Raw genomic sequence first — 135,015 nt, 5'->3', positions numbered from 1 at the left:
CTGTCCTCTCACTTTATCTTTCTATCTTGTCTTGTAATGTCCTCGCATTTTCTGTATAGCTGAGAATGAATTTGAACTTCTGATCCTCTTGCCTCCAATATCCCAGAGCTGGAATGACGTTTTGCCACTACATCCAGTTTAAGTATTCTTTTGTGATACTTCACTCAAATACTCCTTTCCCTATGAAAAGTTTAAAAATTAGGGTGGGAAAGTTGACTGGGGAGATAAAAGGTGCTTGCTCTGTAAGCCTGACAACCTGAATTTGATCCCTGAACCTCCTTACAAAGCTAGATGCGGCGAGGGGCGTGGTGGTGGTGGCACACACCTTTAATCCTAGCACCTGGGAGGTAAGTAAAGGCAGACAGATCCCTGGGTTCAAGGCCAGCCAGGTTTACAGAGCCAAGATAGCCAAGGGTACACAGAGAGGGGCAGGAGGGGAGGCCGAGTAAGGAAAAAAGAAAGCCAGATACAGTGGTGCGTATCTGTAATCCCAGTACTCCTACAGCGAGACAGTAGATGGAGACAGAAAAAAACTAACTGAAGCTCTCTGGCCAGCTAGCATTGGAGGGTAGAGGCGGAAACCAGATACCCCAGTCAACAAGAAACTCCCTGAACTTGTCTTCTGGTCTGCATAGGTATGCTTGCTCCCTCACCCCTCACCCAAAATAGGTTTTTAAAGGTAAATTTAAAAAAGGAAAGCTAGAGGAGCCCATAGGCCCCAGAGGCAAACCTCCTATTATTTTGCTAATCCAACAGTGCCAAACTGCCCTTAAAATTTGTACATTCATATGTTAGGTTGGTGCGACTCCAGACCTCATTAGTAAAGTTTCTTTGTGCAGTGGACAGCCCTGAACGCAAAAAATTTCACAACTAATCAAGCTGCAAATAAGCGTCTGTAGAGCGCTCAGCCATAAAGGAGACAGCTACCCCTTCTCTCTAGGAAGACAGTCTAGGGACCGTCTAGGGAGAGGGGGGAGACATGCTGTAAGAGCCAGAGGATACAGAGGACTGACAGGCCTGCTGCACTCGACCTCCCAGCAGCTGTGGCTGCCTGCCAAAGATCAGCACAGTCACCTCTGCATAGCATGCAGCCTGGAGTGGCTCACTGGCCCTCCCCATCCCTGGCCGCCTAGAGCTGGTGGTTGCCGGGGGAGGGAAAGGGTTTCCTCTAAGGACGAGGCTGTTGGTTGGTAAGCTGACCATGCTCTGGTGAATGGCTCCACATCCATGCAAACACGGGCAGCACCAACCGAATGGTGGGTTGTAAAAGAAAAGGGACATGAGGTTGGAAGGGCAGGGGCGGGCAGTAGATCTAGGAAGAATGCGAATGGACATGATTAAAAATGCATTGTATGGGGATGGAGAGATGGCTCAGCAGTTAAGAGCGTGGGCTGCTCTTCCGGAGGTCCTGAGTTCAATTCTCAGCATCCACATGGTGGCTCACAACCAATTATAATGAGATCTGATGCCCTCTTCTGGCATGCAGGTGTACATGCAGACAGAGCATTCATTCATACAATTATGTATTTACACGGGCACGCACACACACGTAGGTAAAATTTGAAACATGCATTGTATGTTTATATGCAAGTCTCAAGGAATTAAAATAAAGTTGGAGCTCAAAAGATGGCTCTGCTCAGCCATTAAAGGGTAGACTTACAACCAAAAAAAAAAAAAAAAAAAAAAGCCAGAATATACATTTTTAAAGGAAAGCTAAATTAATGGGTAGTATTTGTACAAAACAATGGGCTTCATGGATGCATTCATACTTATATACTGTATACTTTGCTCTTATTCATTCCTGTCGCTGCCTTTACTTGATCTCTCTATTCTCCTGGGATCCCCTTCTTTCACATAAACCCCTCATATATATATATATATATATACATATATACATATATATATATATGTATATATATATATGTATATATATAGTATTTTATATATTATTGTATATTATATATTATATGCCTTTTTTCCCAGAAGGAGAAAACAGGGCTTGTATGAACAAGATATAAGTATGGGTGGACATGGCCCTGTAAGCCTGGCAGATCAGGGGATGCTTTTCCTTCTGGTGTCAGTCTACCCCCAGAAGGGTGGTTTGGAAGAAACCTAGGCTCCTCAGGTTGAGGATGGGCCAAAGTTCCAGGACTTTAGAGAGGGACAAAACCAATGTTTAATTAACAAGCAATTTGTTCCAGTTGATCTATGGGACAGGAAAGTGGATCACCAAGGCATCAAAGGATGAGTGTGAAGAGGTCTTCTCTCTTGTCAGAAGCCAGAGTGTGAAATCCATGAATTTTAGCTCATTACATGGGAAGAGGTGTTTCTTTATGGAAAACCATTTCCAGAACTCAAAAAGATGAGAGTTCTCCCCCACCCTTTTTTGTTTTACTTTGTTTTGTTTTTTGAAACAAGGTTTTTCTGCATAGCCTTGACTGTCCTGGACTAACTTTATAGACCAGGCTGGCCTTGAACTCACAGAGATCTGCCTGCCTCTGCCTCTCTGAGTGCTGGGATTGTAGGCACTGTGCTTGGCTTGTGGGAGTAGTTTTCTTAGAGCCCTGTGACGGGGTAAAAGTCAACTTAGTCTGTTCTAAGAGCCTTTTGGTGTACTCTTCAAAACCAATAACGTGATGGTCATCGTAACCAGCCAGGGCTACACGGCAAGGCCCTGTCTAAAAAGGAAAGAAAGAAAGAAAATGTGCTGAGTAGCAGTAGCACATGCCTGTAATCCCAGCGCTCAGGAGGTGAGGGGTACAAAGCCATCCTTGGCTACATAGCAAGTTGGAGGCCACCTGGGTTACAAGTGACCCGCCTCTAAAACAAAATAAAAAAAAAAAATGGGTGAAGTGAGAATAAAAATGGCTAGACGATGGAGATCTGGTTGCATTCACTCGGCAGTCGGGTTTTGTTGCTTTGGGAATGTTGTTGGCCTTTGTTGTTGAATACATTTATTTTGTATGCGTGCAGGTACTCACAGGCCACGGAGCGGGTGTAGGAGTCAGAGGACAACTTGTGGTTCTCTCCTTCCTCCATGTGGGTTCTGGGGATCCTCCTCATGCCATCGGCCTTGGCAGCAAGCTCCTTTACCTCCTGAACCATCACACTAGCCTGTGTCTTGAAGAGTCTCATATAACTCATGTTGGCCTCCAACTTGCTTCGTAGCCAAGGAGGACCTGGAGCTTCTCATCTCCATCTTCCACCACACTCGTGTATAAGGTACAGTGTAAAAGGATTTTTTATTCGCCTGATTTAATTTAATCTACTTAATTGTCATCTCCGAGGCTTTCTGCCTCCACCTTCGAACCTAGGCCTCATTCTGGAAGCTTCTAGCCTTTGTACAATCTAATCCGGCTCTAGAATATTTTCAGCTTCTGAGTCTTACTGCTGAATAAACTCGCTCTTTCTGGCACTTTCCAAGCTCTGGGCTGGTTGGTTCAACTCTGCTGTTTTGGCTCAAACTCTTCTCCAGGCTCACTGATTCAAATTGGCTTTTCTCGCCTTCTGGGTGAATTGTTTTACTAACTTTTGCAATATCTTCTAATCTTTTGGCTTTTTCTCATTCTTTGGCTCCTTTCGTTCTCACCAGCTCTTCAACCTGACTCTATAAAACTCTCCTGGTAAAATTGCCTCTGAAGCTGGGGGAAGTGGCGCATGCCTATAATCCTAACGCTTGGGGAGGTAGAGACAATCGGATGTCTGTGAGTTTGAGGCCAGCCTGGTCTACAAAGCAAGTCCAGGACAGCCAAGGCTACACAGAGAAACTGTCTAAAATAAAAATAAAAATAAAAATGAACAGGGCTGGAGAGATGGCTCAGAGGTTAAGAGCACTGTCTGCTCTTCCAGAGGTCCTGAGTTCACTTCCCAGCAATCACCTGGTGGCCCACAACCATCTATACTGGGATCTGGTGCCCTCTTCTGGCATTCTGGTATACATGCAGATAGAGCACTCATATGGAAAATAAATAAATCTTTAAAAACAATAAACAAACCTGCCTTCAAATTCCATGAACTGAAAATACCATGAACTCTACTCCATTGCATTGCCTCTCAACTCACTGACAATCCACCTGCCTGAACCGAACTCTGAGATTGTATACCTCTGTCTCCTAAATGCTGGGGTTAAAGGCGTGTAGCACCACAACTGGACCTAAGCTTGCTCTATACCAGGCTGACCTTGAACTCAGGGATCTGCTTGCTCTGTCTCCTGGGATTAGAGACTTGCCTGTATTCCAGCCAGAATAGCCATGCTGCTCTATTAAAATTTCCCTACAGTACAGATGGAACTCATGGTTTCCTGTGTGCAAGCATTCTACCAAACCAGCTTTATCTCACTCATATATTCTATGTGTGTGTGCGTGTGCTGTAAGATAACTCAAAGGAGTGTGTCTTTCTACCATGAGAGTCCTAGGCGTTGAACTTGGGTCATCACGTACGGCAGCAAGCACATTTCCCAGCTGAGCCTAAGCGAAAAATTTGAGATTCCCCTATTTCTGGTATATCTTTCGTGACTACTTGGATTTGTGACAGCAATATTAGCAAATAAAAAAAAAGGGAGGTCCCAGCATTCATGACAGTTGACATTTTGTCGGTGGGTGGTGGCACCCATCCTCGCTTCTTAAGGCGAACCGCTGAGCTCACTTTCCCAATCCTGGAGTGAAAACAAAACAAAACAAAACAAAACAAAACAAAACAAAAAAATATCTCTGTCCTTCCAGAAGGATTGGAGTGGTACCTTGACAGAAACTTAGTAAGCTTCAGCCCCGCTCAAGCCCCACCTCCGGGGACCCCTCTCTCTCCATCTTTTCAGTCAGGAAGCACAGTTTGATCTCAGCACCACCCAAACCAGGTGAGTTTGGAATGCTGTTGGAAGGGGAAGATGTGAGCAAAGCGAGTAAATGATTTATACCGGGTCCCTCCACGACCTCTAACAGCAGCTCTTGAACTTATCCCTGCTTCTGGATTGCCACTATCACAGCACTCGGGAGGTGGAGGCAGGAGGGTCAGAAGTTCAAGTTTACCTTTAGCTACACCGAAAGTGGAGAAGGGAAGCATTTGGGACACGTGGTTTGACGTTTTGCTTTTGCATAATAATGCTCCATGCGCTGTCCTACCTGCCGCGTGTACCCGTTCTGAGGACAGCCGGGGGTGCTATGGGCCTGGGGGCTGGGCTGGGTACAGATCTGAAAGGGATGTTTGTCTGGTCGGCATTCAGAGCGGTGGTTCTTTATATGCCAGGGCCATAGGTATTACCTGGCTGGACTCACTGAATGAAGAACGAGGTGGGACGTAGCAACTTCGTGTGTGTTGCTGGGGATAGAAGGCAGGGCCTTAGCACACACTAGGCAAAAGCCCTCTGCCACTGAGCCACACGCCCAGCCCAGCAATCTGTCTGCAGGCTGACAAGGTGCTCAGCAGTGATCCAGAAGCAGGACCGAGTTCAAGATCCGCCGTGTTAGAGGGTGTGGAGGGACCACATGTCAGTCATCTACTCGCTTTATTCACACAACTGCCCCTTCCAACAGCAATCCAAACCCGACGGTGGCTGGACGTCTCCCAGCTTCTGAGCATGTGCAGTACTCTTAGGCCCAGGCTAGCATCACACATTTTTTTGTTTGTTTGTTTTTAAGTCATGTAAGACTGGGGTAATTCTATCTGGAAAAATGTCTCACTGTTGCTTCTTCTGTCCTAGCCACGTCTTCTTCACCCATCAAATTAAGCCTTAAATCAGTGGTCCTCATTTTTTTTTTTTTTTTTTTTTTTTTTTTTTTTTTTTTTTTTTTTTTCTGATTCTGAAGAGCTTGAAATACTACCTACGTTTGGGTCCTTGGGCCTTTGACCTGGCCGCGAAACAGAAGGTTCACAGAGAGACCAGTAGAGGGCGCTGCGGCCCTGCGTATTACGGGAAACCTGCTGCTCGGTAGGCCGCCGCGGGACCCTGGAGTGGTTCAGAGAGTTGTAGAGGGAGCCCAGATGATCCGACCCTTGGGTCAACAGGGCCCCTTTGTGTCCTAGAACTCCTAGAACATCTCCTTACCTTACAAAGTAAAGAACTGTCCGTTTTGCCACGTAACTTAGAGGCAAGTTGCAACCTCTCTGAACCTTGATTTGTGTCTTTAAATGAGAGGTTTAACCAATCTCCATTTAAAAAGTATATGTTAATCGGCTTGAAATAGACAAGGTGCTGCTCAGAGTAAAGGATGGTTAATATTTAAACGGGCTGATAAAACTACACGAGAAGGGAGGCCTGTAGAAAGACGGAGTTCTCACTTACTCTGGCTTCGAAGTAAAACGCGGTGACCGAGGCTGATGACAATGCCATCGCGTGGGGTAACACCTGGCCCTTTCCTAATTATCGTTAACCTAGCAGGAGATGGGACCAGTTAGGTGTCTCAGCTGAGGCATCTGATGCCCAGAGACGCCAAAGGGCGTCGCGCAGCGTGAAAGCAGAGGAAGGAGGGCCAAACTGATGTGACTACTTCAGAGCCGGGACTCTGCTCCGCACACAGGGGTGGTGTTTTCCAGCTCTCAGAACACAGGTAGGCCTCCCTTCCCTTCCCCTTCCTAGATTTTGGCTTCGTGAACGCCAAGTCTTCCCATCCCCGTGTCACCCCTAGAGACCACGGAGGGCAGCTGAGGAGAGAGGTTCCAGCCCCCTTCTCTCCTCCAGTGAGCTCTGCGCATCCGCTCTCCTCCTGCACACGTGATTCCGCGCACATACACACCCACACCGCTTGCAGGTCCAACACCTGCTGAGTGACCCAATTTGTAGACTTCTCAAGTGTGAATGAGATTTTTCAATAGGGCTGGCTGCCTACTGGCAGTGTCGGAGCAAGCAGAAACTCAGGAGGCTGGAAATTGGAAAGAGCCATTTGTAGGAGGGGAGGCGACTTGGAGGAGATAGAAGTGGCTTGGTTCAGAGAGGCCAAGTGTTTTGCCCACAGGTCACACAGCTTACAGGTGTCAGTCACTGTCCCTCTGAGGGAGGTCAAAGGTTACATTTTCATGGTTTCTAAAAGTGTGTGGTCCCCGAGCCAATCTAAGTGTAAGATGCTCTGCTATGTGGGCTGGGGAGGACAGCGGGTCTCAGCTTGGAAAGAAACAGAGAAAAGCTCTTGAGTTTGTTGCTGAGAAAATTACTTCTACCAACTTGGTGCCTACCTATGGCAAGGTGACCCCCAGACAGGGAAGGATTGGGGACAGCATCACTTAGCGTGCACAAGGTTCTATTTCCTATCTACAAAAGAAAGAAAGTCAGGAAGGAGGCCTGGTAGGAGGGAAGAGGCAGAGAGTGGAGAAAGAGTCAAGGAAAAGAAGAGAAAACAAAAGGGCTGAAGGGCTCAAATGGAGAGCGTTTGCTTCTCTGGAGTCCTGGGTTTGGTTCTCAGCATTGCAGAAAACAAGTATGGTTGCTTGTGCCTGTAATTCCAGCACTCAGGGGATGGAAGCAGGAGGATCATGAGTTCGAGATCACTCTTGGTTACATAGAGAACTTAAGTCCAGATTGGGCTACATGACACACAGAAAAAGGATAGAGGGTGGGATAGGAAGTGTTTCCTTTCTTCATCTATCTGTCTGTCTGTCTACCTACCTATCTATATTTATCTAGTTTTCATTTTGAGGCAGAGATTTACTATGTAGACCAGGCTGGCCTTGAACTCACAGAAATCTACCTTCCCCTGCCTTTCTGGGTGCTAGAACTACAAGGCATGTGCCTCTACATTTTGGGGAGATGAACACTTTTGCCATCAAGGTAGCCTCCAAGCACAGGCTGTAGGGACAGGGCTTCCAAAATCCTGTTTATCAGCACTGAGGACTTTCTATCTCTATCCTCACTCCCCCCAGGCAGGCACAGACACTTTGGGCCAGCTAGGATCAGGTGATGCACTTTCATCTGGACCCTGAGGTTAGGAGCACAGTCCTGGGCTGGTACGCACTGTCATCCGCCCTCTGTGTGTCCTGTGTATTGGCCTCTCACCAAGGAGGAGATTGCTGGGTGAATGAGTGAGTCCGAAGGAGGGTTTGTGGAAGCACCACCACTCCCGGGGAACAGGTATCCTGTCCCCCAAACCCACTCTAGAGCCAATGTTCTTGTTTCTGGTAGAGGTCCCTCTGGGGCGTTCTTAGCCGAGGCTCGAGAGACACGGATATTCTGGGAGTGTCTGGAGGTGTTTGCTAGAAAACATAGAAGGCAGAGAGAACATTCCAGAAATGGAGCTGCCCCACTCCCTGCAGCCGCCGAGGTGACCAGCACCGTGTGGCAGACTGGGACTTGTTGTTGGATATGGAGACACAACAACAAAATCACTAGTCTTCCAGATGGGGCTGGCCTGTCCATGGCCTTGCTCACGGCCTCCTCCAGGCCTTGGCCCGCCACCTGTCATCAGCTGACACTCCTGTAGGGGAGGCCAGCTTCTGTGCCCACTCCCATTGCTTGTCCTATATTCTCCATCACACCCTGCCCCCCCCCACACACCTGCACACACCTAAGAACTCCCTAGAGTCGCTGCTCAAAATGGGGGAGAAGTCATTTTCTTACTTTTTCCCCCTCCCAGAGTGTTCTATTTTTCTACACTGAACACACTTCCTTTAATCATAGGGAAATCTTATTTCTCATGGGAAGCAGGTGGGCAGCTCATTTATCTACATTTTCTTCAGGCATCATAAAACCCATACTATCACAGAGTAAGAATTTTTTTTTAAAAGCATGCCAGGTAATGCCCATCCCAGGCCTCTTCTCCCCTTCCCAAGGGTCCCCAGGGTCCAAGATGAACATCTTCCCCAGGCTCATGAATCAATTCAGAGTCAAGTGGGACTAGTGGGCAGGGGATGTAGGCTATATGGTTAATTGCAGTGCACTGATAGAAGGTAGGCAAGGCCCCCACTGCCTGGGCCAGCCTCTAATTGCATGGGCAGGGCACATCCGCTCCTTAATTAGGGAAAGCCACAATATCCTGGCAGCTCTGAGAATGCATGGCCCTAATTGTATTTCTGCAGCAGCTGAAGGATAATTACTCTTCCCAATCGGTGCTTTTAATTCTTCTGCTTTTTAATTGCCAGCTCTTCCTCTTTGCCCTACCCCTCCCCTCCATCCTTTGATGTGTTCTGTTCATCTAGACTGGGGAAAGGGGCTTGTCTGGACATGGAGAAATTCAGAGACAGATGAGAAGGGTCCCTGGGATGGGGCACAGTTCTACACAGGCCTGACTTAACTCCAAGGAGTTCTTTGTGGAGGATGCAGTTCATAGCGCTCACCAGTCCTAACCCTGGACCACTCTGAGGTTCAGAGACCTCAGTGCATACTAAAATAAATAAAGAAGTCTGACTGAGCTGTGAGTTGTAAGTGTGTGGTAGGAGAGGTTGATACTTAGGGTATTTCTGTGGAAAACGGGACTTTCTTAGTGACCTTCCAGATGGCCTTCGGGTGACATGCTAAAGGACATGACAAGATTTCAGAAAGAATCCCAGAAGTGATCTTTCTGCCACTTTGCAGACCTGGATTTGAGCGCCTCTAAGTCAAAAGCCACCAAACTGAGTCATATGCTAAGCTCCTCGAGGGAGTGGGGGGCTCTTACTAATTAGCCTGACCATGAAGCGGCAAAAAGGTAGAGTCCCAAAGACAGAGTAGCACTGCATGGTGTGAATGGGACCAACTCACTTCCATTGGCTTTCTCCTTAGAGATCCAGTGAGGATGCTTTTGACCTGATAGTGGTTCGGGTTCTCTGAATTTCTTAAACTCCAGCCTCTCTCTGAGTTGGAGGAAGATGCAAGATGCCCAAAACTATTGCTATAGTTCAGAGGGTAGAATATTGGAAAAGCGGCCTACCCGTGAGCCTACTAAGTGTTATTCCCCACTTCTCATTTCTTTCCTCTGAATTTAGAGCTGTCCCCTTAGCAACCCTGGTTTCCATGGTTTCCTCCATGACAACGATCCCCAAACCCCTCCTCTCTTTTTACCTCATGACAGTAATGGGTGATAGGAATCCTCAGTATGGCCACTCCACGTAACCATGGTAACAATTAATTGAGCCTTCATGTATCTTTTGTGAAGCGGGCTAGAGAATATGAAGCTTTGGATATGGAGAGAGAGCCCGGGTGGGGGTGGGCACAGGACCTGAGCTATCATTCTCATAGAGAAGTTAAGGGGCTTTTACTGATGCCCTCCAGGAAGATTCAGTCTTGAGCCTCTGCTTCAAGCATGGCTAACCTCTGGGGAATCAGAGTCCCTAATACAGAAGTGTAGTACAGTCTTGCACTGGAGCCTAAGGTCCCAACTGAATTCAGCACAGGGTGGGAGGTGGGGAAAGGAGGTAGCGCTTGGTGGCAGCATCCTGGTCAGGTGTCTGTCTACTCCCAAGATCCAGGGAGAGACAGCCCAAGAGGACTGTACTCACATTCAGACATCCTCCAGGCTGTCATCAGACTGTTTGTCCAAGATGAAGAGGATCTTCAATAGACTCCCTTCTCCCCTTTCTTTCCCCCTGAGGAGTGGAAATCCACATCAGTATTTCATGGCTTTGAGTGGAGAGAAAGAAAATAGACCAAGATACAAGTACATTTCCAGGGACCCTCGGCACCTACCAGCCGGTAGCCTTCCTAGGAAGTGATCAGTCTGCCTTTCTACTTACTGTATTAGGGTGTCTGTCACTGTCCATCCTGGTTTTCACACGGAAGGGCAGCTGCCAATACTCAAAGTGTAAAAGCGAAACCACCCCAGAGCACCGAAGCTCAGCAGAGTGAGTCCAAAACACAGAGATGCCTGCTCATCAGAGGCATCTCTCTCTTCTACTGCTCCATCATGCTCTCTCTAAAGTTTCACAACTTTAGAAGCATTAAAAGGCCAACTCTTTATTTCCAGGGATCTCAGATCTCTGCACCCTGGTGTACTGGTACCAAAAAATAACCTGTCCTGAAATATATGTATGGTACATCATAAAATGGGAAAATGCAGAACTATGTATTCTGTGGATATGCTCAGGTGAGCTAGGCAGAAAAGTTAATTGATGTACATCTGAATCAACTAAAGCAAAACCCTGATCATGGGTTCCAGAATTCAGAACCTGTCCTTTGCTACTGGAGAAAACTAAGGCAGATTCAATCATTCTGGGTACCCTGCTCTCTCAGCTACTCAGTAAAGGATAAATGGCATACTCTTATTGGTTGACAAGGCAATACATACCAACCAATGAGAAGCTGGCTTTTTCTTTCTGGCCAATAAGGTCTCAGTTATCTTCTTGAAAGGAAAGTAAACCCTTTGTCCATAAAGAAATGAGCAAAAATAGGAATAATATTTTTTTTCAAGAAAAAAGGATTTTGCTATGGGGTACTACTGGTATGCTCAGTGTTAGCTGGCCCAGAGAATTAGTAAAGAAAAGCATTTCTCTGAGCAGAAAACTAAAAAGAGCAGACCAGCTGTCTGGTTTGGCATAAATGAAGTTTCTATAGTAACATGTAAAAGAACCCCATCTAAACAGGCTTTTGGGGGAAGGAGGACTTTAACACAGATTGAAATTAGAATGTTTTTTTTTAATAAAATTGTATTAGTAATATGTGGAGAGAAAGGCTGAAGGAATGGGAATATGATTGCATTTGTTGACGCGAGGCATCCTCATAGTTACCGCCTGAATCAGGAGGTTTTCCCTATCTGTGCCATCAGGTGACAGCTGTGAAACCCTGCTTTGTTTTGGATATAGCAAATTCTTGGCTCTTAGTGAGAGCTCTCCTAGATGATAAGCGCATAACACAGGTTGCTCTGGCAACTTCCTAGGCATTTCCTTTTCCCTTCGCCCATGAGGAGGCCATAGTCACCTTTGAAAAGATGTAGGTCCAAAGATTTTCCACCCATGTGTTACAAAGGAATACTGACAAGCGAGGCTGATGGGTAGAAAGTAGAGTCGCTGCTTGTCAATCCAGGGAAAGGGGAAAAGGCCAGAGGACTGAACCTCCAAGTCCTGACTTTGTAAGGCAGCCAATGCAGAGGAAGAAAAAGACTTTTGAAGAATCCAGTGCTGCTGGATTGGATGTCTACCTAGCTTCATTCTGTGAAGTACCAGGGGTAAGATAAGACAGAATCCAGACCCATCTCCCTTGTGAAGAATGGGAGCGGGCTGCTGAACCAATTGTATCTACAGCAGACATGCTTGAACAATATCCTTGTATCTCGCTTGTCCGTCATTTAAAGGGCAAAGAATGTGTGTGTGGGGGGCTTCGAGTATAGAGGAAATCAGTTCCTCATAGAAAAAGATAAATGAAAGGACCCTAAACTGCAAGTCCCCTCCCCCCAAAAGACTGGGCAGGTTGTTATTATATCTCTAAAGTGGGCTGGGTATGGGTGGGAAGGATTTTAGGGGCCTCACCTCCTTGGCTTAAAGAGGGGGGAAAATCACCTTCTAGGGTGTCCCCATCGGCAACGCAAGTATTACACGGGAATGGCGGTGACTCACACACAGCCCAGACTGGGGCAGGGGCCACTAGGAGATATTTGATTTAGAGAATCAAGGTGCTCACAGATAAACAGTGGTCAAAACCCCTCCATTCACTGTTACCAAGGCAACAGGAAGCAGGGGCTGCGGGTGGTTGCCTGGTAACCACACTAGAGCTGGCGTCCTGTCCGCTCTGCTCTCCTCCTCCCCCACCTCCATTAGCCCTTTTGTGGCAGCTTTCTCCCCCTCCCTGGCTTTTTCCTCCCTGCCAAAACAATCATCCGGAAAAAAAAAAAAACATCCGTGCTTCTCAGGGCTTCTTCAGATTAAAAAAAAAAAAAAAAAAAAAAAAAAAATGTGTACCTGGATGCTCACTTTGGGCAGACTCCATCTATTCCCAAAGGTTGGCACCTAGACACAATGTACCACCATCTACCGCAGCCTCAGTATCTCTTCTCTCCTTCCTTCATTTACTCCCAGTAAGGTTTGGGGCGATCCCCCCCCTCTGATAGTCAAGGCGACATAGAATGCTCTAGACACCCGAACCCCTGGAGAAATGAGAAATCTGAAGCCCCCCCCCCCTTCGTCTACAAACCGCATCGCACCTCCTGGACTCGTCTGAATGGAGTCTGCGGAATTGGGGGCATGGGCCTGGCAAAGTGAGCAGAGCGTGGGAATTGACGCCCCCCTCCCCGCCGTCCTCCCTTGCTAGGCGGGCCAGGTGCTGTCCAGCTTCTGGTGCTGAATGAATGGCGCTGAAGCTGGATTCCTCCGGGTGCTGCTCCAGGAACTTTAAGTAGCGGGATCCTGACCTCCAGGCAGCGACCCAGCGGGTGGAAAGGGGGGCCTGGGATATATCTGCCCTGTTCGCACCTTTTCATCACAGTCCCCTGAGCCTCTCTCTCTTTTCTTCCCCGCCCCCCCAACCCCACCCCCGGGGGCGGCTAGTGGGGCCACCGACTAAAGTGGCAAAGGGCAGGAAGAAGGGCTGGTTTCCCCGGGACGGTTACCCGCTGCTTTTCCCGGCACTGTGTACGTTTTCCTTCTGTGGACGCTGGACTCCCGGGGTGTTCGCAGAATCGCGGCTGACTGTTGCGTGGACTCCCGGCGCTCAGATCTTGTGGGACACTTTCCCGCAGGCAACCGATCTGCTATCCCTGGAGTCTGGGTGAAAGGCACCGGAGACCCGGCAGCAGCGCGGGGACTTCTCCCGCATGCAACTCTATTACTCCAGCTGGCAGGAGAGCTCAGTGCCATCTCCAGAGCCGCTTTCCCAGCCCTCCGGTTGGAGCAAGGGCAATGAACACCGCACCTGTGGCTATGCAGTCCCCTTCCCTCCCTCTTCCAGGGCAGCCCTGGGCTGCCTGTCGGGATTTGGGGTTGGCGTCCCTTCCAAGATGAGCCCTTGATCAGGGGAAGGGTCTGGGATGAGAAGCGCTAATTGGGCTTTTACCTACTAAGGCTTGAAAGAGCCGCGGAGGAAAGGCTCTGCGCTCTGCTTCCTTCTGGAAGCAATCGCCCTGGCCCCAGAGCCACAGCGTGGGCGCTGGGACTGGGTTGGTGATGGAGGATGCTCTGTGGGGGAGCCCTCCGTGGTTACCTGTCTGTCTCCAGTCGTCTGTCCTGTCCACGGTGGAAGGGTAGGTATGTCTGGAGTCCCGGTGGACACGGTGGCCTGGACACTTCGGGGGGACAGGGACACAGCTGCTTTAAAGCCTAGACCAGCCTACAGGTGGCCTGTCAGGGACGCGGACGTCTGTGACGTCATCCTGAAAGCGAGGGGTGGGGGAGGGAGGGGAGGGGGTCATCGCGTTTCACATCAAAAGTCCCCTGTGGCCATGGCAACCGCTCCCAAGGAGAGGCGGAGGGGTCCAGCACCCTCCCGAAGCCTCGCTCTCCCTCCCGAGGGCTTCCGCCGGCAGCCATAGGAGTCCTGAAACTAGCCTTGCCCGCACCTGGCTGGCGAGGCAACTAGTTGCAGGGTCCTCCCCGCAGTCCTTGCCCCAGCCTGGCGACAGCCTGAGGCTGGCCGCCCTCAGACTCTCAGAGGGCGACCTTGCAGGTTCCTGCAATTCGTTAGGACACTTCTAGCCTCCCACCCCGTCCCTCCCCAACCGGTGAGATCCAGGTCACTTGACCATACACAGACAAGTTTTTCTTGAATTCAGGGACCTGAAAGCTCAAGGTTCCCACTCACTCTCCATCGACCATCGCGCCCCAGCTGCCCCCACGAGGCGGCGCCCACGCAGAGCCACCTGTTTATTCCTCATACCTGCTTGGAAGCTCGCCTAGGGCTCCAGAAGCAATCCACCTAACCAGGAAATAGCAAGCCCTCCTAAGGATCTTGGGCTTCAAACTCAAACTCCATAGTCACAGAGCATTTACTGGCCAGAACGATTGAAGAATGGCACATGAAAATCTGGATTTTCTTCAATGGGAGAGCTGATGCTTCTCGTGTTGAATGGCCTGGGGCTCACGGCTGCCTCTCCTTTTAGTCAGTGTTTTCAAGGCTGTTTTATCTCATGTATTTATTTCCACTTACAGTAAATGGGAGGTGACTTTTGTCCTCGCTGTGTCACTTCATGTCACTGGTGGGGTCTTATAGGCGCGTGGATTTTCTGTCCCACGCTGCTCAGAAGCCAGTGGTAGCCTCTCTCGGAAGCAATTCCCGCCAGACCAGCACACAGGCATCCCAGGTAACTCCATCCCAACTGCACAAGCAGCGGGATTGGTCCGGCTAAGGATGTGTGTATGTGCGGGTCCCTTCCTTTTTCTAGTTTCACATTTTACAACATTGTAAACCAGGCCTGGCTCTGTCTGCCTGTTATCCCAGCATTCATGATATGGAGTGGGTAGGACTGTAAGTTCAAGGTCAGAATGTCCAAGTGTTGGGAAACACTTAAGAATTGTACGTTTCATTTATCGCTGAGGCGTTTGATCACGTAGAACATTCTTTTGTAGTGCTGGGGATTGAAAGAGAGTCTTAAGAAAGAACATCCTCAACATTGTTTATTTTAAGAAATGATACCTCATTCCTAAATAGATGAAAAACTAGGAAAAGGAAGGTGATTTTGCACTAGATCAGCTCCGGTGTGGAGTCTTCGTAGCTCGTCCTCAGATGGGTGGATCTTCGTAGTTCTCTGGTGATAAGCAGAGTCTTCTGGCTCTTTTGTTTTGTTTAGTTTGCCCCTTAGAATAACACTAGTTTTATGGTGGCATTACACTATGGGTCTGAGGATAGCCCTGCTAGAAACTGGCAACTCACAAACAAGCCCCCCAAACAACAACAAAACCCCCAAAGCCCCACTTTATTTAAAATAGGAATTCCCACATACTGAGTTCAAATTTGTATTTAATTTACCTCCCAAACTAGAAACGACATGGTGAAATGTCTATTCAGACCTTGTGGGTTTGTAAATTGGTTAGTTGAATTCATTTGGAAAATAATCTTACAATTTGTGTCAAAAACTATAAATTCACCACTTCTACTCAAAAGATGTTCCACCATACCACAAGGACCCTTGCTCAGCCTTGGTCATAGCAGCTTTATTCATAATAGCCAGAGATTGGAAACAGCCTAGATGTTTCTCAACCAAAGAATGGATAAGGGAAATGTGGCATATTTACACAACGGACTGCTACTCAGCTATGAAAAACAGACATCACGCACTTTGCAGGCAAATGGATAGAAGTAGAAAAGATCACCCTGAATGAGGTAACCCAGACCCAGAAACACAGGCATGGTATATACTCACTTGTAAGTGGACATTAGACATAAAGTAAGGATAGCCATCCTACAACCCACAGACCCAAAGGAGCCAAGGAGGGCCCCAAAGAGGATGTTTGTTTCCTCTTCTGGGGAGTGAACTGTGTGAGAGGGATGAGGGAGGGGGTTACCATTGGGATATAAAGTGAATAAATTATTAAAAATTAAAATAAATTAAAAAAAAGAACCACGAGCCAAGATAAATTTCTCCTCCTTCAGAAGCTTTTCTCAGGCATTTTCTCACAGCAACTAACACATATACTTTCATGTGCTTATCATGTTCTGCATTTAACGTTGTATTTCTAGAATATGCAGAACTAGCTCAAAGGGTGTGAGTGAATTGACAGGTTTTTGTTTGCTTGTTTGTTTGTTTTATATAATCACTTTAGAGCCTGATCCCAGCCCCCCTTCCTCTCCTCCCAGTACCACCCACACAAACCCCTCCCTCATTCTCTCCTTTTCCTCAGAGAAGGGGAGGCCCCCAAGGGGTGCCAACACCTCAAGTCACAGTAGGAATAAGTGCATTGTCTCTCACTGAGGCCTGGCAAGACAAACCAGCTAGAGAAAAGGGATCCAGAGGCAGGCAACAGAGTCAGAGGCAGCTCCTACTCCTATTGTCAGGGGACCCACATGTTGACCAAGCTGCACATCTGCTACATAGGTATAGGGTGTCTAGGTCCAGCCCAAACTTGTGCTTTGGTTATTGGTTCAGTCTCTGTGAGCACCCATGGGCCCAGTAGTTTGCTCTGTAGGTCTTCTTGTGCTGTCTTTGACCCCCTCTGTCTCCCTCTATCCTTCCTCCCACTCTTTCACAAAACTCTGAGTTCTGCCTATTGTTTGGCTCTGGGTCTCCGCATCTGCTTCCATCAGCTGCTGGATGAAGCCTCTCAGAAGACAGTTATGGTAGGCTCCTGTCCACAAGCAGAGTCCCACTCTGCCTCCCTCTCCCTCCCCCATCTCCCTCTGCTAGTCCACTGAAAAGGGAGGGGGTTCTCCTCCCCTACTGTCGGATCCTAGCCTATCAAGTCTCATCAGGACTGCCTGGATCCTCTTCTTCTGTAGGGTTAAATGTCCTCTGAAAGACTCCACCCAGCAGGGGATTGAAGCAGATGCAGAGACTCAGCCAAACTTTGGAAAGAGCACAGGGAGTCTTTTGGAAGAAGGAGGGGATAGAAGGACCCAGAGGGAGACCAACAAAACCAAAAAAAAAAAAAAAAAAATCAAAAAAACAAAAAACACACAACTGGGTTGGGAGGTGGGGGGCTGAAGAGACTGATGAGCCAACCAGGGTCCTAGACTCCCTGCTCAGATGTAGCTGATGTGGGCTCCCTAGTAAGGGGAGCAGGGGCTGTCTCTGACATGGACCCGGTTGCCTGCTCTTTGAGCACTTCCCCCTGGCAGGGAAACCTTGGTTCGAGGTTCTAAGGTATGGTCCATCGTGGTGGGAAAGGCAGGACAGCAGGAATTGGAGGCAGCTGGTCATACTGCATGCACAGCCCGGAAGCAGAGAGAGATGGATACTGATGCTCAGCTCACTTTCTTCTTACTCAGTTCAGAACCTCGGTCTGTGGGAAACTGCTACCACATTCAGCGTGGATCTACTCACCTCCATTAATCCAGCCTAGACACTGCCTGGCAGATCTGCCCAGAGACCCATCTCCTTGATGATGCTGGATCTTGCAAAGTTGAAAATCAAAATTAAGCATCACGCTGTACCTTGTAGCATTGCTTAATGATTTTAAGAGTGGAAGCAGCATAAATAGCCAACACTCGGGGATGCTACACCAGTGCTTGAATTGATGGACTAATCCACCAACTCTAAAATCTAGGTTTAGGACTGGCAAGGTGGCTCAGTGAGTAAAGGTAGTTGCTGCTAAGCTTGGAAACCTAAATTTTGTCCCCTGGACCCATGTGATGGAAGAAGAGAACCAGTGCCTGTAGGTTGTCCTCTGATCTTAACATCGGTGCTGTGGCGCGAACACATCTCTCTTCCCAGCACCGTGCTCCCAAAATAAACAAACAAATGTAACAAATTCAGGTTTTTATTGAAATTACTAGATAAAAATATTCACGCTAGATTGCCTGTGGAAGGAAATGAGTAAAATGTAGACTTGCTTGCTCAGCAATAGTTAAAGTTCTGTTGTGCCTGTGTGGTGCTGGAAATACTGAACCAAGAGCCTTGCCCATGCTCGGTGAATGTCCTACCTCTGGTCTACACGTGAAGCCCTGGTCGACTCAAAATGAACAAAAACGACATTGAACTGCACACATAAGGCTGCTTCATGTTAACCAGTGAGTTCTAGCTGCAGCATTTAAAAGCACGTGTACCTAAAGCAATAGAAAAGAGTCACATCACACAGTGACCGTTTATACGACAGGGAAAAGATCCGCTTTTACACTTGTTTTTCTTTTCTTGTTATCATGTTTCCCACCTTTTCTGAAGCATGATTGTGCAGTCTCTATAGTGAAATATGTACTGTGACAGAAACAGGGGAGGGGGTAGCATTCGTTCTGTGGCCAGCACTTGTCCAGCCCTGGTCCAGATGGGCATAATTGGGACATGTGTAGCGAGACCTGTGTAGGTCGTTTCAGACATTGCCTGGGGTATTCGGTGACCATGACATAGCCTGGGTTTATCAGAAAAAAAGGCTGATAAGGGACATTTGGTCATTAGTTAGCTCAGATACATCACCCACCCAGCTGGCCTCCGCCTCTTCTTCAAGAAGCTTGTTTCTGCTTCTGACCAGACTTCCCCCCCAGACATGAAGTAGTAAGGATGGGGTGTCTCCCTTGCTGTTTTGAAAACAGGGCACATTGGTTACTTTCCTCATGTCTGTGACAAAACACCCAACAAAGGTAACTTAAAGAAGGGAACACAAGTGAAAACCTAAGATGGCCTTGGACATGGTAATGACTTTTTAAAAACTAAGTGTGTGTGTGTGTGTGTGTGTGTGTGTGTGTGTGCTGTGCACATACGTGAGTGAGTGCACAAGGGCTATGGTGTGTGTGTAAGCCAGAGAACAACTTTCGAGAGTTGGTGACATCTGAGGGTAGAATTCAGGCTGTCAGACTCGCTCAGGAAAAGCCTTTAGTCCCTGAGCCAGGTCTCTGGCCTGGTGGTGACTTTTTGAATACAACATTAAAGGCACAACTCGTGAAAAAAAATTACAGATAAACTAAACTTGATGAAAATTATAAATTTCTGCACTATCTAATTCAGGGAAGAGAAGGAGAAGAGAAGCTGCAAACTGGGAGTTATATACACACAAAAGATGTATTGTTAGAGATCTGTTTAAAAAAAAAAAAAACAACTTACAATGAATTCTTTAAACCTCAACAAAGAGAAAACAGCCTAATTCCTCACTGAGACAAAGACCTGAAGAGACACCTCACCAAAGCAGAGATGTGAAAAGTCAATGGGCTTCATACCATATAGTTGGCAAATGTCAACTAAGACAACAAGGTGCCACAGTATGCCTAGTCAAGTCCCAACATCTGAACACTGGAAACACCATATGTGGGTAAGGATGGGCACCAGAAGCAGCTTGTTGCTGGTGGAAATGCAGAATGACACAGTTTGGAAGAAGGTTCACAGGTTTTCCACAAAACTGAACGCATCCTTCTGCATTACTTCTCTCCATGCTGTGACATGTAACTGAGGAGAGCAACTTAAGATGGAAAAGTTGATTTGGACTTACAGTTTGAGGGTATAGCCCATCATGGTGTCAGGAGTGTGCCAGTCAGTCACGTTGCTTTTGCAGTCGGGAGATGAGCTGAGATGGGTGCTGCTGATGAGCTAGGTTTCTCCATTCTGTTTAGCCCAGGACCCCAGCCTATGAGATAATGTTTTCCACATTCAGAGTGGGTCTTCCCTGCTCTGTTAAATCTTTCTGCAGTCATCTTAAGCATCCCCAGAAGTGTGTTTTCGTGATGATTCTAAATCCAGTCAAGCTGACAAGCCCATACCCCTCACACTTAAAGCATGACCCTGTAGTCACGTTCCAGAGTCCACACAGAGCCCGTACACATGTTTATAACAGAGTTAGTCAGTGGCTTAGCAATGCATGGAGGTCACAGCCTCAGAGCCTAGAGCAACAAGTCATATTTTGCAGAAAGAAGATGTTATTTCAGAATGCAATCCTGGTCAAGGCAGGTGGAGTGGTGAGACACCTCCCTATAAAGAGAAAGGCTCTTGGAGCACTCGTCTAGTTTCTCCTTGAAGATGGGAAAATGTTGGTTTTACTGAGATTTTCCCCACCCAGGAATCAGTTTCCTCCAGACAGGGTGAGGACATCTGATAAATGCTTAGGACCAAAAGCATGATGGGGTGTGGGCATAGGATCCCTCAGTTTTCTTCAGAAGGGCAAGCAACACTGAACTGCTTAGAGGAGATTCCTGTACCCTCCTTGTTTCAGGAGTTTCGATAGCTCACTCTCATCCTTTCTGGAATAATTTACCTCAGCGCTGCTCCTACCAACTGCTTTGAGCCACTGCCTCTATCCGTTTCTAGGAAAAGACTCTTGTGATGGACAGTGCCATGAGCTGCTGGAAATTATTTATGCGGGCGCTCATCCCTGGGCAGGCAGCTTTTATCTGCACTATTGGTACACCCTGGGGAACAGAAAAGAATATTAAGTTCCTTCTTTTCTCTATAACCTAATTCAAAATTAGAATGATTGTGGTTATAAATCTCAGATTGAGTTGTCTGCTCATTATGGCTTTGCCATTTCATTTCATGTGATAACAATAGCATCATGCATCAGGCAGAATTTATGGCCTTCCAGTTCTCTCTCTCCTTCTCTCCATATTTGATTGTCCCCAAAGCCTGTTACATAGAAAATGATGAAGGAGCCACCGTTCCTTTCAGAGTGAAGAGAAGAGAAACCATAAGACCAAGGAGAAAGAACTCCCCAAGACCAAACAGCAATTTCTATCACCAAGCAATCTTGTGCAGGGATCACACCTGCTTTAAAAAAAAAAAGAAAAAATGAGTTGGTAGGGCTGGAGAGGCGGCTAGGCAGGTAAAGGCACCTGCCACCAAGCCTGATGACTGGAGTTTGATCCGAGGTACCCTCATGGTGGAAGGAGAGAACTGGGAGTCCCACAAGCTGTCTTCTGACCTTGGCATGTGTACCGTGGTAAGCGCAACCCCATACACAAATAACAAAGACTAAAAATAAAACAAATTGCTAAGACTTTTGAAGATCTTTAAAGTAGCTAAAATAGGTGCTGAGACTATGCTTTGACTGAAACAGGACTTACCTGGCTGAGAGCAACCAGGTGAGTGAGTCTAATCCTAGTGCTTGAAAGATGAGGACAGGAGGCTCCAAACTGAAGGTCCTTCTCAGCCACACGGTGGATTTCAGGCCAGCCTTAAATAACCGAGACCCTGTCTCAAAACAAAACAAAACAAACAAACTAAAAAGGCACCTGTGTATACCGCTCTGCTCTCTCTCTCTGAGGAACTCATGAAGTTTTAGCCATTTTGCCCTCTTCTGGACTGAGGGCTCCAGGCACACACATGGTACACAGGCGTGGATGCAGGCAGAAACACCCAGAGAGACAAATTGAAACCATCTTGCATTCAATTAAATGTTTTTTAAATAAAAAGGGTTTATTATTTAAAAAACACACCCCAAGACGGTTTTCTGGCAAGCCAGGAAATGGTACCAGGTGGCTCATTCTTGGCCTGTCTTGGTAGCATCGGGATGCTGAGGCGCCCGGATTTGCCTTACATAGACAAGGGAAACCACATTTGCGTAAGTGCTGCTGCTAATAGGATTGTTCTCTTCACAAGAGGTCCCACCAGTTACCAAGTGGAGAAAGTTGACCCTCAAACAATGTTTCAGACAGATTGCTTGCCTGTGGATCAATACAGCTTAAAATAAAATTTTAAAAAAGCGGCACTGTTGTGTGCTGGAATTATCAAGACCCGAACAGATGAAGGCAAAACATGTCAGAAAAAAAAAACAAAAACAAAAACAAAACACCTCATTTTTATTTCCAAGTATAAGCACTGTTGGAGTTAGCAGGCACCATGCTTTCCTATGAAGTCACACTTTCTTACTAAGGAAGGAGGTCGAGGAGACGAACATAGGCTCTTCCAACTCACTGTATGACCAAAAGCAACATGTTTATAAGGAAACATACTGTTTTGTGTTGTTTTAAGCATACTGTAGTGATGTTTGTTTAATATATGAGAATAGGTATTTTTTAGCATTATTTTTACTGTTTCCAAACAAATGTGCTAGATATTTGTCTAATTTATGGTGATGACCCACTCATGGAAATCATTAGGACAAGGTAGGGGCTGTATCATGTTAACTGGTTTCTTCTTAAACACTGACAATGTGACCTGAACACAAGAGAGCCTCCTGTCCCCCCATTTCTCAGGACAGAACGCAGCTTAGCCCCACTGATTTGGTCATAGAGCAAATCTTCCTCATAACTGGATGATGGAAGACAAGAAGTAAGGAGACTCTTTTAAAATAAAATCTTACTTTAAAAAAAGGGGGAGAGGTTAATCATTTATTTAGTTCTACATTTTTGTTTGGTTAGCTTGTTTTGTTTTCCTGAGACAGGGTCTCTCTATGTAGCCTTGGCTGTCCTGGAATTCACTATGTAGAGCAAGCTGGGCTTGAACTCACAAAGATGCACCTGCCTCTGACTCCTAAGTGCTAGGCTCGGAGGCCTCTAAACTTACTCTTAAGGACTCTTTATGATTCCCCCCCCTTTTTTTAAATTAATTTTAACTTTATGTGCATTGGTGTTTTGCCTGCATGTATGTCTATGTGAGAGTGTCAGCCCTGGAACTGACATTACAAAGAGGTGTTAGCTGCTATGTGGGTGCTGGGAATTGAGCCAGGCTCCTCTGAAAAAAAACAGCCAGCGCTCTTAACAGCTGAATCATTTCTCCAGCCCCCAACTCTTTTGGGTCCCAGTTGCAGAAGCATGCTAGTTTCTGTTAGTCCAGAAATATCCTTCTCTCCTTTTTCACAACAACCACATGGAGAATACTTGGATTTGCAGCCACGGCACATCCCCAAACTTGTAATTCCTCTCTCCAGTTCTCATCGATCCACAACAAGGATTCCCCTGACTCAAAAGCACACACACTTTGCTGTGGATCAAAACACTCTGCTTTACGGGAAGACCTTGTTTGTCACTCCCGGCACTCATTCAGATCACATGACCCTTCCACTCTTCAGCCAGAGCATCAACGGCAACTTCTGTGGCCATTGCAGTCCTCATAAAAAAAGACCTTAAACACATTATCCACTTCAGGGAGTTTCTGACAACTGGTGGCTGGGAGAGAGCTGTTCGTCTTGATGCAACTGACCATCTAGGATGTGCCAGGAAAAACAAAACAAAACAAAACAACTCTACCTCCCTCTTCTAATGATGGTTAACACATTTGCTTCAGTCCTTACATTTTTTTGTTTTTATTATTTGGGGGTGGGAGAGTTTCAAGACAGGGTTTCTCTGTGTAGCTCTGGCTGTCCTGGAACTCACTTGTAGACCAGGCTGGCCTCGAATTCAGAGATTCCCCCTCTGCCTCCTGAGTGCTGGGAATAAAGATGTGCGCCATCATGGCCTGGCTGTTTTAGATTCTTTTAAACATAAGAGAAAAGTATAGATGCTTCCCTTCCATTCTCTCTCTTTCATGTTGGACATGAATATTATCCTGAAGATGAGTCCTGTCTTGCTGTTCATGTTACTAAACAGTTATTACACTGGTACTTACCTAGAATAGTCTACGTTAATATTATGTGTTATTTATTTATTTATTTTTATTATAATTCATTCATTAATTTATTTAATGAGACAAGATATGGCTGTTTCCCATGATGGCCTGAACCTGTCAATCCTCCTGCCTCTGCCTCCTGAGTGCTGGGATCAGAGGTGTCTGCCCTCACACCTGACTTTGGCTTTACTTTTTATTTTAACATTTCAGCTTTTGGCTTCCTGTAACATGGTATTTCCTGTATGTCAAAATTAGCTTTCAAGATCCATAAGTTCATTGACCATTCTATTTTCCACCTTGAGTATTTTGTTACCTAAGTAGAAATTTAAGTTATTTCCATGTCTTATTGTTTACAAGCAGTGCTACAATGGACACTTGGTTTCTAGAATGTTCCACAGAGCGGGTAACATTATTCCAGGTGCCAGCATTTATACATGAATTTCTTTAGTGGATGAACCAATAAGGAGAGCTGCTGCAGCTTCACATTAATTAGATAGTGCCAAATGAGCCCTCAAAGTAACTGGCAGTTTATACTTCCAAGAACAACATCTAAAATTCCCATTTTCATTTGAAATTCCCATTTTCATCTAAAATGCCCATCATCTTTTGCAAGCATCCACCCTGTTCATTCTTCAAAATTGAGAGTGTAATCTGAGGTTGTAATTGTTTCTAACATTTTATTTTATGTAGAGGGTTGTGTTGCCTGCATGTATGTCTGTGTACCATCTGGTGTGCCTGGTGCCCTTGGAGGTCAGAAGAAAAACTTGGATCACCTGGAGCTGGAGGAACTGACTGCTCTGAGCTGCTGGGAACTGAACACACTGCTCTTGACTGCGGAACCATCTCTCCAGCCCGTTGCAATGTTTTAACTTGCACCACCTACATGACCAGTCAGTTTGGGTACTATTTACTTATCTGTTTATCTTTGGGACAGAGTCTCATATATCCTCAGTCACACTAAGTAGCCAAGGATGACCTTGAGCTCCTGATCCTCCTATCCCTGCCTCCCAAGGGCACTGGGATAACAGATATTCATTGCCAACCCTGGTTTTATGTGATCCTAGGGATCAAAGCCAGGGCTCTGTGCAAACTAGGCTCACACTCTGCCACACGAGCTACATCCTCAGACTCCCTGGGCATCTTTTACAATTATGTTGTCCTTCTCGGTACCCTCTGTACTGAATTGCTTGGTTGTAACCTTTACTGAATTTTCAATACTCTCAGGGCTAGAGAGATCGATTAGCAGTTAAGTGCATCTATTGCTCTGATAAAGGACCCAAATTTGGTTCCCAGAACCCATGTTAGGCAGCTATCAACTGTCTAAAACTCCAACTCCAGAGAATACAACAGTCTCTTCTAAACTACCCATTTACTACACTCATGCGCGCACCCCATCCTCCCAATATACATAATTAAAAATAATACAATATTTAAAAATATCGATACTCTGTCTTTTTCTATTATTTTTACTAGTGCTCATGCATTCTAAATGTTGTTTTCTTGTTGCAGATAAGCTTTGCAAATATTTTCCCCAATATGTTGACTTGATTTTTAGATTAGTTTATGCATTTTTCAACTCTACTAAACCATTTAGGTTTTTCTGTTATTGAATTTATCTTTTTGTTTGTGTCATTTAAAACTCATTCTCTCTCGAGGTACGGTACTATACACCTGTAATCCCAGCACTCAAGAAGCTGAGGGAAAAGGGTTAAGAACACTAGGACAGCCTGGGCTATGTAGTGATACTTTGAAGACAGAGGGGGAGAGGAAAAGGAAGGAACATAGGGAAGGATAAAGGAAGAAAGAGGAAAAAAAAAGGAGAAGCCAGGTGCGGTGACTCATGCCTGTCTGTAACTCCAGTTTTGAGGTATCTAACACCTATTTCCGGCTTCCAAGGACATGTACACACGTGGCACCCACTGCTACCCTCGCATAAAAACATTTCTAAAACCAGAAGGTAGGCTTGAACAGACACCCCAGCAAAGCAGAGGTCCATGGAATCGGTAGACTTTATACCATAAGTCTGAGAAACATCAATTAAAGTAACAGGATCCACAGATCAGGCTTGGCAGCCATTCTAGCAATTGACAAGCTTTGGCTTCAGTGAAAGATTCTGTCTCAAAAAGTCAAGTGAAAAGAGTGGACATAACCTCTGGCCTCCATACACACATATACATACACTATGCCAGTGAAGTTCATCCTTCCTAATGCTGGAACACCTTAATACAGTTCCTCATCATAAAAATATTTTGTTGCTACTTCATAACTGTGATTTTGCTACTGTTATGAATCTTAAATGTAAATATCTGAAAGGCAGGATATCTCATATGTGACCTCCAAAGGGGTCATGACCCACTGGCCGAGAACTATTGCACTATGCTACACACACACACACACACACACACACACACACACACACACACACACACTTAAAAACCAAGAAAGAAACATAAATAGAAGGAAAGAAAGAAGAAAGAGAAGAAAAAAAAAAAAGCATGTGGTAAGGGTTGGCTTGCCTTCTGTCACAGTTAGGCCTTCTTGTCACCTACGTCCATGGTGCCAGGGAAATGTCTGTGAGCCCAGATGATCTCGGAATTCTGTCTGCTTTGTTCAAAGCATTACCAGCCCATGGCCATACTAGCCATGCGCTGCTCTTTGCAGATGTTTGTTAGCTGCTGGATGAGAGGGTGGGGAGCTCCGTGGCATCCCTTTCCAGAAGCACAGCCAGGGTGTTGGTGATGTTGGTGATGGTGGACTCCTAGCTGCACAGATCTCAGATGCGGCCACATAAGATGCTGTTGTAGATGTATGTTTCTGAGTATTTTTGCATGAGAGAGAACTCTTCCAAAGGGATTGGATGTGGAGATCCAGTTAGTATGCATTCTTCCTATGGTTTATGGGGCTGCTAAGCAAGTTCTGAGAAAGACCTGTAGCTTTTCATAAAGAAGTCCATGCCAGGCAGCCTGCACATCTATCTCCTCAATAGGATAAGACTCTTAAGTGGCTGAGTCATCTCCTAGAGTGAGGATATTGCTCAGCAAACAAAGGTTACCTAAGGTACTATCAAATTTGGATTTTCTGACTCTTTTTGCTTTAATTTTTTCATTAATTTCTCTTCTGCTGACTCTATCATGGTCCATTTTCTCTTTAGAAAATCATTTTATATTTAAATAATAATTGCAAGAGTAGTAGAAAGGATCAATGTCTATTTCTCTTCTTTCCAGATTGTCAACGTAACCACGTGTCAATATTCATGGCCAGAATATTCTCAGCATTTTTTCCTCTTGTCCCTTCTCTAACCCTTATATTTATTCCAAAATCTCACATTAGTCTCTAATCGATGGTGGTTCTTTCTTTCTTTCCCTGTCTCCCAGTTAATCCTTCTGGAGAAGGAAGGGTGGGTCATTTTGTACAGAGCATCTCTTAGTTTGGGTTTTTGCTGTTCTCTTATTGATGAAGTTGATGACAAATACTATCAGAAAGAGATAATGTGTCCTACAGAAAATATCTGGGTCTTACACAAGAGAAGAGACAGTGTGACCTTCTCAGCCCATCATTTGAGAAACTCCATAATTTTGCTGTCTTATTGTTCTGTGTAGTATTCACCTTGAACACTTAGAGTGGTCCTGACATGTTTCTCTATTAGATAATCATTGTCACCTTTGTGATCTATAAATATCTTTAACAGATGCTTTCAAAAATCACATCTATCTGTCTGTCTGTCTATGGGTGTATATGTCCATGCTTTGGTGCATGGAGGTCAGAGGACAGTTATCTGGGCTTGGTTCTCTCCTTCTACCATTTGCATCTTGAGGTATGGAATGGGGAGATGGAAGAAAGGGAGAGATCAAACTAAGGTCTTCAAACTTACCAGCAAGCACCTTCTACCTGCTGAGCCATCTTACCAGCCCCTGGAGAGATACTACAAGGTGATACTATCCTGCATCCTCATCAAACTTTTGTCCCCTGATTTTAGCTTCTCTCTTATCTATGAGACAAGTTCTATAGGAGACATTCAATTTCCTAAGGCAATGTTTTAATTATAGGTACTGTAGAAATGTCATCTCAGGCTCAGTTTACAGAGACAATTGTGAAGTCCTTTTCACTGTTGCTATGTAGGATCACTTCCAGCCCAGAAGTAAAATCTTCTTAACGGCATCTTTCCAGCATGATTACAAAATGTCTCTATGCAACTCCCGTTCCTCCAGCTGACTTGCTCTCTCTGCAGACAATACATATTCTTAGCTTCTCCACTATCCATTCAGAAGTATTCATTGTACCTATAACCACTGTTGATATTTTTCTTTTCTATGCCAATGGTAGTATGACTTACATGTAGTTCCATACCTTAATTTATGCTCTTGTATAAAGTACACCTTGGTGATCATTGCAAGTTAGTACAGAGGATGTCTCTTCACTGGGTCTGATGGTGGCAGAGCCTTTTCTAGAAGGATCCCATCAGAACAGCTACTAGTTTCCCCTTGGTGGGTGTTCAGTTAGCTTTCTGTCTTTTGGTGCCAAAGGTTTGGCAGTTCTTTATGCAGATGCCCTGCGCTGTGACAGCCTACAGGCTGATAAAACCGCCTTTAAGTTGAAAATGTTATAAGTCGAAAGAACACCTAACATACCTGATCTCCTGACACCCTAGCTCAACCGAGGAGCACGCAGCAGAGGACTCACTCCCATCCCCTGTGACTGCCTGCATGTAGCTGACTGGCAGATGCAGCTTGCGGTAGCTTCTCAACATTACAGGAGATCATCACATTTCATGTCCATATTTCCAGCCTCGGAAAAGATCAAAATTCAAAACTCACAGGATGGTGTGAGTTTGGGGCTTGGGTAGACGGGCAGAGTTTCACACTGCTGAGACACCTCTGGCCTTCACCTCCCAGGAGCTGAGATCACACACATGCATCGCCACATCCAGGGTGTTGAAGTGTGGTTCCTGTCGAGAGGAAATCATTCTTGTATCATTGTAAAGTAAGACATTAGAACTGTAACCATCCTGGTAGGTCACAGTCTGTCTCATAGAAACGTGAGTGTTACTACCAGTGAGAATATTATTTGGCACAGGGCCTCACTATTCCACCCAGGACCCTCCTGCACCAGTGCTCTGAATGCTGAGATAACAGGTGTGTGTGTGTGTGTGTGTGTGTGTGTGTGTGTGTGTTGACATGTATTATTTTTTTGTGGTTTTGTGGTGAATTCCTGGAGTTAGAAATGCTAGTGTAAGGGATATGCTTGCATCCCAGCACTACTTCCAGCAGCCTGAGTAGTTTTCCTTTCCCAGATACCTTCGCTCAGATAAAGCTGATCTTTCCCTACACTGCAGAAAAAAAAGTCCAGACATGGGCCTGGAGGAATGGCTCAGCAGTTAACAGTGCCTGCTGCTCTTCCACAGGACCTGAGTTTGGTTTCCAGCACTCACATAAGAAAGCTCACAACTGTCTGTAACTCCAACAGGCCCCAGGGGATCCAACACCCTCTTCTGGCCTTTAAGGGTACTTGTATACACACACACACACACACACACACACACACACACACACACACACACATTCGCACACATATTTGAAAAGATAGACTGCTGAGGACATAGTAAAGTCCTTGCCTTGTGAGCATGAAGCCCTGAGTTTGACCCCCCAGAACCTATGAAAAAAGCTGGGAGTGGTGATGTATGTTTGTAATCCCTTCGAGGCAGAAGAATCCCTGGGACTCATGGGCCAACCAGGCCAGATTACTCAGTGAACTCCAGGCCAGTGAGCGAGTATGCTTTAACAAACAAGATGGCTAGCTCCTGAGGAACAACACCTGAGATTGTCTACTGGCTTTGCACACACACACACACACACGTGTACACATGAAGAAAACATTAATAAAAAAGAACAGTGAAACTCTGAGTGTGCTACACACACCTGTAATCCCACACGTGGAATTCAAGTCCAGCTAGAGCTACAGGAGAACCTATTTCTAAAAAAAAAAAAAAAAAAAAAAAAAAAGATAGCAGAGCAGCAGGAGCCAACACCATCCAGAACTCTCTTGCACCTCTTAGTGGAGTACAGACTCATAATGAATAGCTGCTTACTAGGCTCTCTGGCCTGTCACGCTCACTCAAGAGTTTGTCTTTACTCTAGGATCATCAAGGTTGCCTGGCAACCACCAGCAGGCTGGGCTCTCACATGGTTTCCTTAAAGAACATGGCAAAGCTCTCCTTCCTGTTACAGTCCAAGGGCCTAATTAGTGTGAACCAGAATCAATGCTGGGAAAGGGGGGGGGAATGTAGGATGGTGAGAAGAGTGTGGAGAGCACAGAAGAAGGTCCTGCATACTTGGGAGCCAGCATGATAATAGCCACGATTTCTTAAGGGTCTGTGTATGAAAATCACTCACAGATAAAAATCTAAATTCTCTTCCTTCTGCCTCCATGATAGAACACAGCACAGGGCCCAGCAAGCAGGGCTTCTGAGGCTCATGGCTGAGCTACTGTGAAAAAAATATAAGTTCTATAACCTGGAAAAGGTTTCTGGTGTGGTTAGGAGATATGGTTGGCTTAAAATATTTAGAGGTTAAAAGGGCAGCATGAAGATTTGGAGGGAAGGAATTCAGGCTCAAAAAGAGGAGGGTGTTTTTATTTTTACGTAGGGTCTCTTATAGGCTGGCATGACCTTGAACTCCATATACAGTTAAGGATGACTTTGAGCTTCTGAGCCTCCTGCCACCTCCTGAGCACTGGGATTATTGTTTATCATAACACTCTGTTTATTAGTGCTGAGGATTGAACCTAGGTCCCTCATGCATGATGATAGGTTATCTCCACCCATGAAATAAGCCAATTCAAGCCAAATTAAAGCACAGAAAGGAAGTTTATTGGGATCAGCTCTCAGTTTCACCAGTTCCCAGGGACAGGAACAGGGAAATCACCATGCAGAAAGGGAGACAGAGAATGGGAGTGGGGTGAGAGTAAGTGCATGCAGAGAGAAAGAGAGAAACACAGAGAGTGGGAGACCAATGTCTGGATTATGTAAGTGAAGAACCTCTGGGGAAAATAAGTCCAGTGCCTGGGCTGCAAAGTTCAGGGTACAAGGCCAGGTATACCAGCCATGCCCTGTATCAGGTAGGGACTGAGGGATGCTGGGAGAACCCGGAGGCCTGGTCCTCTTTGGTATGTTTAATAGGCACCTCAGCCACTCATCCCAGTTATGAAACCCAACATCCCAGCCTTTTGTTGATAATAAATGAATAAGGGGCAACATACTCATCTATGACTACTTCCTGCCAACTTGGGACGTCATTATTGGGGAGGTCCAGAAAGCAGGAGTGTTGGCCAAGTCCAGGGAGAGCAAACTGTTGTTTTACTTGCTGTCCAGGTTGTGGGACCCGTGGGATAGCTGCTTTTGGAGCTGTCCTGAATGCAGATTTTGAAGAAATACCTGGACCTGACAAGATGCTGTAAAAAGATATATGTGTTAGGGGCAGAAGACAAAGTTAAGGAGTTTAGGAAGAAAAAAAATTTTTTCTTGGGTGTACATTTGCAATGTTTAGGCCCATGGTCTTGGTAGTTGGAGAAGGCGTTGTCTCAAAACCAGGAAAAGGGGAGTAGATCCCTCCCTCAGGATTGGCAGGTGGGGAAACAGGCTGTTGACTGACAGTAATTATCTGGAGTCCATTTGCCTGTGAGAGGCAGATTAGAGTGGATTCCCTGAGACGTACGAGAATCTTTTTAAGTTTACAAAGAGAAATACATTTTAGACATGTTAGCATCACCATTATTTGTAATCTGCACTGAAATTCATTCTGTAGGGAAGGCAGTAGACTCACACTTTTGTGTCATAGTAGAAGCTTGGGAAATAATTTAAAATCATGAGCTTGTGACTATGACAGTGGATCTAAGGTGGAATGTTTTATCAGAGTTAGACTAATAATTTATCAGAACTCCCTTGATTAATGTTAAAGCTCTGAACTTTGACGATTTTACAGTAACCTATGGGGAAGAAATCTGAAGCATTTTTTTTTATTCTTTTTGCATATCTTAAATCACTTTCTTATCACCATTTAAGTGTTTACATCCTCCAACCTTCCTAACTTGCATTTACCAACCTTAAACACCTTTTTATACCCTCATAACTTAAGCTTTTTAATCCTTAGATCTTACATAAACTTTACCCCTTTTTTTTTTTTTTCTAATTATTTACCGCTGTGAGATACAGGTGATTGATTCCTAGGAGCAGTGAACTCACTTGTAAAGTGAGTTTCTTTAGATAAAGGAATAAGAAAAAGTTACTTCTTTCACTAGTCTAGTCTGCAAACCGGTCAGAGACCTGATAAGGATAAATTTCACCTGAGTAAGCAGGAAGTACAGACCAGACAGCTTCTGATTCTGTAAGAGTGACAGAGACTCACCAGCTACCGGGTCCTCAGGGTCCTCTGTGGTTGGTGGGGCAGAGGCAGTCTTTGGCCACCAGACCCGGAAGATGAGAGGCTTTGTCTGTGGAGAAGGAACATGGGAGATACTAACCTCATCTTGTCTTAAGCAACATGTAGCAACCAATTCTCCAGCATCCTGTTTGCCCACATTTCAGGCCTGACCCAGCAATGGGTGAGGCACTGTGGCAGTCTTTCCCAGTGGTTAGCTTACTGCTAGGATTTGGGAGTCTCTGTCTGTCATGGTAAGTTGGTAAGTTTAAACAACTTAAATGTCATATTCAGCAGATCCTCTGACAGGTTTGAGGGCTAGTACCTACTGAGCATATCTGAGTTAAACAATCTTTGTCTGTTTTTTAGTTATTTGCTTTAAACTATTCCTTTCAAACATAAAACAGGAGGCTAAATAAAGCTTATTCCTGTAACTAACTGCATCAGTTCTTAGCATGACTTCAAATATATTTCTGAACACATTAAAAGATATGATCATTTTAAGGTGGTTGACTACCAACTTGTACTTCTTAATTTTTCTTAAGAGTTTGCAACAGTTTAGTAGCTTTCATGAGACTTTAGGTTTAATCCCTATTAGGTTTGAGCCTTAAACATCATGAATTTGACCTGAAGATCTTCTAGTATCAAAATAAAACTTTTAATCACAGGTACAGTCCATAGAGACTGATGACTTTATCATACCATTATAGACCATTGTAGTTTTCTGTATGGCTTAGTTTATTCAAACAGCAAAGCTTAAAGCTTAAAGTTAAAGCTTAAAAGACAGAGAAGCTATATAAACATTATTTTAAAAAATCTACAGCTTAATATAGATTGGCATCTTGGCAGCCCTTAGGTTAAGATGGCGGTGAAATCAAACTTTTTTTTTTTCTCCAACCCGTAACAGAGATGGCTGCTAGCCATGTGGCTGCCCTTAACCAAGATGGTGGTGAAACTATGGCTCTATCTTCTTTATCCCATATCAAGATGGCGACCAGACGGCATTGTTTTTATATCATTTCTGCTGCTGTCCTGAAGCAGCCTCAGTGGATGATTTAAAGGAACCAGGCTGCTCTGTCACCACCACAGTCGCTGCTACCTCTGCCACTGATGCTGTGCACAGATTCTGAGACCAGGCATGGACCATGGACGGGAAGGTGGTGGTGGTGGTGGTGGTGGTGGTGGTGGTGGTGGTGGTGAGGGGGAGCTGGGCGAGGCAGCATCTGGAGCCGCATATACAGAGGTGCTCAGCCACTGAAGCTGTTTTGCAGTAAAGGAGGGGGAAGGGTACAAGAGTGTGGTTTCCAAAACATAACTGGACTCACAGTGTTCAGACTGAAGTTGTCCATACAAGGCCCGAGACAAACTCAATTTGGATACTTTTCTCCATTTTAGATCTGGTGGCACCCATTTTCCTGCCTTTGTCGGAAACCGAGGGCTCAACATGGCGTCCTGCACATAAGCTTGGGTCGTACAGTGGGGGCATAGGGGTAACTTGGAAAAGACGTCTCCAGGTTCCTAAGGATCTCCAGTGGGAACAAGACTGTCTTTGTTCTGGAACAGACAGGCTTGCCCAGACTGGCCAGCTCTTGGCAGGAGAGCCTCTTGAGTGATTAATACCTCAAAATATATTTGGTATAAAGGAGGTTTATTATGGGAAATGGGGAGGGGGTGGGGATAGAGAGCAGGGAGGGAGAGGAGTGTGCCCAGGACAGAGAGACAAAGGGACATAGAGAGACCAACAGAGGGGATGTGGATGGCTGGCAGGTCCTTTTTAATCTGGCACACACCTGGTAGTGGAGGCAGGTGATGATGTCAGAGGTTGCTAGGCCCCTGAAAGGCAGGCTAATGGGACTGCCTGTATGCTAACACCGGGTGTGTTTAGACCTGGAAGAAACACCGGGTGCTTCAAGGCTGCTGGGAGATGGATACTCACAGAGTTCAAATCATTCAGTGTCAGGAGGAAAGAAAGACCAGCTTCGCCTAGCCCACTGGACTAGTGCTCCACAGCTCAGCACCAGATGATAGGTTGTTTCCATTGACAAAATAAACCACCTACTAGGCAAGCAGTCAACCAAGTGAGCAACATGCCCAGCACAGAGGGTGTTTGGAAATGAGGATGGCTCCTAAAGGAAGTGTCTGTCTTGGGGAGATATGGAGTCCATACAGCACAGGCCTTTGAGCCTGAGATGTGTGGGCACCATTGGACCTGATGCTTTTGATAAGTTCATTAAGTATAAAAGGCTCTGGGATATCTCCTTCAGACAGCCTCTGTTCCTGAACAGGCTCAAATAGTTCAGTGTGAGAACACAGGATCTGCCCTAGTCTCTCGGTCTGATTGGACTTCTATAATAAAATACCCCAAAACTAGGTGGGTGACCAATAATAGAAATGTGTTTCTCATAGTTCTTGAGAAGACATCCATGACCAAAGAGCTGGCTGCTCTGGTGTCTTTCGGGGGCTGCCATGGTTCTTAGGTGGCTTCTTCTTCACAGTATCCTTATCTGGCAGAGGGGTCAAGTGAGCGCTCTCTGGCCTGGGACTAGGGACGCCGTACAATTGATAGGATGCTCGCCTTTCATGCTGGAAGCCTTGGGTTCTGTCCTCAGCATCACATAAAACTGGCCATGGTGGCACACAACCATAATCCCAGCGCTTGAGAAGTAGAGGAAGGTAGAAGTAGGAGGCAAAGCATGGCTTATCCTTGGCTACCTAGGAAAGTCTGAGGCCAGCCTGGGATACATATGACCCTATCTCAAAACGGGGAGGGATTCTTAAGTGTATAGTTCAAATGACTGAAGATGTAGTTCAGAGGTAGAGGGTTTGTCTAACTTGTCTGAACCCTTTAGGTTCAAATCCCCTGTACTGAAAAAAAAAAATTACATACATGCATATAGTGCAGCGATGTTTGTTAATATTCTCAGCTGCCCACTGATAACTCTGGCTGCTTCCTAAGCTCTCTGCTCACAAACTTACAGAGCTATTATCTGGGATGGGATATAGCTCATGCACAGCAGACCCTCTTGTTTTCTGTATCGAAAATCAGATCTTTACTGAAACAGTTAAATGTATACATTAAGGGCTCATGTGCAGCTGGACAGAACCTAAAGTGATTTGCTAACATAGGTACCATGCTCTCTTCCTAAATGCTATGGTTTCCAGAGCCCAGAAGAGGAGGGGATGTGGAGATTGTACCATAGATAAGCTTCAGAAGCCCAGCTTTTGAGATGATTAATGGTCCCTGGGCTGCTGCTCTGATTCAGCCTGATATGGCTAGGAGAGAGGGGAGTCTTGTTTAAACTATCCCTGTTCCAGCCCCACACTCTGTTATCTCAGCAAGGTCAGAATCAATCCGTGTTTAAACTATTGGTGGGGAGGGTGGCTTACAGAGGCTCCACCCCACCCCTTCACAGCCAGGGCCACACAGCTCCCAACAAAGCAAAGAAACAATTTCAAAGTGTTACCTAGGGCCCTAGAAGGCTGACTTGAAACTTTGGGGCTTAGAGATTTGCCCTCTTTTTCCTCAGTAGGTGTTTTGGGACCCCTGAAGCCCTGACCTTCGAGGAAGTGGGCAAAGGAGGACCAGGGTGGCTTTTCTGCAGAATGGAAGTGCCAGATGGCCAGGCAGGTGTGCTTGCTGACATAACAGCCTTATCAGATACATGTGGGGCCCAGCCCCCACACGCAATTCTGATTAGTGAAGGGGGAAGGTGTCCTCTCCCCTCCTCTCTCTCCACCTACCCCTCTTCCTCCCTCCCCTCCTCCCTCTCCTCCTTCTGGGCTGAGCAAAGGAACATCCAGGTGGTTCTCAGTTGTTTACTGTCTTCCCCCCCACTCCTCTTGGTCTCTAGAAGAACTCTGGTAGTCTCTTCCTCTCCCCACTCACAAACTGACTGGAAAATGGGGCTGGGGAAAACCCCTCCATGGCTGTTTAAAACAAAGGAGTCCTTTTGGGCGTCTCCAGAGTGCCTGATCTCACTAAGGTCACACTGTATGGCTTTAGCACCCCTAAACTTCTGTCCTTGCACATCTCTGTGCTAGACCTGGCCTCTGTCTTCTTCTTTGTCCCCTTTTAGGAGGGGGTCCAAGCTTCATGTTCAGTTACTGTCGCTATGGGATATCCACCACAAATATCAACTCTCTATGATTCATGCCTACCTAACGATGTTGGGACAGAGCCCAGCTTCTTAGTGGATATACCCAAAATGATGTCTTTTTTTTTTTCCATATGTAGGCATTCACCTGGGTTCCTTTTACAATCCTTTCCAGTACTCGAGCTCCCACAAACTGCAAAAGGGGATCTTAGGTTAGGTGGCACTGTGAACACACACGCTTTCCCCTTTCCCACTCTAGTTATATTGTAAGGGAATAGCGTACAGGAAGGAAGCAGATAGATATGGTGGCGAGGGGGAGGGCAGTCAGGAGGAAGAGGTGGAAAGTACAGCACAGCAGTGGGCAGAAGCTGATAAGCACTGTGACTGCTGCAGTGGACCTTGTCGCTTCCCCTAAAAGGTTCCAAATTCAGGGTCAGATAAAGAGCAACCCACTACCTGGTGTTTACTCCGGGAAAAGGTGGAAGAGCTAATCTAAGACAAAATCAGGGGATCCAGGCATGCTTGACAGCGTACTAAGGCAGTGGCTCAAGAACTGAACATGAGGAGTCATGGGAAGCTCTTCAGTGAGCCCTGGCCTGGGATGGGAGCTGGGACTCATGATGCTTATCTTCCCTCCTTTTTTCTTCGTCTTGAGCTGGAGTCACATGTATGTCAGGCTGCCCTTGAATTCCTTACATAGTGAGCATGACCCTCCTGCCTCCACCTCCTTGGTGCTGGGATTCTGGGCATTCGACACCATACCTGGTTTTATTTAGTGCTAGGTATCTAGCCTAATGATTCATGCAGGATAAGCAGGCCCATTACTGCTGTGATACAGGCCCAGTTAGCACTCAGTATTTTTAAAATTCTTCAGTTGAGTCCTTTGGTCAGCCAGATTGGGAACCACCAGCCTTGCACACGTTCATTTCAGCACCCAGGAGTGGGATGAATTAGCCATCTACCTGCCTGCTGTCCTAAGGGAAGCTTGCTAGGTAATCACAGGAGTTGCTAGGATACCTCTATCCGGAACCCCTCTGCCTTCAGCATGCTAGGCTCACCTGAGATGCAGGACACCCTTGGCTTCTGCGTCCCTATGGATGGTGCTGCCCTGAGGGAGTAGAAGACCCATACTGGGTAATTCAGTGTTTCTCCAGGGACCCTGCCTGCTTTCCCATTGCTTCTGGAATGTTCTTCCTGAGGACCAGCTCCTGTCACTCATACCCCTTAACTCCTTGCAGTCCAAATCCTAGCAAGGACCATGTCCAACCATTCTCACACTTTTCTTTATAACCGAATTCCCTTCCCTATCCTGTATGTCAGGTCAACTGGATGTCGGGTTCTCTTGGTCTTCCTGAATCCTGTCCTCATCCCCACCTCTATAATCGTACCTAGCTAGATGACTGAATGACTAGCATAACACAGGGTGCAGAATGAAAGCAGAGATCTGTCTTTGCTGAGACACACGCAGTTAATTCTTTAACTTTTTTTTTTTGTTTTTTTAAAGACAGAGGTATGTGGGATCAGAGAGATAGCTCAGCCAGCAAGGATCTCTGTAACCCACCACAGCACTGGACATGGTGGCTTGTGTTCATAATCCCAGGGCCGGGTAGGCAGAGTCATGAAGATCCCAGGGCTCTCAGGCTAAGCCTAGTCTAATCAGAGAGCTCCAGACCAGTGTGAGACTCTGTCTCAAAAAGCAAAGTGAGCAGCTCCTGAGGAATGACACCCAAGGCTGTCCACACACATACATACATTGTGGGGGTCCGAGAGTCCAGCAAAGCTGATCTTTATTTGACTGAGCCAGCAGAAAATGATCAGTTGGGGACAACAGCACAGACTCGGGAGCTGTGCCTTCGAACGTTCATCCTAAGTATTTGAGCAGATGACAAAAATTTACTGTACTAAGGCTGCTGCTGATCGATCAGGCCATGGAACAGACTCAGGAGCTGAACTGCGACCTCGAGCCAGAATGTGACAGAGTTTTTAAGCCTGAAATCCACAAACATCTGTACCAAGTTATCCCACCAATCAGGATTTAGGGATAGGGTACTCCCTTAGGAACATGTCTTTGTGGTACACTTATTCTGTTTCCGTTGATTGGGTTATTCAACTGTGGTGGGGTGACTTGCCTAGCATTCAGGCTTCAACTTGCCAGCCCAGGATGTCAGTTACCCAGGGAGGCCTTGGGAAATTAAACTTCATTTGACTCCTATTCAAAACGGAAGTTTTATTCAAAATGGCTTCAGTTTGGTTCCTTCTTACAACATGTGCTCTCCTCGCAAACACACATGCATCAGTGCACATGTGCACACACCAATACAGAGATGTCTATCAAGTGAAAGTGGCTCTCACTCTCCTGCTCACCAGTCATAGCCAGTCAACAGACCCCAGTCTAAATGTGCTGACATTCTATGACCCATGTGCCGTGAAACAATATTTATTTGACCTCCCAAATCTATTTGCTTAGATCGTAATGTCCAATACACGGGTGGTTGGAGGTAATTAGGCCACAAAAGCAGCACCTGCAGTTTGGTGGCAGTGCCCTTGTAAGAAGCAACAGGAGAACTTGATCCATACCTTCCCTGCCCTAGGGATGTTAAGTCATAGCTGACCATCTCCAGCTGAAGGACTACACTTCCCAGCTTCCCTTTTCATACTATGGAAGTCATTTTTTCCTCTGTAGGCATATTGGCCATCCACACACATGAGTGACAAAAATGCCCCCTTGCTGTAAATAAACATGGTCCCTCCTAAGGTCCGACCAAGCCTCTTTCTTTTTCCTTTATTTTTCTCTCTACAGCTGCTGTTCATCCTGAGATTCTCTGGAGAAAAACCAACTTCACCATTTTGGACCAAATTTAAAGCAAACTTTATTAAATATTAAATACTGACCAAGAGATGGGCTTTGGTCAGGACCACTCCCGGGAATTTCTCAACGGAATGGCCCTGAGACTCGTGTTGTAGGAGTTTGTGAAGACAAACCTATAGACCACCATACTTCCCCATGAGGCTTTGTTATTTCCCAAGAACTTCAACTCCCAGCATTCCAGGTTACCTGGTCCTTGGGCAGATGGGTCTTACAGATTAATTTTTGAGCATTACACTGCCCTTTAAAAAAATAATCTAACAATAACCAGGAAGAGGATCCCTACCGCAAATGGGATCTTGACCTTGATTTTAATCTCAGACTTTCCAGCCTTCAAAAGTGTAATACATTTCTGATATTTAAGCTGCTTTGCCTGTGATACCTTATTGTAGAAAGCTGAACCGATGACTCTGCCCTACATGCTCCATGTACCCCCTTCTCCACTTGTCATGTGGTGATGTTTTTCCTTTGTTGTCAACTTGACAAGATTTAGAAATACCCACGAGATTGTTAGTCAACTAAGAACTGACCACAATCCAGAACCTAGTGCTCCTCCCCCACTCCCACCCCATGCCCCTGACACCTTCAATGACTCAGTGAGGCTCCATCATCATTAAAGGCCAATGTGTCTCCATATTTCCCCCTATGCACATGCTCCACACCCCCATAAAGTCCACCATTATGACCTCTATCTGATCCTCCTCTATCTGTTTCCATCTCATCTGAGAGGCAGCCATTTTGTGTCCCCCTTCCTTCAATCAACCTCTAGCATGAGGTCTGTTGCAGGCTGTGATTTTTTTTTTGGTGGCATTCCTTGGCCTGAGGGGCCAAGATACTCTTTTACAGCAAAACCCTCTCACTGGTGAGGCATGAGTCTGGCTGTTGTCCTGTGTTTCTCATTGGCAGAAGACCCATCTTGAAAGTGGACAGTACCATTCTGTGGGACAGAGTCCCAGACAGAATAAAAAAGGGAGGAGAAAGATTTCAGAGCACCAACAGCCCATGTTCTCTGCTTCCCACTGTGTTCAGCTACATTTTTAAATTAATTTGTTTTCTTCTTAGACAGCTCTGTTATTATTTTTATAGAGGGTTTCATGTAGCTCAGGCTGGCCTCCAACTTGCTGTATACTCAAGGATGAACTTGAACTCTTGATCTTCCTGCTTCCGTACTCCAAGTACTTGGATTACAGGCATATGCCACCGTGACACACCTTCCTACACATTTTTGTTAAAGCATTTCAGACCCAGTGTGTATACAGTCGGGGTTCCACTTGGTCACTTGAAACTCTCAGCATCCTTGGCTTTGCTGGATCTTTTATGTGCCTTTTCCTGCTCTGAGATGTTTTGGTTATACTACACATTTGGCACCCACAGTTCCACCTGCTTTGACTCACACCTGTGATTCCTAAACAGTTGGTGATGCCTTTCCTCGAGCTGTTTCAGTGTTACTTCAGCAATGTCTTTTGAAATCTGTCTCTTGGAGTTTGCTACAGTTTCTGGAAGGTGTCTTGTATCTTGTGTTTTCCCACCTAAGGTTCCCCTCACTCTCCCCACAGAGGTGTACCTCAGACTTGATTAGAGACCTTTCTTCTTGAACATGTGTTGGAACTGAGAGCCATGTGGGTGGGCTGTCCTTGCTGCATGTCCACATGGCCCTGTGCCTCTTAACTAACACTTTCTGAATTTCCATCTGTTTCATAGTGTAGGTTGCTCACAACTATATCCTCAGTAAGTCGTAAAAAAATAAATAAAAAAAAAAATAAAGGGAGGCAGATCAGGAGGAAATGTCCTGTCCTGCCAAGTCATAGTGTCCCTTGGTTCCTTCCAGGGCCTCTGGTGTCCTGCAGCCTATAGAAGGAAGGGGTGGACTGGTACTCCAACCAAGGACCATGTATGGATATAACCTAGAACCCCTGCTCGGATGTAGCCCGTGTTAGTTCAGTAACCAAGTGGGTTTCCCTAGTAAGGGGAACAGAGACTATTTCTGACATGAACTCAATGGCAGGCTCTTTGACCTCTCCATTCTCCAAGGGAGGAGCAGTCCTGCTAGGCCACAGAGGAGGACTTTGTAGCCAGTCCTGAAGATACCTGGTAAAACAGGATCAGATGTAAGGGGAGGAGGTCCTCCCCAATCAGTGGACTTGGAAAGGGGCAGGGAGGAGATGAGGGAGGGAGGGTGGGATTGGGAGGGAATGAGAGAGTGGAATACAGCTGGGATATAGCATTAATAAAATGTAACTAATAATAAAAAGAAAAAAAAGAAGGAAGGGATGTTAGTTTTAGCCTAATGGTTCACGTTAGCCTCCTGCTCTGGAGCAGGACCAGGCTCTGTGGGCTCCTAGACTAGGTATGGGATAGTGGCTGAGGGAAGGTGCATGTTTTGTGGGTGACCAGATCAGCCCCCCACGCTCCTGCCTCTGGCTCTTGAAGTGCCCCCATTATAGGCAGGACTGATGTGAGTCCAGAGAGAACTATTTGTTCAGTCCTCAGAATAGAGGCGATTACCAATGCCGGAGGGGAAGAACAGCTGCCCACCATCCCCTGGCTGCCCTCACCTGATAGCCTCTCCAGGTCTTATCAAATTTCCGTGTCTTACAATTACCTCTAATTTCATTGCCCAGAAGAGAGCTTTTCCCTGCAGCCAAGATTATTTTATGTTCCTCCTTTTGCCTCTTCAGCCCAAGCCTCTTGTTTTCCATAAGCAACATGAGCCATCCTTACCCTGGAGTTCTGCCTACTCCCCACCCCTGGTTTCTTAAGCTTCAGTCATTATTCCTCATCCTGTCCCTGAGAGGGGAAGGAGGGGAGAGTCCCTGAAGTGCCCTTGGCCCCCAAGTTTAAGGAAAATACTCCATAGGATTCTCCACAGACATTTTTCTTACACTGATCTAGAAACAGGTGAGTAGCAGGCTTCAGTTTGGCTTCATTGGGCCATCCATCTGACAGGTGCCTGTTAAGCTGTTTATTTTTTTTATTTATTTTTAATGATCTATATGTTATTTTTAATGTTCCAATGTTGACTACTCCAATATTTTAATATTTCAATATACAGTGAACACATGAATATGTCTGATTTGCCTCAACGATTTGTAATGTGAATTCTTTAAAAGGTGCTAAACGTAACAATACTGGCACCGTAGCTACTACCGTTTATTAAATTTGCCCCACGCTCTAAGCATACACTCTTATATTTAATCTCCAAACAACCTCAGCAGCCAATTATCATTTTTCATGACTTTTTGGGACAGCATCTCCATGTAAGCCAGGTTAGCCTCCACCTCGTAGCATCCCTCCTGCCCCTGCCTCCCAGTTGCTGAGATTACAAATGTGAGCCACTATGCTGGTGACCTAGTTAGCACTAACTGTCAGTCTGACACTCCCTGGAGTCACCTGAAAAGGGAATCTCAATCCAGAGACCGCTCAGATCAGATTGACCTTGTCTAGGAGGGCCCAGACCGTGATGGGTGGTACCATTTTATGGGCAGGAACCTGAGTGAACCAGCAAGAAGCATGCCTCCATAGGCCCTACTTCAAATTCCTGTGTGATTTTCTGTCTTGACTTCCCTCAGTGGTAAAGTACAATCCATAAGCTGAAATCAACCTTTTCCCTTAAGTTGCTTTTGGTCATGGGATTTGTTTCGGCAACAGAATGAAGCTGGAAGATCTGCCATGCCCCCTAATACACATTAGAGGCACCACCCAGTCAAAAACTCTTTAGCACAAATCAATTTCAGCCCAGGCCATGTGGTTCCTTGCCTCTCTGCCGTGCTCCGATTACGGTCTGGGATGCTGTAGTTTCACTCCTTCTGGATCAGGCACCGAACCTGCAGAGCGCACTTCTTCTGTAGGAAGGTGTGAGTGGTGTTGGATTCCAGGCAGAAAGGGATGAAGCCTGGAGTCCCTCAGGAATGGCTGGAGTGCTTGGAACAAAGTCTGTGAGAAAGGACTTCCGGTCTCACTGGGGATGTGGAAAAGAGCTTTCCACGGAGTGTTTCCGCTACCTCTTTTAAGGAGATTGCCGGTATCAGACAGCAGCAGAAACTCTTAAGTTCCAAAGCTGAGGTAGAAGGCGGCAGGAACTTGCTTTGGTTTGGGCGGTCAGAATGGCTGGTGAACAGCAGAAGTTCATGGCAGCCAGATGGGCTTTAGTGGTGACCACAGCAGTTCTGCCGGTTTTGCAGCGTGAAGTCCAGGGATCCAGCAATGAATTCTTTGGGGAGAAGGAAAGCCCTTCTTTCCTCCAGTGTTACAGCTCCGAATAAACAGCCAGTCTAAGTGGATGATGCTCACTAGTTTATTTCATGTGAACCGGGGACTTGTAAACCTTGGGCAGTGGGGAGGAGCTTTGAGGATGAATGCATTTGATTGGTTGCGGCTAGGATGCTGGCGATGCTCTATTTGCATGGGGACAGCTTATGTGACTTGACCACATGTAACCAAGTTGGGGGCTGTGTCATGTGCTCCTGAGGCAGGCACGGAAACAAGGAGAGAGCTTTGTCCCACGCCTTTTATTCTCAGGATGAGATTTGGAGTCTAAAATGTGAGATTTCCAGGGCTTGAGCATGTTCCATCTCCGTCCCTTCCCAATTCCTCTGGAGGCACAATCTATGAGCTCTACAGAGCCCCGGTAATGCCTAGTCACAGCCTTAATTTTAAGATTTGTTCCCTACTTTGGAATAGTTTCAAGTCTTTCAAGGTGTAGAAATAGCAATTGTTTGGTCCAGCACTGTCAGAGGCAAGACAGCTGCCCGCTTGAGATGAGGAAGGCAAGCCTTACAGCGTTTGTCCTCTCTTAGGCCACTGTCCAACTCACTTCAGGAATACAGGTCTGAGCTTCCTTCTGCAATGCTCTCTTCTTCACATTTCACTCAGTACTTTTGTCCCTGCTGTTCCTCTTGCCTGGAATCCCACCCCTGGGGTTCCTCCAGTGTCTTCTTTTCCATACGGCCTTGTTAAGACAGGACCCCGTATATCCCAGGCTGACCTCAAAGTTGAGGTGCTGCTGAGGAAAACCTTGAAATTCTGATTCCCCTGTTTCTGTCCTGTTTGGAATGTGCACTGTGCAGAACCACACACAGTTTTACTCAGTGTCAAGGGTGGAACCCTGGGCTTCACAAATATGAGGCAAGCATTCTCCACACAGAGCCATCCCTCCTTCCCCTTATCATCTCTTTTGGAGCATTAGGGTAAGTGGTCATCCATCCACCTGCTTTGCTATGAATACCTCTGGTGGATGCTTTCCACCTGCTGATGGAAGGGCACTATCTGATCTTAGGTCTGAAATCCAGGACAAATGGCGGAGGTGCCTATTTAACATATCAAAGTGGACCTGGCATCCAGGTTCTCCTAGCATCCCTCAGTTCCTACCTGTTATAGAGTCCTTATGGTGAACATGCTGTGTCCTCCCCACCCCACAAATCATTTCCAGCCCAGGGGTTGGGATTCCTTTCCCTATACAATCTAGCCATTTTGGTTACCTGGCCTTTTGGTCTATCTTCTCTCTCTTGGCCAGTCTGTTGGCCCAGGCTGCCCCTTTTTGTCTGTATATTCTCTCTCCCTTCCCCCTTTCCTCACAAACATTTTCACTCTGGACTCTCCCAGATGTCCCTCCCTCTGGCTATGCGCTCCCTTTTATCTACAATAAACCTTCTCCTTCGTCATATCTAGAAACAGCTGTGTCCTTCCTTCTTAATTTGTTTTTATCCATCTGCAAATGTCCTTCCAAGCATCCCTAAGGTAGAAATTGTGACCATTTTACCTCCTTTCTGACATATCAACTCAGCACAAAGCTTGGCTTCCAAAAATGGACTGAGCAGCCAAAAGGTAAAGTCATTTGTTGTTTGGAACCATGGTTGTGTGGCATGCTGGGGTTAAGAAAAAACTTTCTTCTGAGTGCCCCCCCCTTTTTGTGACCGCTTGTGAGTGGATGAATTGCAAAGCAGGTTGTGTTTTGTTTTGGTGTGTGTGGGGAGGAAAGGTATGCCTTTCCCAGCTGACGCGTTCCTGGTCAGGACCCAAGCTTGGCTGAACCAGCATGGACTTTAAATTCATTCCTAACCTCGTTGGTCTAAAGCTCCCATCTTAGGAATGGCAAGAAGCAGCCTGACACTAAAACCCACACTTTTTTTTCCTGCCATATGAGCAGGGACAATGAAAAGGCATTTGTTTGGTCTCTCAGGCTGTCCAAATATCCATAAATGAGCTCAAGCTGGACTACAGGATTTCTGATGGAAGACAAAAATCATCATTCCTCAGGAACTCATGAAACTGGTTCTCAGTTGCTAAAAGGAGTCATTCTCTTATCTCTAGCAGAAGGGACATATGGTTCTATTGGCACTTTTTCTGTAGCTGTCGAAGCCCATGCCAGCCTCCCTCAGTCTCTACTCACAGGTACCTATTATACATTTCAAAGCCCATGCTATCATACTAGCCCCTCTCATTTCTCTACCCTAAGCTCCCTCCCAGCTATTCATACTTACTCCCACTTATTCTCTTCGTCTCTCTTGCCATGTTCTCTCTCTCTTGCTATCTTACTATCTCCACAATTCCCTCTTGCTCTCTTACTTCTCTCACCTTGACTATGTCCAGTCTGCTGGCCATGTTTAGTCTATTTCTTTCTCTCTCTGCTCTGGACTCTTCCAAATGCCTCTGGCTGTTCTCTCTCTTTCTCTCTCATGTCTACAATAAAAACCTTAACTATATCATGGAGCAGTCATGATGGCAGCGTGTATCCTTAATTAAAGTATTTTCCAGAGAAGAGAAACGTGTGTGTGTGTGTGTGTGTGTGTGTGTGTGTGTGTGTGTGTAAGAGAGAGAGAGAGAGGGAGAGGTGGGGGAGATACTGAGATGAGAGATGGAGAGAAACAGAAACAGGGAGATACAGAAATAATATCTAGGGCAAGTAAACTACTAAAATAATAAATGTCCTAAACCACTGCTGCCATATTCCCTTGGCCCCACACTAGGTGTAATTCTCCCCACAGAACAAGCAGAATGGAACTCATCTGTATTCCCTGAGCACTGATAAAGACAATGGGATGAAGGTATCTGAGAAAGACTAAAGTCTCAGGGTCACTAAAGATAAGGCAAAGCAACTCAAGGGCAGTGAGCTTGAGCAGAAAGCACGTCGGGAAAGAAAGTCTTCATACAGCTGACAATTATTTGAAATCTGAAGGTGGAGCAATTGCAAGCAGAAACCTGACATTTTCTGCAAATAGCAGAAGAGATGAGCCTTTCAAGGAAGAACAGGGCAGGAAAGCAAAGCAGGGTCAAGTGTCTGGCTCTTCTCGAAAGACAGACAGTGCAAGAACCTCTTATCCACTGTTCCCATCTGTCCTTTGAGTAGTCATTAGTGCTTGTAGTGAGTAGGGTGGGAGTCAGGTCTTGGTGGGTCTTCCCTCCTCCTTGGAAGAGAGGAAAATATCGGGATAGAGAGAAAGCAGCTAGAGGGTCATCTGGGAGACGAGGTCAGAGAGGTGCATCTGTAAAATGGGGATAATGACACCCACTTCGCTGAGTCCTCATGGGGATTAAGTGAAGTGAGACAACTACAGAGGGTCTGGCATTCAAAAAATGCTTACTAAATGGTGATTGTAATTATTTGGATTCACAGACTTCCCATAACTCTGGTGGTATTGTAATACTAAAGAGAGAAGTATGATGAGGCATGAAGCACTTGGTGGCCTCTTCCAGAAAGGGAGGAAAGACAAGAGCTTCTTACCCTGCTGTTCCTATCTGCCCTTGGTGAGGCTAATGCAGGCAGCCTGCAGTTGCTAAAAGCCTTGGTGAAAGAGCCACAAGACGAGAGTGGGCATGGAGAAGGTTTGCAAGTCCTTCAGGCCTCTTTGTCATTCCCTCCCCCATTCCTGACCTTGGGGAACCTTCTGAGCACAGAGGAGGAAGGAGGAGGGATGTTGAGAACAAGTGTGTTTGAAGACCACCCTGCTGTCTGTTCCTTACCAGGCCACAGAAGATGACAATGCAGCCACTCCTGATGTGATCTGATAGACTAAGATCAGAAGGAAGAAGAGGACCTCTCCTATCAGTGGACTTGAGGAGGGGCATGCATAAAGAAGGGGGAGGGAGAGTAGGATCGGGAGGGGAGGAGGGAAGGGGCTTATGGGGGGATACAAAGTGAATAAAGTGTAATTAATAAAAAAATTGTGATTAGCATCTAGCAAATATTTACTGAGTGACTGCTTGTGTGCCTGGCATTGTGTTAGGCCTTGGGGTCTGTAGCTGTAAAAAAAAAAAAATGGGACCAATCTTCTGGAGAGTGACATCAAATTTAGCACAAGGAGAGCAACAGAACAAGAAAATTTGAACACAGGGAACTTCCCAGAGACTCATACTCCAACCAAGGACTATTCATGGAGATAACCTAGAACCCTGACAATGCAGCCACTTCTGATGAGAACTGATAAACTAAGATCAGAAAGAAAGAGAGGAGGACCTCCCCTATCAGTGGACTTGGGGAGGGGCATGCATGCAGAAAGGGGGGGAGGGTGGGACGGAGAGGGGAGGAAGGAGGGGCTTATGGGGGGATACAAAATGAATAAAGTGTAATTAATAAAAGTTAAATAAAAAATTAAAAAAAAAAGAAAATATCCTATTCTTTTCTGAGTCAGAACACTTCTGGTTACATAGGCCAAGCACTGTAACATTCTTGACACCTTTTTTTTCTCTCACATTGTTCATCCAATTCGTTGTCAAGTCCTACTGGCTCCATCTTCAGTTTATAAAAAAAATCTGACTACTTCCCATTCCTGTCACCCTAATCCAGATCACCATCAACTCTTGGACATGAGCTTCTTAGCTGGTCTTTGCTTTTATCCTATTCTTTCAGGCTCCCTCTCTCTAGGGCAGCCAGAGTGAAACCCCTTAAAACACATATCATTACGCCACTTCCCTGCTCCAAGTATTTCCGTGACTCCTTCTCTTACTTTGGAATGAAGGCAAAGTCCTTACAGTGACCTACATGGTTGCCTTGGCCTCGGTTGCCTCTTTAGCCCCATTGTACTCTGGCAGCAGTAAGATCTGCTAGAATGAAGTGAAACCCACTTCCTGGAAGAGGCAGGGAGCAAAGACAGTGGGGGCCTCCCCTACTGCTAGCAGACTTCCAGGAAGTATAGCACTGTGGCCTCCACACACTGGGCCCTGGATTAAACTGACTAACGGGAAGACAGGCGATGAGCAGTCAGATGTTTTTCAGGACATAATTATATAAAAACGAGTGTAAGCTTCGCATAGAAACATGTATAATACTAACACATCTTAATATATAAACAGCTCCTAGATGACAAAAAAGAAAAAAGACGTGCCACTCAAAAAAATGAGAGAAGTCAATGCAAAAAGAACTCATAAAAAAAAAAAAGAACTCATAATAGAAAATTAAAGGTCCTGATAGTATGTAGAGGAAAAAAAACCCAGCTTACCTCAAGAGGAATCAGGAATGCACACATTTAAACAATAAGATGTGGTTTTTTTTTTTTTTTTTTTTGCTAATTCAACTGGAAAAATAAGAAGGGTTTATGTTGCTGGCCTGGGGAGATGGCTCAGTAGATAAAGGTGCTTTCTGCCAAGCCTGATGACTTGCGTTCAATCCCTGGTACCCACATAGTAGGAGAGAAACTATTCCTGCAAGTTTCTTCTGACTTCTACACACTCACTGTGGCACATAACCTCACCTAGACAGACAGACAAAACGGACAGACAGATAACACAAATAAATGTAATACAGTTTTTTAGAAAGAAAGATTTGTGATATAAAGAGTGAGCCAGAACCTGGGGGCTGTGGCACACACCTGAAATCCCAGCACTCTGGGAAGCAGAGACTTGTAGATCTCTGTGAGTTCAAGGCCAGCCTGGTCTACAAAGTAAGTCCAGAACAGCCAAGGCTGCACAGAGAAACCCTGCCTGGAAAAACCAAGAAAAGAAAAGAAAAGAAAAGAAAAGAAAAGAAAAGAAAAGAAAAGAAAAGAAAAGAAAAGAGAAGAGAAGAGAAGAAAAGAAAAGAAAAGAAAAGAAAAGATTGAGCAAAGAGTGGAAATTAGCACAATCTTTTTGTAATTAGTACACTTGATTCTCTGGGGGACGATTTTGTGGTTTTATTTAAGCAGAGATAAAGTGTACCTGTGGGCTGTCTATTGTCTCTGCTGTGCAGCCAGGTGTTGGGCTCGTTGTTGATGCTCAGCTGGGCTGTTCTTCCTATGCTGGCTTTGCTTTTCCATGATGGTTCTAGGAAGAAATGTGCACGATCTCAGCACAATAAGATCTGATATGCATCAGGGGCCCTTCCAGTTCTGTGGCATTGTGGACCAGTGACTCCCGGAAGCCACTAAGCAGAGTGTACTTTGTTTCCTTATTGTTCCTGTAATCGACAATGGGGGTCAGGGCCTGGCCCTTGAATCTTCTCTGTACCCTGTTGCCAAAACCTCTGGGTTTCTGCCAGTTTTCCTTAATTTTGACATATCTGATTGACTGGTGACAGATGAAGTTTTTGGTCCTCTTTTTCATGATCTTGCATTTCAGCAGAGGTCTGAGGGCAGGCCAGATGTAAAGTAGGAGAAGGCCACCATTTTCATATGCAGCTTCAAGGAAGAGAGCTAAAACTTTATTTAAATGTGTAAGTGTAAAATTTTGTTATATAATATATATAATTATTACACATATTAATATATGTATTATAAACATATAATGTATTAAAAATATGTATTTCAGACAGGTTCTCATATGTTTCATGTTTTGTACCCAAGAACGACCTTGAACTTTTGATCCTCTTGCTTTTGTCTCCAGGATGCTGGGATTAGAGGAATGCACCATCTTGTCCTCTTTATTTGATACTGGGGATTGAACCTGGGTTTGTGTGTGCTAGGCAAGCACTCTGTCAACTGAGCTACATCACCAGCCATAATTTTCTAACTCTGAACCTCGTAACTTTGTTAATAATGCTGTTACAACCGAAGACACACATTGAGAATAATTTGTTATTAATTACAGTTTATTCACTTTATATCCCAGCTGTAGCGCCATCCCTAACCTCCCTCTTCTCCTCCCATGCCCTTCGCCAAGTCCACTAATAGAGGTGGTCCTCCTTCCCTTTCCTCTGACCCTAGCCTATCAGGTCTCATCAGGACTGGCTGCATTGTCTTCCTCTGTGGCCTGGTAAGGCTTATCCCCGCTCAGGGGAAGGTGACCAAAGAGCCAGCCACTGAGTTCATGTCAGAGACAGTCCCTGTTCCCATTACTAGTGAACCCAGTAGGAGATTGAGCTAGCATGGGCTACACCTGTGCAGGGGTTCTAGGTTATCTCCATGAATGGTCCATGGTTGGAGTAATGGTCTCAGAAAAGACTCCTGTGCCCAGATTTTTTGGTTCTGTTGCTCTCCTTGTGGAGTTCCTGTCCCCTCCAGGTCTTTCTATCTCCCCCTCCTTTCATAAGATTCCCTGCAATCTGCCCAAAGTTTGGCTATGAGTCTCAGCATCTGCTTTGATACCTTGCTGGACAGAGTAAAAGGGAACCCTCCTTCATTGCTGGTGGGAATGTAAATTTGTACAACCACTTTAGAAATCAGTCTGGTGCTTTCTCAGACAATTAGGAATAGTACTACCTCAAGACCCAGCTATACCACTCCTAGGCATATATCCAAAAGATGCTCAAGTATACAACAAGGACATTTGCTCAACCATGTTCATAGCAGCTTTATTTGTAATAGCCAGAATCTGGAAACAACCCAGATGTCTCTCAACTGAGGAATGGATATAGAAACTGTGGTACATTTACACAATGGAATACTACTCAGCAATTAAAAACAAGGAAATCATGAAATTTGCAGGCAAATGGTGAGAACTAGAAAAGATCATCCTGAGTGAGGTATCCCAGAAGCAGAAAAACACACATTGTATATATTCCTTTATAAGTGGATATTAGACATATAATATAGGATAAACATACTAAAATCTGTACACCTAAAGAAGCTAAGCAAGAAGGAGGACCCTGGGTAAGATGATCATTCCTCACTCAGAAAGGCAAATGGGACTGACATCGAAAGAGGGAGAAAACAGGGAACAAGAAAGGAGCCTACCACAGAGAGAATGATTTTTAAAGGTAAAAACAAACAAACAAACAAACAAAAGCAAAATCCGAAACCATTCATCTTCCTTCCTTTTCTTTTCTTTTTCTTTTTTCTTTTTTTTTTTTTTTTTTTTGTCTTTTTCCTTTTTGTTATATAGAGTCTTACGTAGTTTAGATTGACCTTTCCTCTGTATCGGAGGCTGACCGTGAACTTCTGGTCCTCCTGCCCTGCTGGTTTTATATAGTGTTGGGGATCTCAAGATTTTGTACATGCTAAGCAAGCTTTCTACCAACTGAACTATCTCCCTAGTCTTATGGAAGAAACTTTCACACTCATAGGAGTTTCTTTTCTTTTCTTTATTTTTGAAGAAAAAAAAAAGTTGGTGGGGGGGTGGAGGGTGTGTGTGTGGGAGTGGGTGTTGGGCATGGGCTTGCCAGGCATGTGTGTGAAAGTCAGATTACAGTGTTCGAGTCCGTTCTCTCCCTCAGCCTTTGGTACAGGTGACCAACTTCGGGAAGTGCCTTTATCCACTGAGCACTAGGGAGTATTATTCCATCACCAGCACTGCTTATATGCAGCAGCCTGCCTGAATTAAGTCTCTATGTACCAACATAGAGCAAGCTTAGAAACACACCGAGAAATGAAAAAGGCTGGTCACAAAACACCTATGCCAGAATCTTTTCATATTTAAGCTGAAGTGAAACAAAACTATAAATAGAACTGTGTATGCGCATACATGTAAGTGGGTAATTCCTAGAAAGGCCTGGAGGGATAGACAATTCTAAGTACAGAGGGAGGGGCAGGCCTGCCATGCGGAGGAGGTGTAGCTACTGTCCACTCTGTTTCTATACTACTTACATTTTACAAGAGTAATGTGTTTTGCATTATTTGTGCAGTTAAAATTTTGGGTGGGAGCTAGGTATGGTGGCTCGTGCCTGAAATCTCAGCTCTTGGGAGGTGGCTAAAGGTGTATCAGAAGGTGAAAGCCCTCTGGGATCAGCCTGAGCTACATGAGATTCAGTCTCAAATGAAAACAAAACTTTACTGACTGAGCACAAACCTGTAATCCCGGCTACTCAGGAGGCCGAGGATCACAAATTTAAGAACTGCCATGTTTACAGAGTGAGTTTAAGGCCAGCCTAGGCAACATAGTAAGACTCTATTTCAAAATAAAAACTAAAAGCACATTTTCCCAGTATGTACAATTCAATCCCCACCATCTAAAAAATGTGTAAGCATACTCATATATATCTAACTTATACATTCATATGAAATTTAGTTTTTCCATAAATATAACGGCTCTCCCATACTCTCATCCCACATGTGCTTATGTCACAGACGCAAAAGCAAGTAGAGAAACGTGCTTTACTGAGTTTCCACAGCTGGGAATATAGAGAAGGAGCCAATGTTCACAGAGAAGTCAGAGTGCTTGGCCTGGGTTGGTGAGTAGGGTATGAAGCAGTCCTGAGCCTTGAGAAGTACATAGCTTCATCGAGGAAACAAACCCTCAATATTCCAAGGCAAAGTGGCCTTAACCGGTAACAATCAAATAAGAGTAAACAAGCCCAGGTAAGTGGCATTCACCTATAATCCCAACACTGGAGAGGCAGAGGAAGGAGGATCATGAGTTCAAGGCTGGCTTTTGCTACATAACAATATTTGTTGAGGGACCACCCAGGAATGAGAAAAACAACTGTGATTATTTGAACTGAAGCCAGGTGCAGATAGCTCTTGAAGGGCAAGGTGAACTCTTCTGAGAAAAACCATAAACAACCAGCTGTAAACTATCTTCATGCTATTCTTGCTGACCAATAAATGTATAGAGCAAAAGTGGTCTGATTTTCAGGTATAAAAACCCTGTGCTTTGTATGTTCGGGGTCGTCTCCTGTCTTTGGAGGGGCAACCCTATTGTGATTGGAATAAACCTCTTGCTTTTGCATCGAGTTGTGGTCTGTGAGTGTTCCTGGGAAGGGCACGATCCTGAGCTCCTGAGCAGGGAGACTCCAGGTCTTACAATGTCAGGTTGAGTGCTAAGAATGTCCCATCCTAGTTTTAACATTACTATTACTATAACTAATTTTATTCCCCTGTGATATACATACTGTAGATTTATTACCTGCATTGTCTAGGTGGGAAGGTCAAGATGCTGTGCAGTCAAAGCTGGCCTTGAGCTCCTGATTCTCCTGCCTTCACTTCCTAAGTGCTGGGACTACAGGTTCATGCCACCACTCCTACTGCCGCTTACTCTTGTGTGACCTTGTGCAAGCAATGTCTGTCCCCTTTGGGGTCTCAGTTTCATCATGGAGAAGGAAGGGAATTGTGCCTGGACAACTTTGGTAATACTTTCTCAAGACTTCAGATTTAAGGATAACAGATCTAATACTATAGATAACCTCAAGGAGCAGGTGTAACCATTTCCTCCAAAAGGGCATGGAGTCTCTGAAGCTCTGAAGCTCTGAAGCCCCTGATATTACTGAGCTTGGAAATGTTAGGACCTATCCAGAGATTTATCTTTCTCTTCACAACCAGTCTATATTCCTAAGTCATCTTTCTTCCTTGAGCCTCAACCTCCCTCTCCCCTGGTAAAAGACACCAAATATCTCTTCCTTGTGGTACTGTGTGCAGAGCTGTTCACTGAGTCTTTTGGGGGGTGGGGGAGAGCAAGGGTCAGCCTGGCCTCTAATTCTACATCCTATGTTTCATAAGATCTGGGGATCTTATGAACCACCCACTATGCCTGGTTCACTGATGGAATCTTAACTGAGCTTCTACAAGATGCTGAACCTATTTATAGGTGAGCCTCGAACAGAAAATAAGACAAAAATCCCTGTTCTCAGTTTATATTATACTAAACGGAAGGGAAGCAAAACAAAGCAACACACAGCAACAAGAACCAGATATTAGAAAAGTGATGAGTGAAGAAATAGCGATGGTGGACACAGAATCCTTAACAGAAGACATTTTGGATTTGGTTTCCTGTCCAAACATCAAATATAAACAACACACATAGACAAACACACAGAGACCTAGAGAGACAGAGATGGGAGGGGGGACATATATGTAAAGACTTGAACGACCCAGAAAAGGCTGCTGTGGGAAAATTTGTGGTTAGACAGCCTAGGAAAAGGCACAGGCTCACAGGGAAGAAATGGCTTGTAAGCGATTGAATGAAGTAACTTTGTCATTGAAAGGCTAGTAAATGTTACTGGATTCGTTTAGTAGGAAGCTTTTATTGTATTCCCACTATAGCAGTGGGCACGGAGAACTCGGTGACACGGTGCGTGTATAATCCCGTCTTCCACCATTACGCAAGAAGCAGATGGAAACTTAATTCCTATTCGTGTTATGAATGTGCCTTGGGTTACTAGGCTCAGGGTTTTTCATCCAGCCTCTACGGCCTCAATCCCTCCTCCCGGCGCCAGGGTGCGCTGCGCCGTTCCTCAGCTGAAGGGCCTCTCGCTCTTCCGCGTTTCCCTTCTCGCTGAGCAGCACTTCCGGGAGCGGGCGGAAGCAGGGGCCGGTGGCTGCCGACGCCGAGGAATGGCGGGGGCGGGGCCAGGGGAGGTGTGCATCGAGCAGGCTAGGGCGACCCTTGCCCTGGCCCCATGAGCCAGGACCCGACAGGTGAGGACTTGTCCTTTTCGGCCCGTGAGAATTCCGCTGCGGGCTCCTGGCGTGATACCGGGGTCCTACGAGCCCCGGCGCCAGGCTTTTCCCGGGGAGGCCCCGCCCTGGGCTTTTCATTCCGGGGGCTACCCATGGGCATATGTGTCTGCCTTTTGGCATCCTTTTCTTGTCTTGAAAGCAGTCGCCAAGAGTGAGGGGACATGTGCACTTGTTATAACGAGGAAGAAGAAAAGAAAAAAAAAAAAAAAAAACAAACTTGCTTTCACACATTTCAGTGACCCGGTTTAGCCAGGCTTTCTTTCGTTTCAGAACGCACCAAAGTGTTTACCGTGTGCCAGCCCCAGGACTAGATCAAGAATATAGCGTGGTGACCGAAGTAGGCCTGGTTACTTCCAACAGAGAGAATGCAGTTCAGCGAGGAGAATCAAACACTAGCACAACCGTGCAAGCGAACCTGTAAAAAAAAAAAAAAAAAAAAAAAAAAAAGGAACAGATTGCTATAGAAAGAACAAAAAGATTTGGGTTAGTTAGGATGGGTCAAAAAAGACTGCCTAAAGTTGCAACGAGAGAAATTAAGGCAAAGGCTTGGGAGGAAATATTGTGGAAAATGAAAGTTCCCCTGTGTTTACCCACATTGCCCAAGAATATGGCTTGAGACAGGCCCCGTTTTTAAGCTTGCTACCTGCCAAGCACTGTGATGGGCATACGAAGAGAGGCGTGTAGTTAGCCCAGAGATCATCATAGGTATATACATACATAACACACAGAGTTGCAGGGAAGGAAGAAGTGGCTAGTGTGTTGGGATATTGGTCTCGTAAAGTGAAGGAAAACCTTCGAAGACAAGGTGATGAAGCTGATACCCGAGATAGTTTTCAAAGATGAAAAATTGAGTTTCTACAAAAGACCAGATAGTATATTTCAGACTGTGATCTGTCACAGTCACTCAGCTCTTCTTTCCTAGGGCTAAAGTGGCCATAGGCAATTTGTAAATGACTGAGTTGTGGCTGTGTTACAGGAAAAGGTTCTTTCTAAAACAACCAGAGGTAGTAGTTTAGAGCCCAGACTCCCTCAGGTCTGGGTCAGTATGCCTTCTAGATCTTTATCCAATGGCTATAGCTTGTACAAGGATAAGCTTGAAACAAGGATTGCAAAACAATACCCTGACTCGTATGTTGTAAGGTTTCTGTTTGTTTTGTGGTCCTGAGGATCTAACCCAGGGCTACTTGTTAGGAGAGCCTTTGCAGGAACACTACCCTCACCCTCCTCCAAGCTTTTGATTCCTCTCTCTGACTATTACTGATGAACATACCTTCTTTCTTGGCCATTTGTACTTTATCTGGTGTTATTTAAAAGAGGGTTCATGGCTATTTGTTGAGTTCTAGGAGTTCTTTAAATATGCTAAGTATTAACTCCTTATCAGATAATTGGCCAGCAAATATTTCTATTCATCCTTAGGTTGTCCTCCTCTCCCTTTTTTTGGGGGGGGGGGCAGGGAGAGTTGTTGATAGTGTCTCACTGTGTAGCTCTATCCTGGAACTCACTATGTACTAGGCTGGTCTCAAACTCCCAGAGTTCCACCTGCTTGCTATGTGGTCCTGGTCTTATTGAATACCAAATGGTGTTTGTCTATGTATGTGAGCCTGTTAGGCTTTGGCTAGATATTTGAGAAAAGCCCTCCTACTTATCTCCTTGTCTCTGGAACTGACTTATAGAAACCTAGAACTGTTTTACTAATGGATCTAGAGGATTCTCAGCCAGGCATGTTGACAAGATTAATCGTGGCAAGTGAAGGTTTATTTTTAAGACTTCTTTTCCGTTGGCCTGTCTGTGTAAGTGCTATGTTTTTTGGCTTTTTTTTTTTTTTTTATTTTTTATGGTGACTCTGTGATAGGATCTGAAATCAGGAAGTAGGAGTACTCCAACTGTGTTATTTTCCACATTGTCTTAGCTAATTTTTATTCTTTCAGAATTCATATTGCTTCTAGGGTAAAATTTTATTTTGCCAAAAATGCCAGTAAGATTTTGATAGAGATTGCTTGAATCTATAGATTGCTTTAGCATAACAGTCTAGTAAATGTGTATATTAGAGATCAATGTTTACCTTTAAAAAGAATATAAAATCAGAAAATCCAGGGTCTTGGGGCTGGGAAAAGTAAGTAGCAAAGTTGATAGAATGCTTGCCTAGCCTGTGGAATGCCTTAGCTTCAATTTCCAGCACCCTATAAATTAAGTGTGAGTATACAAGCCGGTAATCCTAACACTGGAGAATTGGGGCAGAGGGATTAGAAGTTGAAGGTCATCCATGGCTGCCTAGCAAGTTCAAAGCCTGCCTGGGATACATGAGATCCTATCTCAAAAATGAACAAAGACAAGGTTTCAGACTGTCTGGCATTGAACTTGAAGTGATATTCTTGCCTCAGCCTGCCGAGTGGTGGTTGTGGAGTTTTTTACTTCTATGCCACCACACCCTGGGAGAGTGATTTTTGTGCTGTTCACATTTGATATACTTGGCTTATTCTTTGAAGATTCCTTTTTCTACTTGGAAGATACTCTTTCTGTATTGTATCCTTCCTTTAGACCTTTAGCTTTAGAGATGTCAGGATCACTGTGTAACTCTAATCTTGGAAGGAGAAATGCCGGTCATTGTCCTGGGAGGTCCTGGTTCAGTAAGAGGGAAAACTATTTAACTTGCATGTACGTATGCATTAGTAAATTTTGTTTCATTTTCTTGAGTTCCACTTTATTATTTTTTTTCCATACAGAGATGTTATAATGGATCATCATGTTTCCACGATTAAACCTCGAAGAATCCAAAATCAGAATGTCATTCACCGCTTAGAACGCCGGCGCATCAGTTCAGGCAAGGCAGGAACCCACTGGCATCAGGTCCGAGTGTTCCACCAGAACGTCTTCCCCAACTTCACGGTTGTCAACGTCGAAAAGCCCCCTTGTTTCTTGCGTAAATTCTCACCGGATGGGCGCTACTTTATTGCTTTTTCATCTGACCAGACATCTCTTGAAATCTATGAGTATCAGGGCTGTCAGGCAGCAGAGGACCTCTTGCAGGGCTACGAAGGGGAGATCTTGTCCAATGGCAATGACCAGCGGTCGGTCAGCATCCGAGGCCGGCTCTTTGAGCGCTTTTTTGTCCTGCTGCACATTACCAACGTAGCAGCCAATGGTGAGCACTTGAATCGGGAATGTAGCCTCTTCACTGATGACTGCCGGTGTGTTATCGTGGGCTCTGCTGCCTACCTCCCAGATGAACCTCACCCTCCTTTCTATGAGGTATATCGGAACAGTGAGTCAGTGACCCCCAATCCACGATCCCCTCTCGAGGACTATTCCCTCCACATCATCGACCTTCACACTGGCCGTCTGTGTGACACGCGCACATTCAAGTGTGACAAAGTGGTCTTGTCACACAACCAAGGGCTGTACTTGTACAAAAACATCCTGGCCATATTGTCTGTGCAGCAACAGACCATTCATGTCTTCCAGGTGACTCCTGAAGGCACATTTATTGACGTTCGGACCATTGGCCGCTTCTGCTATGAGGATGACCTGCTCACTGTGTCGGCCATTTTCCCTGAGGTGCAGCGGGACAGCCAGACAGGCATGGCCAATCCCTTTAGGGACCCTTTCATCAACTCCTTGAAGCACCGGTTGCTGGTTTATCTCTGGCGCAGGGCAGAACAGGATGGCAGTGCAATGGCGAAGAGGCGCTTCTTCCAGTACTTTGACCAGCTGCGACAGCTGCGCATGTGGAAGATGCAGCTTCTGGATGAAAACCATCTGTTCATCAAATACACCAGTGAGGATGTAGTGACACTGCGGGTCACAGACCCATCGCAGGTATGGGGTGAGCGCTCATGTCTGGGCCCTTTCTGTATCAGGAATACACACTTTACCGTAGTTTTTGCTATGTTTGGGTGCAAATTTAAACTCTATTTCCTTTTTGTCCAGCCTAACATAATTGAAATTAACAAATGGTGGGTAAATGTCAAGCCACTGTCATGTAGACAGGCGACTCTGTGGTTATCATCTCAGTTGTTCCTCAGGGCATTTTTAGTACCTGTCATATAAGAGCACAAAATACTGTAGGGTCAGGGTTTGGACCACATATGTATAATTCTCTCAAAAATTCATGAGACTGCTTATTGAACCAAACAGGTTGTGGCAGTGAGAACAAGCACCCCATGCAAAACTGGAATTTCTTTAGGGCTCAGTAGCAGAGCACTTATTTAGGATATAAGGCTGTGGGTCTGACATTGCAGCCAGGTATGGCGGTGTGCGTCTATAATGCCAACGATCTAGCTGTGGGAAGGCAGAGGCAAAGAGATCTCAGATTCAAGGGCATTGAATTCCAGACCTGCCTGGGTTATGAGCCCTTGACTTAAAAGATTAAAGGAAGATAAGTGGTCATGAGAGGGAAGAACACAGACAGCATGGATGTAAGTTAAAGTACTTTCTGGAAATCTGGGGAACCCTGGATATTGGTCTTTGAAAGGCTCTCCACTTCAGTGCCAAGTTTCACTTTCTGAAACTTTGGCTCCCTTGCCCCAAGCCAATTATCCCATTGTGGAAACAGAACAGTGAAGCAAACAGTAAACTAGGAAGTCAGCCGACTCCACCTTTAAGAGATACTATACACTGGTGGGGGTTGACTCTGCCTTGCAAGCATGAGGGGAGTTTGGATTACCAGAACCAGAAACAAGTTGGCCAGTCAAGCAAGCTCTGGGTTCAGTTGAAAGACACCATCTTAATGAATAAGATACACAGTGATTGAAGAAGACTGCTAACATCAACCTTGGGCCTTCAAGTCCCCAGGTTTAGCACATAAAGTACTCACACACAGGCACACACACATGCATCACATATGCGTGAGAAACATAAATAAAAAGAGACACTGTATAGGACATCATGTCTAAAGCTCTCACTTAACCTGTGGTAAAATATCTTCCAGCAGTCCCTCAACCCCCCCCTCCCCCAAATCACAGCATGTACATTCTTAAAAGGAGAAGTGCTCAGGTTAGGTTTTATTTTTAAAAGTCTTTTCCTTCCTTGTTAATGATGAGCGGTGTCACTGAGCCACCACAGCTGAACATCTAGTTCATCGTATGCGTCATGGAAGGTAGGTGGTAGAGTCCTTGACTTCATTCCCCTCCTGTCCTTAATTTCCCAGACTGCTGTAGAGGGAGAACTGGCAAATGTTTGTGTAATTCTATAGTCACATAATTAGGAAAGATCCTGTTAAAACCCTGATATTATCAAAGTGGTGTCCCGGTCTATAGATGGGACATGAGTCAGTCTTTTATTTAGGTTTCAGCTATAATTACCTTTCTATTTTGGAAGGAATAAGTTGTCTGTTATCACTGCCCTGAGATTATCCTTTTTCTCTTTTGCTAAAAGGTGACCTATTTTTTTTTATTTTTTATTTTTTTCTGGTGGTTATAGTCAGTCATAGCGAAGAGTGCTGCTGGGGCTTTGCTCTCTGCTCATGGAGTTTGAAACTCGAAACCTAGTCTCTGTGCCCCAGTTGTCCTCCAGTTTAATTTGATAAGTTCCAATAAGGCTAATGAGTAAAAAATTCATCCATAGACAAAGCCTTGGTAATATTATGGGCATTATTCTCAGGTTGTCCTCCAACCTCTTTAATTTTCAGCCAGATTTAATTTCCAGGTGACTGCAAAGTCATGTAAGAGGAGCTCTGGGAAGGACTAATTACTAGAGAGACAGATGGGCCCAGTGGCTCCAGAGGTGGGGAATAGAGATTTAGACTCAATCAGAGGAGGGTGAAATACTACTCCTTATGTCCTGAAGACGTCTTAGAATCCTGCTGAAAGCTTGCAGATTCAGTTCACATTGCTGCATTCACTGTGACAAAACCTCGAAGTATGTGGAGTTTGTCAGGAAAGGCAGAGCACTGGCGACCTGAGGGAAAAGGCTGGGTCACCCAGGGCCCCATTCAGAAAAAGCACTGACTGCCATCTATGGCATTTGAACGCTTTTCAGGTTTCCCCCTCTAATCTTAATTGGCAGAAATCTCAAATGTATCTTACAAAAGCTCTTGGCTGAAAGAACATTTGTGGAGAAAGAAATGGAAAATGCCTGTCTGATTTTTCATTTGTTCATCTGTAGTATCCTGCGTGGATACAACTTGCTCAGGCAGTTTTAGCACACAATGTACTTAAGGCGTCTCTCTGCATGCTAGAAATATTAAGAGGGAAAAATAAATGCCCCTAAATTGAACTTTCAACTGTACACATAGAAGAGAAAATCATTTACCAACAGGCAGCCCTGGGCTGCAAATCACTTTCTCAGCAGGAAAGAAAATTAAATCTGGCATTTTAAAAACTTTTAAAAAAAATCTTAGGGTGGATTGGGGAACAAGTAGGGAATAAACACTTGGAAGGAAAAATATTGAATTTGCACAGTTTGAAATGAAAGATTGAAAACCTTTTTACACACACAGGCTGGCCAGCTCAGTAATCCTAGCAGCGCAGTGGTATGGGAATCTGGTGGCTTCGAGGCTCTCAGCTGATAGAGCCAGTGCTCTTCCTCCATTCCCAAAACCGCCCACTGTAATCAAGGCTGAGCTCCGTGCTCTCTCTCTAGTGCCAAGGCTGAGGTCCCTGAGTGGACTGTTGGGTGGCGTGGATTTTAAGTCAAGTGGAAAGTTGACTAGGCCTGGCCATCCCATGGCTGCCCCTCTTCTCCTGCAGGCGTCCTTCTTTGTGGTGTACAACATGGTGACAACGGAGGTGATTGCGGTGTTTGAGAATACATCAGATGAGCTTCTCGAGCTCTTTGAGAACTTCTGTGACCTCTTCCGCAATGCTACCCTGCACAGTGAAGTCCAGTTCCCTTGCTCAGCTTCTAGCAACAACTTTGCAAGGCAGATCCAGCGCCGGTAAGCTGTTCCACCGGGTCTCTAAGGCTTAACTTTAAATGGTTGGTGTTAGGCTGGTAGCCATTTGCTTCAGGACACTTTGTGTTCTGTTTGTCTGCTTGTTCTTGGTAGGTCTGCCTGTTGGAACCAACTCCTGCGCCATCTTGATATTTTCCCACCTCTGAGGACCTGTGTAATTATTTGTGCATCTTCTGGGTCCATCTTAGATCATATGTGAGCTGCAGAAGGATAGAAACTACATCTGTTTATTGCTCTATTCTCAGTGGGGCACTGCCAAGTTCTTAAATGTTTGTGGAATGAGTGTGGAGATCACTTTATGCTTAAATATGGCATGTTGAACACATGCATTTATCTCTGTTCCATTAGAAAACCCCTCTGAAAATAGTGAAGGGATAAAGGTGTGCACCTAAGAACAGAAGAGACAAACAGAGCTTTTGATACATTTTGGAGGTAGAAAGTCCGTGGTGTCTAAGAACCTTCTTAGTATATTAGCATAAAAGGAAGATTCCTTTGGGTTAAAAGCCCCTTCTAGATCTGGTGTAGACAGGCAAGGCCTCTTCAGCTTTCATAGCTAAATTGCTCTAACCTTAACAAGGTATGAATAATACCTGATTTTGGTCCCCAAATAGGCCAGACCACATTGAGCTGCTTCTGGGAAAGAAGAGCAAACAGGTAACTTACTGCACTGACTTCGTGTCTGTACACGGGGACAGTTGTGGTCTAGACAGAGATTCTGCCACCTCATCTGCCTGTGCCTTCTCTCTGACACACCTATCTTCTGCCTTAGTAACATCATTTTCTTCTTTTCAATTTTTGGAGCAGGGTCTCACTGTGTAACCCAGGCTCACCTTGTACCCATGGTGATTCACCTTTTCAGCCTTCCTAGTGCTGGGATTACAGGTGTGGGACACTTCCCCTCCCTTTTTGGTGGTAGTGCTGGGAATTGAACCTGGGAATCTTCTTTCAAAATTAAGTTTTAGGTTACCCATATCGTTAACAAGTTACAGAAGGAGGGTGTCCTCGTTTGCTTCCTAAATACCATGACTAAAAGCAACCTGAGGAGGAATAGGTTTGTTCTAGCTTACACTTCCAGGTCACAGTCCATCACTGAGGAAAGTCAGGGCAGAAACAGGCAGGAACCTGTAGTCAGGAACTTGACAGAGAACCACAGAGGAATGTTCCTTATTGTCTTGTTTTTGGCTTATTCCTAGCTAGCTTTTTTATACAGTCCAGGACCACCTGCCCACAGTGGGCTGGGCCCTCCTTCATTTGTCAATAATTAAAACACTTCACAGATGTGGCCACAGGCCATTGCCATCTAGGCAATTCTTCAGTTGTGGTTTCTTCTTCCAGACTAACTAGTATAGCAGGTACGCTCAGTCAAAACATCCAAGAGGCAAGCTCCATGCCATCAGGAATTTTGATCTCTATTCACTGCTGAGTCCACACCAAGACTAGTTTGTGTCAGCTCAAAGGAACATAGCGATGCCTGCTGATGGATGGCATTATTTAGGAGTCAGAAGAGATCTTCTCCAGTGTCAGAGCTCCTCTGGAGTTAAGGAGTGTCACAGGCACCTCATGAAGAGATAGTAACAGTTGAAGAAAAATTGCATGCTCATTTAATGAGCTTAAATTTTTTTTTCTTGCCACTAAAGACTGAAAAGTTATAAATGCCCTTGTACGTCTTGCTCATAAAATGTATCTTGAGTAGATTTTATAAGCTACCCTATCATAGTTTGCTTTATTGAAAATATGATGTACATATAAATTGAATTTTTAGTATTTCTTGTAAATACATGGCTCTTAATGCAAAATTGTGTGGTTAATGTAATCTCTATGTAAACAAAACAAAATAACCAAATAAACATGAGTAGCTTATGGGTTAGCATAAAATTTGCAAACAAACAGAATGAACTCTTAAGACCTGAATCATTTAAGAAGCATCTTTATCCTAAAAGAGACCAAAAAAAGACTAGGAAAGGAAAAGGCAAAATTGCAGTCACTGAAAACAACTGGCGGTGTAAATACAAGGGTATTCCTAGAATACTGATGCTCTAAGAGACCTAAAATTTGTTAGATTTTGCTGAAGAACTCATCAAGGAGAGAAAAGGGGGAAAGGTGACATACAGAAATAGGAAAGAAAGAGTTAAAGAAAAACTTGAGAGCATTTGTCCTAGAGTTCTCTACCTAGCTGCTCCTAAGAAAGAGAAATTGAGGACCAAAGGGCTAGAAACAATGTGAGTACTTTCTAACCCTGAAAGATAGAACTTTCTAGGTAGGTAGGGCCAATCCATGGCTATTGGAACCAACTATAAAGCTTTGAGGAATTTTTGCAAGCTGATTGTTAAACATAGCCATTACTAAATTGTAACTACTCCTTTAGTTTGGCATTATCCAAGCTTCTGAGGTTACCTTCATCTGGCTGGTGGAATCTACATAGTAAAGTGCTATGGTTCAGCTCCAGCAGTCTTTGACGATGTTATGTTGGTGCCTTGAAATTGGTCATGGCAGGAAGCTTTACACCATAGAAGTTTAGCAAATGCTACAAATCATGTCCTTCCCCTCAAAGAAAAAAATCACCCACTTTACCAGCATTGTGCTCAATCAAATATTTAGTACAGTCAGTGAGAAAAAGCCCACAAGGAGGTTTGTCATACAATTTTGAAACATTGGATATAAAGGTAAATTACAAAAACTTTGAGCAAGAACATACGTTTTACATGCAAAAATGTTATTAGAATGGTGTCAGATTTGTCAGTGACAGTGCTAAAGTCTTAAAGATGTTAAGATCTTGCCTCCAAAAATTTTGTGAAAAGGATGATTTCAGGGGCTTGGGAATGTAGTTCAGTGATAAAGCGCTTTCTGGTACTCACAAGGCTCAGGGTTCTATCCTGCCCCGCCCCTGGTGGCACCCTAAAATGACTGTTTTGTTTTTCTTTACTTTTTGGGCAAGAGCAGTCCAGGCTGGCCCTGAACTTGAAGTTATTCTGTGTTGGGTTCCTGAATGCTGGAATTACAGATTAGTGTGCCTGGTGAAAAGAATGATTTCTCATTGTGAATTCTCTATTCAAATAGAGTAGAACAAAGATGTTTGCAGATCTGTGAGACTGGAAAATACATGTCATCAGTAAACTGCAAAGTAATGGTTTTTGGGCAACAGAAAGAGTCAATTCCGAAGGTGCTGAAAGGGAATCTACATGATCACAGTTCCCAGGTCAGGCCTGAAGGACATGGGACAGTGACAAATCCAGGAAGGAGGTGTTACAGGAAAAGGCAGAGCTGGGCAGTGTCTGTTTGGATCATTAGTGTTATGTGAGCAGAGCTGTTGAGGGAAACCAGGAGCTACCCATGGTAAATGAGAAAGGCTGATAACATCAGCAGAGGCAATAGCAAGCCCAAAGGTGATTCTGAGGCCTTTGAAGGACATCAACAAGGCCAGGTGGCAGGATTGGAGAGAGCAAGGGGCAGTAGTTGAAGATAGGACCAGAGACACAAATGAGTGTTCTAGAACTTCAGATGGTACAGAGTAGTGGCAAATGATACTGATTTTATCTTTATATCCCTCTCTGCCTCTGTCCACTGGTGACTGACACTAGGAGCCTCTGGTATGCTTGACGAGTGCTGTGTGGCTGAGCTATATCCCCAGCCATGTTTTTCACTTTTATTTTGAGGGATCTCACCAAATTGCTCAGGCTGGTCTTCATCTTGTTCTTGAACTTTCAGTCCTGCCTCAGCATCCCAAATAGCTAATATCATAGACCTATGTCCCTAACCAGATGGATTTCCTTGTTTTAAACTGAGAAGTAAAAAGTGTCTTATTTGTATGTTGATAGGACTGATCCTGTAGAGAATCCTTCCTAGTATGTGAGATTTACTGCCCACAGAGAGATTGGAGTGCTATGCAGGGGCAGATGCTCTGTGGAGACCGTAAAAGGTTCTCTTCTACTTTCCTGTGTTTGTCAAGGGAAATGAGGTAGCTGTGGAAGTATAGATGACTATCCTTCCACATCAAGGCCTATGTGGGTTTGTGGCCATAAGGTTGAAGTGAACATTACTGTTTGAATTTCTCCAGCCACCAGAAACTCTGAGCAGTCACAGGCACAGAGTCAGGAGAGGTGAGCTTCACTAGAGTTCTGGTGTAAAGCAGAGTTCAAGGTTGGGGAACATGCATGCAGCGCAGCTGTCTTATAATTGTCTGGGAATCGTAAGATGACTAAAGAAAGTAGACATAATGGCTGTGTGAGATGGAAAAAAAATGTTGGTAGACTCATTGGGTTTTGAAGGATTGTTGAAGTTGGGATGTGTAGAAGCTGGGGAGATAGGAGAGGAAGGCTAGAACTTGGGACAGTGCCTGGGATTACAGTGGTTGCATGGTAAGGGTGAGGCTACTCGGATGCAGGGTAGAGGCTGAGAGGAAAGTCAGACTAGGAAGCCATGCTGTTAGAAGAATCCTTCCTGAGAATTTTGAAGTCATCTGGAATTTTGATGTCAGTTGGACAGAATGGCACAGCCAAGAGCTAAGTGCTGCAGATTCCAGGTAGACAGCTTCTTCATAATTGAGGCAGTGGGGAGCTGGGCGGGTGAGGGTATGGTGGGTATTGCTGGAGAATAGGAACTGCTTCAATGAACAGGTCATTAGGTTGTCCTGGATGTTACCATCAGTGGTGGCAGCTCCCTGATGCCACCCACAGTATTCTGAGGAGTTCCCTTATCATTTGGGAACCTTCACTGCAGTAAAGCCAGATCCATGGCATGGCTACAGAAAAGAATCTCGGGATGGAAGTGACTAGAAGATATTTTGAACAGATTTAAGAACAGGGTTAAGAACAGGGGTTAATAGAGAGGCACTTGGAAAAGGGTGAAACATACCTACCAAGAAATGGGGCTCTCAAATGAAAGTTGTGATTAAGTGTCTTTAAAGTAGCAATATATACTGGTTTTGGTAGCTTTTTGGTTATCTCTAAAAGGGCTGCTAAGGAACCTTTTATTTTCTGGCAAGAGAAGTTTAGGGCAGTCCCAGAGATTCATTAATAGGAATTTAGCTGATAAAAGTCCTAGTTAATAAGAGCTGCAGGGAAAGTTAAGATTTCAAATAAAAAATAAAAAAAAGTATGTGTATGGTGTGTATGTGGCACATGTAGGATACCCAAGGATCATTTTGGGAGTCAGTTATCTCCTTCACTGTGGAGTCTGATGATTGAACTCAGGTCAGGTCTTCAGGCTGTGTGGTAAGCACTTTCACCTGCGAGGCTACCTCTTTGGTTGTTAGACATGTGTACAGTTTTAAACTGAGGCAGCTGCTGAGAAAGCCTTCCTCACTGCTGCTTTGTTTTAGGTTCAAAGACACGATTATAAATGCCAAGTATGGAGGGCACACGGAGGCTGTGCGCCGACTGCTAGGTCAGCTGCCCATCAGTGCCCAGTCTTACAGCGGGAGCCCCTACCTGGACTTGTCTCTCTTCAGCTACGATGACAAGTGGGTGTCAGTCATGGAGCGACCCAAGACTTGTGGAGATCACCCTATCAGGTACTTTGTCACCACCACAGCTCCACGCTGCTGAATTGAAGGACACTGCTTTGCTTCCCCTTTCCTCTTCTATGACATGGGTCAGTGGCTGATGGTCTCCTCTGTGCTGCTGGCTGTTTCTGTTGTGTGGTGAGAGCTTGAGTCACTTGGGTATTCTCAGAATTTAGCTACTGATGCTCTTGGTTCCCCATGAAAACATTTTATTCAGATAAGTGCTGTCTGCTTTTAAAAGTATCCAGGGAAGTTGGGCATGGTGGCACACACCTTTAATCCCAGCACTTGGTAGGCAGAGACAGGTGGATCTCTGAGTTTCTGTCTAGCCTGTTCTACAGAGAGAGTTCTAGAATAGTCAAGGCTACACAGAAAAACACAGTCTCAAAAACAAAACAGAACAACGACAACAAAACCAAAAGCATCCAAAGAAAGGAGCTGTATTTTACATTTTTAATAACTTAGTGACAGTCCATAACAGATTTTTTATCCATTGTATCTTCCTCAAATTATTTTATCTGCATAACTTAGTAGCAAAGTGGAGATAATTTGTTACTGCTGGAATCTGTTTGTTTTAAGATTATTTTATGTCTATGAGTGTTGTGCTTGCATGTGTATATGTATACCACATGTGTACCTGGTGCCTGCAGAGGTCAGAAGACGGATTCAGATCCCCTGACCTGGAGATATGATTGGTTGTGAGCCACCATCCTGGGAGTTACAAGTGGTTGTATACTACCATGTGGGTGCTGGGAATTAAACCCAGGCCCTCTGCTAGAGCAGCAAATCCCCTTAACCACTGAGCCATCTATCTTTTCAGCTCTTACTGCTGAAATGTTAAAGCTAGCCCCTGGTAGGCATCCTTCTCTCTTTAAAGTAACACCTGTTTCTCTGCATCTGGAGCCTGGCTGTGGTAAATACTATGAAGAAGAACTGGCACTGTTTGTTCCTTTCCTCTTTCGCTTGCTCCCACTCTTCCTCCTTTCCTTCCTCTCTAGGCTAGCTTTGAACTTAATGTGCAGCCAAGGATGACCTTGAACTCTTCCTCTCCTCCCTGTCGTTTTATAGTAATGCCTTATCACACACAACTATAGTCAGTATGTTTTGTCATCTAGCCTCATTGTGTATTAAAAAGGTCTGTGTAACATACTCTGTACAATTAATTGCTGTTCATAGCAGTTTCTTCTGGAAATTGTAGTAAAATTTGAAAACTCAATTAAAAGTTTTGTTTTATCATGGTAGATTTTATATCTATGATGACCCTCTGTATACCCCCTAATTTCAAAGGTTATCAACTTGTGACCAGCCTGGTTTCCTTTCTCCCCACCTCCATGCTGCTCTGGACTATTTTGCAGTAAATCTGTTTCCCTAGAACTTTAACCATAAACATTTCATTGTGGAGTCTTAAAAGATAACAAGCTTTAACAAACAGCAAAAGCCTTGAAGACATCCCATCCAAACAAAATTGACAAAAACTTATTACTGGGCTGGGAATGTAGGTCTGTAAGTGGACTGCTTACCTAGCCTGCACCAAGCCCTAGGTTCAGTTCCCAGGACACAATAAACTTGGTGTGATGGTGCATGCCTGTAATTCTAGCATTTGGGAGGTGGAGGCAGGAAGATCAGGAGTTCAAGATCATCCTCAGCTACATACCGGATTTTCGGACAGCCTGGGATATGAGTCCTTACCTCAGAACTAACAATTGTTAATGTGACCAAGCATCTAATTACTTTTCTCTGTACTGCATATTCCCTGTATGAATATCCTGTTTGACTCACATTCTAATCAATGTTCATTTGCATGTGGCTGCCACCTTAAAACCTTAGTCTATAAGTAACTTCATTTTTCTTGCAACAAAATCATTGTTAGTCACCAACATGTTCATCCTGTAGTCTGTCTCTCACATCTGGGTTCATTGCATGCTGTGAATGGTATTTACTGTATTTCTCATGCCTCCTGCTTTCTTATAAGTTGGTAGTTAGAATTAGAAGCACAAACAACTCACTTTAAATTATAAACCCTGTATGTGTTGGGAACTATGTAGGTAGGTTAATGTGCTTTCTATGCATAAAAGCACAAATCATTTGATATAGTCAGATGGATTCGTTTCTGTCCTTGCCGATCTTCCCTGCTTTCCTGGTTTGAAAAGATGAGCCTAAGCAACACACCTGCAATGCCATTGTTGTGGCTGAAGAGGCTTCTCTTGTAATTCCTTCGTGTTTTCACTTAAAATGAGAACTGGAAGGACATTAAAGGCTTGTGATGAGGTGGTGCTACTGGACACTGTCTCTGTGTGGTCCATTCTGGTCTTTGCCAGTATGTGTGCTTGCGCATGTTTTCATGTGTAGCTCTAGTCACAGCAGGCACCATAGCTTGTCGACTGCTTTAACTGGAGGGATGCTTTTCCAGTGTGTTACACAGTCCTCACTATTGCAGTCGTATACTGACACACTGTTCCATCTAGTAGATGTGCCATCATTTACCCAGCCTTTTGCCCACCTCCTTTATACATTTTCACATTAGAGCAACTCTGATAGTGCCATCGTTAATCATTTAAATTAAATTCTGAGGCATGAGCTCTTGGGGATGGGATTATTTTAGCAAAATGTGTGAATATCCTTGAATCGCAGTTGTGGCACATTTCCCTGATAAATGCAAGGCCCTGGACTTGAGCCTCAGCTCTGCAAAACAAGGATAGTAGTAAAAAGTGTGAGTCTCTTTAGATTTGTTTCTCTGTTTGCTTTTCAGAAAGGGAAATCAGAGTCGTTTAGTTCAGAACTCTCCATTTTCTGGAATTATCCTCCAACCTGTTCATCATCTCTAGTTTTCCAAGTCATAAGTCATTCAGAAACATTTTGTTTCATTGTACCAGATGGGAAATCCTAACCCACTCACCATTTTGTTTACAGGCGAGTGCCCTACTGCTGAGCTGCATGCCCAGCATGTGATCTTATTTCTGTGTATGAAAAACAACAGTCTTCAGAGAGAATTGATTTTATTTTATTTTTTTATTATTTTATTTATTGAGATGCTCTCATGCAGCCCAAGCAAGCCTCAGACTTGCTATATAGCCAAAGCTGGCCTTGAGCTCCTGATCCTGCTGCCTCTGCCTCTGCCTCCAGAGTGCTGGGATTATAAGCATATGTCACTATACCTGGTGCAAGAATTTGTTCTTAAAAACTGGAAATCGTAAAGAGTAGCCCAGAATGGTGCGCTGTTCTGTACAGTAGCCGCTGGCTATTGAGCTTTAATGTGAGATGAGGCTGAGCTGAGCTGAGTGTAGGGGCACATACTGGATTTCAAAGATTTGGTGAAAAAAAAATGTATGGTTTCTCATAATTTTTTTTACAGTGACTGTGGGTTGTATTGGTAATATTTTGGATATATTGGATTAAATTAAATATATTACAAGATAGACTTCACTTTTACTTTTTTTTAATGTGGCAGTTCAAAGATTTAAGTTACACATGAAGCTTAGATATACTTAGTATTTCATTTCTCATGCCAGCTTAGGCAGTCTTTAGACAGGAGCTTCTGGAAGTGGGAGGTTGTAATTCAGAGTCTAATTCAGGGTCATCCTGAGAAGAGGAAATCACTGATTAAGTCAGGAGTTAACATTACAGTCACTCTGCATCTAAGCTGAGGTGATCAGATCAGTGGCTTGAGGTTCTGCTGAGCTGGGGTTGCTGCAAGAGGCCGTTTTCATTTTTCCAATGAATTACTGAGTGTGTGCATCCCCTGCTGTGCAGATTTCAAGACAGCAGTGACAGCAACACCGTGTCCCTTTTCTCTTCAGGTTCTATGCCCGGGACTCTGGCTTGCTGAAATTTGAGATCCAGGCAGGCTTGCTGGGCCGCCCCATCAACCACACTGTGCGACGCCTCGTTGCCTTCACCTTTCACCCCTTTGAGCCATTTGCCATTTCTGTACAGAGGACTAATGCAGAGTACGTTGTCAACTTCCACATGCGACACTGCTGCACCTAGTGGCCTCTCAGCTGCGCTGCCCAGGGCTTCGCCCTGCCTCAGCCAGTGGGCTCCAGAGCAAGAGCTGCCGGCTGCCAGGTTTGTTATTTCAGATTGGTACACCTCACCTACAGCAGAGCCTGAGACTGAGGATGGGGCCGGAGCCTAGTGGGACTTGGTTTTCTGTTACCCAGCTGATCAATTTTAAAGTTCCCTTGCTTTTCCCTGTGGGAAGACCCAGCCCTAAGTCAATTTGATTTTGTTTACTTAGCATTTTATATCTGTGAAGAGGGAAACATTCACACCTTTCCCTTTTGGTGTTGGCCTTTGGCATTATGGTGTGAAGCCTGCAGCAGGTTAATCATGTTTACTCCTGAGAATTATGTACTCCTTCCCATTTCCCCCAACAAACAGGGCTGTTTTTATATGAGAAAATAAAGCTTTGGTATTTTCTTATGAAACTGTCTCTTGCTTGATGTTTCCTTCACACCAGTGCTTTCTGGATAGTTGGGTTGAGAGAGGGACTGTGAGAGAAGCAAAAGGCCCTGAATGCAGCAGCTGCTCCAGGCTGTGCTAAGTGGCTAGTGCCCTCATGAAAAGCAGCCATTTGCCAGCATTGTTTCCTTCCCAAGGGCTTTCTACTGGTAATTGTTAGCACCATGGAGGTTGGGGTAATCACACATCCTCATGTGGAAGCATGCTCACATCTGCTGCCCGTGTCATGCTGGTGGGCGAGCATGTAGCCCTGGGAGTCTTGGCAGAAACAAACACTGTGTAGCACGTACTGTCCTTTGAGTAGATGGAGCTGGAAAGCTCCAGGTGTCCCTAAACAAATCAAACTGGTTGTCCTTGGGTGTCTGAGCTCTCATAGCTCTCCTGTAGACCCCTGCTGGCCTTACACTGCACCCTTCTGTCACATTGTCAACCAGTCTCCTCCAGAGGGCTTGTAAGCCTGTTTATATTTCATTTGCATAATGTTTCCCCAATAATAATGCAGTCAGCTTGTTTAGAAACATCTGTCTCAGAAGGTACCTTTGAAATGTTTTGTACCAAAGCAATCTAAAAGGAGCCATGGATACAAGCAGCTGTGTCTGTTCCTTCTGCTAACCAGACTTCTGGGAAGCATAAGAAATGTGATAGGAGATGCTGAGCCCCACCCAAACCAGTTACATTAATGTCATTCATCCTCAGTATTGAATAGCTAAATTTGTTCTCTGCTTTCACTACAAGATTTGAGCACTTACTATGAATCAGGTTGATAGAGCACTAGAAAGATGTGGTTGTTAATTCAACAGAGAAAGGGATACATACAGATTTTCCCTGAGGACGGTGGAGGGAGGTGAGGAGAAGCAAGGGAAGGAACACTGGGGAAGAACTACTGGAATTACATCACTGAGTGTTATGTGACCCAGAATGGTACCACCAGCCTTTAAAGTGGTTCTTCCCACTTTCGCTAATTCTATCTAGAAACTCTGTCACTGACGTGCCCAGAGCTTTGTCTCCCAAATTATTCTTCTTTCTGTCAAGTTGACAGGATGAACACCACACCCCTGTATTACTTTTCATGTCACTATAACCAAATAACCTGAAGCAACTGAGGGCAAGAAGGGCTTGTTTCATTTAGTTCACAGTTACATGGTGAAGAAGGGGTGGCAATGTTCATGGGGCTGGAACAGATGCTTAATTTACTCTCATCTTGGCTGCCAGCTCATAAGGAGACACCGTAGGTAGGAAATGGCCAACTATAATCCATCTTCATCTCCTTACATGTTCCAACTAAGCCTCAGATGCAAAAGGTTCCTCAACCTCCAAGACTGGCATCACAGATCTGGGGACTAGGTAGTCAGACGTACAAGTCTGCAAGGGACATTTTGTACTCAAACTGTAAGAGCCCCATTTCTGACCAGGCAAATGTTTAGCCAGTGAGTGGTTCTGCCACACACCTATTACAGCACCACTAAGTCTTGTGTCTGGTTTCTTTGTTGTCCCCTGTGGCCTCATCCTGCAGAGTTGGGGCAGTGGTGAAAGAGTGTGGAGAGGGTTTTGCTCGATCATAGACCCTGTGGCTTACATCCCTTCCACACACATCCCGTTGTACCTGGCCAAATGCACATACCTAAGCAAGAGAGTCTAAGAACTGTCGTATGCTTGACTAGCCATGTGCTGGCTTTTCTTGTATGCAGAAGGAGGGAGACTTGAGTTTTGATAGACAAGTAGCCATTGCTGGGACATGAGTTTCTTCATTAGCTGTCACCTACCTGCCCTCAGGGTTCCCTTTTTCCTTATTTTGCCTAGTTGGCTTGGTGTGATACAGACACTGTCTTGCCATTGCCCTTGATTTTTTTTTTTTTTTCTGTTTTGCTTCCTTCACATTACATTAGAACAGTTCTGTGTTTGAATGGCTGAAAACCATGTTTGCTCTTGAGTTCCTGATCACAGCCCTGAAGTGGACTCTCAGCACGGCAGAGTTAGCTTCATATAGCCTCCCTGTCTTATTTTCCACCCCTGGAGGCTGCTGCTTTTCACCTTCTCCTGCCTCTTCTTCAAAATTCTTCTAGATTTCTTAGCTGGCCACCTTGCCCCCCCCCCATGTTAAGACAGAAATCATCAGGTGGGAATTTCTCTTTCCTTTACCATGTCAGCCAGGACACAGGTCTGCACTTGTTCCTTGCAGATGCCTGATGCAGCTAGTAACATCCACAGTTCAGAGCCGAGAGAACAAATACATGCATGCTTACTGCTCAACTCACTTTCCCTATTCGTAAACAGTCCAGGGCCCCAAGCTCAAGGAATGGCACCGCCCACAGTAGGCAGGTCCTGCTGCATCAGTTAAACACAGTTATCGTATTTCTCTTCATGTGGGCCAACCTGATCTAGACAGTCCTTCACTGAGGCACTCTTCTCAGAGGATTCCAGATTGTTTTAAGTAGATAATTAAAACTAAGCATCACATCCGTGGAATAATGAGAAGATGAAGTTAATTGCCATAATTCCCAACTCCAGTGGCACAATCCCTGCTCTGGGAACGTGCCCACGTTTCTTCTTGCAGTGTATTTTAGCAAGCTCGCCGTCTTTTTGCATCTTGGTAAATTCTTTCCCCACATCACTGCCCTGTCTATTATACACTGTTTTGCAGATACAGGCTTCTGAGTAGTATTTCTCTATTGATAGTGGCAGTGAGGGGATACATAAGCCTACTTTCCCATAATCCAAGGCTCTACATCCAAATACAAAAGAGTCAGCCTTAGGATAAAGTTAACCTGATGTAAAACAAAGAGCAGAAACAAACTTGTTGATCCCTAAAGCCATCCTATATCTGCATTTTCAGTTCTGGGAGACAATATCCTTATTGTTTAAAGCTCTTTAGATTGGGTGGTCTGTTTCTTGCAGTTGAGAGCAAATTAATAGATACAAAAATAACAGTCTTTGTGGAAAGGTTCGTCCTTCCATCCTTCATCTCATCCTCCTTTCTTCCTTCCTTTTTTTTTTTTCTTTTTTGAGACAGGAAAGGGTCTTGCTGTGTTCCTCAGGCTGGCCTTGACCTCTCCAGAGTGACTCCCAGCTCAAGAGTATATCCCAGTATACAGTGTCACATGCCTATCTTAGATTCATGGGATTTGTGGAGGCTGAAGTTTAATGGATCTGATTCTGGTTTCCATGAAGCCAGATGCCAGGGTTCCTGTTCTCAGGGCTCCGTGACTGTTTCGTGTCTTCTTGCAGCCATCTTTGAGTTTCTCTGCGTGTTTCTGATAACTAAGTTTAACTAAACCTGGAGATAAAGAACTCCGCCTGTTGAGTACTTGCCGATATTAAGTTCTCGATCCATGTGTATTGTTTATATTGGCTTTGTTCCTGATGGATTTAAGGTGGCTTTCAGTAAATTCTAGCATCTCCACTTGGTGTCCAAGGAGACTCTTTGGAGAAACACGTTCTTTGAACCTCAAATGTTTAAGAGAAATGCGAGTGGCAGAACCGACATGTTGGCCTCAGAGCGAAGCTGCTGTGGACCTTGGAGGATGCTGCCGTTTAGCTTATCCCTGCCTATTTCATTTGCAGCCCTTGCAGACAAGCATAAATGAGTGAAATCCTAAATTAGATAATTTTTAAAAGGACAGTAGTTTCATTATTTTCGAGTGCACAGAGTAACTTAAGCCTGGCAATGAAGTGTTCTATCATAGCAGCCCTTAGGGACATTTCTTAATGAGTAGATTATAATTATTGCTAATCAGCATAATAGTTCCCCAAAACACGTGCTTTGAAAGCAATTGAGCATATTAAGTGACTTGGATGTTCCAAGGGGCAATTTTGTTTACAACATTAATTTGCTATCTACAGCTCCTTGATGGCTGTAACCCTCTGTTGTTTCAAAGAAAACATTTTAAAGGCTTTTTTTTTAATGTCAAACATTTGATTATGCTTGTAGGAAGCTGAGGAGTGCATTCTAGGACTGGAGAGGTGCATAGTAGGACTGAAATTGTTCCCCCTTGGTATCCTCATCCAACTGTGGGATTAGCTCTGGCTGTCATGATTGCCTAGTAGCAGCCTTGGCTGTATCACCAACAGCAGGATAACCCTGGGCTTGATTATCAGAACTTTACCAAGTCTCAGTTTCCCTTCTATAACATGAGGGGAATTGTCCCACTTTACAGGGCTCATACAAGCACACAGTGGGTGTCAGCTAAAGCTCTTACTGTACTAGGAACTCAATAAATGTCTGCCGCCTTCTTCTCTCTTTAGACATTTTGGTCCAAGAAATAGTTTCTTGTTTCTTCAGTACCTCAGAGACTGTTCCCAGCCCTGGTGACTGAGATCAACTTGACCCTTCAACCCCTGATCACTGAATGAAAACTGGTAGCATCTCAAGTGGCGTCATTCTGCTGTCGCAGCCTCTGTTCCCAGCATAGCTATGTCCGAGCAGGGACATATACCTGAGTTCCCGATCCCTGTGCTCCTTGCTGCAGCATTGATTAAAGAGAGTTTGGTTTCCTGAGGGCTTGTTTCCATTGTGCTGTTGATATCACTGTCAAGAGCCAGAAGCCACTCTATGTACCTTACATAGGAAGTAATGGAGTCCTTCCTGTCAGTTCTGGATGTATACAGACTTTTTGCTGTGCATCCTTAAAAATCGGAGGTTGTCTTATGACCGGTTCCCTGTCAGGGTCAGGCATGCAGCTACTGTGATGTAACTGCTGTCATCACCTGTCCACATGCAGACTGGCTGTGTTTGTCCCTGTTGCCATCACTTCTGTAATGTGCACTGTGGGTGTCAGGGGCATTGTTTAGGAGACTTTGTAAAGGATTGTCAAAAAGACTGCAATATCATCAGGTCTCCTGATGCAAGGCTTTTGTATATGGCATGGATGCAGAGCCATGGGGGCAGTGTTCGAATTTGGGAATTTGAGGTTTGTCACCAAGCTCTTTATAACTAAAAAAGAATGGTATCACCAAGTAATGACATTTCTACTGACATGACGAATCAGTGTGGAAATATCACCTGTCACAGTAAGAAGTCACACGACTGAGGGAGAGATTGTCTCACCCCTTCATCAATGGAAGAAGCTTTACTAGGCCGGAGCCTGGCACAGCCAAAGCATGTGAAGCACAGGGCTAATCGTTAAGGCAGGAATAGATTTGTCAGGACTCCCTGCTGACTGAACAGGAGCTGATTAACTCCCAGGATAGGAGGTCCAATGTGGGAAACACAGATCGAGTATAAATTGAATAGGGAACACTGGCAAAACTGCATGTTCTTCAACATGACTTCAGCACCGCCCAACACAAAACTGCAAACTTAAAACCCAAGATTTTTCTTCTATCTCTACTGCATGGTCTGTATGAGTCTGAACTCTGTAGATGGCAATGTCATGCCACTCTGTCAAAAGGCTGGGCATGCCTGCTGACAAGTTCAAACTCAGGATAGTCTTTGAAAGATTTTGTTGCAGATTTCGGAGGTTTGGAGTCTGTCCTCGAGAAGAATATATGACTCACAATTATGTCTCTTCCTGTTCCCTTGAGGTCAAGGTTTGTTTTTCTGATGTTATTTTGGATTAAAAAATTTGTTTTTGATAAAGTATGTCTGAGAAGTGATTTTCCAAATTAGAGTATGTTTACAGGTGAGATTGAGGTAATGAGCATGTGAGGCTCTTGAGAGCATCTACAAAAGAAATTAAAAAAAAAAAAACCATCAGTATCATTTGGGGGAGGAATGAAAAAATGTTAGAAACCTAAAAGTTTAAAAAAAATTTCCTGATCAGGTCATACAGAGGAAGCAATAATTGGTAGTTAGAACACATCCCTTCAAAATCTTAGAAGGACATGAGATTTGTCTTGGTTATCAAGCTGGTGGTGTGTGTGTGTGAGGGCAATACAAGTTTTAGGACGTTGAGAAATGTATTAGGAAAATGTCATTTCTGAATGGGGACACATGCCTGTCTTCCCAGGCCCCAAAATGGCAGTACCACAATATTGTGGGTTGCTATCTGGGCTCAGCTCCTGCTGGACTCTGATAATCAGAAGGTTTGTTATTCAAAATCAGAATTCCTCAGAAACCTTATAAAATCCGTTTCTGTTTGCCAGAAAAAGTCATTACTTTCTGATCTGCCACCTATAACCCCTAACTTCTGGAAAGGGCAGGGCTGCAGATTAGCCAAGATGGCATTATTATTATTATTATTATTATTATCATTATTATCATCATCATCATCATCATCATCATCACCATCATCATCATCATCATTTTGGTTGAGACAGGGTTTCTCTTTGTAACCTTGGTTCTCCTGGACTCCCTTTGTAGACCAGGCTGGCTTCAAACTCACAGTAATCCACCTGTCTCTGCATCTCTGAACACTTGGACCAAAGGCGTGTGACATCACACCCGGCAACATTTGTCATTTTACAACAAGGAAGGACTTATGAAGTTGGATACCTACAAAGGAAAATATATGTATGACAAAGCATACCAAAAGAGCACTTAGATTTTATAAATCTATAATTGAAAATATGAATAATATAAAAGTAAAACTATGTAAAAGCTATTATCACAGAGTGCTCACTGGGAAATTCTAGCACATAATCAGCAACTAGAAAAAACAAAAACAAAAACACACATATTTATTTCTCCCTTGTAGATTGGCAAAGGTTAAAAATATTTGCTGACTCTGTATTGACAAGGGCTGCTCTTGTCCGGTGATGCTGGAAAAATAGATTGATTCAAATTTCCCTTAAGACAAAACAATACTTTAATAAATACATGTAAATTTGAACCAGCTAAATTCTAATTCAGACATGTATGATGGCAAAATATTCACATTTGTGAACAAGATGTATGTTCGTTGTAACTTTTTCATTACAAAAGACTGGAAGTTATTAAATGTGTGCTGATAGAAGACAGGCTAAATTGTGCAACATCCATAAAGAGATTCGATCTGATAAAGCTGTAAGAGATAACAGGCAAATAGATGTTGACTGAGACCCTCCCAGACACACCAGCTGAAGTGTGTGTTTAGTGTGGTGCTAATTTTTTTTTTCAAAAGGAAAAACAAACAACTAAGCTCTAAGCCAGTGGTCCTCAACCTTCCTAATGCTGTGATCCTTTAATACAGTTCCTCATGTTGTGGTGACCCCCAAACACAGAATTATTTTGTTGCTACTTCATAACTTTAATTTTGCTACTGTTAGGAATTGTGAGGTAAATATCTAACGTGCAGGATATCTGAAATGTGAACCCTGTGGGGGTCGAGACCCACTGGTTGAGAACCACTGCTCTAGGCTTTTCACTGCATTGAAGCCGATAGAGATACAAGCAGGTGTCTGCTTGTGAACCAGGGAAGGATCTGGAGAGGACATGGGCCACTGTGATCACCTGGAAGGTGTGCCTGGGTGTGGGGGAGGCGGGCATTTTCTGCTTTGCATCTTCATGATTTTCTTTATGATGAACTTGAATTTTTTGTTTTTGCTGAGTTTGGGTTTGATTTGAAGACTGGATTCATTATATAGCTCAGCCTGGCCTTGAACGCACTAAGAAGCTAAGGCTGGCCTTGGACTAGCAGGGATCCCGTAGGCTCCTGAGTACTACGATTATAGGTATATCCCACCATGCCCAGCTCTAAACATTTCTTTCTCTCCCTCCTTCCCTCTCTCTCTTTCCTCCTTCTTCCTTCTGAAGATTTGCATTTTCTTTTCTTTCTTTCTTTTTGACACAGGAGCTGTAGCTTACTGTGCAGGCCATGCTGGCCTCAAACTGGCAGTAATCTTCCTATCCTTGAGGGCTAGAAGTACATATATGGGCTACCATGTGTTTCTTAAAAACAACGACAAAACCTTTATGAACATCCAGGAGGTACAAGAGCTGAGGGCGGGGAGGAGAGCTGTAGAGTGCTTTTGCGTTTCTGAATGCACAGCAGCTGTGGTTTCCTTCACAGGCTCTTTCCCAGACCAAGGCTGCTAAAAATACCAGGATAGATGGATAGATGACCCCACGCCCACTCCTTACTGAGTAGCTACTGGCAGTTAGTAGAGGCTGGGGAGAGAAAGTCATTATTTAGGGTGTGGCCTTTGGTCGGTTTCCCATGCTCAGGTGGATAGCTCCCTACTTGCTCATGTGTGAGCGTCACTAACCAGACTTAGTGGGCTATCAAAACGTTTTGAAAAGATGAAGTTGGAAGGGGCTCGGTTAGGGGCATGGAGGTGGAGGGAAATGTGAGCAAATACAATCATACACGTATAAACTTCTCAAAAAAAAAAAACTGGAAAAGAGAGTATATTGTTGACCAGTATATAGCTTACTGGTGGAGCACTTAGCATTTGTGAGGCTCTGGATTCATTCCCCAGTACCACCAAAATATTTAATTATAAGAAAAAAACCAAACTTTGTCATTCAACTATAAGTGTACACACAGTTCAACGGTTTTAAGCATATTGGCTTTTTTTTTTTTTTTTTTTAAGCAGGTCTCATGTATCCTAGGCTAGGCTAAAACTTACTATGTAGCAGAGGATGATCTTGAACTTCTGATCCTCCTGTTCTCACCTAACTGGGATTATAGGTGTGTACTAGCACACCTGGTCTGTGTGGAGCTAGGGATGGAACCCGTATGCTAAACAAGCCCTTGAATCAACATAAACAAGTCCCACTCACATTATTACATATATCCTTGCCGGGCAGTCTCTAGAACTTTGTCGCTAAGCCTGTTCTACCACTGAACCCAGCCTCTGGAAATGTCATCTAGTAAAACTGAGACTGTGTTTCCATTAAATAGTAACTGCCCATTTTCCCCTTCCCAAGTCCCCAGAGAGTACCACCTTACTTCTGTCTGTGACTCGCCCACTCGGTACTCTCATTTGAGTAGAATCCTGAGTGTTTGCCCTGGCTTGTGTCAGCACCACGTGTATAAGGTTCACTTGTGTTGTAGCATGTCTTAGAATTCCCATCCCTTTTAAGGCTGAGCAACATTGCCTAGTACGCATTTATTTATGTATTCATTCACTGATGAATGCTTAGCTTGCGACCTCTTGGCTGAATCACAGTGCTGCCTGCTATGAATTACGGAAGTACAGATATCTCTTGGAGATCTGCTTTCCAGTATTTTAGATAGATATCCAGATTTGGAACTTAATGGGATTGCAAAGAAGTAGTTAACCCCTGAATTCATCTGTATTGGCAGTACAGGTATCAGGGAGATACTGAGTGAGCTGAACCAAGGATTCTGAGGGCAGGATTTTTGCTACCATCTTCCTGGGGGATTGCAACTTTATTCTAGCCCCCAGAGCCTTTGTACAGAGGCAGGAGGAGGCTTAGCTTGTTTGTGAACCCAGCTACTCCCGTCTGCATTAATTCAGTACATTTCTATGGCTCCCCGAAGGAAGAGAGGCTGTAGTAGCATTTAATTAGCAGCCAGGAACATGCTTTGCCAAGGACAGGCCTTATTTCTCAGCCAGCTGTTACCAGTTGCTTCCTAGCAACATGCAGTCTGTACAGCAGATTGCTCCAAGGCACTCTGTGTCCATGGTCGTCCGTCCACCTGCTGTCATGTCTGGGTGGGGGGTAGGGAGCCCTGGGCCTTGGGCCAATTTTCCCAAGGTGTGAGTGAGCTGAACCTGCTCTTTCTGCCAGCTACGGTGCCAAACCCCTTGACCTATTCTTAGTGAGTCAGGTGCCTTACTACCCCTCTCCTTCCAAGTTCATGATTAAAGCAGACAGAAAGAACTGTGGCTGAAAAACAGCCACAGCCACTGAAAGTCCACTGGGCAATAGCAAGGTGGCTCAGAGGGTCAGGGTACTTGTGGTCAAACCTGGCAACCTAAAACCAATCCATAGAACCCACGTAGTAGAAGAAGAGAACTGACTCCAAGTTATCCTCTGACCTCACACATGTACCAGAGTACATACGTGTACATGCACACATACACACTTGCATACGTATATACATATGAACATGTGCATTCACACACACTAAATACATCTTTAAAAAAATTAAGGCCACTGGGATTTCAAAATGTAGCTAAAATGGACTTGGAGAGAGAGAACATCCCAACCTCCTGTGGGTGAGTCTAGCTTTCAGGACGTAATGGGGGCTGTTCTAGGCCTCTGAGGCACACCGCCTGTGTGGGACTAAGAGGGATGCCTCATACTGGATGGTCAGCTAGCGGCTTTTCATTTGTAGAGGTCTGGAGAGAGGGAGTGGGGAGGCAGCAGCCATTACTCTGAGGATGCACTGGCCTTTCCTCGGTGCCTGAAAGATGCACTCCAAGGCCAAGCTGTGGCTGGTTCCTTCCGGCGCTAGAGGCTCTGAGCTAAGACGCTGCCCGCTGCTGTGCTTCATTTGCCATACTTGGTCTTTTTCCATCTTAATATCCTGCCTTTTCATGTTGCCATCAGGGGGCCTCAGGTCTAGAGTGCCAACCATTTGGGGCCATCTAGACCGAGCTTGTGCTCTCCTGAATTAGCCCTGTGTGAGTATGTGGCCCTTGCTGTGCTGCTTCCATCATGGCCTGGCTGCCTCTGAGGAGGTTACCTCTCCCACTCAACCTATGGATACTTATTGTATCAACTTATGGATACTTTGGATATCTGATGCTGAGTCAGGAAAGGGGCTGAAAAGTCTGATAAGGTATGGTCCCTGCACTCTACAAATTTATGGGCCAGAATGGGAGATAGATGAACAAGCAGTGGACAGGGACTGTCTTCAGGAGGTAGAGGGATACCCCTGGGGAGTGCAGAGACCTCTGACATATGATCCAAACTGAGGGAGATGGCAGAGACAGTTCTGAAATGTTACCTGAGCTGAAAATTCTGCAAGATTAGGAAAATTCACCTGATGACAAAGGAGGAAAGGTAGGGGAACAGGGCAAGAAGGATGGGGTAGAGAGGCATGAGGCACAAGAGAGCTGATATATATGGGCACCAGCAAACAACACCTTCAGTTGCCTAAAGCTAAGTATACCTGTGGAAGTAGATAGGCAGGTGGAGTGGGGTGGGGAAGCGGGGAGGGGGGGAGCCAGCCCCAATATGAAGGGCCTTCCTGGCTTGCTGAGGCTGTGTGCTTTCAGAGCCTTTGGAGAATTTAATCTGGGAAGCCATTTGTCATATTTATGTCCACAAGATTCACCTAATGATTGAAATATTATGAAGCCTATTAATATGCATGATTACTATGCATTAATAATATTTTTAAAGGACACATATATTAGGTCTTTGGGGAAAAATTAAAGTGTAAAATATAAAAAGAAGAAAATATAACACCAGCTACAGAGTAGATTTCTTGAAGGAGTGATAATCAGGATGCAGGGAAGTGAGAAAAGAGGCCATAACAACATTCAAGAAAAGAATAACCAGACATGAGGGTCTCCTGACTCCTTCCTAACCACAGCTGGGTAAGTGAGCAGCTGGGCCCACAGCAGGGAAGGAGAAGATCCTGCTTTCACTGGGTCAAAGACTGTGCTCTGTGTCCAGGTGCACTTTTGTCACTGGCTATATTAGTCAGGGTTTTCTAGAGTAACAGAGCTTATAGAATGAGTCTCTTTCTGTCTCTCTTCTCTATATCTGTATCAATATCTATCTCTACATAGCTATCTCTCTCTCTCTCTCTCTCTCTCTCTCTCTCTCTCTCTATATATATATATATATATATATATATATATGGGAATTTGTTGAAATGACTTACAGGTTGCAGTCTAGCTAATCCAACAATTGCTGGCTGTGAACAGAAAGTCCAAGAATCCAGTAGTTGCTCAGCCCACAAGACTGGCTGTTTCACCTCATCTTCCAAAGAAATAGGCTATAATGACAGTGAAGAAATGCTTGTGCTAACAAGGCAGGGCAAGCAAAGAGCAAAAGCTTCCTTCTTCTCTGGCTTTATATAGACTTCCAGCAGAAGGTATGGCCTAGATTAAAGGCGTATGTCTGGATCTCCCCGTCAAGATCCAGATCAGTGGTTTGTATCCTCCTGACTCAAAGGTCCAGACTAGAAGTCCATTCACCCACTTCAAAACAAGAAAAAAAAAATCTCTCACAGGTGTGCTCTCCAGGTCCTGGATTGTAGTTCATTCCAGGTGTAATCAACCAAGAGTAGCTGGCAACCAAGAGTAGCCATCACATGGCCTCTGCCCACACTGTTCCCACTTTCTCCCACCCTTGACTTGATCCTTAGAATGGGTCAGTCTCCAGTGGCAGGGGAGGCTCATCCATCAACATCAGTCAGTGACAGCTCTTACCAGGTGACTCAGCTGGTCCCCTTCTCTCTGATGGCTGTCACAGTGCGGCCCAGAGCATTGACCCTCCAACTCCTTTCCATATACCAGTTTCCTGTGACCTGGGTGGGCTGGGCTGGCAGTAGCTGAGAGGTGAAGAGGATGTGGAGGATGGACGGCTGTAAAGGAGTGAGCAGTTACATGTGGAGAATGAAGGAAGGATGGAGTGAGGGACGAGTTAGGCCTTGGAGGAGGGGAGGGTGACAGGCAAAGTGGCTGGTTGTGATTGTGAGACATCAGGGTGGCGTGAACCCGGAGGGACAGAGCTCTAGCCTGGAGGCCACCAAGGACTCGGAGGCAAAGCATGTGCTGACCTCTAGGAGGCAGTGACTGAGCTCACCCAGGGGTGTGTTTTGTTTAAGAAATAGTGATATCTAAGTTAATTAGCCTTTATTAATTCCTAAATCCTGCAACTACCTTATGAAGGTTAATTTTTATCTCAACCTGAATGATTTAGAATTGCTTAGGAGGGCTGGAGAAACGGCTCAGTTAAAAGCACTAGCTGCTCTTGCAGAGGACTCAGAGTCAATTCCCAGTACCCACGTTGTGCCTCACAGTCATCTGTAACTCCAGTTCTGGAAGATCTGATGTCCTTTCCTGGCCTCTGTGGGTACCATGCACGTGGTGGACAAACAGGCACACGAAATATTCACACACATAAAAAAAAAAAAAATCAGAATCACTTGGGAAATTGAAGTGCAGCTCTGGGCGTGTCTCTGAGGGCATTTCTGAAGGGGATTAATTGAAGGAGGAAACCCCATCATCGAATGTGGGTGCCCCATTCCATAGGCTGGGGACTTGGGTGCAATAAGAGGAGACAGAGAAGCCAGCAAACTGCCATGGTATTCCTCTTTCTCTGCTTGCCACAGATGAAAGGGTCTGCTCTTCACTCCTTCTCTGCTATGATGGCCTGGCTCTCTGAAACACTAAGATGAAGTAACATCTACTCCTTGGTCTGTTTCTGGCAGGTGTTTAAGGCACAGCTGTGACAAAGTAACTAATACGAACCAGTGAGGCAGAAACTATAAACTGCCTCTTTGAAGATGACCAAGTGGAGATTAGGAGAGGTTTCTTTGCTCTCAGCTTCCGGACTTAGAAGAGTCTGGGTTGAAAGCAAGTGGTCTTCCTCCCAAACTTATATGGAGACCTATCAAATGGCCACCTGCCTCCAGCCACTCTGAGCGCCTGTCCTAGAGGGTTGTCAGACAGGTATACAGTCAAAATGAGGCTCTGTGAGGGGGATGGCAATATTACTGTTTTTCTGGTGGGAACAATGTATTGGGCACATTAGACAATAAATAAATAAATAAACAAATAAATCAGGATTTGAATCTAGTTCTGCCAGATTCTGTTGCCAAGTTGTTTTCAAAAACACTTCTGTCTTTAGGTCCAGACTAGACAGTGAAGGTGGTGAAGACTCCATAGAGACCTAAATCCAAAGAGTTGGATGACTGGAAGGCTGTCTTAGTTAGGGTTAATAATGCTGGGATGAAACACCATGACCAAAAGCAACTTGGGGAGGAAAGAGTTTATTTGGGTTACATATCCTGAATCATAGTCTATTGAGGAAGGCAAGACAGGACTCAAGCCAGGCAGGAACCTGGAGGCATGAGCTGATGCTGCTTACCACCTTGCTCAGCCTGATTTCTTATAGAACCCAGGACCACCTGCCCAGGGGTATCTCTACCCACAATGGGCTGGGCTCTCCCCATCAGTCACTAATTAAGAAAATGTCCTCAGTCTGGGCAGTGATAGCACAAGCCTTTAATCCCAGTACTTGGGACGTGGAGGCAGGGGGATCTCTGTGAGTCTGAGGCTAGCCTCATAAACAGATCAAGTTCTAGAACAGGACAACACAGAGAACGCTATCTTAAAATCCAAAATAAACCAAAACAAAACAAAAAACCAAGACTACAACATAGAAAATGCCCTTCAGGTTTATCTGCCTACAACTTAATCGTATAGAGGAAATTTCTCAATTGAGGTTCCTTCTTCTCAGATGACCCTAGCTTGTGTAAAGTTCACACAAAACTAGTCAGCTCTAGAATCAAACAATGTACATGCTGGATAATTTTATGTCAACTTGACACAAGTTATAGTTTTTGAGAGGAGTTTCCCCTCCTCTCAAAAATGAGAAACTGCCTCTATAAGATCTGTCTGTAGGGCATTTTCTTAGTTAGTGATTGATGGGGGAGGGACCAGCCCATTGTGCCAGCCCTGGACTGATGGGTTTGGTAAGAAGGCTAGTTGAGCAAGCCAGGAGGAGCAAGCCAGTTAGAAGCACTCCCCCTTGTTCTCTGCATTAGTTCCTGCCTCCAAGTTCCTGCCTTGTTGGAGTGTCTGTCCTGTTGGAGTTCCTGTCCTGGCTTCCTTCAATGATGGACTACAACATGGAAGTGTAAGCCAAATAAACCCTTGCCTCCCCTACTTGACACTTCATCGCAGCAGTAGTAACCCTTACTAAGACAATGCTCATAGAAGGAAAAGTAAGTAGGAGCAAAGAGAGAAATGATTTAAGTTTTCCATAGCTGTGACAAAATACCCAAGGAAATCAACTTAAAGGAGGCCACCTTTATTTTAGCTCACAGCCTCAGAGAGGCCATTGTTTTGGGGGCTGTGGTGAGGCAGAGCATCAAGGCAGGGTCCATATGAGGCAGTAAAGCTGCCAGCAGAAGAGACAGGGAAGGGATAGGGCCAACATCGTACATACTCAAGGAAACACCTCCAATAATCCTCTTTCAACAACCCTGTTCCACCTTCTAAAGGTCCCACCAGCTTCTAGTAACACTTAGCTGGATACCAAGCTTTCCACTCATGAGCTGTTAGGGAACATTTGAGATCTAAACTATAACTGGGGTTGGGGCAAGGGTTCATGAGCCTCACCGAGGGAGGGAAAGCTACTGACTGACTACAATTTGGCTTCTGGAATCCCGGCTCCCTGCACTCTATTATGTCACCTCTTAGCCTTCATTTCCTTTATAACTAGATGATAATACTGACTTCCCAGGGCTGTGCTGTGCATGAAATAAAAGAGTGCATATCTAGCCTGGTTGTGACACACAGACAATTCTCAGCACAGTAGAAAGCTGTGACAAGATGGCTCAGTGAGTAAAGGCACTTGCCTTGTAACCCTGTTTGGTCCCCAGAGCCCACATAGAGGTAAAAGAAGAGATTGGTCCCACAATGTTGTCCTCCATTTCCGAACATATGTGGTGGAATGTACTCCCAATCATCCACACACATACAAACACAATAGTAATTAGTAATAATACAAAACTCTTACCAAGCACTGATGCAGCCTTTTATTGGATTAAGGTGGGAGCAAAGAGTATTCGAAGGGTTAACAGGCCTGTTCAAGTCACTCCACCCATGACAAGAAAAGACTAGGGTTTTTCCATTTCTGCAGAGGCTGCAGGAGATGACAACCCTGGTTCTGCCTTCCCTTCCAGCTGCTCCCTATTGATGAAGTGAAAATAGGAAGCCACCACCTCGCCCTTCCCTACTGTGCAGGCAAGACAGGCCTGCCCCAGCCTGTAGACACCTTGTAGGTGTGCACATCTTATATTGTGTGAGCCACTGAGAAATAGGAAGCCTGGCTCAAGCAGGGAGCTTACAAAAAGTGCAGGGAAGGCTGTGCCCTCCTCACCCTGCCCCGGTGAATACAGAAAAGCAGCTGGGCTCTCATCTTGGTTCTTCGGTGTCATGGGGCAGAAGGCAGCTCTTGCCCTGCACTCCGACAGTGAGGGAGAACTGGAAAGGGGGGCAGAGACCACCTCATTCAGAAGCTCCTAACAGCCTCAAGTTCAAGGGCTCCATCTGTTCATCCATGACCTTAGTGATCTCATTGCCACAGTTCTATTCATAACTTTTGAGTGACACTGTCACCTGTCAGTTTTATTTCCCACCATTTGAACCACTTTCTGGTTTGTGAGTGAAAACCAGATTCCCCCCAAAGGGCCATTGAAGCTGAGGCTCTGTCAGTTGGCCTTCTCATGCCAGACTTCTGGAACCAGCTGTGTGTTTGAGGTAGGGGCTCTCTGGCTATGGAAGTGGGCCCCTGATAGTAAGATTATATTTTAGTATCAAAGTAGTAGTTTTCAGCTTATATTTGGAAAGAGCACACAAAAGTATTGAGACTTTAGGCCAGAGTAACAAGGTCAGGCAAAATGATTCTCACTGTACAATGTAGGAGACCAGCAAAGAGAACAAGGGAATCAGAAAGAACCGAGAGAACACAGCCAGCTTGCAGGCCTTTCATTTGACAGCCTTTTCAGTAGCTTCTTAAGGTCTACTTGTTGCAGGACACCTTCTGAAGAGGCTTCTTAAAGCTGCACTTAAATGGATGAAACAGAAGCCCTGGTGGAGGTCAAGGAATCCAGTGCTTGTGTTTACAAGTTCCCAGGGGCTCGTGGTGGAGGGGCGAGCTAAGAAGAGTAATCACTTCCTGCTCACTTAAGGGAGAGAGAGGCTTGCTGATTGTGTGTGTGTGTGTGTGTGTGTGTGTGTGTGTGTGTTTGTATTATGTATTATGTATGTGTGAACTTACTCTGCTCAGCTCCTGAGGTGACTTTTGTCTTCTGGATGAGGAACTCAAGTAGAGAGGTTAAGTAAGCCACTGGAGCCATAATTCTAATGCAGATGTTAGAGTCTGCCTTTAGCTACCCTCTTACCTGACAGGCCAGGGGTATAAGTGAAGGGCTTGGATGGAGGGAGGCAGTCAGCATTATCTGGGGTCATGCTGCATATAGGCTAGCTGTGTGGGAAAGAGGCAAATCCCCACGTGACACACTGATCCAAGGCAGGTGAAGGGGGGTAAGATGCTCTAAGGACAAGGGTCTTAGAGACATCTGTGAATCTCTGGCCCAAGAGGTGGTGGCAGATGGGCAGCCATGGAACCCAGCTGGGACCGGCTGCCGTTTGCAGGAAAAGGCCCCAGGGGCAAGTGCAGGGTGCCTTGTGGGATTAGGTGTACCGAGGACCTCAATGACTGTTGGATAGTGATGAACTATAGGGCCTTCTGGATGGTCTTTTCAGCAACTCCAAATCCTGGGTGCACGTTGCTTGCTAATCTCTGTCCCCATGGCAGCAGAAGGTACAGGAGCCATCCCTAAGACACTCAAATCCCCCCCCTTCCCAAGGGCCAAACTGTTTACCCAGGAAATGCTTGCTTGACTGAAGAGCTGAGAATGACAGATTTTCCAGATCACCCAGAGTGCCCCCCCCCCGATCTCCTGCTTTCCAGAAAGGAAGGTGGAAAGCTAGTACGGTATATGGTCCATCTAAGCCTGGGAGCGACCGTTGCTCTCTGGTTCTGCCAAGTATACTCCATTTTTTTTTTTTTTTTTAAGACAGGATCTCATGTTGGTCTCAAACTCATACATAGTATGCCATCCTCATACACAGTTGAGGGTGATTTGAACTCCCCTGCCTCTGACTCCCAAGTTCTAGGGTTACATATACACACCACACTGGCAGAAAATACAGAGAATGATTGTATCCTGGTGTTCTATGGCCCAAGAAAGTTCCAGAAGCATTAACATGTATCTGTATTCTACATCGCACTAAGCAGGTGTGGTTTTTAAAGATTTACTTGTTTTATAGGCTTTAGTGTCCTACATGTATATGTGTGTATATGTCAATGTCCTGCCTGTGCGGATCAGAAGAGGGCTTCAGATCTCCTGGAACTGAAGTGTGAGCAGCCATGTGGGTGCTGGGAACCAAACCCAGTTCTCTTATAGGAACAGCCAGTACTTTTAACTCCTGAGCCCTTGTCTCCTGGTTTTAATTTATTCTGTAATTGTGTTTGTGATTTTTAAACAGTAATAAAGAATATACCTTTCTGCAGCTTAAAAGAAAACCATGAGGGTCGTGATTCAGCAGGTAGCGCCTGCTGCCAAGCCGGACAACCTGAGTTCTGTCCCTGGATGGAAGAAGATAACCAATGCCACAGGTTGTCCTCTGACCTCTGTGTGGATTTGCAAGCATGCATCCATGCAGGTGTGAAACAAACAAACAAACAAACAAACAAACAAACAAACAAACGGAGTTTTACAAAGAAAACTGATCTCAGTCTTTCAAGAACAGTTTCTTCTTACAAGAAAAGGTTACTAGTTAACATGTCTTGAGAGCTATAGGAAATCTATAGGAATTGTTTGAGTCATAAAGTTGGGGTGCAAGGATTTGTGAATTTGCCTTCATAGGTGAAATATGACATCATCAGTCATCTAGAAAGCAGAAAGGTGTCTATATACATAAATGTAGGTCATCTTTTTATGACATTTACTTATTTGTGTGTGTGCAGACATGCACATGCCACAGCGCCTGTGTGGAGCTCAGAGCACAGCTTTCAGGGGTCTGTTCTCGCCTTCTGTCATGGGAGTGACGAGATCAAACTCAGGTCATAGGGCTTGGTGGCAAGCGCCTTTCCCATCCTGTTGACGGTAAGTAATCTTTCCAGTTATTTATTATTGTTGTTTTCGTGTGTGTGTGTGTGTGTGTGTGTGTGTGTGTGTGCCACAGCACACATGTGGAGGTCAGAAGCAAACATTCTTGGGTTGGTTTTCTCCGTCTACCATGGGACCCAAGAATAAAACTCAAGTCTGCAAGTTTGTGCCCACTGAGCCATCTCACCAGCCCATAATGTAAGTCACCTTAACTTTTCTATGCAGTGCCTCTTAGGTGTTCTGCTTCACATAAATTCCTCAAATTTTTGCATGTCTTATATGTGATGTAATATTATTGAAATATATGTAAAGTATAAATATTTTTCAAGAGGTGTCTGAAAGCCCTGTATTTGGTTGTGGAAGAACAAAGAAAAAAAATTTATCTCAGAAATTAAGGTTATATAAAAATACTTTTGAAAATACAAACATTAATGTTTATATGCAAATGAATAGGAGAATGAAGTAGAGACATGAGTGATTTGGAGCCAGTGGGAAACACCGGCAGGCCATAGGGTGGGCAGAATTGTCCAGACTCCCTTGTGACCCTTCAAAACTATACTTACGAAACCACACCCAGATGTCATATAGTTAAAGCTTACAAGGGATATTTTAGGCTTATTTTCTTTGTAACATAAAAAGAATTAATTCAATAAACATCTATTAAGTACTTAAAAAAAGATTTCCTAATCTTTTTAATGTCTAACTTTGTTACATTTTGGAGACATTGCTGTGGTAGCCTTTTGGTATTTTGAGTGATAGATATAATGGTAGTCATCTTGTTGGTAACCATCTCAGTGGTAACCTGGTTTTACCACTATTGTTTTGGAATGTCCTAGAAACAGCCTTGAAAATCACCCAAAGAGTGACATCTGCAATGTTCTTTAACATGGCCTTGACATTTTCTGGAGCATGTCTGAATGTGGAGCAGGGTCAGGGCAGTTCTGGGTAACCAGTGTGGCTGGGGGTTAGCATGGAGGCCCCACCCCAGCGATGGGCTTGGGCTTTTCTATTCAGTGAGGCTCTCAGACAGCTGCTTCCTGAGGGCTGTTCCACAGGCCCCTCAAGTTCCTTCCTATGTTGACTTAGCTAATGGGCCTGAGCGTGGACAAGGAAACTGATTTGTGTTGAAAAGATCACTCTAGAAGTTGAGGGAAATTTGAGGGCTGTTCCCAAAGAAGAGGGTTGGCAGGAAACAGGGACTCCAGTACAGGAATCAAGATGACAGACATGGCAAGACCATGGTGACAGTGGCAGAGGTGAGGAGTAGGCAGACCGGGATATATTCTGGAGAGGCATCATGTCCTAACTGAGCACAGCGCTCTTCATAGTCTGATTCCTGGAGAACCCAAACACCACTTCTTTACTAACAAGCATGGCAGTCTGAGGCTGTTCTCTCACAACCCCTCAGCTCCAGCCCTGAGGCCACCCATCTTGGATCTAACTAGGGTGACAAGGGCGAGGTGACACTGGTTTAAGTCCACCCGTCTTCACAGTTCCCACCAGGCCACAGAACCCTGTTGGCCTCTAGTTACCCCTGTGCCGCCAGTTGCTAACAGCATGGCCTCTTTACCCTTTCCCATTGTTCTACAGTTTTGTTTTTCTCCCCGGGATGGCAGCAGGCAACACCTCCATCTTTGTGAGTGTCAAACTCTATGAGACATCACCCATGTTTTGCTACCGGAAATGCTCCTGTCAAACTCTGCTCTCTGGGTGGCATGAGGCCAGTTCATAGTTCTTGACTCATGAGACCTGCTCTGACTTATGACATTACTGTTTGCTCTGCCCCCCCCTCCCAGACCCAAGCCACTTTTTCCACCACTTGGTGGCACAGTGGGGGAGCAACCAAGGCTGTATTCAATGTCTTATGAATCAGCTGCATAAGAGTCGGGAGAAAGAAGTGAGTTGGAAACTACCTCGCTATATCCCTTCTGCTCCCCATGGTGGTTGGAGACATTAGACTTTTTCTATGGCAGCTCTGCCATGGCAGTCATGGTTGGGGGCTTTGGAAGACTCCTCCCCTTGGGTAAAGGAGATGCAACAATCTGAAGGTCATCATTCTCCACAATCCCTTAAGAATACTTACCTTCCTGATGAGGTCAAGTTGGAGCAAGTTGTGTCTGTAGGGACAAAGCTAGACCCCTCCCAGAGTCTGGAAACACACGATTTTCAGCTACAAACCCTCTGATGCCTAAAATGGCCAGAGTGGTTTTGATTTCTACCCCCATGATCCTGACTTGACTATGCCCACTGGAAGCATGTGAACTCGGTAAGACAGCTTTCTGGGGCCGTCCCTGCAACCAAAAGCACTTCCAGCAGGTGATGGTCAGGCCTCCCTTGGGCAGGTCTGGGTGCACAGGTCTTGGCAGTATAGAAATGTCTGGGCAGAGAGCTCTACATGCTGAAGTTGGGGTGGGGCGGGGAGATGGTGTCCACAGACCTCAGTGACAACAAAGCCGCCCTGTCGGTGAGGGAGGTGTCACGACCAGTGTGGGCCAGGAGTGCTGTCTGAGGACAGCCCCTGCTAAATACAGCATCGTTGCCGCAACCGCTTGGCTCCATTTTCGACTACCCAGCCTGGACTGGAAGAGGGGAAGCAGACAGAGGGAGAAGCTGTGAGCAGTCAGCGAGGCTTAAATCTGGTTAAACATTTGGGCATATTTTTAGATCGCTGAAAGAATTATAACTATGAGATTGAAGTTTTGAAACAGGGTCTTACAAGAGGATGACCCTGGGCTTCTGCTCTTACCTTCCCTCTCTGTGTGCTGGTATTACAGGTGTGTGCCATCATATCCAGCTTTAGGTGGTGCTGGAGGAAAAAGAACAGACTTTGAAAGATCACCATTTTCTTCTTAACCCAATGTGGTTGCACTAGTACAGAGGACAGGTAGTTTAAGTATCTGGGCCAGAAGCAGAAAGTAGGCCAAGGTCCCATCCTTTCAGTCACATACACATTTTCTCCTTTTTTCCCCCTTTAATAAAAAAGAAAAAGACAGACAGATAGATATAAATAGATAGATAAACAAACAAACAAACACATGCCTCCTGGTCTCCTGTGCATGTGTATATATGTGGTATATTTGTGTGTATAGGTATTGTATGTGTGTGTGGTGTGTGTGTGTGTGTGTGTGTGTGTGTGACTGAGGATTGAACCTAGAACCCTGCACATGCTAGGCAAGCACCCTCTCACTGAGCTGCACTCTCTGCTTCACTGCAGCACATGCAACCTAGTCTTATAATCAAGAATAACCATGAAGTGAGGGGCTCGTCCTGAAATGGTGCCACTGGGGTCTGGATACAGGGAAGGAGACAAGACACAGTTGTCTTGAGGCAGTGATGGGCAGCAATTGCAGCCCTCTTTCGGGAGTCCTGGACTTCCACTTATTTCTAATAGAGGGTCCAGGCGGCAAGAGGCTGCCCGGCCATGTCTCCAGATAGTAGGGAAGTGGGTGAGGTTGCATTTTTTGCTCATCAAATCCTGGGAGCCTCAAGAGCCATGTGCTGTCCCAGTTTTCTGCCTCCATCCGAGTGAACTGAGCTCTGATTATAGGAGGTGTGAGGGCTCTAAATGACTGCAAAGTACGTTTCAATCAGACAGAAAATAGGTGAGAAATGCATTTTCCTTAATGCGCCAATTATCCCAGTCCCAACAGGACAAAAAAATGTGCTTTTGCCTGCTTCCAGGGACGCAGTGCTCAGGATCCCTGCCTGTCCTCAGGATCCCTGCCTGTCCTTGTCTCCGAAGCTTTGGGCTCAGGGCACATGTCCCTTCTGAGGGCCCAGGATGCAGGTGCAGAAAAGGCACCCCATTGCTCAGAGGCTGAGGCCTGGGGAGGACCAGCCGGTTCCTTTGTGATAGTCCCTGTTGTAGCCTCAGCATTTCCCCTGGCTTTGCCCCTCCAGGCCTGTCTGGGAAGGCACTCCACCACGCTCCTGTTTGCCGCTGTTGTTCAGCTTCACCTTCACTTTTTGCTGGATTAAAGCAGGGTTCAGTCTCCCTGTCTCCCTCATGCTCCACAAAGGTCTTTCTCAAATACCCTCCTCCCATGCTGTAACCCTGGCAACTGTCAAGGGCTCCTACTGCCTACTGGACACAAAGTGTCCTATAGACAATCCACCCTCTATTCCTTTCCCTCTATTCCCACCCACAGTCCACCCAAGCCTTGTCCAGTGGTCTCCCATATGACTGCCTTCTACCCAGTCTCCCTTGCTCACTGACTTCCCCAGATTTCTCCCCCCCTCCCCCATGCACACTCGAAGCTGGAACACACTGGAACAAATGAATACATACTGGAGGCCTCAAAACAACAGAGCTAGCAAGACCTGGTAGCACAGGTCTGCAATCCCAGCAACACGGGAGGCTAAAGCAGGAGGCCCTTGAGTTCAAGGCCTATCTAGGTTACAGAAGATCAAGGCCAGCTTATATTGATAGCTGTCTCAAATAAAAAGAGGAAAAGTAGGGGGGTGCTGGGACTAGGGCTGGGACTCAGAGGTAGAGTACTTGCCTTACACATTTGAGGACCTAAGTTTGATTTCCAGGTCAGGAAAACATACAAGCAAACTGTTTTGTTGTTTGTAGCTCCGGAGGTCAGGAGCCTGGACTCAGGCAGCAGAGGACACAGACTGAGTTGTTTCTGGGTCCTGCTCACCCTCAGAGGCTCTGGAAAAAAAGTCCTTGCTTCTGTGGCTTCCTGCGCTGCTTCTTTCTGGTCTTCTCCTGAGTCACATGACCTTCTTTTTTGTCTGTGCTCAAACCACCCTACATTTTATAAGGAACTAGTGTGTGGCATGTAGGACCCACATAGATAATCCAGCACACTCCTGCCCCCCATTCAGAACCCTTCATTGAAATGCATCTGCAAAGGCTGCTCCTCTATGAGGTGGCACCCACAGGTTCCTGGCTGTGATCTATCGGATGCTGTATTTGCTGCACTTACGCTACCCCACACTGTGCTGTTTGCCCCTTGCCATACTTGGACAGTTAATCGTCATTATCAGCAAAACTGGAGTTGGGATCACCATGTATCTCTAGGTATGTCTTTGAGAGTGTTTCCAGAAAGATTTAACTGAAGAGAGAAGCCCATCCTAACTGTGGGTGGAACCATTGGTGGGCTGGAGACTGAAGAAAAAGGGGAAAGTGAGGTAAGCACCAGCCTTCCTCTCTCTGCTTCCTGCCTGTGGATGCGCTGTGACCAGCTGACCCATGCTCCTGCCAATATGCCTTCCCCAAGACTGTATCTCCTTCAACAGTAAGCCCAAACAAGTTGTTTCTTGTCAGGTATTGTGGTCACATCAGTGAGAAAAGTAACTAATGCAGCAATAGACTGTGTCGCACTTCCCCGTGGCCTCCCTGAAAATCACCATTACCCACAACCCCACCTTCACAGCCTCTTAATAAGATTTTGAGTACCCTCGTTCCCTATTCTTTGATCCCCCTCCTTATCAATACTGCTGCCACCACATACACTCACATCACACATGTATATGTATACTCACATCCTGCTCTGTGAAATTCGGAGTTTTTACCCCCTACAGGCTTATTTGCTCAGGACAGTTACCCAGGCATCAAAGTTTTGCATCTGGTTATTGAGAAATGTTGAAGAAGGAGGGAGGGAAGACAGTCTTTTGAAGGATTCTCTTGAATCATTTGGCTTTTTAATTTCATTTTAGTTTTTGGCTGCATATTTTTAACAATCTGGCTTATTCCACAGCTGAGTAGATTAGGGGAAACAGGAAGATGGGCGATTGGCTTTTATGCAACACTTTCTAATTACAGTCTCTGGGCAAATATTTGAGAATGATAATAATAATACTAACAACAGCATAGCCAGGGCCAGATGGGCTAGCATCTGCATTCTCCACAAGGTTCTCAGCCAGGGCTCCGCAGAGTGGAGCTGGAGCTCTCTCCCCATCTAAGGTGTTCAAGGAGTGGAGGCAGAACTATGCTGGACAATACCAGCTGAGTAGAAGCAAAGTAAAGCAATCTTAGTGGACCCTCATGTTAGCGACTGATAGGAAGGGAGTAGCTGGGGTTCCAAGTGTTCAGTCATTCGTCCACAGTCACACAATGTAAATGGGACTCCAACTCCCAAGCTCTTCCCATTCCAACATGTAGGAAAGAATAGCAGTATCTGGCACCCTGCGGAGACCTAATTGGGTTTCTAGGACTTCCAGTTGTTTTTTGCATCACTCCTAGGGTTCTCCTCCAAGCAATTCTCCATAAATGACTTCAGGATCTTTGGATCAGCACTGATCCTCTTCTCTCCTCCATTGTCCTGAGGAGGTACAGCAATGTCTGATGAGGGAGGGGAGGGTGGGATTCACTGGAGTCTAGACAGCAGGTGTCTTCCCAGCCAGGGTCTCCTGTGACACAGTGTTGCCCCTCAGTTGACATTTCTTTTTAGTTCAAGGGGATTACACAAATCCTAGGTGGTTAAGCTGCCACAGGGTGCTATGGAAACAGCACCTGCTCATCTACCCCTCCTTCCAGCGAGGCAATAATGACACAGGTGACTTTTCTGGCATGACTTGTTATGCTAATTTGAGAGCAAGTGCACAATTTGATTTGAACCTGGCTTGGCAGAGGGGAGGAATCAGATTAATTAGCAGAACAAACTTCAGAGCCAAAGCCAGCGTCTTTTACAGGACCACCAGGGGAGACGGGCAGTGCCACAGGGGTCATGTGTATCAAATTATATTTTAAAAAGTTCTGTTAAGCAGATAATTTATTTACACACTGCCCAACTGCAGCTCCTATATATATATAATGTATATTTATCTATACATTGAATACATGTAGTAAAACCCGGTCTTATTTCTGTTATTTTATTCATTTAGTCATTAATCTGAACAAATGGCACATTCGGGTCTAAAGGCGAGGAAGGCAAAAAGTTAAGTCTTCCTCTGCGCTACTATCAGATGGTCATGCACATACAAACAGGCATGTACCACAGTCTCTTCTTTTCCTACCAAAATTTGCAACTGTACCACACACCTCATTCCACCGCCCACCTCTCCATTTGTCACTTAGCCACACATATTGGCTGGTTTCCTGGCTAACATACCCTGTGGATGTTCTGCAATTTCACCAGCACTCTACTGATAGACACTTAGGTCCCACTCTGCCTGACTCACTAGCCTTAGTGACATCTTTGCAAAGTGGGTATACAGCGAGGATACCCAAGGCCACACTGTCCCAAGCCAGCAGCACCAGCTGCCTATAGCTATCAAAATGTATAGTTCAGGTTAACGAAACTTAAAAATTTAGTCTTGTAACTGCATGAGCCATATTTAAGAACCAGGTGGGGCTATCTGCTTTTGTGCTGGCAAAGCAGCTACGGAGTGTTGCCATCTGGCAGACTTTTAGGGGATAGAGCTGCCTACTGCATGGCGTGTTCCTACAAGCAATTATGAAGCCAAAGTCCTCGCGCACGATACAGCGCCAGACACAGCCGGTTCTCCCTCTGAAGCAGCTCTAGCTATTAGCGTTCCTCAGTAAGAGCCGGGGGAGAAGGAGCCTTCTTTTTGTTTCAGGACAATCATAGGACATCTTAGAAAGAACAAGGAACGGTTCCTGTGTACTGCTTCCAAGGACATTTTGCTTCTGATTTGTCCACACTGCTCCCATCAGAGTGGCTGTTCCTGGCTTACAATGGGCACACCTGCCCCGAGAGCCTCACATGACTGTCTGCTCTGGAAGCCTGGTCTGCTTTTTACCTCTGAGCATTGTATCCTCTCTGTGTATCCAAACCTTGTCAGAGGCATAATGCTGGCCCCTCACAGCAATTTCACCAGGCTCAGCATCTAGCTCAGATCTCCAGTTTCTCCTTTCTTGATGTTCCCTACCCTCTTCCTTTGGAATATCATGATCTTCTATGCTGCAAGAGCTCATGATGTCCTGGGTCCCTGTGGCCCCTGAGAGTTGAGGCTGCTCTCCTGTCTCTCATCACTCTATTCCTGCTCTATTTCTGGCTCTCCTACAGTGTTTCTAGACTGGACCATCTTCTTTCCAAGTTCTGTACTTTTGCCTGGGTGATCTCATTTCCACCTTGGAAACAGGCATGTAAAAAGTGTGTTTGCTAGAAAACATTGACCTTTCCCTCAGGCTCACAAGGATCCCAGGAATAACCTCACAGTACAGATCCTACACCCCACAGAAGGGCAATTATCCAACAGGGAAAGGCTAGACCCTAGGACAAAGGAACCATCTTGCAGGAACCAGACTGATCCTCTCAAACAAATGGCAGTATTGGACAAGGAAGTCTTCAGGGTTAAGAAATGGACAAGAACCAGAATTGAGTTCTCATTGAGTGGATCCACTCCTGGATTCGTCCAGGATATGCTGTGTGCATATCTTGCTCTTTGCTCCAGTTCTTTCTCTACTTAAATCTAAAGCCATAGTTTCTTGGTTCACATCTCATTGATTGTTTTATTTAAACCACAGTGACTTTTAGTTCAACTCTATTTTAGACACCATGTATGATAACTTGAATAAGAAAGGCCCCCATAAGCTCATATGTTTGGGGAGGAATCAGGAAGTGTAGCTTTGTTGGAGGAGTGTGATGGGAGTGGGCTTTGAGGCTTCCCACTGTGCTCTCTGCCCACTGTGTCATAGTAAGATGTGTGCTATCAGCTCTTCTTGCAGCTATGCCTTTGTTCCACCATCATAGACTCTAACTCCCTGAAACTGTAAGCCCAATTAAACACTTTCATTTATAAGTTGCCTTCGTCATGGTATTTTGTCACAGAAATAGAAAAGTAACTAAGGCAATATGTAGTGAGAGTTTACCTCCTGCAAATGAGCTGTCTCTAAGATTGGACACTCAAGTTCTTTCCTGGCCACAGCCTTCTAGATATACACCCTTTCTCCACGACATCAGTTGAACTTGTATTTATCCCTGTTGTGGCTATAAGGTTTTATCACCTCAGGCTTTTCCTCTGATCCCTCAGCAAGCCTTGATCTTCATGCCTCCCTCTCCAGTCTAAATCCCATGACCCTCCATGACAATGAAGTTGTAACACTGAACTGGTGACCTTTCACCCCTGCCTTGGTGTGAATCAATTTCCAAATGACATGAACTAACCCACTTGACCCTGTCTCCAGTGCCATTTCTTCCATAAATTTTTTTCTTTTATCCTCTTAAAGGCATCACTCTGCTGTCATTTATGCCTCCTCTAAATAATATCTTGTTAATTAAGCTACATACCTGTTTAACCTCCTCAGACTTATCCCCAAGAGAGCAGGTTCCATGTCAGACCTCTGTGCTCCCTACACCTAGCCGCTGTATTTGTAGAAGAGACTATCTCCACTCTTTGGGAGAGTGGACAGTTTTTGCTTTTGGTAAGAGGAAATTGGGGTGTCCACTTGTGATGGTTAATCTTAGTTATTAACTTGACACTCTTGGGAAGAGGAAACCTCAAATGAGAAATTTCTATTAAATTGGCCTGTCGGCATGTCTGCAGGGGCATTTTCTTGACCACTAATTGACATAAAAGGGCCTGGACACCGTGGAAAGTAGTATCTGTAGACAGGGGACTTGGGCTGTGTAACGAAGGTAACTAACTGAACATGAACCTGGGAGAAAGCCAGTAAGCAGCATCCTTGCTTTAGGTTTCTGCTCAGCTTGAGTTCCTGCCCTGCCCTCCCTTACTGATAGACCGTAACCTGTAAAATAAAATAAATCATTTTCTCCCCATGTAGTTTTTGGTCATGGTGTTTATGATAGCAACAGAAAGCAAACTAGAACACCAATAACCAGCCCTTGGGATGCTTCTAAGACAACAGGATCAGGAGTTCAGTGCCATCCTCAGGTACACAGCACGTTCAAAGCCAGCCTGGACTTAGTGAGATCCTGTCTCAAAAAACCAAAACAAAGAATAGAAAAAGGAGGGAGAGAGAGAGGTATACATTTTATAATTTTCTCTGTTTTATGTGAGCATGTTAGAGTCAGGTTGTGAGCAGATACAATTAGGATATGGTTTCTGGAAAGCCAGAGTGACATCCTGCTAGAATCCGGGGATACACCTTAAACAGGCTTCCCTCGGCAGCGACTGTATCGCAGTGTCAGGTGATAGCCTTGGCTGAGAGAAATGAAGGCACCGACTCTGCAGAGATTGCATTCTTTTTGTGTGTACAGGAAAGCTGTTCAAGGCCCTGGCTGTAGGAGTAAAACTGTACATGCTATACACATGCCATCCTTGAAGCTATCCAAGGCCTGCTGGTAGGAAAAGGTCAACACAACTTTCACTTCTTCTCCGTGTTAAGTTCCACAGCCCACTGTTCCTTTGGACAAGGACCGATGCTGAGTAGGGCCCATAGCAATAGCCCAGTATCCAAGGAAGCAGAAGTTGCAGGGATCGGCCAGCCTTCAGGGAGGAAGCCTTAGTTTCTACAAGGGGTAGACACCAGCCTTTGAGAAGCCAAGTCCAAAGGACTGAGATGATACAGAGAAAAGATGTTGGCTACTCAGACTGGTAAAAACTGTACATGATTGTTTGCCACCATAAAGCCTGTTCATTTCCTTGTAAAGCTCTGGAAAAAATGGTCCACAAACATTTGGCTCCTGAGGCTAGGTAAGTGCCAGGCATGCATTTCTGCACTGTGGGCCTGATCTTCAAGCCCCCTTTGACAAGAACACTTAACACTTCTGTGTTCTTGTCTCAGGCCGCACATGCTGGCTTCTTCCCCTCCTTGTGCTGGCTGAGGTTACAGACACATGCTCCCAACCCAGACAAGGCACTTTCTGAAGCAGTGGCACATGGTGAATTTCCCTTGTTTGCTTTTCACCATAGGCCCCTCCAGACCCATTCTGAGTTATCGAAGAGTACACTACTGCCTTTTAGCTATCTGTTGGGTTCAGCCAAGAGCCCAGGCAGTGAAGCTGTTAGGGAACTTCATCTTTTCCATCCAGGCCATGACTTTGGGATGTGGCCACTCCATGGCTCAGATCCCGTCAGGTTCTAAGTCTTTGACTTGACCTCAGGCCTAGGGTGGCAGCTGCACCTGGTTCACTCTAGTCTTGAGTACTTAGTACCCTCTCTGCCTTTCTTCTCTTGACCCTGACTAATCCTTTCTGCTTGAGCCACAACAGTTGCTTCAGGCCCTTTCTCCACTTGAATAAAGGCCAAACCGTAGCAAACCACAAAGAATGGTTTCAAAGCCTCATTTCTCAAGACTATTTTATTTGAAACTTTTATTGTCATCAATAAACTGCCAGTTTTCACACCTTCTCTTAATCAACATGCACATGTGTGCCAAAATCCTTTCTAATGCTTTGTTTGGACAGTTTTATATAAAATGCTCGTGCTCCTTCCAGCAGTGGCTTTAACATAAGGCCCTCCAGGGGCTTTAGTCACTGGTCTCAGGATATTCCCCACAGGAACTGCTAAGGCTTAAAAGGCAGTTATTTTCCTTTCATTTCCTCTGAGTTGGTAGTCTTGTGCTTCCTCTGCCTCCAACATAGCCTCTCCTACCTACCTGAGGGCAGCTGTGGGCCTCATTCCACTCCACTCAGGGCTTCACCAGCTGGTCTGCAGCCATGTCTGGGAGAACTGTGCTGTGGGCATTTCCTTTTAAGTTTCTGTGATACTGTCTGTCTCTCAGCTGAGAGCCTGGAGAAGAGGTGTGCTACTGTTTCTAGAGCCTCAACCTCCTGCTGTGGTGTATGAAGGGTTGAGAGGCAGCCTAGGGCTTCTGAGCCATGCCCATCTGTCTGCATCATCTAGGTTCTACAGCCAGCACAGTTCTCAGCCATGAAGAACGGGTCGCCTTTCCGTTCTTTCTGCCAAATCCCGTTTTATACCACTCTACCACCCTGCTTTTGAGATACTTCTCTTGGGGTTGAGGATTGCCAAAGTCCATGGAGATAAAGGATGGACACTCCCAGGAAATCTGATCTTCAGAGCATCTCTCCCCACCTCCTTGGTACTGCTAGGGTTAACTTCAAACATGACCACAACCTGTGAACTCTTGCCAGACTACAGAGGATGGCAAAAGGCTCTCACCTCACTTGGGCTCGCTCAGTTGTTGGCTGTGACAAGATCTGGCTGCCTTGCTCGAGAGGCTACAAAGGCATGCAAAAAGAAGAGTACCATGGATTGCAGCCCACTTTACACTGTAGCTCTTCTACTCAGGGTCACACCTATACTCATGATCTTTGAGATGTTGGTAACACTGGGAACAAAAACTCACACCTAGTACAGAGAATAGCCTTTTATTTTCAGAGCAGAGGCTGGAGCCACTGCGTGCCTGTAGTTCCCACTCCTTCATGTCCAAGAGAGAGGCCAGCCTTGACAGCACCTTCAGCTTCAAGGGAAAGGAGAGGAATGCTCCCCCAAGTGTGAGAGCAGCCAGCTCCAGCAGCTGCAAGCTTTCTGTAGGATTCACCTGGCGTGACTTTAGGTCAGGTTCAAGTGCAGAGTTGCTTCTCATCACACCCTTCGTACCTTCCGTGGTCGGCAACCGTTGTGTGGAACAGGGGTGTTGTCTGTGATTGAGATCACTTCCAGACCCCCCATGGTCAGTCCTTTGATGGCAGACTGGAAGGATCAGAAACAGGAAAATGGCATGATCTCCAAAATGATGATGTAGCTTCTCCAGATAGGGCTCCAAGAGGGACAGAGGCTCACGGGTTGATGTCTACAATTTTGGCCCTTGCTGCTTCCAGCTTGTGCTTTAAATCTGAAAACAGGCTCGAACCCTGCACTCCCGCAGCTTTACAGGAACATTTTCCTCTTCTGGGACACACACAGTCTCTCTCTCTCTCTCTCTCTCACACACACTCTCTCTCATACCCCAACACCTCATTTCTATGAAGTCAGAGAGATGTCACCCCCTTGGAGGAAGCCATAGCCCCAATGGTTTCAGGATTCCCCTCAAGACCCCTAGCACTTTGGCCCACACTTCTCCATTGCATCCACTAGTCTGTGAGGAGCTGTCATGGTCCCCCAGAGACCACTTTTCCATTCCCAGGGGCTGGCTCAGGGCCGGCACTCAAGAAGCTGATAAATTAAACTACATGATCTAAACTTGCTCTGAGGGGCTTAGTAGCTCATAGGCATAGCAGAAAGGAACTTCAAACAATGTCATAGAAATTCACTGAGGGACATTTCTACTCTATCCATACCTGGCTCTAAAGAACATGCACACACACTGTGAAGAACCCTAGTTACTTACCCAGCGTCCTGGTCCCATGCCTTTCACTACAACTCTGATGTGGGTCACTCCCTTTCCTGTGGCTTTCTGGAGAGAAGCAAGTGGTCAGTGCTCCTGAGACAAATGGCTGCACCCCAATCTCTGGCTATTGTCTCCAGAAGTCACAGATAATGGCAACAACAGGTACACAGGGAGGCAGAAGACACAGAAAGAAGCCAAGGACTGATGCCCTAGTGGAGATGGACACCAGTAGAGGCTGGAGGACAGAGCCAAGGAACTAAGATGACACAACTGCACTGCCACCTAATGGACACTTCTAGATATTACCTATTTTCCTCCAAATGTAGACTTCCTAGGCTGAGCCTAAGTGCCTATAAAAGTAGGGTTTAGTATCTGTAGAGTTAAGTATGTGTCGAGGTTTTGAACACATTCACTATGGGTCCTGGAAAATACTAAGCCTATCATGCAGACACCCCACAAACACTGACATGTATCTCTTAACGGAGGGTCCTCTGTCTGATGGGCAATTACATCACTCTGAGTTTTTTTTTGACCATTATTCATAGCAATGAATAATTTTCTCAGGTCTAGCTTTAACGGTCAAGGTGTTCCTTCAAGAAGTATTACTATTGCTAAGAGTATTCACATTTGTGAGGACTATGCTACAGCAGGAAAGATGCACCTCTGGCCCAAGGTCGATCTGGGAGCTGAACTGGCTGCTCCACTCTGACTGATCCCTCACAATCTGATTGTCTTGACAGAGTAGGTGATAGCAGGGTCTTCTGAAGACATGTTAATAATGAAATATCTGAAATGTAGTTGCTTTATTTGCTTCTACAAAGCCCTGCAACACTTCATTTTGGGACCTGAGCTATAAGACATGCTCCTTGAATAGAATACAACCCTCATGACATCCCACTGGCCTTTAATCGAAGGAGCTTTCGTTCCTAAGCCTTCAGCACTCTGGCTCTTCCTGTGAAAACTTTTGCTCCACTGAAGTTGAGAGAGAAAGTTGGTAACCTTTCTCCAAAGACCTCTTCAAGCACCTGCAGTGACAGGGCATCATACAGAGGTAGGCAAAGACCTCACTGCTCCTGAATCTGGTTTAATGAGAGCTCCCGTCAGCCACAGGAAAAGCAGAACAACGTGGCCAGGTACTTACTGCTGCTGCAGCTATGCCTGCTGTCTGTGCTGCGATGCCGGTGCCCTTCTTGGCATTTCGAAAGCCTTCTGTGCCACAGGAGGTACGGACCAGGGATGTGTTAGCGGCAGAGACTACCTGGATGTGTGTGCTGGAAAAAGAAGGCACATAGTTCTACTACTGCTCACCGAAGAGAGAGAGAGCTCGCTAAAGTCCTTAGGAGCCACAGTGAGAAAGAAAAGAAGGCCACTTGCTCATTCCCCTGTGCGAAGAGGAGACTGACAGGTCATACTCTTAGAGGGAGTACCGTAACCCAAGGGCAGGAGAGAATCACCGGAAGCCTCCACTGCGGCGTTTACACTGGAGGTGATATTTATAAACCCAATGTTTATAAAAACCTAATGTTTCAATTTGGCAAGTGTTTAAAAAAAAAAAAAAAAGACAACACTGGGAAAGTTTCAAATATCTTCTACTACTATAGCAACGAGAAGAACAGAGGGATGGCTTCATGGTTACAGGTGTGTCCACATGGTGGAGGGAGAGAACTAATTTGTGCAAATTGTTCTCTGACCTCCATATGGTTATGCTCTATGCCCAACAAATAAGTAAAAGTGTAATAAAGAAGTTAAGATAAAACAGTAGATGATAAATGCTCAGAGACCTGTCACCTTGCTCCGCTCCAACAATGACCAAATCACATCCAAAGCAGTGTCACCTCTAAACCCTGTTCCTTATACCCTCATCAGTGGAATCTAAGACCTATCATTTCAGAGGTAATCACAGGGACTCATAAAAAAAAAAAAAAAAATCCCCAAACCATTTATCATGACAGTACTATTACAGTGGATAACTTAAATGCTTATAATACTCTATTCTATGAACCAAAATTATTTTAAGTAAGCGAAACCTTTTCTAATTTGCTCTAAAATGTAAACTGTAATAAAGAATGACTTTAAGGAAATCCTAAGGTATGTTTCCTGTCTCCCCTTTGGTTATCATCACCCCATTTTCTGCAGAGCTCGCTGGGTGCTCATGTTGTACAGCACACCTGCTGGGCATGGGTCACCTGTTTGTTGGTCTTGTGATGGCTCTGCCGCCATCTCCCAGAGCTTCTTACATTGTCTTTACTGATTCAAGGTGTATCGAAAAGGCCACACACACAACAACCAAAAGAAAGCACAGAAGCTATGCCTGCATTAGCTCAAGAGGAGAAGGGAGATGCTATTGTGGGCCTGTAGCACTTCTGTGCTACACACTCTAGGCCAGGGTTATAGTCTCTGGTCCTGTACTCAACTGTGTGGCAGGCGGGCTGTGACCAAACACAGATGTCACTTCCAAGTGGGGCCTGGCCTGTAAAGCTGTCACTAGTGTCCTGTGCTTTTGTAGCTGGGAATCTGCTTGACACCTGCATGTACAGCAGGCAAGGGCACTAGTCTGTTGCTTTCATTCACCATCACACTTAGCCCTACAAGGGAAGGAGCAGTGCACATGCCTTAGGTAAGAAGACTAAAGGGCTTGCATTGTCTGGAAGTTTGTATTCTGGCTAGTTACAAATCATTTATTTGTATATTGCTTCTTTCACCATTGCTTCTCTCACTGTATTGCTTCTAACACAGTCCTTCTGACTCTCGCATAGGAATCCCAGCGAAGGCAGAAAAACCTTAAAACCGCAATGTACTAAATCTATTTTATATTTTCTTAGAACTTAAGTAAACTTCATAAAGGAAGAACATGGTTTTCCTAAACAAGATGAAACTAGCTAGCATCTGACACTGACTTCTACTCCAAGAAGGGCTGAGGCAGAAGCAGCTCATAGGGAACTCACCCAGGCACCCCTTTTCTTACTTGTTGTAGGTTGCTTTGATGTGTGCAATTGGGACCTCTTCAAATTTCATCCCTGCCCATTGCAGAGAGCTTTCCTGTCCTGGAGCTGGAGGGTAAATGCTGCATTCAGAAGAAACATTTTGTTTTATTTACCAATTGTTAGTTCTTTAAATCAAAAGAAATATATACATACTTAAAAATAAAATAAAATAGGTTGATTATGGTGGGGCACACTTGTGATCCAAGTAAGGTGGGAGTCAGGGCAGAAAAATGAATCAAGGCTAACCAGGGACACATATAGCTTAAGGTATATCATAAGATATCTCCCAACATTTACACTGATAAAGGCCTCAAGCCTCCCAAATAAGTCTCCCACCCACCCAACACACACATAGCAAAGCAAACAGCACAGATGAACCCAGAATGAAAACTAAGAACCTCTGCCTCTAGAGGAGGCTCTCTGCACCATTCCTTTCCAAACCTTTTGGGCACCACAGTGTTTCCGGGTTGGCAACACTGGCCTTGACACTGTGTAGGGTTGTGGGGTTTCCCTGGGGCTGTATTCTTCATTTTCAGGTGGAAAACTCAAATCCAGACAGACACAGGGCTGACAAGGGAAGCCAGGCCAAAGAGACTGGTCTTGGGTCTGAGCTTTGTTCTTTAAAAATTTGAACAGGCACACAACTGTCATTCAGCATTTCAGAGCGAGTAAACCTGCTGTTTCATTATGCCTACACGCCTAAATCAAAGATGCGGCTTTGTACCCACACACCCACTCCATGTTTCTACTAGCTGAAACCACTTTTAGAAAATACGCTTCCATTCAAGCACCCGCGCCCCATCTGTTTCTCTGGGGATATTTTCAAAAGCTCAGCACAGTGCAATCTTTCCTGTGGCCTGATGTTGGTGATGACGCACAGCCTTTGTGGGTGGCTGGACCACCAGCTCCTGTATTAAGAAGGAAAGTGTCCCCATCCTGCAGCTGATATGACTGTTTCAGTGACCATCACTTCTCCACTGATTTCTTTTTTCTCTCTGTTGACTTGGGAGTGAGCATTTATTAAATACAAGGCTAAGTCCGAGTAAAACTGGTACAATGCTCCTTATCTAGCAAGATTTTGAAACTGGGAACCCGAGCCATTTAATTTAGGGCATAGCCAAGATCAGGTCTTTAAACTTCCCAGTGTCAGCTGGGCATGTTAGTGCTTGCCTATAATCCCAGCCAGGAGGGTCACCCTAAATTTAAGACCAGCCATGATAACAGAGTTACTGGTCATTTTGGACTATATAGCAAGAGCTAGTCACAAAACAAAACAAGATTCTCCAGGTTGAAGGTATAATGAGCAAATGCCTCATCTGAAGAAAGTCCTAAAAAGGAGACAGAGCTTTCTGGAACTAGTCTTTCTACCCACTTTCATACCAGGGAGTTGTGGCAAGGCAGTTCATTTGCTAACTGTGGATGGTTTTGTTTTGTTTTTGAGACTCGGTCTCAGTACACAGCTCTGGCTGGCCTGGAGCTCACTATGTAGACCAGGCTGTCCTTAAATGCAAGGATCCTCCTACCTTTGCTTGTACTGTACTGGGATCAAAGGTGTGTACCACCATGCCTAGCTTAATTGCATAGTCTTTAAAAATGCAAATACAAATGCTGAGAGTGGGAGAAATAGAGCATCCTGATTGGCAATCCAATACCAAGTGGTCAGCCCTGAAGTTATATACATACAAAAACATTATATGGACTGAGCAGGTTATATTTATATTTATGTATATTTATAATATTTACAATTAAAATAATTTTTTAAAAAGGCTGTACATTTGAGAGAAAAGAGGGATATATATTAGGAGGAGGAAATGGGAGGGGGAACATGATATTTTAATTTCAAAAGTTATTGAAAAATGTAATTAAACTGAAAAACCGTATCTGGGACTCAGTGTCCTCTGGCACTACTTCTAAATAACCACTGATTATTTCAGCAGGATCTCCAAAAGTTCTGCACTTTTATTTCTAAAGCTTGTCTCCTTCAACTGTCACCTGTCCTCTGTCCAACCTTGGCTTTGTACTTCTTGGGGTCACAGCCAAACATACACCCTAACCTTGGCCTCAAGGCACCCCCGTCTGCCTTGCTATCTTCAGGGCCAGCACCCCGATAAGCCCATCAGCTCTCCATCACTCCACATACTTCACGTATGACTCCTCTCACCTGAACTAAATATTACTTTCAATTTTCCTGTCTCTTCACATTCTCCTGGCAAACTCCCAGCCCTTGCTAAATCCGTATCTCCAGACAATCTAAGTCTGTGCAAACACGGCATGGCTGACTGATCTCTGCACCAGGGCTTTTTGACTGACATTCTGGATAAGACCTACTGTAGGAGGATGTCCTGTGAACAGTGGGGTGCTTCGTAGCATTCCTGGCTTTAACTCACTAGATTCCACCTCCTAAGTTATAATCACTAGAGGTTTTTAAACACTGCTAAAAATCCCCTGGGGGATAAAATTTGTCCCTACCAAGACTCACTCCTTCATTTCAATGAATTTCCAGCATCAAGCAGGCCCTCCAGATGCCTGCCAATGCCCTCAGTTCAATTACCCTCCCATTCTTCCAATGCTTTTTCTACTCTTCCTTTTGTCTCCTTAATCATTCAATCCCTTCCTGTTTTCCCAGGGCCAGATGATGACCTCTACAGAGAAATAGAATCAATCAGACTTTCTTCCTGCTTCAACCACCAAACATCTGTGCCCACAGCCTTCGAGGACTCTCCTGTCACGGTGTTCCAGCTGCGTATTAGCCCTGCAAGGACACTGCTCTTGCAATGTTCCCTCTTCAGTATCTGTCATTCTCCTGGTTTCCAGAAGCAAAACATATTGTCATGTCATAAACATAAAATCAAAAGAATAAGAACAAAAAAATAACCCCCCACATTTTAAACCCCAAGTTCCCAATAGCTTCTTCTTTTCCCTCATAGCAAAGCCTCCTTAAAGGAATGACAATATTTATTTTCATTGAAAACAATCCACTCCAGTGAGAAGTTATTTCTGATCTCTCCCTCAGAAAGGCTGTAATCAAGGTTACCAACCAACTCCATATTGTTAAATTCAATGAGCAATCATGCTATCTGCCTGTCAACCCATCTTATCTGCAGCGCCAAATACAGCTAAATTTCCTACTGTCCATCACACTAAAAAGACAATCTTGTCTGGCTTTCGTCCTACCTTGGGGACCTTCTCTCTTTTGCTAACTCTTCCTTTACCCAAATCTCTGTCTAAATTCCATCTCTACTCTGATGCTAAGTGTCTCAAATTTTTTCTTTTATTATATAGGGTTACAGAAGGGTGTTTTAAGCAAGTATAAGGCATCTCAAACTTAACCACACAGACCTAAACTCTGTCAGTCCCTGCCATCTTAATATATAACAATTCCATATTTTCAGTTGTTTAGCGCCCAAATTTGAGCATTCACACCTCTCTTTTTCTCACATTTGATAGTAACAGATCTGTAGCTGGGTGTTGATAAATGCCTGTATCCCAAGCACTCAGAAGACTAAAGGCAAGAGGTCTGTTGCACACTCCAGGCCAGCCTAGAAAAAAAGAGACCTTGCCTCGAAAAAAAGTAAAACACCAAGACCAAGGCCTGCTGGCTATACCAGCGAAATGGATCAACTATCAGCCTGGCCCAGACATCATCATTTTTACCTATTTCTATTGCTTTCTAACTACTTTCAAGTTTTCTCTCTGCTTCCATCCTTGACCCCTACGGTTTGACATCAATACAGTGGCTGAGGACTCTTAAAGAGTGAGGCTGAGGATGGTGTATATTCTTGTAATCCAGGCACACAGGAGGCCAAGACAAGAGGGTTATGAATCTGAGGCTAGCCTGGGATACACAGCAAGACCATCTTAAAAAGAATAAATAAAATGGCATCAACTCTTCTTAAAGCTAGACAGGATATGGCTATGCTTGACTACCTGCTTGCTGAGAGGGCCTTTCCTCTCTGAGCAGAATGTAACTCTAACAATCCCAATAGTGCCTGGGATTGCCAGGTGAAGGACTACCACAGTCTTGGATTAAATCCTGCCAGCAGTTCCTCACTACCTGCAGTGTGCAAAGGGAGACAGGGAAGTCCTTCACCACTGGGCTCCTTCCAGAACAGTGGTTCTTGGCCTTCCTAATGCTGTGACCCTTTAATACAGATCCTCATGTTGCGGTGATACCCAACCATAAAATTATTTTTGTTGCTACTGTTATGAATCATAAATATCCTTGTTTTCTGATGGTCTTAGGTGACCCCAATAGGGGTTGAAACCCACAGGTTAAGAACTGCTGCTCTAGAGGTACCTCATATCATGTTCGCTGACTGCCTGCCTTTCCACACTGTTACCTTTGCCTGTAATGATTAAGCTGATTTTGCCCAGCTGAATTCCTATTCAGTTCACTTCTGCACTCCATGGTAACTTCAGTCTTTCCTGACCTCCCCAGAAGAGCCTTACTCTTTTAAATGTCCAAAAAGTTCTGATCTCTGTTATCCTAAAAGATTTGCATTTATGTCTTCCTTACAAGTCTGTGAACTACTTCCGTGGGAGAAATAACCTTTTTTTTTTTTTTTTCAGTACTTATCATGGTACTCAACAGGTAGATGTGGAGGTAAGTGAATGTATATACAGACTGCATTCGAAGTATTAATACTAGTGGGATGCAGGATGCCTGTTCCCGGGGCTAAGCACAAAACTAACGCTGGACTTTTTGACAAACACTAAGAAGTGCAGTTAGTGTAGTCCCTCAAGACATTTTGTGTGGAGGCAGAGAGTTACTGGTAGGACCTAAAGCCTATCTCACAAGGAAAGAAAGCTGGTACTTATATACATCTGACACTCAGCTAACAGCTGCTAATTGAACAACTTTATGCCACAGCTTATTCCTCTGTTTCATCAACAACTCCTCTAAGCATTATCTCCACTTTTAGAGCGTAGAGGCTCAAAGACTGATTTGCACAAGCTCTCAGATGGCTAACGACCATAGTCAGTAATTCATTTTTTTTCCACGACTCTGGAGGGTGACGGGCAGAAAGAAGTTACAGGATTTCCAGGGGACCGGCCCCACTTAACCCTCACCTGAAGCGACTTGGAGCCGCTTCCTTTTCAATTTTCTGCTTGGCAGCTGCATCTTCTAACCTTGGAGCTCCGGTGTGGATATTCTGAGCTGGAGCAAAGGCCACAAGCCTGCAAGTAAGAAGAGCCCTTTGAGGGACTGGGTTTAACGTTGTTTCGGAGGTTCAAATGGCACGTAGGACTGGGAGGCAGGTGAGCAGGCTCAAGAGTAGCCGTGGGCTCGAAAGAGCAATCCTTACCTGGTCATCCCAGGTCCAGCCCAGGACCTCAGAAGCCATGATCCGGAGTTTCTTAAAACCTGCATTTCTTAATACTGACCCTCGTCAGCTTCAGTCCGCGGCCTAGCTGGAGCCAGCACCATAAGCATCTGTGGGGGAGCACAGAGAAGGGAAATCACTTGATTGCTCTTAAATGATCCTGTAAGCATTTTCTTCAAGTTTAATTGTTTTATAAAGCATCTATGTGGGAATCTCTCCCCTTTCTAGTGGTCTAACACTGGCATTTCACCTACTTCTCCCAATTGCAATGGTTGGTTCTACCTGGTAAACCCGCCGCCTCGCCGGCCCGCGTTGCCTCATGGGAGCGTGGGGTTGGTTGCGGGCCCGCCGGGGGCCGCGGTACCTTGTGGGAAGACAGAAAGATGGCGGCGCCCGTAGGGCGTACTCTGTTAGGGGTGGCTAGAGTCTGGCGGCGGCTTGACAAACTCTGGGCAGGTAGCCCGCGTTCTCGCTGCCTGTCCCTGGAGGCTGCGCCCTCAAGCAGCCGGTCTCCATGGCGCCTGTTGGGCGCCTTGTGTCTGCAGCGGCCACCGCTGATCACCAAGCCGCTCACGCCATTGCAGGAAGAAATGGCGAGTCTACTACAGCAGGTAAAAGAGGCACGGGCTTCGTGGTGCGGTGGAGGGAAGCAGCAATACTGAGTGGGCCTTGATTCCACGGTGATTCCGGTACTTTGTGTGACCTTAAGCAAATCATTTCACCTCTGGATTTTTATGACACCTGCAAGATGGAAGTTGCCGTATGGAGCAGGTGTTCAACCGCGTTTGATTCAAATGGCTTTGTTTTCGCTTGAGCACTCTGTGGACAGTTTTCTTCTTGTTCATTCAGCACAGTAGGGGACCAGTGGTGAGCACGGATCACTTATTGTAAGTTAGGAGCTCACAGACTGCAGGAAAGTCTTTGTAATGTGATGAGTGTTGGGGAAAAAAAGCTTTGGAGGTAGTGGGCACATCCTGAAATATACGAGGTAAAGTTTGCTTTGTTTTACCTCAGGGAGCAATTTCTGTGAAGGACAAGTCAGGAAATAGGGCAGAAACCCTAGTAGGGTTGCTGTGAGGGTGCTAAGTCTCCATAGATAGTGATGAAACATCTTAGATTTCCCTAGATTTTGTCTTGGTAATATTAATGGAAGCTGTTCAGTGCTTCCCCCCCCCCCCCCATTCACTCTCTTGACCAGTAGTCTTTTTTTTAACCTTAAAGGTATTCATAACTAATTCCATATTATCAGTATGCAAAGTGATAGATAGAGCTATGCAATTGTGGGTGCATAGCTCTGGTTCCCAGAGAGTTTCATGAACTGGAATTAAGGGTGTAGTTAGTAACCAGTAATATGGGTAATTACAGACTTTGGTAGGTGCTCTAGAAGAAAACCCAGTACTAGAAGAATTTTACACAGACCACATAGGTTTGGTTTTCATGAGATGTGTCCAGGAATGTCTTTGTGAGAAAGTGGTATTTAAGTTGGAATCAGAAGGATGAATAGAAATCTGAGAGAATGGCCTGAGGAGAGAGATATTTTGGAAAGAAGGAATGTTATAATGGAAAGTCCTTGAATAGATGCTCATCAGAGACCAGTAGGCCTAGAGTGTGGGAAGACCTAGCAACCCCTCTTTTCCTCCTGATAGTCTCGATCTGCCAGCCTTTTGACATTTTTCAAATTTCACTCATGCTTACAGTCCAGTGGACCTTTTTAAAATTTTTGTATCTGTATTATGTTTTGATTTTAATGACTGTGTTAAGGGATGCACTTCCAAGCCTGTGAAGGGTTCATTAGCTTTGTTCTTTTCTTCTCCTTTTTCCGTTAAAATTTTCCAGATAGAGGTAGAGAGAAGCCTGTACTCAGACCATGAGGTTCGTGCTCTGGATGAAGCTCAGAAGCTGGCAAAGAAGAAGGCCGACGTTTTTGACGATGAACAAGATGAGCAGGGCATCACGCTCGCACAAGATTTAGAAGATATGTGGGAGCAGGCATTCTTGCAGTTCAAACCTGGAGCTCGAGTGACAGGTCTGTGATCTCTTAGGCCAACGGAGAGGAAAGGAGAGTGGTGGATATTCTGATTTTCAAAGGACAGTTGCCTCACTCCTGCATCGCATTTTAATAACAAGTAGGTTGGAGTAACAAAGCAGCTTTCAGGAAAAGAATATCTTACCCCCCTCCCCCCATTCCTTATATGTCCCTAACACAGTTGTTGTTGTTGTTTTTTTTTTTTTTTAAGGACTTAGGCTATTTTCAGTGGGAGTAAAGTGTCTTTCTCTTTCTGTTAATGCTATGATTGTTGTTTCAGTTTTACTTCTAACTCTGGATCAGAGAGTAGGAGGAATTAATTTTCTAATTAATTAATTGCTCTTTAATTTCTCTTTTTATTACAACTCACTCTGAAAGCAGGGGTTGAGTACTATTTTCCTTGTTTCAAGGATGTTGACTAAAGAACAGAGATGGCAGGGGTAGGTCAGATTGGTAATAGTGTTAAATCCAATGGAGCTTTTTTTTTTTTAAACTGTACGTATGCATTGCTGAGGTCTGTATCTAGAGCCGCATGTTTGCAAGGGAAGTACACTTCCTCAGAGCATATTCCTTTTCTTATGTTTGGATTTTTACAGGTGTAGCTTCTTTTCCAAAGGCTTCATATGTACTTTGCTCTTGAGAGAAGTTCAGCTCTGGTTCCAGTTCTTATCTTTTGGTTTGAGTTAGGGTTATACTTTAAAATCTTAGCGGGCAGGGCTTGTGGTGGTCCTTAAAGGAAGGAGCTACAACTCAAAATGTGTGGTTTTGGTAGATCATAATCTTTTTTTTTAATTTTTATTTTCTCTCTCTTCTGACCATCCCTTTTGTAGAAGCTGATAAAAAAAATGACAGAACCTCCTTGCAACGTAAGCTGGACAGGAACCTTGTCCTCTTAGTCAGAGAGAAGCTTGGAGACCAAGATTTTTGGATGCTTCCTCAAGTAGAGTGGCAGCCTGGGGAGACCCTTCGAGGGACAGCTGAGCGAGTCCTGGCCACACTCTCAGGTAACTTCTTTACCTGGAATCTCTCCAGATTCATTTCAGCTCGTCCAAGATTGGGCATAAGGATAGAGAGTGTTTAATGGACACTGATAAGTAAAAATTTACGTTAGAGGCTGGATATGGTGGTATATGTCTGTAGTATCAGCACTAGAGAGGCAGAGGCATTGGGCATCCCTGTGAGTTCAAGGCCAGCCTGATCTGCAGAGTAAGTTCCAGGATAGCCTGGGGTACAGAGAAAAAAACCCCGTCTCAAAACAACCAAAAAACCTAAACAATCAAATAAAAATTCTGGCAAGGATTTTCTTTAGAACAAGTGGGTGTTTTATCTTAATATATTGAGATTTTAGTGCATTAAACATCTTTCTTAGTCCTTCTCTCCTCTCCTTTTTCCTTTCTTCCCTCCTCTTCCTCCTCCTGTTCTTTCTCTTCTCTCTCTCTCTTTTTCCTTTTTTGTAGCCCAGGATAATCTTGAACCTCTGATCCTCTTGCCTTCTCCTGAGTGTTGGGATTATATGCTTGAGCCACAATACCCAGTCTTATGCAGAACTGGGGACTGCTCCCAGAGCCTTGTGTATGTTAGGCAAACACTGTGCCAGCTGTCAGGGAAGGTACCTTAGACAGCAAGTTCATACCTGTGCTGGGAGAAGGATTTCTAGTTCATTGCCTTAGCCACTTAGCTACCATTACTTTAATCAGAATTCTTAGACTCAGGAAATGTAAGTTTTGTTTTTCAGCACTAGAGATCGAGCCAGTAGCCTTGTAATCAGTAGGCAAACACTCTACCGCTTCTTGGTACCATAGCTTGTCGATTGACCCAACTAGAAACCTCAGTATTACCCTTGACCTCACTCTGACCTATGCATCTTTGGGTCTTATCTGGCCTGTTGTAAATCATCATGTCTTTATTTTCAGAGCTTTGGCTGTGATGTCCTTCATTTCCCACTGGACTCTGGTTAGGCCCATATAACTTTGTGAGAGACTCTTCTGTGTACTGTGAGGTGTTTAGCACCTTTAGCTTCTACTCACTGGTTCCTAGTAAGTTACTAGTATTTCATTTCCCACTCCCATCCTTACCCCCAGTGTGACAACCAAGAAATGTCTCTACACATTTCCATAGAGCAAAGTTAGAATGGTTGAGAAACACTATACTGAAAATGTAAAAAAAATTTCTCCTCTCTTTTGTTTTATACTCTCCAGTGCGGCTCACATGTGGTTTCTCCCTTGTTACTTCTTTTCCTAGAATTTTTAAATGTTTTCCATAAATATGCAAGTGCCCACACAGCCCCAATTTGTGCAGCTCTTAGTGAGTTAATGTATAATCCAAGTTCTAACCCAGAAGAACCTTTGTGTTCCCAAGTTAGTGGATTTTCTTGCATCTCTGCTTTGGCGCAAGCAGGTTCCTTTAGGGAGAGTGCCATCTCCAGGGGGAGAGCCCCTCACCCCAGGCCCTTGCTTGTGCAAGCAGTTTATGCAGCAAACATTTTCTGTGTTTACCATTTGCCAGGCCTGTCTGGCAGTGGGTGCAGTGATGACTGGGGCACTATGCCCATTCCACGTCTGCTTATGCTGGAGCTGGGGATGTGTTCTTTCCCTCAGGCCATTGCGCCACGATGCTTTATGTATGTATTTCCTTCTAGCTAGGATTTTGAGTTCCCTGAAGGTCAGGATAGAATCTGTACCCCTTCATGAGTTCTCAGCAGTCCCTGGCATATAGGGGGACAGGTGTGGAGTTAGTCGGTTTGGTAATAGTGTAAGCACATAGCTACTTGATTGGCTATACCACCAAGATAAGTGCTCCTAGAAAATGTCAATAGTTTGTATGCCCCTTGACCTTTTCTCTCTGGGGACTTCTTTAGCTTGCAGGAGAGGCCATAAGGTGCAATGGAATGTGGGGGCTTGGGTTCTGTCAGTCTCTCGGCTGTCATACAGGATTGGTAGTTGTGTTTGTGCCATCGTCTTTGGGTACACATTCTCAGGTTCCCTTACACGAACATGCATCATGAATGCCTGCTCAGCTCTACCCTCTCTGTGCCTGTGGAAATGGCTTCTGCCTTGGCACTGTGCTTTCCTTTAATATTCCCATTGAATAACACTTAAGGAAATAAAAAGGATACCAGCAGGTATATTTATATTTAATAAATACATATAAAATAGACATTGACGGTAAATAAATTTACTGCAAAGTTAGTAAAGTAGCAAATTTAAAACAGAACAGCAAAGAACAGTTTACACAGTCAATATTTAAGAAAAGGGAAAATACATTTTCACCCACTGGTTTCATACTTCTCCAAGATGGAATTTCTAGAGGTGGAATCCCCATGTCAAAGGTGTGCATATGGAGGACTTGAGGAATACAGCACACTGGGGGTTGGGAGGGGGATTTGGGAGCTATGCCTGCTTGACTTCCGGTGTGTGGTGATAGGCACCTTCAGGAGCTGTTACAGTAGTGCCTGCTTACCTGGACCTCACCAGCATATGAAATAGTCCTTATTTTAGTTTGAAGCTGTGCCATCAGTAGAAATAATCTCTCTTGAATTAGTGTTTGCCCTTTTGCTACTAAAAATAACCATTTCTTCATATGTTCATTGTATTTTTCCTGTAAACTGTCTTCTCAGATTCCTCACTCCTATTTGTAGTGAAATGCTTTTATATTGACTTGATAATCTTTTGATCTGTTTTTTCCAGACTATAGAATATGCTTTATTCTAAAATAATATGCTTTATTCACTTAAGTTGGAGAGTTCAGGAAAGTATTAAAAAGATATCAGTGTAATCTCACCACTCTCAGATACCTACTCATGTTTACATATGAATGTACGTCATATGTAAATTCATCTGGTGTGCTAATATCTCTTTGTTTAAGCTTGAGAACATCAATTCATGCCTATGTTTAATGATTATCCGTATCTAGTAAGTGCAGCATGACAACTACATTTTTTTCTTCTCAGAGGTTGTGCTCACTGACAGTTCTTTTTCCTTGCATTCTTTTAGAAAATTTCTGTACATTCAAGCATATAAATATATTTATGTGTGTGTATATAGTCATGCACATGGAATGCACGGAGTGCGAGGTCAGAAAACCATTTGTGCAGGGTGGGTCCTGGTGAGTTTACTCAAGTCATCAGGCTTGGTGTCACACACCTATACCCATCGAGTCATCTTCCAAGTCCTCTTTTTTACTTATTTTGTGATAGGATCTCACCATTAGTGCTTGTTGGCCTTGACCTCACTCTGTGGTCCACTTTGCCCCTGGATCTGCAATCCGCTTGGCTCAGCCTCCACAGTGTAGAAGATGAGAGGCTTGGGCCACAAGCCCCACTCCCAAGGGCTTCCTGATACCTTAAGCTGTTGTTCCTTTGCTGAATGTGTGAAAATGTTTTTCTGAGTCTTTTTCTTGCTCTTCGAGACAGGATCTCATGTAGTGGAGGTTGGCCTCGAAGCCACTGCATAGCTGAAGATGACCTTAAACTGCTGATTTTCTTGCCTGTGCCTCCCAGGAGCTGGTTGCTTTGGGAACATTGGGAACACTGGTGTCATTAACACATTCTGCTTAAGTTTGTAATTCTTTTTTTGGAGATTTTGTGTCTGTGTCTTTTTTCTCTGAAAGATTTAAATTTTATATGGACAAACATAACCTTTTTTCTAATTTATTGTCTTGCTTGGTAGGCTGGCCCCTTTTCATATGTAAAATACCACATGTTCTTCTAATACTCTTATTTTTTTAAGTGAAAATTTGAAAATACATCATAATTCAGAAAATACAGCGTATTCATGAAAGCATCATCCAAAGTGAGCAAATCTTTTAGGAAAGTGTGAGGTTTCTGTCAAGTCTTGGGCCTATAGTATCAGTTACGGTGTGAGGACTGAGGCTCTGACTCTGCTTTTCTGTTTAGCTGACTGTCCTGCTGCCATTCAGTAATTCTGCATTTTCCATCTTTGAAATGCTAGATCAGGGTTATTAACTCTCTCTTGACTGCATTCTGTAGAAGTCAGATCTGACCTGGGTGTGGTGATGCATGACTTTGTTGTCTGTATTTGAGATGGTGACGCAGGGAGATCACCATTTTGAGGCCACCTGGGCTACATAGAGTGTTCTAAGCTATCCAAGGTAGATAGCAAGACTTTACTTCAGGAAGCTCCCTCATGCCCACTCCCCTAAAGGTGAGACTGGAGACGCTTTGGAGGCGATGAGCTTTGCTCTACAAAATTTTAACAGTTGATGATGAGGCTGAATGCAGAAGCCAGTTCCTGTGACTCTCAGATAATATTAACAGCACTGTGAACTTGTAGGTCCATAGTAGCAACCTGGCACCTGGGCTAGAAAGCATTTGACTCAGGAGGGAGGAGCCTCCTTTCAGGACTGTCACACATACTTGCGATCTCCTTTAGCTCTGCTAGAAGTGGCCTTTCTGAGCCTCCTGTGATTTCGGTGAAGAAGCAGCTGTGCCCTAATCTTTCTTTTCTCTGCAGAAAACAACATGGAAGCCAAGTTCCTCGGGAATGCACCTTGTGGCCACTACAAGTTCAAGCTCCCCAAGGCTATTCGGACAGAGAGTGACCTTGGGGTCAAAGTCTTCTTCTTCAAAGCTCTGCTGCTCAAGGGAGACTTCATGCAGGCCGGAAAGAAGGGCCTCCATGTGTGGGCCAGTAAGGATGAACTGGGCGACTATCTGCAGCCCAAGTACCTGGCCCAGGTCAGGCGGTTTCTCCTGGACCTCTGATGGCCTCAGCTGCCTGTGGATGATGCTCACACGAGTCAAGTGTTAGGACCTCAGGAACAATGTTGATGCCCATTTACAGGAACTGTCAAGCACCAGACTAAATTCTGAGCATTAAATATATCTGTCATTGTGTTGGATTTTGATTTGTCCTTCAAGGACAACTGGCTTTGCCCAGTGAAGTGGGGCCAGGACAGAGTGTTTGTCTACAGCAAGTTAAAGCATTGTGATATAGTGAATTAACAGACCTACTGTAACAGACCTACTGGACTTGGAAGAAAAAGAAATGAATTGGCTTAACTTGCCAGTTCTGAGAAAGTTTCTAGGCCCATGAAAAGCCTAATTATATAGTTCCTTAGTTGTTTTTCATGTTAGCTTTCCTTTCTACTTGATAGGAAGGAAATATCTTCTTTATCTCTCCCTCCCTTTGTTTTGAAAGTTTTATGTTTAGTATATTAATCACTTTTTAAGTGTTTAGCAAGGGTCATTTGAAATAAAGTCTATCTTCTCTCCATTCTACCAGTGGAAGAATCAGGGCCAGGTCATGATGCCCATCATAGTTGTGGGAGCTGTTGGTACCTAGGGAGAATGCTATCTTCCTACCTCAGTGGTTAGGGCTTTGAGTTTGGTGTTGGGTCTGACTCATCCCCAGAACCTGGCACACAAAGCACAAATAAACACTTGCCACAGAACACATAGTACAGGCGATTCAGAGTGGACAGTTACAGATCTGTCAGTCTTCCTGGTTTCTTCTCTCACAGACTTATGGGTAAACTGCCCAGCCCTTTGTGTGAGCTTTTGAAGTGGGGGTCTCTGTTTCCACACCAGATGGTGCCTGCTATTCTTGCTTACGGTCAAGGAATTTGCTTTTTCTAATCAAGAATGTGTTCCTAATTTTATTGCCTCTCTTTGCCCATTACCTCCTGTATTGCTTTTCTGATAACTGGTGTCCCCTGGGGGAGGCTGGTTTATCAGGAACAGCTAGTGGTGCCTTAGAATGGGCATAGCCATAGGGTCAGGGTACACTTTCTGGATTTTGGAGTGTGTTGTATCTGAACTCTTCTGCCTGTTAGGGCAATGGGCACCACTAACCTAGAAGGCAAAGCCACCAGTGTTATTTTCAAACACACACACACACACACACACACACGATTCTGTTACATTGTTTCTGCATTTATTTGTACTTACGGTGGTGCTGGGGATCCAGTCTAGGCCTTTGTGCACATTAGGCAAGCACTCTCCACACATGCTCAGCCTACAGTTATGTCTGTGGTGGTAAATAGATGTATGCAATTGGTAAGCTGAAAAATGGTGTCAGGATAACTTGACATTCTGTTAGTTCCTTTGAAATTGCCCCCAGAATGTCAATATTTTGACATGGTAGGGACAAGATTGAGAACTTTAGGGAAAAGCTGAAGATTTTAGAAGTGCCCTCCTTTATTGCAAACAGGGACTGGCTTAGTAGCCTTTCTAGGAGGTGAGCTAAGGGGGTGGAGGGGAACCTGAGTAGAAACAAGAGAACTGTGAGGGTACCCCAATTTGCTTTTTTTTTTTTTTTAAATGATGAAGATGGTTCTGTCCTGGACCATGTTCTTAATTTTGCTAGAACTGGTCTCAAGAGTTTTGCTTCAAGGCCTGCCTCTCAAAAAATAGCACACCCAAGATTTCAGGCTGGCAGGGACTAGCCAGGTGGAGGAGATTATCTGTGCCCACATCTTCATTGGGCTTCATTCTGCTCTTACTACTCTGGCTGCAGAATTTCACAGTTATTTTTGGAGTGTAATTTTTGCACAATGCAAAGGTCATCAGCATGGTGTTAGAAGTGACTGCTGAATGCTGCTCTGAACTGTCTTGCCAAATGTGACTAAAACTGTTTCTTATGCTTGTTTCTTAGGGTTACTATTACTGTGATGAAACACCATGACCAAAAGCAAGCTGGAGAGGAAAGGGTTTATTTTTATTTGGCTTACACATTCATATCACTGTTCATCATCAAAGGAAGCCAGGATAGGAACTCAGGCAGGGCCAGAACCTGGAGTCAGTTGCTGATGCAGAGATCATGGAGGGGTGCTTTGCTGCTTGCTGGTTTGTCCCTCCTGGCTTGCACAGCCCGCTTGCTTATAGAATCCGGGACCACCAGCCTCAGGTGGCACCACCCACAATGGGCCAGGTCCTCCCCCACCAACCACCATTAAGAAAATGCCTTATGGGCTCGTCCACAGACTGATATTATAAAAGCATTTTCTCAATTGAGGTTCCATTCTCTCAGTTGACTAGCTTGTGTCAAGTTTACATAGAGCCGTCCAGCATAATACCATGGGGAAGAAGGCCAGGGCAAACTTAAAAGTGATGGCTCTATTTCAGGGTTTGAGTGACTTCAGAGTAGACTGAGAAAAGGAGATGTGCTGTGTGTGGTGGTGAGTGAGTTCAAGTAACAGGCAAGGCTGTGTATGCAGGAAGGGATAATACGTGTGTGTACCTGTGGGTGTGTGGGTACCTGTGTGTAATATGTCAAAAAGACCTCTGGGCTCCTGAAACATCTTCAGAGGTATGTAGATTTTTTCCCTGTTCCCAACTTGCTCATTTCATTTCTCAATTATTTCCCAGTCTCCCGAGACCACTTTTCCTGGTTTTACGTGAAAATCCTGACATGCTTGTGAACTTAACTTCAGGGTCACCTCCTTTTGGGCCACTTCTGACCTCGTGTGTGCTGCTCCAATTACCTCTTTATAGTAAGATTAGTCAGCCTATGCTTCTATTTAACAGGACTTCAGAAAGCATGTCAGCGAATCCGCATTACATGACACTAGGTTTGGAAAAAGCAGCAGGCTGTTTGAATTTTTGACGTGTTTTGGCTACTGTTACCATAAACACAGTGAAGGAACTCCCAAGAACTGGGAACAGAATGAGGTTCCCTGCCCTCAAGGTACATTTTTATTTAAACCAGCTGGCAGGCATTGTTACCCCTATTTTATTGAGGAGAAAATAGACTTTTAGGAGTAGTTACCTTGCTCAGGGTTTCTTGGTAGATGTTAGGGACCTGAACTGAAGCTCATCTCTGCAAACAGCTAATTCTTAATCTGCCTTAACTGTCTCGCCTGTAAAAACCAGGACGCTGCTGCTTCTCGCCCAGGTGATGTGATAATTCATTGAAGGCTCTTTAGCGCCATGCATGGCTTGACATAAACACTTAGTATGTGTGTATCCTCCCGCTCCCACCCACTTCCTACACAGGCTCCCAGAAGCTCCTGTAATCAGCTGCGTGGTCTGTAGTTCTTAAAACTCCTCACCTTCCCTAAGGTGTGTATTTCGATAGCCAAGCATTTCTGACCTGTTTGGAAAGGGACTTGGGTAATTTGAGCATTACTGAGTTCACCTCAAAATGGGTGTGGTGGATCAGTCTATAACTACATATGGCTGTTTGGATATGTTAGCCTTGCCCAACCCTGCACCAGCGAATTCAAAGCTACCTTTAGACCCAGGCTTATGGGGGCACTAAAAGCAGAGTAGACCTGCCGACTCATTCTATTATCCTACGAAGGGGAAACATGCCAGCAGAAAGGTCAGGAACCCAATTATTAAACATTGCCAGAGAGCTGAGCTCCAGGCATACAAGGTGAGATAAAACCCATTAGCCTGAATTCTTAGGGCAGTCTCAGCCCCCACCCGTCCTAGAGGCTTGGATGGTGGCCAGTCACTTTTGCCTGCCTTGGGACTTCAGTTCATAAAATAGGGTGAGGGAGGAAAATGCTCATCACTGTTTCCAGTGGAGGTATCCACTGTAGGTGCTTCATTGGATTCAGAGGTCATTCTGGACATGATCCATGGCCACTTCAACTAAGGGGTCATACTGGTTGCTCCTCAGGAGGCTAAGAGGGTGTGACTAGTACAGAGTGAGAAACGGATGCCTGTATGCATGTATGCACACTTAGCTAGCCCACTCTGAAAAGCTATCAACAAATACTTCTGAAGGCTTTGGCAGCATAGACAGACATTGCAGGATATTTGATCACACCCCCAAGATTGTGTTGTTTACTGGAACAACCTGTTTTCAGTTGTGATGTGGCTCAGCCCTAGCGCACACCTTTGATCCTAGGCAGGGTTAAATAAAGTGAGCCATAGGTCAAGAGGCAGAGCAAGCAACCAGTTGATTGGGAGTGAACACAGGAAAAAACCCACAGCGAGTAAGAGGAAATGAGGAGGATAGATAGACACATGGGAAGAAGAAGTGGTTTGTTTTGTTTGTTTGTTTGTGTTTTGGTTTTTTGAGTTTGAGGGTTTTTTCAGACTGCATGGAGAGGGAGAGCTGCTTTTGCCCTTTGGGGCATGGGCTGAGAAGGAAGATCAGCTGGGTGCTTTCTCTGCTTTTCTGAGCTAGCAGGCTTTTACACCAGCATCAGGCTCCTGAGTCTTTATTGGTAAAATCAAACATTTGAGATTCTGTTAAAAATGACAGATGTACACTGCTGGGTACTGAAACTGGATGTCCTGCTTCAGTTCTTGAACAAGGGGCAGATTTAGGGGAGGGGGAATATCTTAGGGTTTCTATTGCTGTAAAGAGATGGCTATGATCTTGGAAACATTTAATTGGGCCTGGTTTACAGTTCAGAGGCTTAGTACATTGCTGTTATGGCGGGAAGCATGGTGATACAGAGGCAGATGTGGTGCTGGAGAGGTAGCTGAGAGTTCTGCAGCCAGACCAGCAAGCAGGAGGAAGAGACAGTGAGACACTGGGCCTGCCTTGAGCCTCTGAGACTTCAAAGCCCTCCCCCAGTGACACACTTCCTCCAACAAGGCCACACCTCCTAATAGTGTTACTCCTTATGAGCCTTTGGGGGCCATTTTCATCCAAACCACCAGAGAGAGCCCTGCCCTTAAGCTTTCCTTTGGCCTCAGGAAGGGGAAAACCACCCTAAGGTAGTCAGAAGAAGACTCCATGGACTACTGTCTTTGAAGGTAATGGGTGATAGACACAAGGAACACACTGGCAGTATGGGCTTGGGAAAACACTTCCAGCTGAAGAAGTCTGGGATAGATGAGTGGAGAAAACATCCTTGACTGAGAAGCCAGGTGGAGGTGCTCCCAGCTAGGAAGCTCCCAGCTTCCTCACTGGTGTCTGGAGTCATGCATGTAAATACCATAGGTGATACAAGTTTGTGATGTGCACTTTTTCCCTGCATGCCTTGCCTGGCCCTGGTGGGGAGAGTCGTGTGTGTACATACCATAGTTTGTGGATGTGATGTGCACTTCTTCCCTGAGTGCTTAGGCTGTCCCTGGCGACCCTCACCATACCTGGCCTTTAGAGCAGCTTTTCTCTGAGCAGAGTCGTTGGTGTTCCGGGCAAGGGGCAACTGGAAGCAGATACATTAGTTAGGGAAGATTCTGGGATCTCATGGCCATCTCTGGGAGTGTCACAGATGGGTGCTGTATCCTCCAGAAGGGGAGGATACCTCGGCTCTAATGTATTGGGGCTATTTCATGTAGCTCAGGCCAGTTCTGCTTGTCCACATCAGCCACCTCAATCATGCCCTCCATGGCAAGTTTTGTTCTTGCCATCTGTAGATCAGTAGATGCGTTCAGGGGGGCAGAGACTTTGTGAAGGTCTCCTAGGCAACTTATGGGAGCCAGTATTTGAACCCGGAGCTATGTGATTCTGAAGCTACCCACATGCCCTGCTGCCTGGACACTTGCTCTGTTAAATCAGAGTTCTTGAAAGAGTAACAAGCTTCCTTCAGTGACAACTCTCTTCAGGTTGGTGGACCCTTGGATAGGTTGAGAGTCTGAGGATTTAGAGTAGAGAACTGTAAAGCTTAAGGGGCTACTCAAACATGGAGAAGAGAATGATGACAGTCATGGTCTTCCAGTGTGTATGGCACAGGAGGTCAGCTCTTCATTGGAATGAGTAAGAGTAAGATGCAGCAGTAGGAATTCTGAGAAGGAACACATGAATTCCTTCACACATGAGAGCAAATTCTTGAAACATTCCAATGATCCTTCAATAAATATTTGCAGAGGAGATGTTTTCACTGCCAACTGCTGGGGATAAAATGGTGATTAAAATGGTGATTAACATCCTTGTGATGATTGGGTTCTGAGGGAGCAGGAAACAAACCAATCAACAAGCAAAAGGGAATGTGTGCCTGGCTCTCACCCCTATCTGGCTCAGGGAGGTCCTCTAGTCAGGGCTGAGTGGAGATCATGAGAGTCCAAGAATGAGGAGAAGGGAGCCAGTGGAGGACAGATAGGAAATGGACACAAAGCCATCTGCAGAGGCCGGGACAGGGTTTGGTGGGCTGTGAGGGCAGCCAATGGGCAGTCCATCTTTGTGTCTTTGGTTCTTAACTGTCCCAGATAGCTCAAGACCAATTGTCTAAAGACAAAGGGGCACATTTCTTGACCTCGTGTAGAATCACATCTTAAATGTTGATTGGAAGTTAAGTGACAATGCACTGTTTGTCAAAGCTGACTGTGGAAATATATCTTAAGTGTCAACGTAAATCCAGAATGGCCAGTGTGTGCTCAGATGATGGTACCAATCATGTTTTATCTGACAGAGTTCGAGTTTAACCAATTGGCTTCTGTTTGGGGTCTGTGATGCATAAAATAGTAGGATTTATATATCTCAGTCAGGACCAACTGACTATAGGTCTGTGTCTCCAAACTTAGAATGGAATTCTGGCTCTCCATGCCCTTTCAGAAACAGTCTCATGTAGCTCAGGCCAGCTTTGAACTCACTATGTAGCCTGGAATGACCTTGGACTCCTGATCTTCCTGCCTCTGCATCCCAAGTGCTGGAATTACAGTTGGCTACATTGGGACATTTGTGAGAGCATCAAGAAGAATCAGAACTGCTCTACGTATCAAGAGGTGCTCATATGATGGACTTGTCTCTGCTTTTCAGGCTCACTCCAGAGCAGAGGTCTCACCTTGAAAGGTCCCAGAATTTATAAAAGTCTGCTGTGCATATGGAGTGACAGATCCTGCAGTATTCCTCAGCTCCCAGTCCACACTCCTACAACTAATTATCAAGCAGTGACTTTTGTGGATTTTTGTTGTTGTTGTTGTTGTTGTTGTTTTGAATCCAGGGCCTCACATGTGGGAGACAAGTGCTCTACCACCGAGCTACACCCTGACTAAAGCTAATGTTTTTATCCACACATAACAAAGGAATCTTGGCCTTAAAGGTGACAATGTAGCCCACCCCACCCTGTGGGGAAGTTCTTCGGCCAAACAGCGGGGGCTGATGTAAGTGACTAAGCTGGGTCATTTTGGCCTTAGTGGATAAGACTGGGATTTTGAGCCACTGGAAGTTGTTTGGTATTTAGGTGGACACTGAAAGGGGGTTTAGAAATCCTCCAGGCCATGGATGCAGCAATAAGGAATTTAGCTTCATGAGGAGGCAACATTGAAGATGACACTCATTTAGATGAAATAGTAAGCTTCAAAGACAATTTTTGATTCTTGCAGCCATTCTTCTTATACAAGCTTTTCCAGCCACCAACCTTTTAGCCATCTTGTGTGCATAAGTGGGCAAAACCAGCTTAGCATGAATGTCTGTCAAGAAGACCCACATTTCCCTACCACATGCTGCACAGAGAACATTTCTGTACACTTGTGCTCTCCCATCTCACTCATGTGAATGCTTGCTCTCTCACTCTCGCTGGAGCATCACGTCACATGTCTTTGATCATTCACATCACATCCACCTCCTTGGACATTCACAGCACACACAGACGTGCACACCAAAAGCTATCAATATTCTTGCCACGCATACACATACCCTTGAATGTTCACATCACACCCAAACTCTGGACGCTTTTCCTGCTGCACGCGATACAAACCTCTGAGATCAAGCTGATAACGTCTGTACCTCTGTACAGCGGTCCCTGCTACCTTCACGCGAATACGTCACTTCATGCACACCTTGAAACTGACTCGATATAACGTGCACATTCTTGAGTATTCACATCACACATACATTCATGAATATTCACCTCACACAAAAGTCTCAGGTCTTTTCCCTGTTGCGCTCACTTCCTCAGTGTGTGTGTGGTGTGTTTGGGGGAATGTGTGTGATAACCCCTGTCATACATTTCTCAAGCTTTCTTAACTGGATTCTAACCGGTTTTGACCAGTAAGAGGTACTTACTGGCAGAGGTTAATGGGAAGAGAAGCTTCCCACTCTGTGCTTACACTGCCCGCTCAGCATCAGGGCGGTCCCAGATTCAGTCGGCAGTCTTCTTTGTGATTCATGTTTTTGCAGGATGACATGCTCTCGGTAGCATCGCTTTCTTCCACTGTCCCCAGACCTAGGGGTGGTGGTGGCTTTATTATTGCTATTCTCTGAACTGCCTCTCCGTACCCTGTTTCATTTTTCGGTCTTCTTGGCAACTCCTTCTCTGTATTGAAAATTCTCATTTGAACTCCACGACATGGGCGCCTTTTTCCTAACGGCATCCTGACTGATGTCAAGTCAACACCGTGTTAATAACGGATTTCACTGTGACACTTACATACGCATGTAATGTGTTTTACTCATATTACTACCTCCTTCCCTTCTTTCATAATAACATCTCTTCAAATATTTTGGGTATCTTCAATTTCTTTTCTCTAGAGTCTACGGAGGAGAGAACACGTGACACTATTCTTCTGAGTCTGGTTTATTTCATTTAACATCCATTTTCCTGTAAACGACACGGTTTTGCTCGTTGTGGCTGAAAGGTGCTCCGGCATATACATACTACATTTTCCATGATCACACGTGGGTAGGGCACCGAGGCTGAGTCCACATTTTGGCTACTGTGAATAGTCGAGGATCAACACCAGCACCCAGGTATTTCTGACATAGGCCAATTTTGATTCCTTGTAAGGTATACTCGGGATCAGCACTCACAGGAGAACATTCTCATCCCTGGCCCATAACCTTTTCTGACTGTGGTCGGGTCTTTGTTGGTTCGTACTATTCAGTGTTTGCTGAGTGAATGAGTCCAGTGACCCCCAGCTCCGCTGCTCCAGGGTTTTTCAGGGACACAGCTCAGGGGGCTCTTCTTCCCTCTCTAGGTGGGTACAAAGATCAGCACCCAGCCTTATGGCAGTCCTGATCTTCTTGGATAGAGTCCATTTGAAAGGCAGTTTCGCTTGTGGGAACGTAGAGGGACATTTTGTAGGGCCAGATTCTTGCATCAGTTAGCTAGCTGTGGCTTCAGAAGCAAGTGGATCATCATTACCCGGTTCTCCAGGAAAGAATGGGACTTTCTCTATCTCTGTCTCGTCTCTGTCTCTTTCTCTTCCCGTAAAGATTTATGGTATGGGAACTGGTCACTTAATCTAAATTCACAGTTCTGACTCGTCCTTGGACAAACCACACCTTGATTTTGGCTTTCTTGTTCTCAAAATTATGAGATATGATTACCACTCATGTATTACTGTTTTCAAAATGCCAAGGGGACTGTTTAATCTTGAACAAGTTTTGCGCTAGCATGTGGGCCTTAGAGAGAGTTGGATTCACATCCTGGTGAGGGGAGCTGTTGGCATTGGGTGGGTCTATGCAGTACACCTCACATCCACAGGGGGGCGCTACACACAAATGTATATACTTCCCAAGTACTCCGACCAAAAGCTTGGGCTTGTGGGTCAGGAAGCCCACCGGCCTTTCCCTTTCCCAATGCTTTCTAGTCTGTTATTACCGCCAGGTGGCCGTCTGCCTATTAGAAACCGGGTCAAGGCACCGATGGCTACTGCAAATACGCGAGTGTATTTCAAGGGAGAAGTCACCAACCAAATCGTTAGTACATTAGATTAATGCATCAGAAGGAGCTGACAGGATTAAGCTGAAATCACTCAGAGTGCGTGCAGGAACTCAGGAGAGGTAAAATGTGAAACGAACTGGGGAAAAGGGCTACGGTAGCAGCGTGTAAGCAGTTACGGTGTACTCCTCCCCTAGAGGAGGTGATTTGCTAGATTCACCCTGTACTCCAGCGTCCTAAGTTTCTCTGATGCGCCTAAAATGCCAGAGGAAGGCAGGGTCGAAAAATCATCTTTAACTGACAGCTGAGGGGAGAGCAGGGCTGAGGAAGGAAGCGGCTTGCTAGCTAGTTAACGGCAGGGCTGGATTTTAAGTTCAGTTCTCATGTGCCAGGGTGCCAGGCTCAAGCAGGGCACCCCGGGTCCTGGAGGCAGTCAGAATAGTGGGGTACCCTATCGTGGAATGGGTTTGGGTGATTCTATTTGTCACGGCTTCTGGCGTGGGGCAGGGAGGCAGTGCTGATCTTGGCTCCACATGCAGAGACTTAGGCAAAGTGGGTTCTCTGACTCACCTGCTTTTACTCCTCTTGCTGTGTTTGAGGATAATGAGGCCCAGAGTAAGTCATGTGACAAGATGGAGGCAAAATCAGGAGTGTAAATAAAATAAAATAAAATAAAATAAAATAAAATAAAATAAAATAAAATAATAAAAGGCATCATTCCCACCCTGGGCTGTTGCTCAGATGTCCTGTGGTGTCTGCTTGCTTCTAGCATAGGGTCCCTGGGGTCTACTGGGAGCCTATGGGCCTCTTCAATTGTCCTCAAATGCCAGCCTCCTAGGAGCCTGGCCCTGCCTTACCGCCAGCATCTCCTCCCGTGCTGGCCGAGCTCCTTGGCCTTTGTAAGACCTGTTGGGAAGAGCAGGGGATTACCCAGCATGCCAGGCTTGTGGAGGCCAGAGAAGCAAGCTCTTGGCTCTGTATAGCTTTCCCTGGGATTACAAGATAATGCATTTGAAGAAACATTAACTCATCCAAGTTTATGGATTATATGGAAACAAAATCGTAGTAATCTCCTCAGCCATCTGTTCCTTGATGCCACTTAGCCAGGACCTCCCAGAAGCCCCTCAGGCCTTCACACAGGGCTGGGGCTAGGATGGCCATGCTCCTTATCCCTCAGGCCAGGCCAGCATTTTCCAAGGCGGCCTGCAAAGTCCGTGACAGTTTCCGTGTTCAGTATCAGGGAGGTGGGCAGGGCATCTGTAGCAGAGCAGGGATGTGGAAAACCATTCAATACAAATAACTCTGCATATGGGCCGTTGACCTGCTTTTGTAATGGAAATGCGACTTTGCATTTTTGGAAAGCATCATTAGACACATTTCTAGGATTGGAGTGCTGGGAGGGGAATTTTTCTCCAGACGAGATGCTCACATCTTCTATCCTTCTAAAGAATTCTGAGCAATGGAAGGAACGCTGGCTTTTCTCTGCCTCCATACTAGGGTACACAGGTTCCCTGCAGCTGGGAATTTGGATTATGCCTTTATGGCTGACTGAGTCTCCTGAAGCTTTTTAAAGGGGAAAAACAAGGAACAGGGTAATGTTGTGTAGGGGCAAAGCACATGGATTTTGGCTATACCACAAGTGTGAATTCAACCATCTCTGTATGACCAGTGGCAAGTCACCCATACCTTCTGGGGTTATTATGTAGAGAAAGTGTTATGTAGAATTAGAATAAGCTTATGCAAATTAAAAATTATGTTTATCTGTTTGTACATGTGCAGCAATGCATGTGTGGAGGTCAGAGGACAACATGGGGAAGCTGACCAGTCTTTTCCTTATACCACGTAGGTCCTTGGGACTGAACTCAGGTTGTCAAGCTTGGAAGCAAGCATCTTTAATTGCTGAGCCATCTTGCCAACCCACATGTGCTTTCATTATCATTCATTTATTCATTGTGTAACCCATAGACTCAGACATGCTATGCAAACACTTTAGCACTGAATCTGTAGCCCTGAAGTGCCTGTATTTAAAAAAGAATCTTCTTCTTTAGAACACTGACTATTGCCAGGTCCCTATTCATTCTGTACATGAGTGAGGTCGTGGCTGATAGTTCACATCAATTCGATGCTTGTAAGCAATCATTTGGAGGTGGTGAATGGGTGGTAGGTGTCATTGGTATGGTCCTTCATGCTGATTTACGTGGTGTAAATACTCCCATCAGAGTTGGCTTTGAGGTCCCACTATCTGCAGAGCCGAAAAGAGGTGCATGCCATTAGCTTCAAAGAGTTGGTTCCAGTAAAGCTCAAGCCTGCTACCCACAGGTAGGAGGAGACTCCTTAACAGGTATTACACGGTTCAGATGTGGCTCAGAGACTTGCATGCACAAGGCCCTGGGTTTAATGCCAACACTGAAAATAAAACGACAGGTGTTCATACTGGTTGGTAAATGGCCGCTGTCATAAGAGCCCCTCCCTTACCCCATTAGCCTTGGCTCTCCTCCAGTGGGCATTTTTACCTCTCAGTGATATACCCACGACAACAATAAACCCAATCTTTAGTGAGTTAGCCAGTGTTACCTCTGGTTGGTCAAGGCTGTGTTGGACCAGTAGATAAATGATTTGGGTATTACAGGCCTGCATCCCCCAATATGTCACGCTTGCAGACTCTGAGAATGGCTATAACAAAGGACAAGCATTGTATCTGGAGTCTGAACCAGCGTAACAGGGGATGCCTAGTTCCGTTAGAATAGAGTTTGTACATGGTTTGCTTAAATGATTAAAAATGCAATCAATATGCCCAGCTTCACTGGCTTGGGATATCATATTTCTTTTATTTCTCCAATTAGCTGCTTGAGCAGTCTTGATTATTTAGAAGTTTATTTAGGATCGCTCTTTTGAGGCTCCTTGCCCCATTGAGTTGTTGGCTCCTTATGAAGAAAGTAGTCCTATTTTCAAATGCCAGGCAGGGGAAAAAAAAACAAAACAATTCAAGTCAGATCAGTTGGCTAGCTGGCAGGCTGGGCTGCTATTGTGCTTTGCTCAAGACTCACAGCCTCAGCGATGTGCCAGAGTAGTTGAATTCAGGCAATATGGAGCCAGGTAGGCAGTAGAAATAGGTAGGATGGGCTGGAGGTGTCAATAGGTCTGCCATGAAATGGCACATGTGTCTCACCAGCCAACTGCGGCCACATGGCAGCATGGGCCCTATGTTAACCGTCTCTCTTGTATTTTCAAAAGAAACCACATATATGTGGGGATTTATTTTTGAGGCATAGTTGGCATCTAATAAAACACAAACTTAGTGAGTTTTCACATATGTATACATTCTGTGTATGTAAGCCTCATCTATGTAAAATCTGGTCAATTTCCATCCTAAAAAATGCTCTCCCTTGTTTTTTTCTGGCCACTGGGCTCTCCTGTGCCCACATGGTGTAACCGTCGACTCGAATAGAGATGAACTTCCTTTGGCCTTGGAGTTCCTGAGATAACTGTACAGGCTGTATTCTCTTGTAGCTTTCCTCTATTAAACACTTTCTAGATTTATGTACATTTTTTTGTTTTGTTTTAAGACAGGGTCTTACTATATAACCCAGGCTAGCTTTAAACTCACAGTCTTCCTGCTTCGGCCTGTCAAGACTTTGGCTCTCCATGCCCAGCCCCATTATTAGGATTCATTCATGTCACACACACCACTGGACCATTCCTTTCGGTTGCTGAGTACCACCAAATTCTCAAACTTTTCTGGGTATGCTCTTACTAAGGAGCACATATTTGTCTTGTTTCCCCCTGTGGTCTGTTGTGAATAAAGCTGCCCTGAGCTTTCAAGGCCCTCTATTTGTACACACGTGCATTCAGTTTATCTTAGACGCACGCATATACAAATGAGCGGACAATGAGATTGGTGCAGGTAACTGATTATCTTCGTCAATTTACACTGCCACAGTGTGTGAGTTCTGGTGGCTCCCTTCTTCATTGGCACTCTTGGCCTTTCTAGTGACTGTGCAGTAGAACCTCAATGTGGATTTAATTTGCATTTCCCCAATGAATGATGGCTTGGTCATCTTTACATGTATATTGGCTAGTGTCTTTGTTAGGGTTTTATTGCTGTGAGGAGACACCATGACCAAGGCAACTCTTATAAAGGCAACTTAGTCCACCATCATCACGGTGGGAAGCATGGCAGTGTGCAGGCAGGCATGGTGCTGGAGGAGCCAAGAGTTCTACATCTTGATCTGTAGGCAGATCAAGTTAGGCAGCTAGGAGACTGTCTCACTGGGTGCAGTTTGATCATATATAAGACCTCAAAGCCCACACCCACAGTGACATACTTCCTCCAACAGTAAGGCCGCACTCCCTGATAGTATCACTCCCTGTGGGCCAAGCATTCAAACATGAGTCTATGGGGCCATACCTACTCAAACCACCACAGCCAATCAGTATCTTCTTTTGTAAAGTTTATTTTCTGGGGCTGAGGAGGTACTTAGTGGTAGATTTCTTGTCTGGCAGGTGAGAGACCAGTCCATAACATTGCAAAAGAAAAAGAGAAAAACAAACCCCCCCCTTCCTTTTTTTTTCTTTTTGTAACTTGAGGTAAGTCATCATCATTATTTGCTGTTGTTTAACATTTATTTATTTATTTTGTGTGTGTATGTGTGTGCTTGCATGCGTGAAGGACAGCCCGTGGGAGTTGGTTCTCACCTTTTACCATGCTGGTCTGAGGGATCTAACTTAGGTCTTCAGGCTTGGTGGCAAGTATCTTTACCTGCTGCGCCGTCTTGCTGGCCCTTATTAGTTTGTCTCATATGTGTATTACTTGTATAATTTGTTTAGGTTTTCTTTTGCTAAAGACTTCTACTTTAATACATTGCTCTCAGAGAACATTCTCTATGATTTTATCCTCTTGAGATTCATTAATTTTTGTTTTATGTCCCAACTACATGGGCCATTTTGGTGACTCTTCCTTGTAATTTTGGGTGAGTTTATTTTTAGTTCTGGGGATTGAAATTGGGGTTTGCAACATACTAGATAAACACTCCACTTAACTACACTCCCAGCACTCTTTTATTTGAATTTCACAAAGATTATAATTCTGAGGTGTTGAATATTGTTTTCTCTGTATGAGTCTCAGTTAGGGCAAAGCAGATGTATGTGTGGTTGTTGCTGCTGACAGTGTTCAATTGTCCACATACTTCATGACCTTTTGGTTAGTTGTTCCATCTATTACTGAGAAAATATATCAAAGTAGCCATGTCTGCAGTTTTGTGTGTGTGGCGTGTGTGTGTGTGTGTCTCCTTTAGCTTATATTATTTGTATCCTTTGATCCTCTGTCTTAGATGAACAGGTATTCATGATGGTGAAGGCTTTCTGATGAATTGATTTTTTTCACCAGTACAGGGAGCCCCATTTGCTTCTAGTGAAAAGATTGTAGGCCTGATAGAGACAAGACACTGATTTTA

General features: G+C 45.0%; 3 protein-coding genes across 6 annotated transcripts; 2 read left to right on the top strand and 1 right to left on the bottom strand.

Annotated features, from left to right (window-relative positions):
* Positions 1-54,929: 54,929 nt before the first annotated feature.
* Det1 (DET1 partner of COP1 E3 ubiquitin ligase) lies at positions 54,930-71,866 on the top strand. Of its 2 annotated transcripts, XM_055623012.1 has the most exons (5): positions 54,930-55,005; positions 57,771-58,863; positions 61,734-61,921; positions 67,257-67,448; positions 71,237-71,866. In XM_055623012.1, the coding sequence occupies exons 2-5, from the start codon at positions 57,781-57,783 to the stop codon at positions 71,424-71,426; spliced, it is 1,653 nt and encodes a 550-aa protein (XP_055478987.1). In that variant the 5' UTR covers positions 54,930-55,005; positions 57,771-57,780; the 3' UTR covers positions 71,427-71,866. The 2 variants fall into 2 exon arrangements, with proteins under 2 accessions (XP_055478987.1, XP_055478986.1); XM_055623011.1 differs by lacking the exon at positions 67,257-67,448 and having other exon boundaries at positions 54,937-55,005.
* A 30,919-nt stretch (positions 71,867-102,785) lies between these two features.
* On the bottom strand, positions 102,786-112,429 carry Mrps11 (mitochondrial ribosomal protein S11). Of its 3 annotated transcripts, none has more exons than XM_055623256.1 (7): positions 112,354-112,429; positions 112,054-112,181; positions 111,818-111,925; positions 106,729-106,827; positions 104,905-105,034; positions 103,764-103,829; positions 102,786-103,126 (listed from the first exon to the last, which is right to left on the bottom strand). In XM_055623256.1, exons 2-7 carry the CDS (start codon positions 112,116-112,118, stop codon positions 103,019-103,021), a joined length of 576 nt encoding a protein of 191 aa, XP_055479231.1. In that variant the 5' UTR covers positions 112,119-112,181; positions 112,354-112,429; the 3' UTR covers positions 102,786-103,018. The 3 variants fall into 3 exon arrangements, with proteins under 3 accessions (XP_055479231.1, XP_055479232.1, XP_055479230.1); XM_055623257.1 differs by lacking the exon at positions 112,354-112,429 and adding an exon at positions 112,326-112,351; XM_055623255.1 differs by lacking the exon at positions 112,354-112,429 and having other exon boundaries at positions 112,054-112,312.
* Mrpl46 (mitochondrial ribosomal protein L46) lies at positions 112,426-120,335 on the top strand. Its single transcript, XM_055623254.1, has 4 exons — positions 112,426-112,682; positions 113,908-114,097; positions 114,928-115,101; positions 119,569-120,335. Exons 1-4 carry the CDS (start codon positions 112,455-112,457, stop codon positions 119,817-119,819), a joined length of 843 nt encoding a protein of 280 aa, XP_055479229.1. The 5' UTR covers positions 112,426-112,454; the 3' UTR covers positions 119,820-120,335.
* The last annotated feature ends 14,680 nt before the right edge of the window (positions 120,336-135,015 follow it).

This window comes from Psammomys obesus, unplaced genomic scaffold (genome assembly GCF_907164565.1).
Source record: "Psammomys obesus unplaced genomic scaffold, mPsaObe1.curated_primary_1811, whole genome shotgun sequence".
Classification (NCBI taxonomy): Eukaryota; Metazoa; Chordata; class Mammalia; order Rodentia; family Muridae; genus Psammomys; species Psammomys obesus.
This window is presented reverse-complemented; position numbering and strand designations above follow the sequence as displayed.

What these genes read in the sequence shown, in the direction of transcription:
- Det1 (XM_055623012.1), top strand. Translation starts at nt 57,781, where the DNA reads ATGGATCATCATGTTTCCACGATTAAACCTCGAAGAATCCAAAATCAG. An exon ending in GCAAGGCAGATCCAGCGCCG is followed by an intron (nt 61,922 to 67,256) that starts GTAAGCTGTTCC and finishes GCTTTGTTTTAG; the next exon opens with GTTCAAAGACACGATTATAA. An exon ending in TGTGGAGATCACCCTATCAG is followed by an intron (nt 67,449 to 71,236) that starts GTACTTTGTCAC and finishes TTTTCTCTTCAG; the next exon opens with GTTCTATGCCCGGGACTCTG.
- Mrps11 (XM_055623256.1), bottom strand. Translation starts at nt 112,118, where the DNA reads ATGCAGGTTTTAAGAAACTCCGGATCATGGCTTCTGAGGTCCTGGGCT. An exon ending in ATCAAAGCAACCTACAACAA is followed by an intron (nt 105,035 to 106,728) that starts GTAAGAAAAGGG and finishes TTCTTTTTCCAG; the next exon opens with CACACACATCCAGGTAGTCT. An exon ending in GCATGGGACCAGGACGCTGG is followed by an intron (nt 103,127 to 103,763) that starts GTAAGTAACTAG and finishes TGATCCTTCCAG; the next exon opens with TCTGCCATCAAAGGACTGAC.
- Mrpl46 (XM_055623254.1), top strand. Translation starts at nt 112,455, where the DNA reads ATGGCGGCGCCCGTAGGGCGTACTCTGTTAGGGGTGGCTAGAGTCTGG. An exon ending in TGGCGAGTCTACTACAGCAG is followed by an intron (nt 112,683 to 113,907) that starts GTAAAAGAGGCA and finishes AAAATTTTCCAG; the next exon opens with ATAGAGGTAGAGAGAAGCCT. An exon ending in AGTCCTGGCCACACTCTCAG is followed by an intron (nt 115,102 to 119,568) that starts GTAACTTCTTTA and finishes TTTTCTCTGCAG; the next exon opens with AAAACAACATGGAAGCCAAG.